Source organism: Myxine glutinosa, chromosome 3 (assembly GCF_964187855.1).
Source record: "Myxine glutinosa chromosome 3, kmMyxGlut1.1, whole genome shotgun sequence".
NCBI classification, from domain to species: Eukaryota; Metazoa; Chordata; class Myxini; order Myxiniformes; family Myxinidae; genus Myxine; species Myxine glutinosa.
Genome location: NC_136263.1, coordinates 96,730,566 through 96,874,744, shown reverse-complemented (window position 1 = coordinate 96,874,744; position 144,179 = coordinate 96,730,566). Strand labels below are relative to the sequence as shown.

At 45.2% G+C, this 144,179-nt stretch overlaps 2 protein-coding genes across 8 annotated transcripts in view; one reads left to right on the top strand and one right to left on the bottom strand.

Annotated features, from left to right (window-relative positions):
* Positions 1 to 13,503, bottom strand: part of LOC137423358 (MICAL-like protein 1) — a 123,326-nt gene extending 109,823 nt beyond the window's left edge. Inside the window, exon 1 of one of the 2 annotated variants that reach the window (XM_068110412.2) lies at positions 13,261 to 13,503. In XM_068110412.2, coding sequence (XP_067966513.2) covers positions 13,261 to 13,415 — 155 coding nt within the window. In that variant the 5' untranslated portion in view covers positions 13,416 to 13,503. The remainder of the gene's footprint in view (positions 1 to 13,260) is intronic. The other variant, XM_068110414.2, reaches the window with a different exon arrangement.
* An 18,743-nt stretch (positions 13,504 to 32,246) lies between these two features.
* TAB1 (TGF-beta activated kinase 1 (MAP3K7) binding protein 1) lies at positions 32,247 to 85,730 on the top strand. Of its 6 annotated transcripts, XR_013622861.1 has the most exons (13): positions 32,247 to 32,482; positions 32,692 to 32,926; positions 41,224 to 41,360; positions 45,136 to 45,286; positions 46,947 to 47,033; positions 50,810 to 50,948; positions 57,528 to 57,644; positions 58,211 to 58,322; positions 64,000 to 64,144; positions 67,250 to 67,478; positions 79,957 to 80,125; positions 83,417 to 83,967; positions 85,378 to 85,730. XR_013622861.1 is itself a non-coding variant. In XM_078774305.1 (12 exons), the coding sequence occupies exons 2-12, from the start codon at positions 32,840 to 32,842 to the stop codon at positions 83,619 to 83,621; spliced, it is 1,578 nt and encodes a 525-aa protein (XP_078630431.1). In that variant the 5' UTR covers positions 32,247 to 32,482; positions 32,692 to 32,839; the 3' UTR covers positions 83,622 to 85,730. The 6 variants fall into 6 exon arrangements, 5 of the variants coding, with proteins under 5 accessions (XP_078630431.1, XP_067966518.2, XP_067966519.2 ...); XM_078774305.1 differs by having other exon boundaries at positions 83,417 to 85,730; XM_068110417.2 differs by having other exon boundaries at positions 32,270 to 32,482; positions 32,709 to 32,926; positions 83,417 to 85,730.
* The last annotated feature ends 58,449 nt before the right edge of the window (positions 85,731 to 144,179 follow it).

The following is a 144,179-nucleotide window of genomic DNA, read 5'->3' as shown; positions in this document are numbered from 1 at the left end:
ATCGTATTCAAGCCATAATGATAAGCCGCAGTGCATTGCCTTTGGTTGTTATAATAACATGGAGTCGTTTATATTCGAAGAACAAAGCAGAAAATATTCGTTTCTATTCTTTGCCACTTAAACAACAGCTGGTTCGGTGGAAGTTATGCTTACAGAACCCGATACTCGCCCGAGTTCCTCAGAGACTTGATACCTGACATGATCTCAGAGACTTGATACCTCACATGATCTCAGAGACTTGATACCTGACATGATCTCAGAGACTTGATACCTGACATGATCTCAGAGACTTGATACCTGACATGATCTCAGAGACTTGATACCTGACATGATCTCAGAGACTTGGCTTTGCTCGAAGCATTTTGAGGGCAATTGCTTCGAAAGAGACTTTAAAATGAGATGTTGGGACTTAATCCTAGAAATCTACTGAAAGCAGATGCTGTGCCCGCCATGTTTAGTTTTTCCAAGTGTCCGAGAGCACGATGGTTCAGTGCAAGAAGAGCTGAAAACCGAGATCGGGTTTTGGTATTCGTTTATGGTTATAATGAGTGAAATCTTTTATCCACCACAAATCTAGAACAAACGTAAACATCTATATGATGAGAGATTTTTTATCTGTGTCACCATTCCTCCTCAGAGATGGCCAAACGGATATTCGTCAAACTTGCAGAGTTTCATCAGTGAGTGCAGAGTTTTGCATGTTTTAGGCAAAGGCATTTTTTTAAACTTTTTTTGAAAAACAACTTACAACCTTAAAATAGTTCTATAGTGCTTAAGCCTTTGTAGCTACGCGGAAGGTAATGTTAAATGATCCCCGACCCCATTACTTAGCATCGGACAATGCCGGATATCCCTATTCGTTTATAATAAAATAACAACCATTTGATTCTATAGGAAAGAATGGAATTTTTCCTACATTTGTTCGTTGTTGAGGAAAAATAAAATCTATACATAACAGACATAACCTCAATCCACCTCCAGTGGCGAAGGTAAATATGCATTTATAACTGCACTCACAACCCATGCAACTCCCCCTCCCCCCAAACAAGATTAATAATAAATATCATAATTTTAAATTTACCTTGTGCATTGGCAAGCCCCAAAAATAACCTTACCATTGTTGTTCAGAAGCATGAAGATTTGGGTAAAACGCGCCCAAACATTTGGGCGTTTCACGGGGATATATCGTCGGGAGTTTTTGCAGTACGGTCTGCAAGTATCAACTTTTTGGACGAGTTTACCAGAAAGTTCTCCAAATATCTTGTTGTGCAGAGGCACACCCCTTTCTCGCAGGTGCGTTTCTAAGTATATTCGGCTTCTGTAAAAGCTGTGAGATGTTTAGTGTTACAATCCTTATTGCCACGCATGATATACGTCCAGACCGCCCCGATGGACCTCGTTATTTGGGGACTTCTGCGCGTGCGCGTTGAGCAATCTGGAGCAGATTATGTCATTTTGAAAGTCTCATATTGGAACTGGCTACCACCATCATGTACCGAGACCTCGCCATTGGAGGCATTCATAACAGAGTTAAATCAGAAATAATTCCCATGCATGCGCATAATTTTCATGCCGTCATCAACCTATAACACTCCATGAGAGCCAGGCACATTATATTGGATGAAGAAACCGAGGACGGATTATATCATCAGATTGGGGGTCACGCTGATTGGTCAGACCTCGGTCATTTATGAGAAAATTCTACAAACTTTTCTTGAAATATTTACACTTTGTAAGGTGATATTTAAAAAACATAGGGGAAATATCCCTGGTGCTCATCTGGTAGAATAATAATAATAATAATGCATTTATTTTATATAGCGCTTTTCAGGAAGCCCAAAGACGCTTTGACAGAGTGCAAAACATAACGCATAGCAAAACATAAAGACAATTGCAAAAAAAGAAGAATCAATAGGGAAATATTCAAAGCACAAAGGAGGGAGAAGGAGAGGAGATAGTCAGGGGTTAGATGCTGTGGGTTAAATGTTGAATGCAGTGTTGAACAGGTGGGTCTTGAGTGATGTTTTGAATGTGGTGAGTGAGGAGGAGTCTCTGATGGTGTGAGGTAGCGAGTTCCAGAGGGTGGGAGCAGCGATGGAGAAGGCCCTGTCCCCCCAGGATCTAAATTTGGTCCGGATGGGGGGGGGTCAGGAGGTTGGTACCAGCAGAGCGGAGGTTGCGGGTGGGAGTGTGTCTGGAGAGGAGGTCAGCCAGGTAGGATGGGGCCAGGTTATGGAGGGCTTTGTAGGTCAAGAGGAGGATTTTGTACTGGATTCTCTGGGAGATGGGGAGCCAGTGAAGCTTGTAAAGGACGGGGGTGATGTGGTCACGGGTCCGGGAATGGGTGAGTAGACGGGCAGCGGAGTTCTGAATGTATTGGAGTTTATTGGTGATTGTTGAGGGTGAACCATAAAGGAGGCTATTGCAGTAGTCCAGACGGGAAGTGATGAAGGCGTGGATGAGGGTTTCTGCAGCCACAGAGGAGAGGGATGGACGGAGACGGGCGATGTTTTTCAGGTGGAAGAAGGCTGTCTTTGTGATCTGTTTAGTGTATTTGTCGAAGGAGAGGGTTTGGTCAAAGATGATGCCAAGATTCCGGATGTGAGGGGAGGTGGACACTGGGAAACCGTCGATGTTGAGGGCAAAGTTATGGGTGGACTTGGTGAGCGTTTTTGGGCCAATGATGATTATTTCAGATTTATCACAGTTAAGTTTGAGGAAGTTGATTTGAAGCCAGGATTTTATTTCAGTGATGCAGTTTGTCAGGATAGAGTGGGTGGCGGTGGAGATGGACTTGGTGGAGATGAAAAGCTGGATGTCATCGGCGAAGCAGTGGAATTGGAGACCATGACGGCGGATTAAGTGACCGAGGGGGGACAGGTAAAGGATAAAGAGGAGGGGGCCAAGAACTGAACCTTGGGGGACACCTTGGGGGAGGGGAGCAGTGGGGGATTTGCAGTTATTGATGGAGATGAACTGACGTCTGTCAGAGAGGTATGATTTAATCCAAGAGAGGGCAGTGCCGGTAATGTTAAAGGTGGTTTCAAGTCGGGTGAGGAGGATGGTGTGATCGATGGTGTCAAAGGCAGCGCTGAGGTCGAGGAGGATGAGAATGTTGAGGTTGCCAGCATCAGAGGAGAGGAGAAGGTCGTTGGTGATTTTGAGGAGAGCAGTTTCAGTACTGTGGTTGGACCGGAATCCGGATTGGAATGTTTCATACAGGTTATTGGCAGAGAGGTGATGCTTGAGTTGAGTGGCTACAGCGCGTTCCAAAACCTTTGACAGAAAGGGTAGGTTGGAGATGGGTCTGAAGTTATTTAGGGTGTCAGGGTTTAGTCCAGGTTTTTTCAGAATGGGGGTAACAGCAGCAATTTTGAGGGATGGTGGGACGATGCCTGTAGACAGGGAGGAGTTTATTGTTGCAATGATAAGTGGAGAAAGAGCAGGAAGGGAGGCCTTGACAAAGCTGGAGGGGATGGGGTCAAGAGTGCAGGTGGCAGTTTTCATTCCGATGAGGAGTTCAGAGAGGTCAGTAGGGGAGACTGGGGAGAATTGAGACAGGGGATGGCAGGATAAGGGGGGGCAGGTGGTTTGAGGGGGAGCGGGTGCGGCGGTGGTCAAGCTGTTGTAGATGTTTTCAATTTTGCGTTGGAAGAATGAAAGGAAGGAGATGCAGTTGTCTATTGTGAATGACTGGGTGGTGGTGTTCAGGGGGCTGAGGAGTTTGTTTATTGTAGAGAAGAGTGCTTTTGGGTTTCCGGAGCCAGAGTGGATAATTTGAGAGTAGTAGGCGGAGCGGGCGTGGGAGAGGGCATCTTTATAGTGTTGTATGTGGTCCTTGTAGGCCTGGGAGTGAACTGTGAGACCTGTTTTATTGCGGAGTCTTTCAAGTTGGCGAGCACGAGTTTTCATTAGGCGGAGCTCAGGGGTAAACCAGGGAGCAGAATGGGTGAAAGAAACTGTTTTGGTTTTTATAGGCGCAATTTGGTCAAGGCAGGAAGAGAGAGTGTGGTTGTAGTAGTCAGTGAGGTCAGAAGGGGTGTGGAGGTCAACGAAGGGAGAAGTGGACATTTTTTCAGAGAGGGTCGATGAGAATGAGGCAGGTGAAAAAGCGTTTAGCTTACGGAAGTTGATAGTGCGATAATGCCTTGGTGCTGGGGTGGGGATGTTGATGGTCAGAGTGATGGCTAGGTGGTCAGAGAGAGTGAGGTCGGAGCCAGAGAGATGGTGCAAAATTAGTCCAGTAGAGCAGACAAGGTCCAAAATGTGACCACGGTTATGGGTAGGAAAGTTGACATGTTGAGTGAGGTTAAAGCAGGTGAGTAAATCAGTGAAGTCAGTGGTTAGCGTGGAGTCAGTGGAGTCCATGTGGATATTGAAATCACCAAGGAGGAGGATTGAGGGGGAGAGGGAACATAGCTGGGTCAGAAAGTAGGAGAAGTCAGACAGGAATGATGGGTGTGGTTTGGGAGGGCGGTAGACAACAGCCATGACTGACTGTGTGTGACCAGAGAGTTTAAAAGCCAGGTGTTCAAATGATGGAGCAGATGAGATGGAGATGAGGTTGGTCTTGATGTCTTGTCGGTGAATAACGGCAATTCCACCACCTCGGCCCTCCGAGCGTGGTTTATTGATGTAAGAATATCCATTGGGTGTGGTGAGGTTGAGCGTGTAGTAGTCCAGTGGTTGTTGCCAGGTCTCAGTGAGACAGAGAAAGTCCAGTTTATTTTCCAGGATGTAGTCGTTCAGGATGAGGCATTTGTTGTTGAGGGACCGGGTATTGAACAGGGTGAGCTTGATGTTGTTTTGTACGGCGGGTATGAATCCAGGTGATTTGGCCAGGGTTCGCAGACAGGAGGTGCGATTTTGTGCGTTGTTGTGACCAGGTGTGTTGGGACGATGAGTGGGAGTGCGCTGAGCCGACCAGAGGATGGGGATGGAGTGACCTGATTGTAAATAAACAAACTTACGACCGGAGCCACGGTGAATGTACCTGGGTCGACGCAGGAGTCCATTCGATCTGATTGCAGAGATGCATGATGGGGTGGAGCGGGTTTTAAGCAGGAGAAGCCTTGCGGCAGAGTACCGCAGAGCCATGCCAGCAGGAGCGAAGGCAAAGCGAGCACGCGGCCAAGGGTGAGGAGGCGAAACAATCGACACAACCAACGGGAGTGGGCCCGAGGAAACAGCGATGGAGCCGAGCAGGTGAAGCCCGGAGCAGCAGAGCAGAGCCGGGACCGCGCAGAGGAAGACTCAATGGCCATAAATCCGCCACGACCACCAGGAAAGCAAGACACGGACAATGGTCCAGTCAGAGAAGCGGCGAGCAAACGACGCCAGCGTCCTCTCACGACCGGACCGGAAAACGGAAGTGATATATCATTGTACAACATTTCTCATTAATAACTTGATAACTCCTTAACCCGGGTACGAGTCAATACCCGGGTTAAGGAGATAGTCAGGAAGGATGACAATACAGATAGTCATAAATAGAATAAACAGTATACTGCACTGACTAAAGGTATTTTAAATCAATTTCAATGGTTGCTAGAAGACAGGGCAGCGTGTAGAATCATACCAACATAATCATCAGACTTTAAACAAACAAACAAAAAATACATAATTTGGGGGAACCCCCCCCCCCCCCTCCCCACCCTCCCAACCCGTGTACCCTCAGACCCCAAAATTTCCAACGCCTTGAACAAACATTGGTTCATCACGAATGATGAAGGTTGTGGTAAAGTTTCATCGAAATAATGTGTGTAGTTTCAGAGGAGAAAGCAAATTCCTATTTTGGGAGGTCAAACCTGGATCCACTTTGACCCCCGGTAGACCCCCTTAGACCCCGATTTTTTTTAATGCCATGAACAAACTTTAGTCACAACACAACAAATATCATTTGTGCCAAATTTGGTCGCAATCCCCTTCAGCGGTTTCAGAGAAGAAGTTTCAAGTGTTTACGGACTGACGATGCGCCATCGCATAAGCTCCCCTGAACTTCGTTCCAGGTGATCTAAGAATAAAAACATATTATATATATATATATATATATATATATATATATATATATATATATATATATATATATATATATATGTGTGTGTGTGTGTGTGGGATTTTTTTTTGCACGTTACTATGACGTAGAAGAGACAAGATCATATGCCCAGATTGTTCCTTTAAGGAAGGCAATTGCAAATGCAAAACAAATTTCTTGTCATTCGGGTTTTCCCTGGAAAAATATTTTAACAAGAGCCAACTTGTTCCACTGTTAAATGTCTGCTTTGTGATATTAAATTAATTCTCAAGTAAGAATGGTTGGCAGTATCCTTGCATTAGATGAAACTGAGGGTCTAACAAAAAGCTTCAGTCCGTGCAGCCAGTCGTTTGAAAACAAGAGTGAATGTCCCCTTTGCATTTACTCAGATTACTTGATAATTAAATACTTTTACTTGTTTGATTACTACATCTAAACCAAAACAATGTTGTATTTTCTAGACAAAGGTGTAAAACAAGACAAAGGTAATCCCACCAAGGCCACCTAATTAAGTAATTATACGAGCATTCATCTTTAATAAACTCTTGGACCTGATGATACACATTCGCCTCTCAGCCGTCCAGACAGGGTTCGAATCCCGACCCAGCTATAAACTGTTATCCTGGTATTTCACAGACAGGGTGATTAATCAATGTGTGTGCCATCCCTTGGATGGATGTTGAATTGGGCGTTCCATCTACCGGCATTAGTTGGTGGGCATTTAAGGATCCCACGGTGTCCTTTGCGAATAGTTGGCGAGTTATCGGCGACATCCTGAGCAAGTTACAAATTCCTGCCCTAACTACTGCCGGTAAGGCAATAGCAAACCACACAGTATAAGTCTTGCCAAGAAACTGCTATGGCAGAACTGAACCTGCCTTTGGACCGAACACCAGAATACGAATACCTGGTGATAGCTTTGTTTATACATAATCTCTGTAACTGAAGATACCTTGCCTTTTTGGTCCACCTTGACCTTATACTTCGGTGAGTTCAGCTACAGTCCAAACAGCATACAGGCGTTACACACAACAGCTGCTCTTCTACGAGGTAAATGTGTAACATACCACGCTTGCAAGCAAGAATGCAAGTACATAAGGTTATGTGAAATACTACTGCAGCCATTATTATGAAGTGGAGAAACAAACCTTGGAAAACAACACATTTCAACAGTCAAGTCAGAAGCAGTGTTACTGCAAAAGCTTCGGACAATTGTGTGCTTCACCTCGGGCCACCAAAGAGATGTGGAGAAAGCATTTGAGAAATTTCTCGCCCATGTGCCTTAAAACCTGGTGTTGGCCTGGTGTTGGGTTAGAGGTTTGGGCCTGGTGTTGGGATCCGAGGATCCTGGGTTCGAATCCCGGTCGATCGCTGAATTAACGCCAGGGGGTTGACTCAGCCTGTCATCCTTCCGAGGTCGGCAAATTGAGTACCAGTTCACTGGTAATTCCCTGTGTGTCGCAAAACGTGACTAACAGGGTTGGCGGCAGGAAGGGCATCTGGCCATAAAACATTTCTTCAAAAAGGGGACCACGGTGCCCGAAAAAGGCCAACCCCCGCTCTGTGGGGAAAAATGACCTATAAAGGTGGTTCTTTCTTTCTTGGTGTGCCTTAAAAGGCACAGGAAGCTGCACACAATGTGTGATTATTAGTAAGGTTATCCCAAGGCTTTTCCATGCAGGAGGGTTTTACAATGGGGATAGGTAGGTGTTAGGGCGTGAAATTTACAGTTGATAAAAGAAAGACAGATGGTAAAAATCCCAAGAACTTGCCCCAAAAACAAATCGTTTGTAACACAAGTCCTATCACATATCAAAGAAATGCTTTTGTCCTTTGATTTATTTCATAGACTTTTTTGTAGAGATACAGTGCATTCAGAAAGTATTCAGACCCCTTCACTTTTTCACATTTTGTTATGTTGCAGCCTTATGCTGAAATCGTTTAAATTCATTTTTTCCTTCATCAATCTACACTCAATACCCCATAATGACAGAGAAAACAGGATTTTAGAAAGTTTTGCAAATTTATTAAAAAGAAAAAACTGAAATATCACATTTACATAAGTATTCAGACCCTTTGCTATGACACTTGAAATTTCGTTCAGGTGCCTCCCATTTCTCTTGATCATCTTTGAGATGTTTCTACACCTTGATTGGAGTCCACCTGTGGTAAATTCAATTGATTGGACATGATTTGGAAAGGCACACACCTGTCTATGTAAGGTCTCACAGCTGACAATGCATATCAGAGCAAAAACCAAGCCATGAGGTCGAAGGAACTGCCTGCAGAACTCAGATACAGGATGGTGTCGAGGCACAGATCTGGGGAAGCCTACAAATAAATCTCATGCTGCATTGAAGGTTCCCAAGAGCACATTGGCCTCCATAATTCTTAAATGGAAGAAGTTTGGAACAACCAGGACTCCTCCTAGAGCTGGCCGCCCGGCCAAACTGAGCAATCGGGGGAGAAGGGCCTTGGTAATAGAGGTGACCAAGAACCCGATGATCACTCTAGCTGAGCTCCAGAGATCCTGTGTGGAGATGGGAGAAACTTCCAGAAGGACAACCATCACTGCAACACTCCACCGATCTGGGCTTTATGGCAGAGTGGCCAGACGGAAGCCTCTCCTCAGTGAAAGACACATGTAAGCCCGCTTGGAGTTTGCAAAAAAGCACCTAGAGGACTCTCAGACTGTGAGAAACAAGATTCTGTGGGCGTTTAAAAAAAAAATTAAACGATTTCAGCATAAAGCTGCAACATAGCAAAATGTGAAAAAAGTGAAGGGGTCTGAATACGTTCCGAATGCACTGTAATTGTATAATTACCTAAGCCATCTAAGGTAGATGGAGGTTATGTTTTCACCCCTGTCTGTCTGTCTGTTTGTCAACAGGATATGTCCAGGATATCTTAATCATAGACTCATTGTCTTGCATTTCAGTTCTTGTAGTGGAATTCATATGACTGTAATATACTTGCAGAGCTGTTATCCTGCGTTTATATGTGGTAATCGTACTCAATGGACGTTACGCCGGGCATCCTGTCTGCCAGAAGTATTTTGTTGGTGTTATCGATCCCATGGCGCCCTTCTCAAAGTGTAGGTGAGCTATTACCAGCACTCCACCCAAATCACAAATTCCTGCACATTCAGTCAAGTATCCTGCCTGAGATTGGCGACCTAACCAGAATTGTAACACCAGCCAACCAATTGCTTCAAGAGCACAGATACTTTGGAGAGCATGTTGGATGATCATGCTGAATCATACTCTGGACTCAGGGCAGGCAGAATGGCCTAGAGGTACACACACTCACCTCTAAACTGTCGACTTAGTTTGAATCCCGGCTCAGCTAGAAACTGTCATCCCGGTGTTTCACAAACAAGGTGATTCATCAATGTGTCATGTCGCCGTCCCTTGCGTAGACGTTAAACTGGGTGTTCTGTCTGCCGGCATTAGTTGGTGGACGTTAAAGATCCCATGGTGTCCTTCCCGAAGAGTAGGCAAGTTATTGAGCCAATGATACTACCCCACAGCCTTGTGCTGCATACACCAGAAGAAGGTACTCTCCTCAAGAGCTCATGAGTCATTTCTGGGTAGGGCATGGCCACATGTGCTAGTTCTCAAGAGAAGCTGACACATACAGCTGTACAAGGCATATGAAAACGATGACACCAAAAAGTGGTCTGCAGTGATGTTTAAAAACATGTTGCGTCTCTGTCTATTCTCCGGCCTCCTCAGAAACTATTGGTGAACCAGCCAAGGCGCTTTGAAGTGTCTCGGCTAATGTCACAGTTGTTTCTGAAGAGGTCAGAGAATGGATGGAGACAACTTTTGATACCACATACATAAATAGTGTAACTATATGTCAGCATCAAGCATGCGTCTTTGCTCTTTGGGATGTAAGCTTGCTTACAGCTCAGCGGAGTTCTACCATGCAGAGTCTGCAAGATGTCTCATTCATTTTGTCCTTAACTGCGTATAGAAATCTTATACCGAAGATAAATCTCAAACTCAGAAAATACAAGATAATTTATATATTTTCCTCATAGCAATGAGCAACACTGATCATACATGTTAGATGGCCATACATCAAATTTATACTATAAAAAGTTATAAGAACAAAACACTCACAATAGTCCTAGATACAAAACATTTTCTGTCTCATTACTTATTGGATCATCAAATTCCTAAAGGTTTTGATCGCAAGGAAATGCACCATTTGATGAACTCAAATTTGTAGAAGTAATCTCAACATTGTACCTAGTACCTATAGATTCTTCTTCTTCTTTCATTCGCAGCACAAGGCTTTGCGGTAGCATCATTGGCTGAGCGTGCGGCTATGTCACCGGTGCAGTTCCCCCTGTGGGTTAGGGCAGGAATTTGTAATTTGTTCATGGTGCCGGCAATAGCTCACCTACTTTTCGCGAAGGACACTGCGGGGTCTTTAATGTCCACAACTAATGCTGGCAGACAGGACGCCCAGTTTGAAGTTCATGCAAGGGAAGGCGGACGTGACTCGTTGATGAATCAACCTGTCTGACTGAGAAACACTGGGATAACAGTTGCTACCTGGGTCGAGATTCAAACCTAGGTTAGACATATTCGGGGTGAGTGTGCGTACCTCGAAGCCATTATGTCAGACCTGCTTATGCAATGATTACACTCAATAAAGCACATCATTTGAAGTGCATAATGCAAAGTTTCGTTGCTTTCCTTCAAAGATTTTAAACTTAACAATCGCCGAGTGATGTCATTGAGATAGAGAATTGCAATAAATTCCTCGGAAAATCACGTCTTTACACAACAACCATATCAGAGGTCAATGTCAAACTGTAAATGAACACGATAGTCAATAACAATATTGTTCGGGTAAGTTGAGATCATTATTATCTGGTAAATGTTCTGGTATTCCCAGTTGAAATATATGGATATGAATCATGGATAGTGAAAAAGAAAGAAAGGAATAATAAGATTGACAGTTTTGAAATGTGGTGTTGGAGACGAATGTTAACATTTCCATGGACTGCAAGAAGAACAAACAAAATCAGTGCTTGACGAAACTAGAGAGTGCATAAGACCACCTTACCCCGTGCCGCCTTGAGAAACAAGGACACGGGCGGAGTTTGTGAGCTGCAAATTTGATTGGTCGAGATGATGTAAAATGTCCAAGTACTGCTAAACAGAATTGGTTTTAAAGTGCAATAAAGGCGATTTATGTTTTACAGTGAACAAATATATAATTCAATTGAAATAAAATAAACATTTTAAAGATTGTAGAAAAGAATTCCAGAAGTTTACCGCCTTTGATGCAGCTTCTTCTACACCACCTTATATAGAAATAAATAACCACCTTTAGAGGCCATTTTTCCACACAGAGCAGGAGTTGGCCTTTTTTGGGCACCGTGGTCCCTTTTTTGAAGCAATGTTTTACGGCCGGATGCCCTTCCTGCCACCAAGCCTGTTAGTCGCAGGGAATTACCAGTGAGCTGGTACTCAATTTGCCGACGTCAGAAGGATGACAGGCTGAGTCAACCACCCTGGCATTAATTCAGCGATTGACCGGGATTCGAACCCAGGATCCTAGGATCCCAAGCTGGCACCCGAACTGCTGTGCCAACACCAGGTTTTACACCACCTTATATAACATGTTATTTTAGTTCTTAATGCCTGTTGTTTGTGTGCTTTATAATGTCCTTAAAAACAGTAAGTTTTGTTTGAAATGATTTTGAATTTGTCTGCCAAACAGTCAGACAGAGTAAAATAAATTATCCCTCTCCTCTCTGTGCATTTGCGATCGGGCCAAATTCAGAGCCACATTTCTGCGAAACTACAGGTTTGTTATTCGATTCATGTTCAAAATATAATATTCAATTGAAATTAAATTGTTCTCGAACATAAACTGACGTTTGTAGATAGACAGACAGACAGACATACAGACAGCCAAAGTGAACCAATGCTTTACCCTGCTTTTTGCTTCACGTGCGCAGGGTAATTAGACCACCATGTACATACTGTACATGTACAATGTACATGTACATACAGAAATACATAGAAGCGCTGGAGATAAAACAGAAAGTGTCATACTTTGGACACATCAAGCGTGCAGACAACGAAAGTCCGGAAAAATAGATCATGCTGGGTATGGTCGAGGGAAGAAGAGGAAGAGGCAGACCTTGTACTGCATGTGCTGGATGGATGAAGTGAATGATGCAACCAAGCCGTCTCTGCCAGAGCTTCGGGAAGCAGTGCAGGATAGGGATGTTTGGAGAAATCTCATCATCAATGTCACCATAAATGGGACACGACTTGACAGAAACACATAACTCAATGAAGTTTCGACCCAAATGTACTTATTCAATCACATCATATATCTGGTGGGTTCTGGTGGAGAGACTGGAGAGGGCTGGAGACCACAGGTACGCACACTCACCTTTGAACTGTCTAGCCGGATTCAAATCTATTCCCAGCTATAAATTGTCACCCAAGTACTTCCGCAGGCGGGTGATACATCATTGCGTGTTCCATCCTTTGGAACGTTAGACATTGAACTGGGTGCCCTGTCTGCCAGCATTTAGTTGGTGGATGTCTAAGATCCAACTGTAGGTATTTCAAAGAGTTGGCGAGTTATCGCCAGCAACCTGGACAAATTATAAACTCCTGTTCATACTGTGGTGAGCCAACTGTTATGGTGTTCTTGGGTATTCCAATTGACACCAGGTTCCACCACTTTCCACAACAGAAACTGTCATACTTTGCGGTTTTTGTCTGAGCACAGAGCGCGGTTGTTGTCCGAGCAAATTCACGTCTCTATGTAGTTCACAAGTCACAAAGGACAACCATGAATTATACCTGGGGGTCGTGGGAAAGGGTGAAGGGGAATTTTAACTTAAATTGCCTTAAGAGTCTCAATGCAAACTTTATTGGAGAACAAGTTCACAATTTTGGAGAAGTTCCCTTCAACTTTGGAGGGAAGAACAACTTCAGTAATATAAAACACGAGGAAAGCAGGAACAGAGGAACCCCCATTAGCATGACAATGACGTAAGGAATCTGGACACCAGGACCACGACAGTAGGCAAGGATCCCCGTCTGGAGTACATTAATGAATTATACCTAAATTGATATCATCATCATTTCACAAGGAGGGAGATTAGGGAATGGGTATCGTTACGAAGCAAAGCATATGCAGCCCCTATCACTCTGAGTGTGCGAGCGAAGTTTTGAACTCACATGAGGTTGGGATGGAAGTGATGAATGATGGCGCAAAAAGCCAGCCCGTCTCGAAAGGACGTGGTCATGTTGGTGACGCTCACGTTGGGGTAATCCTCAACCTGCCTTTTACACCATGCCTGGAGTTTCTTTATGACCGCCGCGCCGCCGGCCATGTTCGCCGAGCAACGTCGCCGGCTGCAGACTGACGGCTCGAGCACGTCTCGGCCTGCGATGCGCCTTTTTGGCCCCGCCCCTCCATGTGATTCCGTTGGGCGGAGCTTCGGATGGGTCCTGTGACCAATGGAGTGTGTCTAGGCTCCGCCCAACGTAAAGGTTGCTCAGACAAGAGGCTGGAGGCGCGATTAATCTGTGATCTGGCATGATGCCTTGCGATTGAGTACAAAATACAAGTTTGATTGGAGTTACATTTTCCCACAACAATGAATTGCATCGACGGGTAGAGTTATAAAAGTCAGGACCAGAGTCTTCAAAATCTCCCAAATAGCTCGTTTAAAAAACTGGACCGAGATTTGACGAAGGCAGTTTATACCTGGGTGGAGATTTTAACCAAGGTTAAACAGCTCAGTCAGAAGTGAGTATGCATACCTGGAGGCTAGGTTATCTTGCCAGCTGTTGTATGAACGAACATTGCCTCCAGGACGCACAACATTTGCCAGCAACCCTCTTCTGGTTAAACTACCAAAATCAAGACTCTCTGCTCACCTTCACTCTTTCATTCCTCTTTTCTCCCGCCTCTGGAACAAACTCCCTCACTCTCTTCAATCCAACACCTCCCTCCAGGTCTTTAAAACAGATGTTCACCACCATCTCTTATCTTCCCCCATCCAAAACCTTGATATTTTCTACCTCCCGTTAACACACCCTAAATCCACCTCTTTCAATCCCCAACTTCATTCCTGAAATTCCTAGTAGAAGTGTTCATTTGCTTTATACCGTGTACCCCTCACTCCTTCCCCAGCCCTCTCCCTTCCACAGATCTACCAACGTCCCAGTTCTCAACTGTTGTTGTGCTTGTAGTCAGGTTCACTATGTTTTTCGTTCAAAATCATGGTAGTGTAGGAGCTGTGCTCCCACGTAATCGGAAGAATGGACGCGACAAAAAGCTGGAATTCGTCCGGGTTTCTTTATTGAAACAAAACAACTCGGGTACTCTGAAAAGCCCGTTTATCGGGCAGCAATATATATACACACATTATCCCGGAGCGTTTGCCCGGGAAAGGCGAGAGGGGGCGTGGCCGGGCGTCCTGGACGCGGCCTGGCAAGTCGAGGGCGGGCATGCCCGGGCATGCCCGGGCGTCCCGGACGCGGCCTGGCAAGTCGAGAGCGGGCATGGCCGGGCGTCCTGGACGAGCCCGGCATGGTGATCGCTCCGCGTCCTTGGTAGGTGCAAGGCGATTGTGTAAACCCAGCGGTAGCCGCTACACACATCCCCCCAGAATCGACTTGCACCGGCAGGGTCAATTTAAGGGGGGTCCTGATGACCCGGCCGAAGCGACCCCTGGCGGGTCGTGGGGGGGGGGGGTCCGGTGTGGTGGTGGGCGGTCGAGTGGGGGGCACCGTGGATGGGGGGCGGCCTCGCCGCGGCGGAAGGGCCAACCGTGGCGGTTGGTCGGTGTCCACGTGCGCCGGCTTGAGGCGGTCCACCGCAATCCGGTCCGACCTGCCGCCGATGTCGATGACGAACGACTTGTCGTCCCGTCGCAGGACCCGGAAGGGCCCGTCGTACGGCGGCCGGAGTGGCCCCCGATGTGCGTCATGACGCACAAAAACGTACTCCGCTGTGCGAAGTGCTGGGGGGACATAGGACTGGGGGTCACCGTGGTGGGACGTTGGCATGGGGGCAAACCGTCAGGCGGCCTCCTGGAGGTCCGAGCGCTGGTGAGCTGCGGACCAGGGACTGGTAGCGTCGGGCGCGAATTCGCCCGGGACGCGTAGCGCCTGGCGGTAGACAAGCTCGGCGGTGGATGCCCGGAGGTCCTCCTTGGGGGCCGTGCGGAGGCCCAAAAGGACCCACGGCAGCCGGTCGGCCCAACCGCCGTCCTGAAGGCCGGCCATGAGCGCGGTCTTCATGGAGCGGTGGAATCGCTCGCACAACCCGTTGGCTTGGGTGTGGTAGGCCGTAGTACGGTGGAGCTTGACCCCCAGGTTGCGGGCGACCGCGCCCCACAGCTCGGAGGTGAACTGCGGTCCGCGGTCTGATGAGATGTCCGCCGGTGCACCGAAGCGGGCGACCCAGGTGGCGATGAAAGCCTGCGCCATGTCGGCGGTGGTGGTGGAGACGAGGGGAACGGCCTCCGGCCACATGGTGGTCCTGTCCACCATGGTGAGCAGGTGTGTGAACCCCCGTGATGGGGGGAGGGGGCCCACCAGGTCCACGTTGACGTGGTCGAAACGTCGTTCGGGCACGGTGAAAGGTGCCAGCGGGGCCTGGGTGTGTCGGTGGACCTTGGCCTGTTGGCAGGCTGTGCAGGTGCTGGTCCAATCACGGATGTCCCGTCGAAGGCCGTGCCAGACTAATCGCGCCGACACCAGCTTCTGGGAAGCTTTCCGGCCTGGGTGGGAAAGGCCGTGGAGGGAGGCGAAGATGCGGCGTTGCCAGGTAACGGGCACGATGGGGCGAGGCTGGCCTTGGGAGACGTCGCAGAGCAGGACAGTGTCCGCGAAGGGGATGTCGGCCAGGCGGAGGCCCGTGTCCACCGCCCGGAGGGCTTGCACCATGGTGTCGGTGGTTGGGTCCGCCGCCATAAGCGCGAAGTCCACGCCGAGGTGGACCGCGTTCGCGCTGGCCCGAGAAAGACAGTCGGCCACGGCGTTGTCTTTGCCGGCGACGTGCCGGATGTCCGTGGTAAACTCTGACATGGCGGAGAGGTGGCGCTGTTGGCGGGCCGACCACGGCTCCGTGACCTTGGCCATTGCGTAAACCAACGGCTTGTGGTCGACGAACGCCGTGAAGGGTCGGCCCTCCAGGAGGTGGCGGAAATGGCGAATGGCCAGATGTAGACCGAGGAGCTCACGGTCAAACGTGCTATATTTGAGCTCGTTCGGCCAGGGCTGCCGGCTGAAAAAAGCGAGTGGCTGCCAAACCCCGTTCACCCATTGCTCATGTACGGCGCCCACCGCGTAGTCGGAGGCATCCGTGGTGAGGGCGATGGGAGCGTTGAGCACCGGGTGAGCGAGCAGTGTTGCGTCGGCGAGGGCCCGCTTTGAGCTTTTGAAGGCCGCGTCCATTGCTGCGGACCAGACGATGTCGTGCTTGGCCGGCTTGCCCCGGAGGGCTTCGTAGAGGGCCGCATGAGTTGAGCAGCGCGGGGCACGAAGCGGTGATAGAAATTCACCATTCCCAAGAATTCCTGCAGGGCCTTTATGGAGCGGGGACGCGGAAACGTGGTGATGGCCTCGACCTTGGTTGGCAGCGGCACGGCCCCGTTCTTGGTGATGTGGTGGCCCAAAAAATCAACGGCCGTCGTGCCGAAGTGGCATTTGGCCGGGTTGACGATGAGGCCGTGCTCGCTGAGGCGCCCGAACAGTGTTCGGAGGTGGAGGAGGTGCTCGGCCCGGGACGTGCTGGCGACGAGGATGTCGTCCAGGTAAACGAAGAGGCACGGCAGGTCACGCAGCACGCCGTCCATCAAGCGCTGGAACGCCTGAGCCGCGTTCTTGAGGCCAAACGGCATCCGCAGGAATTCGAACAAGCCGAACGGCGTGATGACGGCCGTTTTAGGGACGTCGGCCGCCCTGACAGGTACCTGGTGATATCCCCGTATGAGATCGATTTTTGAAAAAATGACCCGTCCTGCCAGACGGGTGGGGAAGTCTTGGATGTGCGGGATCAGATACCTGTCGGGGGTGGTAGCGTCGTTAAGGCGGCGGTAGTCGCCACATGAGCGCCAGCCGCCCCCTGGTTTTGGGACAATGTGTAGTGGCGAAGCCCACGCGCTATCGGAGCGCCGCACGATGCCGAGGTGTTCCAAAGCGTCGAACTCGGCTTTGGCCATGGCGAGCTTGGCTGGGTCGAGGCGGCGGGCTCTGGCGTAGACCGGTGGGCCCGTGGTTGGTATGTGGTGCTCGATCCCATGTCGTACTGCGACGGCCGAAAACGTCGGCCGCGTGAGGGCCGGGAACTCCATGAGCAGGCGAGCAAACTCGTTCGCCGCCGGGAGGGCACATGCCAGCTCGGTCGGAGTGGAGCTGCTCAATGTGCATACCAGGGAGCTGAAGGTCTCGGCGTTGATGAGGCGATGCCGTTGGACGTCCACCAGCAGTCCGTGTGCGCAGAGGAAGTCGGCGCCTAGCAGAGCCATGGGCACGCTTGCGGTTACAAAAGTCCAATTAAAGCGTTGGCCGCCAAAGCAGAGGGTGACGTTGCGCGGGCCGAAGGTGTGGATGGCTGATCCGTTGGCCGCAACCAAGGAGGGGCCGCAAACCACGGACTGCCTGTCCTGATCGGAGGCGGGTATGATGCTCAGTTGGGCACCGGTGTCGCACAGGAAGCGCCGTCCGGACGCTTTGTCCGTGATGAAAAGTAAGTTGCCCGTGTGGCCGGCGCTCATGGCTGGTAATGAACGCCGGCCCGGCCGTTTCCCGGCCTGCCGAAGGTGCACGGGGGTCGGCATGTCCGGGCCTTCTGTCCGAACCTGGCATGATAGTAACACCACGCTTGGTCAGGTGGAGGCCCCGGTCATCGTTCTGGAGGTGGTCGGCTCGGCGTAGCGGCCGCCAATTGCGTCGGCAGTTCGGTCGTCGACCGTGCCGGGTGCTCGGGCGCCATGGGCGTTGCGTCGGACGGCGGTGGGCCCCAGGTCGCTGCTGCAATGCGTTGGCCTGCCGCGGAGATCTTGTCGGCTTCCCTGGCGAGGGCGCGGGGATCCGTGATCGTCGTGCTCACCAGGGCGAGGCGTACCGGGCTAGGCAGCTGACGGAGGAACAGCTCCCGGAACAGGAATGCCGGTGAGTGCTCGCGGAGCAGCGAAAGCATGTAGTCCATTTGCTCGGACGGGCGCGTGTCGCCGAGCTCGGGCAGGTCGAGCAGGCGCCGTGCACGTTCCACCGATGAGAGGGCGAAAGCGTCGAGGAGGAGCTTTTTAATCGCGCCATATTTGTCAGCGGCTGGCGGGCTCTTGAGGAGGCTCAGGGCGCGGGCCGCGGTGGCTGAGCCGAGCGCTGCTACCACATAGTGGAAGCGGGTGTCGTCGGCCGTGATGCCTCGCAGGGCGAACAGGGAGTCCGCCTGGGCGAACCAAACCGCCGCGTGAGCCTCCCAGAAGGTAGGCAGTTTGAGGGCAACTGCCGTGTCCATGTCGGTAGGTCACCAATGTAGGAGCTGTGCTCCCACGTAATCGGAAGAATGGACGCGACAAAAAGCTGGAATTCGTCCGGGTTTCTTTATTGAAACAAAACAACTCGGGTACTCTGAAAAGCCCGTTTATCGGGCAGCAATATATATACACACATTATCCCGGAGCGTTTGCCCGGGAAAGGCGAGAGGGGGCATGGCCGGGCGTCCTGGACGCGGCCTGGCAAGTCGAGAGCGGGCATGGCCGGGCGTGCCCGGGCATGCCCGGGCGTCCCAGACGAGGCCTGGCAAGTTGAAAGCGGGCCTGCCCGGGCGTCCTGGACGAGCCCGGCATGGTGATCGCTCCGCGTCCTTGGTAGGTGCAAAGCGAGTAAACCCAGTGGTAGCCGCTACAGTAGATTAGCAAACCTATACATTTTTGGAAACGTTATTACATGGAAAATCTGAAAATCAATGTTTACATTTGCCAATTCCGACCAATTCGATTCGACCAATTCGACCAATTCGACCAATCGACCAATTCCATTCGACCAATTCGACCATTCGACCATTCGACCAATCGCTTCGATCGACCATTCGACCATTCGACCAATTCGATCGATTCGATTCGATTCGATTCATCGAATTCGATTCGATCGACCATTCGACCAATTCGATTTGCCAATCAATTTGACCGACCTTTGCTTGTGTGGAACGGACTGTGAAAACGATGCGGACTATATTGTCGGATACGACACACAGGACAGTGATGACGAACTCTAAATGGCATATTCTGTAATCGTGTATGTTTGATGCCATTGACTGCCTGTGTATATTTTGCCATTGACTGCCTGTGTAGATGTGAAGTTATACTGACTGCATGTGTATATATGATTTTGCTGACTGCCTGTGTATGTTTGGTGATATGAATTATTGTGACACATTTTGATGTTATTAACTGCCTGTACAAAATGATAACATGTATTTGATTATGCAACTTATCGTGAATATAAAGACAGTATTTTGCAATTCAAAACCTTTGATTCGTGTCTTACCATTCCCCATATCACTAATTTGATACTTTCATTGGATTCCTTGTCCCTGAAAATATAGGTTTAGTATATTTTTAAAAGTTTTTAGGGTAATTAGAGGCAGAAATAGAACAAAATATGTATTTTACAGTGGCCATTTTGGAAATCCAAAATGGCCGCCATACAGGTATCTCTCCAAATGTAAACATTGATTTTTAGTTTCCTTATGCTATAACCTTTCCAAAAATGTATAGGTTTGCTAATCTACCATGAATTTGAACGAAATATAATTTATTGACATAGTGAACCTGACTATTGTGTGCTTCTCTCTCTCTCCCCCTCTTGTCTCCCGCTCCCTTTGTTGTGATTTAATGGTCCGTGCTTGTTTTCGTGTTTGATGTGTTAGCTCTTACATGAGCCTCGACTCTGTATACAAAAAATAATAATAAACTAGAAAGAGCAATCAGAGACAGCAGACCCTCACCAGGATGTGTTTTCAGTGGTTTTTAAGGCTTTTGTGTTAAAACAAATATGGCGGCCGAACCACGTGACCGATGACGTCATCATTCTTTTTTTATCCACCAAATTTACCCCAAGATTATGCTCAAGAAATTTCATCTTGATCGGATGATGTTTTGTACTTGTCGAATTATGACGTCATAATGGAAGCACCTATGACATCATCATTAACATATTTTATTCCCCATGGAGAGTTCTTTCCAATGAGCCATGTCTCAATTTTTTTATATGCAGCTTTCAGAGATATAGAGGTGCAACGTTTTTCGGTTTTTACAATATGGCGGCCGAACCACGTGACCTATGACGTCATAGTTATCATTAAAAATTATACAGGTGGAGTTGCACCTATAGTGAAAATTTGCAGAAAACAAAATTTGCAGTTGCACCTGTCAATCGGACCAACGGTTGCAGAAAAAAATCATATTTATTCTGTGCGGACAAACAAACAGACAAACTAGAACGCCACTCAGTGTAGAGCGCATACTCCCGCCGTGGGTGGCCGCTGCTGAGCCCTATCTTCCAATGGTAAAAAAAATCCTTCAAAAAATTCCTGGATCCGGAATAATATCCTGAGCTTCACAAACAACTAATCAATTCTTCCTTATCCCAAGGGCAATCATCCCACCAACTTTCATCCAAATCCGTTCAGAACTTTCCAGATATCTTGTTCACAAACACACGAACACACACACACACACGGACGGACACGATCGAATGCATTACTCCCTGGCGGGAGTAACAAACAAGCGAACTCAAATGCAATACCCTCTCCTCTGGCGAGGGTAAAAACATAAGGCTTACTTTTTACTGAAAGATCAAACTGTCTGTTCAAGTATATATTGTACAGTGTACTCTATAGCAAAGCTGTAGTGGTGTATAATTATTTATTTAATACAAAGGTAGTGAGTGTTCGTCCGAAGTGCAGGATGGGGTCCAGCTGGCGTTTCCAGCTACCTACTGTACAACAATCGGCCAAGGTAGAGCTCGTCCGATATCTGTGTTACACTTCACCAGTGAAAGTGGTAAATCCCTTGGGAACGATTATTCCCGAGTGAAACTTACTGCCTCCTCTGGAACACTGCTTTTCTTCAGAATAACATTAGCAGTGTGTGGAAGACGCCCAGTGTTTTGTTTCCAATGGGAGATGGAGGTACAAGTTGTAAATAATTGGAGATTCGGTTAAAGATAACTCGAGGAGTTACGTTTTTCATCCTCATTATGTTTTTCCTCTCCGTGTAAACCAAACAATCAGTGGATCAATGTTGACTTTTACAGAGATGAGCTGTCCGAAAAGTGAAAGAACGGATAAAATCTAGTGTTTTTGTGACACACACACATATACATATATCGGTGCATACCAGAAGTTTGGTACGATTTCACAAAAGTTTGAGGGAGTAGTTCAGTGACAACACAACACAGGACAACACAGACACTGCACAGATACAGTGCATTCAGAAAGTATTCAGACCCCTTCACTTTTTTCACATTTTGTTATGTTGCAGCCTTATGCTGAAATCGTTTAAATTCTTTTTTTCCCTCATCAATCTACACTCAATACCCCATAATGACAAAGAGAAAACAGGGTTTTAGAAAGTTTTGCAAATTTATTAAAAAGAAAAAAATGAAATATCACATTTACATAAGTATTCAGACCCTTAACTCAGTACTCAGTTGAAGCACCTTTGGCAGCGATTACAGCCTCGAGTCTTCTTGGGTATGACGCGACAAGCTTTGCATACCTGGATTTGGGGCTTTTCTGCCATTCTTCTCTGCAGATCCTCTCAAGATCTGTCAGGTTGGATGGGGACCGTTGGTGGACAGCCATTTTCAGGTCTCTCCAGAGATGTTCGATTGGGTTCAAGTCAGGGCTCTGGCTGGGCCACTCAAGGACCTTCACAGAGTTGTCCCTAAGCCACTCCTGCATTGTCTTGGCTTGCGCTCAGGGTCATTGTCCTGTTGGAAGGTGAACCTTCGGCCCAGTCTGAGGTCCTGAGCGCTCTGTTTCAGGTTTTCATTAAGGATATCTCTGTACTTTGCTCCGTTCATTGTTCCCTCAACCCTGACCAGTCCCCCAGTCCCTGCTGCTGAAAAACACCCCCACAGCATGATGCTGCCACCACCATGCTTCACCATTGGGATGGTATTGGGCAGGTGATGAGCGGTGCCTGGTTTCCTCCAGACATGTCGCTTATAATTGAGGCCAAACAGTTCAATCTTGGTTTCATCAGACCACAGAATCTTGTTTCTCACACTCTGAGAGTCCTTTAGGTGCTTTTTGCAAACCCCAAGCGGACTTTCATGTGGCTTTCACTGAGGAGGGGCTTCCGTCTGGCCACTTTGCCATAAAGCCCAGATCGGTGGAGTGTTGCAGTGATGGTTGTCCTTCTGGAAGTTTCTCCCATCTCCACACAGGATCTCTGGAGCTCAGCCAGAGTGACCATCGGGTTCTTGGTCACCTCTCTGACCAAGGCCCTTCTCCCCCGATTGCTCAGTTTGGCCGGGCGGCCAGCTCTAGGAAGAGTCCTGGTTGTTCCAAACTTCTTCCATTTAAGAATTATGGAGGCCACCGTGCTCTTGGGAACCTTCAATGCAGCAGATATTATTTGTAGGCTTCCCCAGATCTGTGCCTCGACACAATCCTGTCTCTGAGCTCTGCAGGCAGTTCCTTCGACCTCATGGCTTGGTTTTTGCTCTGATATACATTGTCAGCTGTGAGACCTTATATAGACAGGTGTGTGCCTTTCCAAATCATGTCCAATCAATTGAATTTACCACAGTTGGACTCCAATCTAGGTGTAGAAACATCTCAAAGATGATCAAGAGAAATGGGAGGCACCTGAGCTAAATTTCAAGTGTCATAGCAAAGGGTCTGAATACTTATGTCAATGTGATATTTCATTTTTTTCTTTTCAATAAATTTGTAACACTTTCTAAAATCCTGTTTTCTCTTTGTCATTATGAGGTATTGAGTGTAGATTGATGAGGGAAAAAAGGAATTTAAACGATTTCAGCATAAGGCTGCAACATAACAAAATGTGAAAAAAGTGAAGGGGTCTGAATACTTTCTGAATGCACTGTATATACACACATACACACACACACACACACACACACACACACACACACACACGCACGCGCGCACACACACACACACACACACACACACACACACACACACACACATCCCATCTTATGCATCTTCCCCTTTACATGACACCGACATGCTGTATGATTATAGCCTGAGAGTGAACTGCGAGAGGAAGCACGTACATCGTCGTGACTCGTGAGACACTATGACGAATGACATGACGTAGTTAAGAAATCCTCCGGATATCCTTTCCTCGACGCCTTTTGCCCGAAGCACAAGAAAGTGGACTTCACTCATTTTCAGCCACGTTCGAAGAGAGTGTCATATGAAAGATCTTGACAGGAAAGTGGATCTACCTGGTGTGGTTCAAGATATTGATCACCTGTTTACAACGTACGCAAATTGGCAGAACTCCACCAACACTCCACTGGTTATAATCCTTTCTCTCTCATCTCAATTATATTTATTTTCAATTTTTACAAGGTCAGGCAACCCTTCCCTCCCTCCAGAGCTCGACGGTAACAGGTGTCCCGGTACCCAGGGCACCAAATTTTAGAGTTTGGCTCCCAAATTCTATAAGTATATCATCCGATGAAATATCACCAAATCCAGAGGTACTATTCATTATTCCCAAATGCACTACACTCGCATGTATCGTCTGCGGGAAGATGCAAACACATGAACCAAGATGCGAACATGGATGTGGAGAATGAGTCATATAACAGGTGTTTTGGGAGTGAGTCAGTCGAGCCTCCGAGCTATGTTCAGTAATGTAAACACAATCACGGGTTGTCATCAATCACATGGTCAAGTTTATTTATTGGAAATATGCAAATGAGCTTTTGGGTGTATTCCATGTACGACATGGGTGTAAATTAAGCATAATAGCAGAAGGCACCTGGATATATTTAGTGGGCCATTGGTCCATGGTAAATTATTCGTTCCCTATTTTACTTTACTTTTCTTTATTACTTTACTTACTTTTACTTTACTTTATTACTTTTATTTATTTACTTATTTATTTATTATTGATGTTTTTATTATTTATTGTTTATTTTATTTGCATATTATTTATTAATTTTATTTATTTATAACTTTAATTTACTTTATTTTATTTATTATTTATTTAATTTCATATTTAGTGGGCTTTATTACTTTACTTTTATTTTATTACTTTTTTTCCATACGCTTTAATATATTAAGCTGAAACTTGGTACATGGCTTTATTATGATAATTTATTTTGATACGATAATATGATAATTAGGTTCGAGTTTTGAGGCGTCACCAATTTTTCAGAGTTGTGTTCTTTTCGGACTTCAAAAGTATCACACCGGTAGGGGACATGTATTGCAAAGCAATTCTCGCTCTTGTTAAACTTCATGTAATCATAATAGCAATGGAATGTAAGCTTTTCTGAAAGTCAACTTACATGTAGATGTTAGAAATATAATTATATTAACGAATAGACATGACACAACCACCCCTTCCCTGAAAGAGTAAACCCTGTGTGACCCACTCCCCCCTGTGTGTGTGTGACCCACTCCCCGTGTGTGTGTGTGTGTGTGTGACCTACTCCCCCGTGTGTGTGTGTGTGTGTGTGTGTGTGACCTACTCCCCCATGTGTGTGTGTGTGTGTGTGACCTACTCCCCCATGTGTGTGTGTGTGACCCACTCCCCTATGTGTGTGTGTGACCCACTCCCCTATGTGTGTGTGTGTGACCCACACCCCCACGTGTGTGTGTGACCCACTCCCCTGTTCAGTGTGCGTGATGTGGGAGGGAGAGGATTTGAGCTCTTGAAGTCACATTTTACATAAGATGTAATCACACATTTCAAACTGTATTTCCCATGTGCACGCACATGCATTCACATGTTATCAGAAGTAAATACATTGTGTGGATGACATCATTTGTGGATCTGATAAATTGCCAGTAACCAGTTTGTAAAACTGGATGTGTCGCATCAAACTCAAGATGTCCAAATGTCACACACGTCCATGCCCGTGGGATTCCCACGGGTGACCCCATCAGTATAATTATATTCACGAATAGACATGACACAACCACCCCTTCCCTGAAAGAGTAAAGTGCGTCCAATTAGGGACAGGCTGGATCGATTGAGATAAATCAGAGCAATGAGTCATAAAAGACTCAATTCGGCCTCAGAGCTGTGAAAAGACAAAATGTAGAAAGTCGAGAGGAGAGTGTGTTCTCGTGTTTGACCGGAATATCACCTCCGCAGGTGCCCCTGCCCATGACGTCACGGTTACAGGGTCCGATGGTGGGATTTCCCATCCCCAATATTTATTTTGGGTAACCAGTAATTATTTGAAATCATCCATTTTGGCAAACAGTAAGCCATTGCATATTTGTTGTTGTTGAGAATACGAGGCTTTTATTGATTCTGGGATTCTGAGACTACCAGGGGTGTTGAAAAGGTTCTAGTAACGAGATACATTAGTCCAGGAAACGCCAACATTTTAAATTAATGTTCTCTCTGCTACGTCTCACTTTCGCCTCCTGCAGGGCAATCTTCGGTGCTAAATGAGAACAACTGAGGATAGCATCACCGGCGCGCAGGTGTGTGCATGCGGCCATTCAAAATCACGTAATTCTTGGTGGACGACCAAACTTCCGGGGTGTTACAGGGTTGGAGAGAGGGGGTTCCATAAGAGCAAGATATATCTGCCAATAAAGTACATAGTAGTTAAAAACGAAATTGCATACATTTTTTACAAGTTTGGGCTCAAATTAAAAACAACCTAACATTTTACATAGACTTGGGCAGAACTCGATGGATTTCATTCAAAATGTTAACAAAACAAGGAGTTGTGCTATTCTTATAGCTTCTTCTTCTTCAGAAGCTCTGGGAAATTTTGAGTGTATTTCTAAGAGCATAATGTCTCTCTTCATCTATCTATAATTCCAGTAATCTCTGTGTGTATTTGTGTGTGTATGTGTGTGTGTATGTGTGTGTGTATGTGTGTGTGTATGTGTGTGTGTCTGTGTGTCTGTGACCGCTGTTTCTCGACAACCACGGGTCCGATATACTTGAAACTTGCCAGGTATATTGCTGGGGACCTGAGGATGTGCCTTTTCAAGGTTTCATATTAATCGGAGAAGTAGTTACCGAGCTATGTCCAAAAAACGATTCAACCAATCAGAGAGCAGCGAGCTATCACGTGAGCCGAACGTGGCGAACAGACTCTGCCTCGGACGGCACATTTGAGAGCGTATTCATTTATTTCACGTTGGCAAACTATGTTGGCGCTATGTTGGCGTTAAACTATGTTTTAAAACTAATTAAAACTAATTTGCGATTCATCGTAACTGCGATATGCGACCTTCCGGACAGTCAAATGAGGACGTCACTTCCGGACTTACGGATAGTCATAGTGACGACGTACTGATGCTGAACGTGGCGAGCAGACGCTGCCTCGGACGCGTATTCATTTATTTGACGTTGCAATCTGTGTTGATTGTTGTAAGGTACGATCGATTGTAGTACACGTTTATAATAACTCTGCCGATACAGGCCCGATTAACTGCAGCGCCATCCGAGCTGCGGCGTCGGGACGATACATTCATTGTACGGTCACATCACGCACTTATGGGCACGCCCATGGGCCCATGGGCACGCCCATGCATGCATGGGCGAAGACATTATTATTATTTTTTTTGGCAAGGAACGGGCACCCACGTACGGGCACGTCCTAGTGACTAAAATTTGCACAGACTCACTCACTCACTCACCTACTCGATCGCAAAAGCTCACCGGACTAAAGTGCAGGTGAGCTAACAACGAAAATAATGAATGTAAATAAATAAATATGTTCATAAAACAATAGGTGCGATATGCATAATAATATGCATAATGACGATAATAATAATAACAATAATAAAAATAATAATAATAACTACAACTGTCACTTTACAACTGCTGGCAGTGATGACCGGTTTCCTCCGACTTCCCGCTTTCGACTAATCAAAATAAATATATATAATAGAATAGAAATACTTTCGAAATAAATCGAATGCTAATTTTGCTGCTAATTTCATACAACATACACACACACACACACACACACACACACACACACACACACACACACACACACACACACACGCTTACTTGGGGGTTCTCCATATAAAACGCGGTAGTCTCATATTTTCGTCAAAAATAGTCGGAATTTTGCCAAATTTGTTTTGGAGTGTGAGTTTACGTTTACCCGAGAGACTGCCAAACAACGATTGTATTTGTGGTTGAAATGAGGCCGTGACGTCACTCCGTACGCAGCCTGCACGTCGTGTGCAGTGTGTTCATTCATTAATTCCCCACTCTCGATCTCAGGTAACTGAACCATATTTTATCCGATTTTCGCCGGGTTTGCGGTGGTCGAGCATTCGACTACCTTAGCCACTACCTTAGGTTTTTCCACTTCAAATTCAGAGCCCAGGACCCTTTTCACTTCGATCCAATATGGCTGCCACATGACATTACCAATGATGTCATCGTTATCAAACTTTATTCCCCATGGGTAGTCAATCATATATATTTAAAGTTTTGCTTCGATCTGTTCAGTGGTTTCAGAAAAAAAAGGTTTATAAAAAAAAGATTTTCATTCAATCCAAGATGGCTGTCAAACCACGTGACCGATAACTGTTTAGTTATCACATTTGTATCCCCATTGCGTACATTTTGTACATTTGCGTACATTCCGGACCCTTTTATCGTCTGCTTCGGCCAGACGTCAAATAGTTTTTAGAATATCCCGCAGTGAAACCTCCCCTTTACATTCTGGTTATGATTCTGACGTGACATGCTCTGGTGTGGAGTGCATCGGTGCAGCCGGGGCGGTTTTATGGGCGAGGGGTTGTTCTGGGTGGGTTTCGGTTGCCTCCCCAGCATTGGTTGATGCATAAGTATGGGGTGCTGTGCTGGTGTCTCCTAAAAAACACCCATCCGGTTTGGACCGGTTTGAGTCATACCAAAGACTAAAAATGGTACGTGCTGCTTCCTTGCTTGAAAAGGATAGAGCATGGACAATCCGCATCGGTTGGCATCCATGGGGAGGAGGAAATTCCTCTTGAGGAATTTGCCCCACTAAGTATGGTGAGAAAAGCGGTGCCATTATGACGTCGCTAGTACCCAGAGTATCCTGGGAAGTGACAGTAGTGACGGCAAGTTACCCAAGCTCAGTGGTTGTGTTAAGTGTTTGTCTCGTCATTGTGTGTGTGTGTGTGTGTGTGTGTGTGTGTGTGTGTGTGTGTGTGTGTGTGTGTGTGTGTGTCAGCTGTATTACGAGCCTAAGGCCAAATATATACACAAAGAATTAAGTTAAGCACCCCTACACAACGAATTAAGGTAAGCACCCCCTAATATATATTCTTTGTGTATATGTATACATTGGCATATATTCTAAGGTATGTGAGATCAAATAATGATTGGTATGACATTAGCAATTATCCATTGATGAAATTGAGTGATCAAAGTGAAAAAAAGTGATTGGTTGAGTCAGTGATCCGATCACGTGGGTCCTACACACGTTATTGACGCAAAGATCGCTAGAGGTCTTCTCAGAACAATGACTGTACGTTAGAAAACATAAACGTCATCCACACTGTCCGTGATGGACCTATAGCTCCATACTTAAATTGAGGTGAAAATATGCCTAAAATTCCCAAATAATTTCACCTTAAATTATTCAGAATAAAATATTGAAAACGGCATGATTGTTATGTTTTTATGTGACCATAATATCACTTCTCCAGAAAATATAGCAATATCATGGGTATATTACACTGTTTTGACGACAACAAACTTGTAATGTGCGAGGTTGTAAAAAAACGGGGGGGGTGCTTAACTTAATTCTTTGTGTATATATATATATAAAAAATTAAGATTCATTCTGAGTTAAATTGACGACTGTACTGGAAATAATTTTTATTGAAATTATTAATCCTGGTAAAAAGGAATTTTTATCAGAGTTATTTATAGTCCATCATGGTCTAACCAAAATGAATTCTTACAATACTTTCAAATTCTATTATCAAAGCATTTTCTTTTTTGCACCGTGACAATGCATGGGGCTCCCAAAGCAGTTTCCTTGACTCTATTGGGCATGATCTTGGATGGGTCGCCACTCCGACACAGGATGCCCGAGTGGTCCATTCATCCCAGCGAGCTGGTGCTCAATTTGCCGACCTCGGAAGGATGGTTGTATACAGGCTGAGTCAACCCCCCTGGTGTTAATTCAATGATCGACCGGGATTCGAACTCAGCATCCTAGCTGGATTCCCAAGCCAGCACCCTAACCGCTAAGCCAACACCAGGCTTGGAATTGTAAAGTAAGACATTTTATTAAACCATATAAAAATGTAACATTACAAAATCTATCCAAGCTAGATGGTGACGAAACCATGGGTGCCACAAAGCCTCATATCCTGTTTCGTTATCGTTACAAACATAAACACTTGTGTGGTTAACCCGTTTAGGTCCTCCTACAACAAAAAGTAGTTGTATTTTCCTGAAGGAAATAAAGAGTACAGCCTAATCATCAAATATAGTTCAATATCTCACATAGGTAGACCCAGAGGAAAGGGGTTGGGGGTAGGAGTTGCAGGGGGTGCGCATCCACCCTCTTTGGATTTTCAATGATAAATTATATGCTGTGATATTAAATGCAGTCCAGTGGCAGATACAGAGTGGTGGCACCATTCAACTTTCTCTTCATGTGTGAGTCAATTATGCATGTTTGAAGGACACACAAGTGGTGAGACGTGTCGAGCTAATTTTTTAATAGAGCATTAAATGCATGTTTCCCAATCATACTGCTCATCTTTTAGTAGTGCATTAAATGTGTGTTTCCCAATCATACTGCTCATCTTTTAATAGTGCATTAAATGTGTGTTTCCCAATCATACTGTTCATCTTTTAAAACCACCGTTTAGAGGCCATTTTTTCCCCGCAAAGCGGGGGTTGGCCTTTTCGGGGACCGTGGTAGTTGTTGTTTTTTTGGTCCCCTTTTTGAAGCAATGTTTTACGGCCGGATGCCCTTCCTGACGCCAACCCTTTTTGCCGCCTTCAACGACAAACAGGGAATTACCAGTGAACTGGTACTCAATTAGCCGACCTCGGAAGGATGACAGGCTGAGTCAACCCCCCTGGCATTAATTCGGCGATCGACCGAGATTCGAACCCATGTGTTTCCCAATCATACTGTTCCTCTTTTAATAGTGCATTAAATGTGTGTTTCCCAATCATACTGCTAATCTTTTAATAGTGCATTAAATGTGTTTCCCAATCATACTGCTCATCTTTTAATAGTGCATTAAATGTGTTTCCCAATCATACTGCTCATCTTTTAATAGTGCATTAAATGTGTGTTTCCCAATCATACTGTTCATCTTTTGATAGTGCATTAAATGTGTGTTTCCCAATCGGCACGTTACTGGATTTTGTCGTAGGTTGTGACCACAGTGCGGTCATTCTTGTATTGAATGGCCGCGGATGGCCAAACAGATTTAAATGGAGGCGACGATCAATTACGGATTTTTACTATGCAAGCACGGGAGGAGGAAGGATGAGGAAGAAGCGGCGAGCTCTTACCTGACGCCCTGACGGCAGCCCTCGATCCTGGAGGAAATGAAATCAAGCAAACTAAAACGGAATTTATGGTACAAAAAGAAACACATTTATTGAACGGAACCCGAGAACAATGGACGCGCCGGTAAATAAATGTCCTAAATCGGGATCCCGCACACCTCACTTCAACAACAGCACAGGGGAAAGAATAAATTGAAATAAAATGTCGTGTTTGTGGATGTGAGCTTATCTGTCTGGCAGTGTAGCGTCGTCAGGAATCGTCCAGGCTCCGATGTTGGCGCGAAGCAGGCCTCCGTCCGCCTCGTTCATGCTCTGCTAGGCCCCGAGCCACCCGCTCAGAGGCACGCCTCACTCGCCCACTCGTCGGTCGCACGCGAGGTCCCGTTTGCTCGTAGCACCAAGCCTCGCTCCAAGCACCAAGCCTCACTCCAAGCACCAGCCTCGCCCCAAGCACCAGCCTCGCCCCAAGCACCAGCCTCGCCCCAAGCACCAAGAGCACCAAGACCAAGAGCACCAAGAGCCCACGCAGAACCCAGGGAAGATGACCAGGAAGAACGCTGGGAAGAACGACGAGAAGAACGACGGGAAGAATGCAGGGAAGAACGCAGGGAAGAACGACGACCAAGAAAGCCCACGAGCGAGTCGTTTTGTCACCCGTGGTGTGACGTCAGCTCTCCTCTCTCGCGTTACCAATCAGTCCCTCGCTTCTTTGTGGTCTTTCCCGCCTTCTGACGTCACCAGCTCTTTTCCTCTAATCAGCGACCTGCTTCTAAGTCGTGATTTTGCGCCTTCCACCCTGATTGGCCGAGTGTTCGCGCCTTCCACACTGATTGGCCGAGGTGTCCACGGTCGGTGGCCAATCAGTGTGCGGCTTCCTTCCACCTTCCTTTCACCAATCAGTGGCCAGCTCTTACCCCATCCAATCACATTTTCCCTGGGCGTGGCTATAGCCTGCCTTGCACGATGTTTGTTGCTATGCCAGCTGGTGATGTGGCTGGCTGCGGCCCCATCGGCGGTGCCCCGAGCTGGCTTCCTGCCTGTTCATCCTGTAAGTCTTATTGTGGCGGAGGGGAATTAATTAGTGTGTGCACTAAGGGATCTATCTAATGTATATGAGTGCGTTGCCATGAGGGACACTGGATTGCTCACAGAGGGAACGACACACGAGGGAATTTTACCCATAATCCCTGTACTAATTATCATGCCCCGCCCCCTCATGGCGGGGACACAGATACAATAATTTATTCGGACATTCGGGCTACACACAGAACTTATTACAGGTAGATTCCCTATCGCGACAATTGAGTACCTACCTATGCAGATCTACCTGGCTCTAGATATTCCTCTATACCTAATTCATAACATTATCATAATAAAACCATGTACCAAGTTTCAGTTGAATATATTAAAGGGTAAGGGCTGCGGAAAGTCTGGAAAACCACAGGTGGGAAGGACGGACGGAAGGATGGAAGGAAGGAAGGAAGGATGGCAGGAAGGAAGGACGGAAGGACGGACAAACAGACTGAAGGACGGAAGGATGGGTGGATGGACGGATGGAAACCTATAATCACTTACAGTGAGTGCCCTTTGTGTTAGCGAAGGAATTAACTGAAGCCCAACGCCCAACCCTTAGAGCTGGAACAAAGAGGAAAATCCTGAATCCAACCTGCTTGCCTAGGTGCCATTCACAGTAGGGCAAAAACGTAAGTAAGCTAAACGTTATGGTACTGGTTACCGCAGGGTCAAACACACCCCACCTCCTGTCTGTAACACTGGTCTAACCACTTGGGTATATAGTACGTAATATATGGACTAAACACTACTACGACTGCAAGGAAGTTACTGAGCTGAATATATTCACTTTAGTGATGGAAAGGTCTTGTCATTGCTCTTAACCCGACGATTGATGCAGGTCGTTCTTACACACAGGAGAGGATTATGATGATTTCGGGAAAACATTCCTCTTCAAGCCAGTCTGACAACACGCTCAGATACACTGTATTTCCTGAAGTCTGGGCTTACCAAGATGGCGGCTGCACCACTGTCCTTATCCTTCCGCAATGAGCGTCTTATCGAGCACAGCAACCGCGGTGCATGCTGGGAAAATGGCGACGCCGCGCGGCGGGAAAGCTGCTTGTGTTCAACAGGTAAGGCGCAGTAAACTCATCACTGAATGAGGATGAAGTTATTTTTAAAACAATTATTTCGATAGTAATGTGCCAGGACGACGAACAATAGGAAAGATATGCCTGGATGAAAGGACTCAACATTGAACACCCAAAGTATTATTGGGCAGTTTAGGCCCGACGGCTCAGTCTGTCTGCAATCTGCATGACGTTTGTGCTGGACAGGTTGATATGACGTTAATGATCTCATTTCCGGTATAGGGTTTAGCACAGACGACATGAGCGAAATCATGGTTATTTACATTCTATGCTTGTTATTTGAGGTGTATTCAGTGTTCGACAGGATGTTGTCTTTAAAAAGTATCGTCTGGGTTCGAGTCTCTGCCCGGACATTTAAATTGTCCGAGTGGTGCTTCACGACGTGTGCCGCACTTCGGATTCACGTTAAGCCGGCTGTCCTGTGTGCTAGCATTAGCTTGTGGACGTTGAAAACCAAAAGGTGTCTTTCACCAAGAGTAGGCGAGCTATCTCCGGCACACCGAGCAAATTGAAAAATTCCTGCTATCTTCACTCGGATGTCAGCCCTGGACGGCCAATTCGTGAAAGACTTGGAACAACAAGACCGATAGTGTAACAACGCGCAGCCGGGTTTGTTTGATACTTTAGTTGAAGAGGTGGTATGACCAGGGTGGGGATACCAGTTACAAAATAATGTAAGTATTAATCATTTTCAATAAATTCCACATTCCTGTGCCAACTTCAGTCGAACGTCAGACATTGACAGCAGGTTCGTGAAGGACTTGGACAAAAACCGTATCCAGTCTGAACGTTGCTATATCCGGTCAATGGCGAAACTGCAAATGGGGAATCCGCGAATGTCACGGATAGAAACCCTCACGTCATTTCCTCATTCTGCTTTAAACTCGATATCTCTTTATTTTCATTCCAAACAGCATCATTCATCATTCCAATCACAAATTAATACTATCGTATCAATATATCAAAATATAATGTTAAATCATGATTGTATTGAGATATTATCAACTAGCGAACAGTCGTCATCTGTTCACTTCTGGATTCTGGAGCAAGGTCCGTGTCGATCTCATATTCAAAGTAGAACGGCACTTGGTAGCGTGCAAACCAGGCTGAACACTTTGTTTTGTATCCCACTGAGAGGCCGGATCTGGATTCTGACCTGAACCAAAATCTAATCGGCTTGTTTTTGTCACCTAACCAACTCATCCACCAAATTTATTCATAACTCGTCCATAACCTTTTAAAATATCATATCATATATCGCTTTTCATCCGATCTCTCAATGGTGAAGAATCACCTAAAAGTTAAATAACTTTCGTATCCGAATCCATATTCAGATCTTCATCAAAATGGAAACTATTTGTCCTTGTCGCACACACAACCTGTCCACCAAGTTTCGTCCAAATCCATCCACAACTTTTTGAGATATCTTGTTCACAGACCGACAAACAAACAAACAGATAAAAAAATCACTCAGAGCGACCCTTGGAAAAACAGAACAAAGTAGAATGGCACTCAGTAGAGCATCCTTTTGACCTCAAAAATAGTTGGTGGTTGAATTCAGTTTGCCGATATGAAAATCCTATTCAAATTTCAAATCAATCGGATGAAAATTGAGGATTTTAGAAATATGATATTGTTGTTGACCTACTTTTGGCCTATGTTGACCTTTTGGCCGATGCTGATCTCAAAAATAGTTGGTGGTTGAATTCAGTTTGCCGACATGTAAATTCGATTCAAATTTCAAGTCAATCGGATGAAAATTGAGGTTTTTTTTAGAAATTCGAAAAATGTGGTTTACCTTTGGCCGATGTTGACCTTTTGACCTTTTGACCTCAAATACATATAGGATTTTGTCGGACCACTATCTCTACCATTTGGTGAAGTTTCGTGAAGATCAGTTCAAAATTGTGACCTGTAGGCAAGTATAAGTGAGCAGACAGACAAACACAAACACACACACAAACCGGAGTGATCAACATACTGTACTTGCAAAAAATATATATATATATTTTTGCCAAGTAACAAACGGGTGAAAACATAAGCTCCATCGACCTTCGGTGGTGGAGGTAATCATAATTGTATTGAGGGAATTTCTGAAACCTCTTACCTACCGAATGACACTGGCTGGGACCCCAAAACGTTCCGCAAAAGGTCATTATACAGACTTGGCATTTAATATGGAATATTTTTTTTTCTTGACTTGGGTTTAATTTCTGAACTCAGTATATCAATCTGGTGAGTTTATTTTACCCTTCGGTGATGTCTTTGTTGAAAGAACCATGTCACTGATTGTTTTTCGCAGCAATAAGTCAATAACAAGATTATATCACAGGTGGCGTGACAAAATGTAAGGACAGGTACATTTGACGATTGGCTTCACAATCGGGTATATAAGGGTTGTTGCGTTCTGTATTAGTGGAAAACAACTGCTGCACGTCTACAAAAGTTATTGCCGCTTCCTCTGGAGATGGTCTGTCAACTTGACAATGCTGTTTGTCATGGAGTGGTGGCTTTACGAAATTTTGGCTTGAAACAGCATGCTATTGCTCGGCAGTATGGCATCACTCAAGGTCAGGTGTCAAAGATCCTGAAAAGAAATGCTCAGAGGGGTGTCCCTACTCCAATACCGAGGCCAGGACGTCCACGCAGAACCACAAGGAGAGATTATCGCCTGCAGCACCGGTTAGTCTGCAATGGCTGCACCAAGTCAGCTAATCGGTTTAGGGCTGAGTGGCAGCAACTGACAAATGTGCCTGTATCCAGAAGGCTAGTCAACCAACGACTGGTTCAAGCAGGCTAACGTGCCAGGCGTCCCCTGAGAAAGCCACGCCTGACCAGACAACACAGCCAGCGCCGATTGCAGTGGGCCAGAGAGCACCATCAATGGCAGCCAGGATACTGGAATCACGTGACCTTCAGTGACGAGTCTAGATTTCTGGTCTATCGTCAAGATGGCCGCGTCCGAGTGCGCAGACAAGTGCATGAAGCCCACAACGAAGATTGTATAGTGCCAAGAGTCCAGGCTGGAGGTGGTGGGGTGACTGTTTGGGCTGCTTTTCATGCAGGGGGCAAAACTGACCTGGTTGTTCTGAATGGAAACCTGAACCAGTTCAAGTACAGGGCCATTCTGGAAGAAACATTGCTTCCATTTGCTCATGCAGCTTTTCGAGGAAACTTTGTCTTCCAAGATGACAATGCACGGCCTCATCGTGCTCGCATGATCCAACACTTTCTTGCTGACCGTAGTGCAGAGCATATGGAGTGGCCTGCCATGTCCCCGGATATGAATCCAATAGAGAACTTGTGGGCAGAATTAACGCGTCAAATCGACCACTTGGAGCAGCAGCCGACCTCTGTGCGTGAATTGCAGCAGACTATTATCACTGCATGGCAAGCGATTCTTGTCCAAACCTTGGCAAATCTCGTGAACAGCATGCCTCAACGTGTACGTGCTCTCCTGAATGCTCGTGGGGGTTACACAAAGTACTGAACTGTAATTTTACTGTCCGTAATCCCAGTCATAATTTAGCTTTTGTTTTTGTTGAAATTTTTTTTGGCTAATGTGCAAAATAAAGAGATACTTCTGGAAAACGTACAGAAGTTTAACACAGTACTGTCCGTGAATTGAGTTCGATATCAGTTTACATCACTTTTAAGGATCAATTTATTTGCTTCGAGATGTCAAATGTGGTTTTTGTTTCTTTTAAAGGTCACATTAACAAAATCTAGAATAATTTCAACATAATTCCAATGAACTTTTGGTTCTAAGTCATCTTGAAAAGTAAGTTCACCCCCACAAAAAAAATATTCCATATTAAATGCCAAGTCTGTATTTCCTTTTAGTAAGAAAATGTAATTGTAATGGTTACTAAACATTGCTCCCTTGATCATGTGACCAGATCCTCAACTCTGATTGGTATACGTTTACGTTTGTGAGGGACATGCATACGTACATAATACACCGGATGGACAGACAAATGCTGTTCCAGACAGCTTTGCCCTATGGGCTCCGCCGTAGAAAACCGCCAGAAGGTGGGAATAATTGGAGCTGTTAAATAAGTAGTAGTAGTAAAAATAGTAGTCGTCTTAGTAGTTATTATTATTCCAAGAATTTTTTTTTTCTTTTTTCTTTTTTGTATACAAGATCGAGGCTCGTGTAAGAGCTAACATCAATCACAAAAAAGACAAGCGGACACACAAAACATACAATAAAGGGAGCGGGAGACAAGATGGGGAGAGAGATGGAAGCACACAAGTACAACAGCAGAGAACATGGACAACGGAAGATCTGTGGGAGGGAGAGGGCTTAGGGGGAGGAGGCATGGGAAGGTGGGGTGGGGGGGGGGGAGGTGGGAGAGGTATAAAACACATGGACACTGCTAGAACTTCCAGGAAAGAAGTCGGAATTTCAAAAAAAAAAAAGTACAAAACGTTTTAATTAAAACAAAAGCCGCGTCGATGTTACACAATGCCTAGATGCAGCTGTGCCTATAACGTCGATGTTATAGGCACAGGACATTCCTATTGATTCGATTACTTGATGTTATTTTTGTGCAAAGTGAAAATATATCTCGGCAATTTCCCGTGTGTGGCGACGAATGTTTAATATATCTCGGCATTTTCCCGTCTGTTATTTCAGGCGGTGTATGACTGACCATGCCGCGATGTAAAAAAAATATATCTCGGCAATTTCCCGTGTGTGGCGACACGTGAACGAAGCTATGCTCCTCTCTCCACATTATTGTGACGACATATAAATTAAATATTTCATCGTGACGATTGTCATCAAATGGACGAATTTTTTATATATCTCGGCATTTTCCCGTCTGTTATTTCGGGCGGTGTATGACTGAGCATGCCGCGATTTAAACGAAATATATATATCTCGGCATTTTCCCGTCTGTTATTTCGGGCGGTGTATGACTGACCATGCCGCGATTTAAAAAAAAAATATCTCAATGGACTTGAAGTTACAGGCCTTTGAGAATTCATTTCGTTCTATAAAGGGCAACTTTCATCGGATTTTCTTCCTGTTTTTTTTCAACCGAGTCTAAAACTATGTTAGCGACTGTGAAAAATGAAATGATATATCGAATTTGATTTGAAATAAAACTGTGTGAGAGAGGAAGACACCACGGGCCTACAAAACAGGCCTCAAAGCTATGCGAGTTAATAAAATGGTGGATATTTGTTTATATGAAGCCTCTCCCAAAATGGGTGGAGCTTCGAGGTTTTGTCTTCTCTGCAAGAACAACAACAAGAAGAAGAAGAAGAACAACAACAACAGCAGAGGGCACTCTATGAGCAGCGTCTGCGACGCGGCTAAAAAGTGGATCTGGGGTGAATTAACGGGGGTAGAAGAGATCAAGGTTTTGGATGGGGGAAGACAAGAGATGGTGGTGAACAGCTGTTTTTAAGACCCGGAGGGAGGAGCCACTTCTGGCAACCACCAAGCACATGCATGCAATCAGCTGTAAAGCTATAATCTTGGAGGGGAGTGGGTGGTAATCCTCACCGGATGTGGAATTCCCACCAGATGTTGCGTGGAAACTGGTTCTCATGTCGCCGATCTCAGAAAGATGACAATCAACCCCACCTGATGCTAATTCAACAGCCGACTTGGATTTGAACTTGCGACCCTAGAATCCCAAGCCAGCCACCCTAAACGTTAAGCCAACACCAGGCTTAGAAGTAGTAAGTAGTAGTAGTTGTAGCTTTAAAATGCATTATGGGTGGTGAGTTAAGGTCCATTTATTATATATTGGTAAACTATGGAATGGGCTATTATAGTTACGATTACGGTTTTGGTTCCAGTTTGGGTATTTGGTTTTGGACGTGTTCCAATTTGGGAGCACTCGCTGCACTGACAGATTTTATCACAAGACAGAATGTTGTACTTTACAAACGTCTTCCATGTCTATCTGTGAATCTCAATAAGGATGTCAAATGAAGTGAAAAACGCGAAAAATTGAACACGTAGTTGTTGATGTTGCTGCGTGATATGTCCGTAAACTCATGATTACGTCGACTACAGTTGTGGTGGCTGTAGTACTTGTTTGTATGCTGCTTACGTGTAGTTACCTCCGCAACCGAAGGTGTGCGGAGGTTATGTTTTAACCTCTGTCTGTCTGTCTGCCTGTCTGTCTATCTCTTACTCAAAACGTTGTGGACAAATTTGGACGAAACTTGGTGGACAGGTTGTGTGTGTGACAAGGCCGAATTGGTTAGATTTTGATGTGATTCTTCAGCATTGATAGGGCCTAAAACTATATACAACACCATACTTCAAAAAGTTGTGGATGGGTTTTGACAAAACTTGGTGCATGACTTGGTGCTTGGGTGACAATACCAAGCAGATTGAATTTGGTTAAAGTCTGAATCCATATCTGGCCTATCAGTGGGATTCAAAATGTAAACGAATCAGCCTGGTGGTGGTATGCTCTCTACCGAGTGCCTCCCTTTTAGTTCATTCTGAAATTCAGGTTGAAGACAAAGGACACTCTGGAACAAAGGCCTCCCCCACTTCTGGCTTTCGCTATAATTGAGTTTGAAGGGTGCCGGCTTGGGATCCTAGGGTACTGAGTTCGAATCGCGGTCAATCGTTGAATTACCGCCAGGGGGGTTGACTCAGCCTGTCATCCTTCCGAGGTCGGCAAATTGAGTACCTGTACACTGGTAATTCCCTGTGTGTTGCAAGAGGCGACTAACAGGGTTGGTGGCAGGAAGGGCATCCGGCCATAAAAAATATTGCCTCAAAAAGGAAACCATGATGATTGGATTGTCATGGGGCCAGCAAGGCTAACCCCTGCTCCAGCATGGAAAATGGCCTTAAAAATGGAATTTATTATTATTTTTTCTACAATCAGTTCTTCTTCACTGGATGTTGATATCTCACTATTACCTTCAGTGCATTCTATAATTGAGCTCCACCCTTTGCTTTACATCATACATTTCCTGTCCCACGTGCGCATGCGCACAATGGGATAAAGTGATTGCTTCAGTCTGTCTCCTTGTCAGTCCAGCAAAATTGAAATTCATTCTAAATTGGAAACTTACTGCTCTTAGGTATGTCATAAAGGACTAAAACAACAGAAATGAAGAACTAATGTAATGTGTTAAATAAGGTGGTGTAAAAGACGGTGTATCCCAAATGCGTCAGCAACAGTAAGCCTCTGATTCAATGGTTTGTTTTATTTTTCTCTACAGCCTTTGAAACCTCTTTTTATTTCAATTCAATTACATGTTTTTAACACTGTAGAACACAAATCGCCTTGTTGGTACTTCCATAAAACCTCCAGTTTAGCAGTAATGTGGCAAAATTTTACGCTGTCTCGACCAATCAAATTTGCCGCCATTCAGACAAAATCTAATTTGCTGCTGTCGTGGTGGGAGGATATCGAGATTTGGACAATGTGATGGCGCCCAGCTATGCAACGCCCGAGTTAACTTCGTCCAAAAGATGTTTGTTTAATGCTTCCTTTTTTTATTAGTCCCCTACCGGTGTACACCGGAGGGGACTATAGGTTTGCACTCCGTCCCTCCGTCTTTCAGTCTGTCCGTCCGTCAGTCTGTCAGTCCGTCACGCAAAGAACAGCTTTCCGGACTTTTTTTTCTAAACTCTTAATGCTAATGATTTCAAACTTGGTACATGGTTCCCTCATGATAAGTTACAGATCAAGTTCGAACTTCATGACGTTTCGATCATTTTTGACAAAGTTATGGCACTTTGAACTTTGGTAATTTCCCCAACAGTTTTCCGGACTATAATTTGGAGTGCGGTAAGTCAAAGCTGTTAATATTCCTTGTTTTAACTCCAATTTACATTCTTTTTCCCCTTTTAGTGAGAAGTAGGGGTCTGTGCAACCATTCATGAACTTTATTTGGTGCAAATCGGATAATTTTTAGCCGAGTTACCTCAGACCGTGAGTTGGTAATTATATAATTCACACAGTGCAATACGTGCAGGCTACTCCACGGAGCGACCTTGCGGGCTTATTTTAACTCCAATTTACATTCTGTTTCCACTTTTAGTGAGAAGTAGGGGTCTGTGCAACCATTCATGAACTTTATTTGGTGCAAATCGGATAATTTCTAGCCGAGTTACCTCAGACCGTGAGTTGGTAATTATATAATTCACACAGTTTTCCGGACGACAGACTGCCGGTAGGGGACATGTATTGCAGCGCAATACTCAGAATGCTTGTTTATCAAAGAACACGTATACAATAAGAATATTTATAAAGTTTGTACATTTTTTCTACCGTTCATTTTCATCCCAGGCTCCCGAGCGTAACTGGACAGATGATTTACCTGTTTGCCAACTGTCAGGTGTTGGCATGGTGGCGAATGCCTTGTATGAGCCTGATGGAAGTTGCCCTGAAGAGCGCCCCTGTGAAGACTGTGCACTCCGGTTTAGGTTTGTCCCCAGATCTCTTCTTTCTCACTTTTCCTTGTTGGAGTTTGTTTGCTTCTTTATGTATACTTGGTATATATAAGCTGGAGCATTCTGATGCAATAAACTGCACTGCATTTTCTGATTCACACTTTCACTACCAAAACAGCTCTTTGAATACTAAGTCGAGGCTCGTGTAAGAGCTAACACACAGAACATATAATTATAATATAGGGAGTGGGAGACAAGAGGGGGAGAGAGAGAGGGAAGCACCACAACAATAGAGAATGGGGACATCAGGAGATCCGGGGAAGGGAGAGGGCTGGGGCAGGGTACATGGGATAAACAATATGGACACTACAAGGACTTACAGGAAAGAAAATGGAATTTGAAAAAGGTGGATTTGGGGTGGATTAATGGGGGAAGAAAAGATCAAGGTTTTGGATGGGGGAAGATATGAGATGGTGGTGAACAGCTATTTTGAAGACCTGGAGGGAGGAGTGGGATTGAAGAGAGTGTGGGAGTTTGTTCCAGAGGCAGGAAAAAAGAGGAATGAAAGAGTGAAGGTGAGTAGAGAGTCTTGATTTTGGTAGTTTCACCAGAAGAGGGTTGCTGACAGATCTTGTGCGTCCTGCAGGAATATTTGGAGGACAGAGCACAAACAGAGCAGGGGGAGCAAGGCTGGAGAGGAGTCGGTAGAAGACAGTTCATGACAAAGGGGATTTTAAATTTTTTTTGTATACAAGATCGAGGCTCGTGTAAGAGCTAACATTAATGACAAAAAAAACAAAAACATTATTGATTAAATCCTCTTCTTAAAAAATCTTTAGAAATAATAAAAACAAAACATTATTGAATACATGACAAAAAAACATAAAAACATTGAAAAAACAAACTGATGAAATCCTCTACTACTGTCAAAGTATATAGATACTTTATTTTTAGAGTAGTTTTTAGGCCCCTTTTTATGCCTCTGCAGACGAATTCGCCAGAGGCATTATGTTTTTGGATTATGTGTGCGTCCGTCCATGCATCTGTCAGTCCGTCCATGCTCCCTTCCTTTCGTGATAAGTTTTCGTTACCACGATAACTTAAGAACAGCTGAAGGGAACTAAGTCAAACTTGGTACAATTATGTATAATAATGCAAAGACGAACTGATTATATTATGGGGTCAAGTGGTCAAAGGTCAAATTAATGTTCCGTTAGGTAAATTTTCTGTTACTGCGCTAACTTGTGAACCAGTGATAGGATTTTGACCAAACTTGGTACTCGTACAAGTATATATTATGATGTAAAGATTAACCGATTAGATTGTAGCATCAATGGTCAGAGGTTAATGTCAGGTAAAAATGTGATACTTGAGAACAGCTGAAGGGATTTAAATCAAACTTGGTACTAGTACAAGTACAAGTATATATTATGATGCAAAGATTAACCGATTAGATTGTAGCATCAATTGGGTCCCTGGTGTTGGGCTAGCGGCTAGGGTGCCGGCTTAGGATCCTAGGATCCTGGGTTTGAATCCCGGTCGATCGCTGAATTAACACCAGGGGGGTTGACTCAGCCTGTCATCCTTCCGAGGTCGGCTAATTGAGCACCAGCTCACTGGTAATTCCCCGTTTGTCGTTAAAGGCGGCAAAAAGGGTTGGCGTCAGGAAGGGCATCCGGCCGTAAAACATTGCTTCAAAAAGGGGACCGAAAAACAACAACAACCACGGTTCCCGAAAAAGGCCAACCCCCGCTTTGCGGGGAAAAATGGCCTCTAAAGGTTTTTTTTTTTTTTTTTTTTTTTTTTTTTTTTGTAGCATCAATGGTCAGAGGTTAATGTCAGGTAAGAATGTGATACTTGAGAACAGATGAAAGGATTTAAATCAAACTTGGTACAAGTATTTTTTTTATTTTTTATTTTTTTTTTGTATACTGAATCGAGGCTCGTGGAAGAGCTAACATTTATTTCACAAACAAATCAACCAGACAAACAAAATATACAAAATGAGGGAGCGGAAGACAAGATGGGGAGAGAAGGGGAAGCACACAACCACAACATTTGAAAGCAGGGAGAAGTGTGGGAGGGAGAGGGCTTGGGGGGAGGAGGCATGGGAAGGGGGAGGGGGGGGGGGGAGAGGTATAAAACACAAGGGGACCGAAATTAGCGGGGGTAGAAAAGATCAAGGTTTTGGATGGGGGAGGATAAGAGATGGTGGTGAACAGCTGTTTTAAAGACCTGGAGGGTGGAGTGGGATTGAAGAGAGTGAGGGAGTTTGTTCCAGAGGCGGGAGAAAAGAGGAATGAAGGAGTGAAGGTGAGCAGAAAGTCTTGATTTTGGCAGTTTAACCATAAGAGGGTTGCAGGCAGATCTTGTGCGACCTGTAGGAATATTTGGGGGACAGAGCCCAGAGAGAGCTGGGGGGGCAAGGCCAGAGAGGAGTCGGTAGAAGACAGAAAGACCACCATCCTGCCTGCGGTGAGTGAGTGAAAGGCCCTTGGAGTTAGCTTCATTGCGGGAGATTCCAATGATTCTGAACGCTTTGGTTTCAACAGCGTGAAGACGAGCTAGGTGTGAGGCAGGAGCACCAGACCAGAGGGGAGAGCAGTATTCCATAGAGCTGCGGATGAAAGCCTTGTATGTGGTGAGGAGCTCAGGTGTGCCAAGGAAGGACTTCGCACGGCGGAGGATGCCCAGTCGGCGACTGGCTTTGGAGGCCAGATTTGAAATGTGGATTTCCCAGGAAAGATCATGGCAAATAGTGAGACCCAAAAGCTTGAGTGACAGAACTTCTTGGAGAGGTTTATTCAGAAAGTGGATGGGAGGGTTGTCCAGTCGGTCTTTTCGGAGAGACATCGTAAGAGTGTGAGATTTATCAGGATTGAAAGACATGTTCCATTTGTTTGCCCAGTCTGTGATTTTGTCCATGTATGTATATAATGATGTAATAATGTGGGCGGAGGCATATCGGTCGATGTCGTAACATTGAAGAGTGTCGTTCTATTTTATTTCTCTGATTACAGGGTGTTTCAAAAAGAGTGATACAACTTTAAACGTTTATTTAAAAAGAAACAGAAACCTCAGGAACGTGAACCAAACATTTATTGAAAGCTTATGACATGGTATTTTATATCACTGATTGCTATTGCAGTAAGTCACTGCTATAGTTAGTGAGAGCCCAAGGTCTGAAATTGGCATTTACGCAAAATCCTTGTTATTGATGTTCTCGATGTGTGCTCCTCCATGGTTCAGACAGGCATTGATCATGACTCCAAAGTTTTGTCCAACTTTCCTGTAGGTCTCATGTGGCACTGCCTGGAGGTAGTCTGACACCTCCTACTTCAGATCATCCAGTGTGGCAGGGCGGTTGATGTAGACAGAGCACTTGGCAGCCCCCCAGAACCAGTAGTCCAGAGGGTTCAAGTCTGGGCTATGGGGTGCCCGGTCATGAGCGGTACCCAGGGCAACGAGGCGGTTTCTTAAAAGCTGCTGCAGGAAAGTGATGGTGTCACCAGCTGTATGCGGGGGTGCACCATCCTGCATAAACCAGGTCATGCTGAGCTGTTTTGGGGTGACCTTTTGGGCTAGCTAGATCATTATGGAACTTCTGGAGCATGGCCCGGTAGTGCTCACCTATCAGAGAGATACAAAACGTTAACTATTCAGCCTGGTGGAGGTATGTGCTCTACCGAGTGCTGTTGTAGTTATGTAATCTGATTGCCTATGTAGATGACCTGACATGTCTCAATGACGAGTAAAATGCTGATGTCACCACAATGGATTGCTATGATCAGTTTTTCTTGTTCTTTAGGAGTGAAGAACGCTACCTTTATGGCGTCTTCAATGGTTTTGGAGGCAACCGCGTCTCCAATTTTGTGTCTCAACGATTGCCCGCTGAGCTTCTCCTCGGCCAGCTTGCACCTGGGGATAAAGATTCAAAAGTGAAGACTGCCCTGCTCCAGGTGTCAACACATCCTTATTTTTAAATTGTTGTACACCGCTCCTTTCCTATTCCATCTCCAGGCGCTGCATGACGCGTGCTAAAAGGGAGTACTCAGTTATCACTCCAGTTGTTTGTTTTCTTGTTTTTCTGGGCAATATCTCAGCCATCCTTTGAGCTAGGAAGCTGGAATTTTGGCACAACAGTGAGCACGTGCTTTGGCAAAACAATATATTTTTTGTTTTTTGAATAATAAATTAATTGATTAATTTCTTAATTATTATCGATTCATTAAGTACTTATTTATTTCATTTCTCATCTGGGCAATATCTCGGGCACCTTTGGAGATATTAAGCTGATATTTTGACATGACTATGACCAAGTGATTTGGCTGTAAAGGGTATTTTTGGTTTCAGATGTTGCAGATTCAGATGAAACGGTTGTGGTTTAGGTATTATATTAGCCAATTGATTAATACTTTAATTATTTTACGATTCATATTTATTTAATTTCGTTATTAATCACTTATTTATTTTCTTTCTCATCTGGGCAATATCGCATTTTGAGCTAGGAAGCCGATATTCCTACATGACAGTGACCAAGTGATGTGGCTATGAGGGATATTTTTGATTTATTAATTAATCAATTAATTGATTAATTATTTATTGATTAGTCAATTAATCAATTAATTATTTAATATTTTCGATTAATGCGTTTAATTAATTTTCAAAACGTTACAGCTTCGGATTAAACACTGGTGGTTGAGGTATGCTATTAGCCAATTGATTAAGAAATTATTTTATGATTATTGTTTATTGATTTTAATTGTGCAATTAATCAATCAATTATTGTACACCTCTCCATCCTAATACCCTGATAAATCCCTGGTGTTGGTTTAGCGGCTAGGGTGCCAGCTTAGGATCCTAGGATCCTGGGTTTGAATCCCGGTCGATCGCTGAATTAATGCCAGGGGGGTTGACTCAGCCTGTCATCCTTCTGAGGTCGGCTAATTGAGTACCAGTTCACTGGTAATTCCCTGTTTGTCGTAAAAGGCGACAAACAGGGTTGGCGGCAGGAAGGGCATCCGGCCGTAAAACATTGCTTCAAAAAGGGGACCAACAAAAACAACAACAACCACAGTGCCCGAAAAAGGCCAACCCCCGCTTTGCGGGGAAAAATGGCCTCTAAAGGTGGTTCTTTTTTTTTTCTCCATCCTAATACCGTCTCTATGTGCTGCACGACACCCCGGCAATGCCACGCTGGAGGATGTTATTTATGTATTTGGCATGGGAGCGGTGTACTTTGAATGTATCTGTACTTATTTTCCTCATTTTTTATTTTGCAAAAACAATTCTTCTATGAGTTTATTGTATCATCATCATCATCTGCCACTGATTGACTCTACGCTAAATGGGTAGAGTGTTGAATATAATTCTTGTACTCACACTATTATAACTCCCAGAAGTTGAACACGAATAATTACCTTTTCTTGGGCTATTGTTAGGCAATGATGATATTTGATTGACAGCTGGATTTTAACCTGGAATTCTTGGATTGCTTTGTAATATTCCTTTGTTGGATTAATTCAATGTACAGTAGGTTATTTGTTTGCATTTTTCAATGGAGTTGAAAATGTGTTTCCTATTTAAAGCACCTTTTATAACTTTTTCAAATATGTGCAGGCATTTGATGTGGTTGAAAGAAGTTTTTTTGAATCGATTGATGATGCGTTAGCTGAGAAGGCGGATTTGCAGTCTCGGTTGCCAGAGGTGAGTCAATTGTAACGATGATCATTTGTGACTCGTGACATAAAGTGGATGCATATTATATGTGTGCTTTGTAGTTTTGCTTGATTTGATATTGTTATGTTTGTGGGGGTAGGTGATGGCATACCATAGTGGAGATAGGACTGTGTAGGGTAGCATGGACTACGTGCGAGTAGGAAGCCAATCTCGATGTATTTCAGTAGAAAAACTTAGCTTAAGGTTGTCTATGTGTTCTTCACACAGGGGGTGAAGACATGCTAATTGGCTCTATGGTTTAAGATTAATCTCCCCAGTATGTGATTGCCTCCTGTGATTTCCCCTATGTTATTGCAATTATAACAAGCCAGCCATAAAAACCTACATCGTTAACCAACAACAACAACAACAACAACAACACCAACTACCGGCATAGATGCCGACAGAACCCCAAATTTTCCCGATCTGACTAAATCCCGCCCCTCCACCATCACCGACAGTACCCGGCCATTGCGATCTACAAGTTAACCCCACCTCCAAGGAATCATAATAGACAATTAACCCCGCCCCACCAACCGACTAAGAAAAAAGGCCCTGCCCAGTAGAGGCAGAGAATCAGTGGGTGGTCAAGATGGCCGTGAGGCCCCACCCACAAAGTGCATGATTGGTTGGGGTGACGTCCTCGACAGACTTCGAGAATGGAAGAGGAAGAATCTCTCTCTCTTGTGCTAGCAATCGTACTGGGTGGTCATGTTTGTCTTGGTCTCTTGAGTGCCTGGCTCTCTGGCTCGGTGCGTTGGTGCTGAGAGAGAGAGCGGTTTGGATAACGTTTATCCGGAGGAAGAAGAATCGCTCTCGCTCTCTCTCGGGCTGGGCTTTGTTCTCGGTCGGTCGCTTTTGTGCTGGCGATTCCGGACTCGTGTGCGAGCGTGAGGAAATCTTTGCGGAGCTCGTGTGGACTTTTGCGATCATGAGGAGGAGGTGTTAGTGGCGGTTTGTGGGTCCGCATTGTGCTTCCCCAGACGGTAGACGGACTAGAAGGAGGACTGCCCTAAAAAAGGGCCTCACGTTCGTGGTGCCGAGGAGCGGCCATCTTGTGCGCTTCCCGCCGGTGGGGCTTCCAGCTTCAAAAACCAGCAAGCTCCTAAAAGCCTCGTTGAGCAATCTGAGTGCTGGCCGGCTTAAAACGAAACAATTTATTTTTATTTAATCTTTGCCCTTGTCTGTATTTGTGTCTGAGTGGAGACGTCTCAAATTAAGATATTATGAGTAGTTTTTACCTCACCTTTCATTTTTGGTTATTTCACTAGCCTTACTTTATTAAATTCCTCACTGTGCATTTTCTTTGTTGTGTCTTGTATGCATGGTGTCGGGTCCGAGGATAACCCGTGTGGCGGCTGTTGAAGCTAAGCGCTTTGGTTCCGTCCCGCCATTATTCGGAGTTCGCCTCGGCAGTAAGATTGATGGGCTACCCGTCATCCTGGGGTGTTAATCGCTGGTCACACGACAATATGTATAAAAGGTATTGAAGAAGTGAATGTGTATTTCTGAATTGCAGAAGGTGCTAAGGCATTTGCAATGCACCTGCATCATATTGGCTTGAGTGTGCCCGAGCCTGGATGCATTGACATTTTGAGGTTCGTCCAAGCAGAGTCGTGCCTAGTTAGTACTTGGATCGAAAACCTCCATGTAAGGCTGGTTATTGTAGTGAGATGGATTGCAGGATAGCTAAATCGATAGCATGCATGCCTTGGAGCTCTGGTAATGTTATATTCTCCAGTGAAGTCAAGTCTGACTAACACTTCAATTTTGGTGGTGCTAGCAGGACTTTGCATCTTTGGGCACTTTATCGTTTTTGTTGTGGACATATCAAGTTATACGTGAAGTGTGCTCATTATATCACATTTTATTAATACTAATAAAAGGTGTCCACAACCATCCTCGACCATGTTGTGGAACGTCGGCGGAGGCCCTTTTCGTTTTGTTATTATTCCGCCCTCACTTGTTTGTTTGTTTTTTTACCTTTATTCGCTTTTAAATTTGTTTTCTCCACAACCGCTTGAGTGATTCACACAGAATTATCAAAATAGGAGTGCTTATCCACAAAGATTTTTAATTAACAGTTGCATGATGATTGGACGGAAAATGTGGCCGGTGTTCCAAAAAGTCTATTTTCTGTTGGCATGGGCTGCATGGTGTTTCACATAGGCCTATCTAGAAAAATAAATAGCCTGAGTGGGCTGAAGGTCATCTCTTGAGGTTGTAGTTCTAACCTCCTCTAGGAGCGAGCCCCCATGACCTGAAATCGGAAAATCGAAGCCCGAGCGATTGTGCGGGCCATCGAGGAGAAGGGCTTTACTGTATCAGGTTTTGGAGCAATCGGTTAGTAAATAAGGGGCGAGCAGGGATACAAAGTTTCAGTGGATATTTCCCCCTCCTCCCTTCCCCCTTGGAAGTGCCCATGATATGCCATCGAAAATTACAACATTGGAAAATTTAACACCGGGTGATCAAGCGGACTATGGAGTACAAGGGCTGTATCAGGTTTCAAAGCAATTGGTTGATAAATAAGAAACGAGTTGGGATCCAAAGTTTCAGGGGGTAATTCCCCTGGGAGCCCCTTGATCCAAAATCGAAAAATCGAAGCCTGCGCAATTGTGTGGGCCATCGAATAAAAGGACTATCGGATTTCAGAGCAATCGGTTGGTAAATGATGGATAGGTCTGTAGATGCAATCGGTCTGATAGGTCTGTAGTTGAGTGATCCATTTTTGCACATTTTATGTAATGTAGTGATGTCACTGATTTCCAAGCAGATGGAAGATGACCTAGGGGAAATGATAGGGTGAAAAGGATAGGGAGAGGATGATTAAGAGCAGCAGAGCAGGTTTTTAGAACACGTGAGCTGTTCCGTCTGCCTCTGGCTGTCTCTCTGTCCGTCACGCTACCTCCTCTGAAACGTTTGTGCAGAAATTCACCAAACTTGGTCGTTATGATCACCACATGGCTAGCAGGTGCAAGAGCAGTATCATTTTTGGTCTCGCCCCGTGGGGCGGGGTCAAAAGTTCAAATACCCCAAAAATGCAATTGCGGGAGCGTTTTAAAAACATTTTAAACCTAAACTTTGTATATGCAAACTTTGTACAAATTAAACTTTGTGTATGCAATCAACATTGGGGGATGTGTTAAATATGTAACGATTTTTTTGGGGATTTGACCCCTGGTTCTTGACGCAAGGGGTGCGGACTTTGGGCCACAAGGGTCAAAACAGAAGATTTGTTTTTTTAAACCCAAAATTTGATGGTGTCATTCCTGCTGGAACTTTTTGCCATCTTTCAACTCTGTTTTAGGTGGGAAGGGTGGAGATTTGCGATGGCGCACCATCAACTTCACTCTAGTTTCAATGTTTTGTTTTTGTTTTCATTTTTTCTGGAGGTTACATTTGCAAACACCTTTTCATACCTCATCAAAATTAATTGAAAATGTAGTTAAATACAAGGACACTTATCAGGGCCACCAGTCTAGAATCTCTACAGTGGATTAGGAGACATGCCAGGCAAGGAACAAATTGCTACTGTAGACCCAGTGATGGAATAGAAGACAATGTGACAATATCAAGAGCATGTGCCTTGACCACAAGTCAATCTCTTCACCATAATTATTTCATTGCTGCTCTAGAGGTGGTGGTTCTGAACCACATGACTAATCAACGCTTTCTGATTGAACAAGCAATCATAATGGTGTCTTTCATGGAACAATAATACTGTATAAAATTAGCTTCGCAAATATTCGCTGTACCTGCAGGGCTCAGGACAGTATACCTTTGGCACACAGTATCCACAGCTTGTGGAACGGTTGCAAGCACTGGAGCGTGAAGTTGGAGGAGGGACAACTGCTGTTGTGGCACTTGTTCTCAACAACCGATTGTTTGTTGCCAATGTCGGTATGTTATTGCAGGCATTCATCATGTCTTCTTTGTTGCTTTTGTTACATTCAAATACTTCACTCCTCTCATTATTATTACATTTTCTTTCCTTCTGCTCCCCATGCCATCCTGTTGTGCTACTCATTTCTCTCATCCCTGGCATCACATCCCTCTTCCACTGATGCAATGAGGTGCCGGTCGCCGGGTTTTTTCCCCACCTAGTATTCATGACAGACCGGCAACTTTTCAGCGAAAAAATAAATAGTATTGAGTGGGCTGGTGGCCATCTCTAGAGATTGTAGTTCAGACCTCTGCTGATTTGGGAGGACCCCACTGGGTACCCCCCTGATCCTCTGGGACGCACCCTGATACAAAATGGAAAAATCTAAGCCCGAGAGATTCTGCGGACCATTGAGTAGAAGTGGTGTATCAGGTTTTAGACCAATCGGTTGGTCAATAAGGCACGAGTATGGATCCAAAATTTCAGAGGGTAACTCCCCCTCAGGCCTTCCTCCAAGTCTCCGCCATGTCAGTCTGGACGTTCCGGGGAATCGTATGAATTTCTCGTGCTGCCGTCAAGTGCAAGCTGAAGCGATCCCATTAAGTCAGCCTCATGGAGGCTCTTCTCATCCAAGAGAACCATGATAAAGACACAAGTATGTTTTTTCTGTTTTATTTACATATGACACATACTCCAAGTTTTCAGTGCTATTGTCCCAAGGATTTGTTCCGTTTTCATTTTCTCGTCTCGTCTACCCTTTATTTATTGAACAACTGGGACCGGATTTACGAAAGGCGTTGAGCGAGCATCTTGCTAACACACACATAACCCTTAAACGCTGACAAAAACATATTTGTATGCACACAGCTAATTACCCGTTTAAATAACAATTTACGAAGGAAGATAAACAGAGGAGTAGTTGTGCACCTATAAACAGCCGATTAACCTGTGAAACACTGTCCATATCTCCATATTCTAATTGAAATGATGCACTTGTATAGAATGAAAGCGCCACGGACAATTGTTGGAGGGGATTCAGTGCATTGCTCCTCATCGTAGGTTGATCCAGATCATCTTGCATTCGATTCAGCAGCCAATTAAATGATTTATTCGAGAGATCCATCCATCCCTCATTCATGAATATCCATCCCTCCTTCCACTCATCCATCCCTCCTCCGTGATTATGCATCCCTCCTTCCACTCATCCATCCCTCCTTCGTGATTATCCATCCCTCCTTCCACTCATCCATCCATCTTTCCCCTCATCTATCCCTCCTTCCCCTCATCTATCCCTCCTTCCACTCATCCATCTCTCTTTCCCCTCATCTATCCCTCCTTCCACTCATCCATATCTCTTTCCCCTCATCCATCTCTCCTTCCACTCATTCATCTCTCTTTCCCCTCATCCATCCCGCCTTCCAGTCATCCATCCATCTTTCCCCTCATCTATCCCTCCTTCCCCTCATCTATCCCTCCTTCCACTCATCCATCCATCTTTCCCCTCATCTATCCCTCCTTCCCCTCATCTATCCCTCCTTCCACTCATCCATCTCTCTTTCCCCTCATCTATCCCGCCTTCCAGTCATCCATCTCTCTTTCCACTCATTCATCTCTTTCCCCTCATCCATCCCTCCTTCCACTCATCCACCTTTTTTCCCTCACCCATCTCTCTTTCCCATCATCTATCCCACTTTCCACTCATCCATATCTCTTTCCCCTCATCCATCTCTCTTTCCACTCATTCATCTCTTTCCCCTCATCCATCCCTCCTTCCACTCATCCACCTTTTTTCCCTCACTCATCTCTCTTTCCCATCATCTATCCCACCTTCCACTCATCCATATCTCTTTCCCCTCATCTATCCCTCCTTCCACTCATCCATATCTCTTTCCCCTCATCTATCCCGCCTTCCACTCATCCATATCTCTTTCCCCTCATCCATCCCTCCTTAAACTCATCCATCTCTCTTTCCACTCATTCATCTCTTTCCCCTCATCCATCCCTCCTTCCACTCATCCACCTTTTTTCCCTCACCCATCTCTCTTTCCCATCATCTATCCCACCTTCCACTCATCCATATCTCTTTCCTCTCATCCATCTCTCTTTCCACTCATTCATCTCTTTCCCCTCATCCATCCCTCCTTCCACTCATCCACCTTTTTTCCCTCACTCATCTCTCTTTCCCATCATCTATCCCACCTTCCACTCATCCATATCTCTTTCCCCTCATCTATCCCTCCTTCCACTCATCCATATCTCTTTCCCCTCATCCATCCCTCCTTAAACTCATCCATCTCTTTCCCCTCATGCATCCCTCCTTCCACTCATCCACCTTTTTTCCCTCACCCATCTCTCTTTCCCCTCATCTATCCCTCCTTCCACTCATCCATCTCTCTTTCCCATCATCTATCCCTCCTTCCACTCATCCATCTCTTTCCCATCATCTATCCCTCCTTCCACTCATCCATCTCTCTTTCCCATAATCTATCCCTCCTTCCACTCATCCATCTCTCTTTCCCATCATCTATCCCTCCTTCCACTCATCCATCTCTCTTTCCCATCATCTATCCCTCCTTCCACTCATCCATCTCTCTTTCCCATCATCTATCCCTCCTTCCACTCATCCATCTCTCTTTCCCATCATCTATCCCTCCTTCCACTCATCCCTCTCTCTTTCCCCTCATCCATCTCTCCTTCCACTCATTCATCTCTCTTTCCCCTCATCCATCCCTCCTTCCACCCATCCACCTTTTTTCCCTCACCCATCTCTCTTTCCCATCATCTATCCCACCTTCCACTCATCCATATCTCTTTCCCCTCATATATCCCACCTTCCACTCATCCATATCTCTTTCCCCTCATCTATCCCTCCTTCCACTCATCCATCTCTCTTTCCCATCATCTATCCCTCCTTCCACTCATCCATCTCTCTTTCCCATCATCTATCCCTCCTTCCACTCATCTATCTCTCTTTCCGCTCATCTATCCCTCCTTCCACTCACCCATCTCTCTTTCCCCTCATCCATCCCTCCTTCCACTCATCTATCTCTCTTTCTGCTCACCCATCTCTCTTTCCCCTCATCTATCCCTCCTTCCACTCATCCATATCTCTTTCCCCTCATCTATCCCTCCTTCCACTCATCCATCTCTCTTTCCCATCATCTATCCCTCCTTCCACTCATCCATCTCTCTTTCCCATCATCTATCCCTCCTTCCAGTCATCCCTCTCTCTTTCCCCTCATCCATCTCTCCTTCCTCCCGGTGTGTACCCCGGTTTAGAATAGGTACACCGTATCCCTGCGCATCGTAGGAGGCGACCAAGGGTTGGCGTCAGGAAGGGCATCCGGCCATAAAAACATTGCCTCAAAACAGGGAACCATGATTGTCATGGGGCCCGCAAGGCTAACCCCCGCTCTAGCGGGGAAAATCGCTTTAAAACGATCATTCATTCATTCATTCATCCCTCCTTCCACTCATTCATCTCTCTTTCCCCTCATCCATCCCTCCTTCCACTCATCCAATTTTTTTCCCTCACCCATCTCTCTTTCCCATCATCTATCCCACCTTCCACTCATCCATATCTCTTTCCCCTCATCTATCCCTCCTTCCACTCATCCATCTCTCTTTCCCATCATCTATCCCTCCCACTCATCCATCTCTCTTTCCCATCATCTATCCCTCCTTCCACTCATCTATCTCTCTTTCCGCTCATCTATCCCTCCTTCCACTCACCCATCTCTCTTTCCCCTCATCCATCCCTCCTTCCACTCATCTATCTCTCTTTCCGCTCATCTATCCCTCCTTCCACTCACCCATCTCTCTTTCCCCTCATCCATCCCTCCTTCCACTCATCTATCTGTCTTTCTGCTCACCCATCTCTTTATCCCCTCATCTATCCCACGTTCCACTCATCTATCCCTCCTTCCACTCACCCATCTCTCTTTCCCCTCATCTATCCCTCCTTCCACTCATCCATCTCTCTTTCCCATCATCTATCCCTCCTTCCACTCATCCATCTCTCTTTCCCATCATCTATCCCTCCTTCCAGTCATCCCTCTCTCTCTCCCCTCATCCATCTCTCCTTCCACTCATTCATCTCTTTCCCCTCATCCATCCCTCCTTCCACCCCTCCTTCCACTCAGCCATCTCTCTTTCTGCTCACCCATCTCTCTTTCCGCTCATCCATCTCTCTTTCTGCTTATCCATCTATCTTTCCGCTCATCCATCTCTCTTTCTCCTCATCCATCCATCCATCCATCCCTCCAACCATTGATCATGCGAAAGACAATCTGTGAATGTGTACAATCTCTTTATTCGAGATATGGTTCCCACGTTTGCCACTCTGGGTAATCTTGATTGAAGTGATCAATGATGGTTATTGAAACATCTATCATGTTTTATGTTTGGGTTGTATACACAGTATAAAATTAATTAGTGGCTATCTATTTATTATGTATGCAGATCTGGTGACGTTTTGCCACTCCTTCCATACCCTTATAGTGATTCTAAAGTTAACTTTAACTGCCAGGAAGTGTATCGGAGTACAGCTGCAGTTATACCTATACCATTTTTTCCTAATGCTTGCTTCAAGGCCTTAAACACACTTTTAAACATGCCCGAGCCGACGTGTAAAACTTTCTTTGTTATTTAAATGCTTGTGATTCAGTTTTGATTGCGCATTAGATGAACACTCTTCTGCGATAGGTGTTTTCGGGTTATCATCGCACGATTAGCGATTCTACACGTGTCTAACTCTTAAACGCCATTTGTAAATTTTGCTCATACTGTCGAGGACATGTCCATCTGCCTGCTAGATTTCCAGCACTTTATTCGAATATCCCTGATTAGGGTTAAATTGGTAAACGTTTTTCTTTATGACTGGCATGGGTTTAGATGTTTTTTTGGAACTCGGCCGTGTGCTGCACTGTTCGGGCACGTGGGCAGATTAAACTATTTAAATTATCAGGAGTACAGTAAAACTAGCTAATAAGGAGCAAAGAGTAATGGATAGTAATGATGTTGTCAGGAGTAATGGATAGCAAAATTATTGAATGACAGCAGAAGCAATTTTCCAAGAATCCAAGAGATGTTATTCATTTAAGTTTTGGTCAAACAAATTTTGAGTTTTAAATTAGATTATGCTTTAAAATTATCAAAACGTTGGCATAATTAAGACATTTTTATGGTCAGAAATGCTCGAGATGGCAGGAGAGACCCACCCTCCAGGAACCTCTGGCATCTGGGGCCTGCCCCATGGCACCAGACCCCAGACCTGCAGTGGTAGGTAGGACCCGAAACCAGCAATATTTCATTTAGGCCTGCAACTGAAAATACGAGATACATCACTGCTCCTCGCCCATTTATCTTTCCCTCATTTTTTTACAGCCTTTAAAACTTTTACTTTATTTCAATTGAATTATATACAATACAAATCGCCTTATTGACACTCCAAAAACCTCCAATTTAGCAGTACTTGGACAAAAGATTACCCCATTTTACATGCAATCTTGACGAATGAAATATGCCGCTCACACTCTTAGCTTTGAGGAATATCGACATTCAGTCAAAATTATGGCTCATAGGAAATATAGATCATGCTCGGAAACACAAAGCAAGAGTTGAAAAGACCCTTCCCATGCCCTTTTCCTCAAGACTGTGTGGGGTAAGGTGTTTTGTGAACTCACTGGTTGAGTATGTCATCCCTCGGAGTGGTGTTAATCTGAGAAAGCATCTGCTAACAGTCACCAGTGGGCATTAAAGATCCTCTTCATCTTCCTCCTGTTCTATTTTAACCACCATCATTATCCCACCTTTCTTGTGGAGTAGGCTAAGTGAGGCTTGGCCCGAGTCCTCACGAATTGGCTGGCCAGGCTTGACGTTCTTCTACTTAGGGCAGGAATTTGGAATTTGACCAGGGTGCCAGGGATAGCTCGCCTATTCTTCACGAAGGACACCATGGGATCTATAATGTCCACCAACAAATGCTGGCAGATGAGATGCTCGTTTAATGTCCATCTGCAGGACGGAGCACACATTGATGAATCACCCTGCCTGTGAAACACTGGGCTGACAGTTTATAGCTGGGTCAGGAATCGAACCCAGACCGCTTCAATGCGTGTGTGCGAACCTCCAGGCCATCCTGCCAATCTGGTGGACATTAAAGATCCAAAAGTGTATTTTGCAAAGGGTCGTCAATTATCGTCGCTACCCCGGCCAAATTAAAAAGTCTTGCTTTAATTGTGTGCAAGGCTGTTGGTAGCGCGGCATAACCACGCTTCAGCCATGATGCAACCAGCGAGCAGATTTCGTCATTGAATCCTGGTCAAATATGCTTTTGCTAACAACAACTCATGCTGCTCTACCACAATGACTCTCCTCCATTATTCTGTCTTCTAATCAACTGGCTTTTTCACTCCCTCATCCTCTTCCCAACCCCACACTTTCTTCATCTTCACTTGATATAATATGGGCATTAATGCTGTGCTTTTATTCATTGCCATTAGCTTTCTATTGTTATTTGCACATATTACTTCAACCAAGCCTGTATATACTTCCCCCTTCATTCCCCCCCCCCCCCCCCTCCCACTCTGAGACAGGAACTAACAGGGCTCTTCTTTGCCGTATGACAAGTGGCGATGGACTGGACATTGTGCAGCTCAACTCTGATCACCACATGCAAAATGAAGCGGAATTGCAGCGCTTGGTACAGCTTGGTGAGCAATGAGCGACATTCCAAAAGCATAGCACAATGAGAGATCAGGCAGGGAAATTGTGTGGTGTGTGTGGTATCCATTGGCTGTGTCGGTTTGGATCTATTCCCAAACCACTGGCCGCACGGAGCTGGAAGTGATAATATAATTAATCGCCGAGGACCCAGGCTTCATTTTCGACAAACTACAACTACAAACAAATTAGAGCTTCAAACAACCTAACAAAAAGAGGGGTTGGGCCTACGGGATTGTTAGGGTACAGTATATGTTTAAAAAAAAAAGAAGCTTATATTTGGAAGGTTTTTGTATCTAGTGCCACAAGAGTTGGTTGGTAGTTGTATCAACCATCACACTTTTCTGATGTGTTGTCACCAACAAGTTTTGATGTTTCCTTGTAGAATAACATTCTTTCAAGTGGAGTAAAAACTTACTTTGTGTTTGCCAGTGGAATAGGAATTGGGAACCTCATGGGACCTCAATTAGTCTTTTCAGTCTCCATTGTGCAAGTGCTTTTTTTTGGAGAAAATGTGACATGTAACTCGTATTTGAGAATTTTTTTTTTTTTTTAGGGTTGGACATTGAAAAGGTGAAAGAGGAAGGTGCTTTAGGGCAGATTGACTGCACAAGGCGAATTGGAGACTACAAGATCAAGCTTGGATATAAAGACATCGCTGCGCTGAAGCAAGGACCCACAGCTCATACACATTTTCATAGTTTGGGAAAAACCAAAATAAGTGTTTCGGAGTCGGTGTATCCAGAATATTTAACTTGCTCATTTATAATTTCATTTATTATATTTTATCCCTTAAGTTAAATCTGATTATGGGCTGAAGCCTGGTTTTTTTGCCGAGATTTTGAGTTCCATAGTCTCCATCTGGGAAACACCTGATGATGGTGTGAGTCGTCGTCTTTGACGAATCTCTTTTCTTCTTCGGCATGCTCACAAAGCATTGTGCGGTAGCTGTATTATAGTCCAATGCGTCTACCACAAAAATCGCAGGCAAACTGGTCCTTGTGGAGATGGACGTTGGCAGGTTTTCCTTTCTTGCCTCCGCTCTCTCTCGATGGCAAGTCTCCCCCATCCCCCATTCAAAGTGGTCCAGGCCTTTGCGGCGAATGTTATGCCAAGCTGACCTTCTTGTGGCCTGATGTTCGCAGGTGACAACTGGGATGGCACACGACTTGAGTGTAGACTTAAGGACATCCTTACTCTGCTTTCTTTGCCCACCACGTGACCATTTACTAAATTTAAGTTTTCCATCGAAAAAACACTTGGGATTCTTCAGTTTTACACTTGTATCGTGCAGTTGGAATGCTCATTCATAGTTTTCATGATGTTGCTAAAATCATCAACAAAATTCATTGTTCACAATTTGATTAAGTTAATTTTAATTTTAATTTTTAAATTTGATTAAAAAAATTAAATTAAATTATATTTTATTTAATTAATTAATAATTAATCAAATTAATTAATTAATTTAAATTTAATTTATTTAAAATTTAAATTAATTAAATTTAAAATTTAAATTTAATTAAGCAATTTGATTGATTAAGTAAGAGTTATTCTGTTGAAACGGAGCATCCAGAAGATCAGTTCAAATCCAACAGTTTGCTTTGTTGATCCACAGGGAACTTGAAAAGACATGCAACACCAAGGGCCTTCCATGTAATCCTATATCCTATCCCACAGCTTTTATAAGCCTGGTGTTGCATTAACGGTTAAGGTGGTTCCGATCTGCTTTCAGAGAAATCTACCGACTCTTTACTTTTGTTGAAGTAGATTTTCCTGTGTCCTTGAAAGTTTTCAGTTTCATCTTCTTGATAGGATCATGAAAGCTGCTGACATGTTGGTTTTGTAGTCACTCCTGACAAAAAGTCATGAATTCCTCTCCTTTTCCTCTCCTTTTTCCTTGGCCTCTGGAAGGTCTTTGACTGCAGGTACTGATGCAACCTGGCCTGATGTAACGTCATAGAACTGATGTCTCCAAGGAAGGGTTAGAAGGATTAACAATATTTTGAATGGTGTCCATGACATTCCTCACATTAGGCTCAGAATTGCACTCGACTTGGCAAGGCTGTTCACTTTTGTTTTGAGAATGGATTCCCGTGTTAAATTTGACGCTGAAAATGACGAAGCCAACCGATTTTGGAAAAAAACGGTGCCCAAAGTGCCCATTTTTGGCCCGAAGTGGACCTCCAGTAAAACTAACCTTTTGGTAAATAAATGCAGATGATAATCGATTTGTTTTGTTTTTCAGGATATTAAAAGTTTATTTATGGCCAAGTTAATAAAATCATGATTCCACATCTGAAGAAAACCATTTGGTGTAGAGTTGGGGGTGTTAGCCATTTATGGATGGCATCACATACTACTTACTGTACCTGCTTTTTCTTTTAGTATAGTGAATAACAAACTCTACAACCTTTTTAATAGCTATATTAAAATAATGGCATAGTGTTCATGTAATGGCATGTACACCAACAATGTATGAGCTGTCAATGAGAGAACACACAGTGCCTTCAGAAAGTATTCACACCCCTTGACTTTTTTCACATTTTGTGTTACAGCCTGAATGTAAAATGGATTAAATTGAGATTATTTTGGTCACAGATCTACACATAATACCCCATAATGTCAAATTGGAATTTTGTTTTTACAATTTTTTACAGAATAATTAAAAATGAAATGCAGAAATATCTAATTTACATAAGTATTCAATCCCCTAAGACCTGAGTCAATACTTCATAGAAGCTCCTTTGGCAACAATTACAGCTTCGAGTCTTCTTGAGTATGTCTGTATCAGCATTGCACATCTGGATTTGGGGAGTTTCTCCCATTCTTCCTTGCAGATTTGCTCAAGCTCTGTCAAGTTGGATGGAAAGCGTCGGTGAACAGCAATCTTCAAGTCTTTCCACAGATTGTCAATGACATTCAAGTCTGGCCTTTGGATGGGCCACTCAAGGACTTTCAGGTTCTTGTTCTGAAGCCATTCCAGTGTTGCTTTGGCTGTATGCTTGGGGTCATTGTCCTGTTGGAAAGTAAATCTTTGCCGCAGTCTTAGGTCTTTTGCACTCTGAAGAAGGTTCTCCTCAAGGATTTTCCTGTATTTGGCTCCATTCTTTGTTCCCCCTATCCTTACAAATCTCCCAGTCACTGCACTGAAAAGCATCCCCATAACATGATGCTGCCACCACCATGCTTCACTATAGGGGTGGTCTTAGATGGGTGATGAGCTGTGCTCGGTTTCCACTAGACGCAGCGCTTTGCATTCAGGCCAAAGAGTTAAATTTTCGTCTCATCAGACCACAGAATATTTTGTCCTGTGCTCTTACAGTATTCACGTGCCATTTTGCAAACTCCAGGTGTGCTGTCATGTGCCTTTTTTCTCAGGAGTGGCTTACATATGGCCACTTTCCCATAAAGCCTAGATTTGTGAAGGGCTGCAGAGACTGTTGTTTTTCCGGCAGGTTCTCCCATCTCAGCCAAGGAATTCTGTAGTTCAGTCAGAGTGGTCATTGGGTTCTTGGTCACCTCCCTGACCAAGGTCCTTCTTGCCCGGTAGTCAGTTTGGTCAGACGGCCAGCTCTAGGAAGAGTCTGGGTAGATCCATATTGTTTCCATTTCCTAATGATGTAGCTCGCTGTGCTCTTGGGAACTTTCAACACTAGAAATTATTTTATACCCTTCCCCAGATCTATGCCTCCTCACAATTCTATTTCGGAGTTTTACGGAAAGTTCCTTGGACTTCATGGTAGAGTTTCTGCTCTGACTTGAACTGTCAACTGTGGGACCTTATATAGAAAGGTGTTTTTTTTTCTTCCTGATGTCCAATCAATTGAATTGGCAACAGGTAGACTCAAATCAAGTTGAAGAGACATCTCAGGGATGGCCAAAGGAAATTGGATGCACCTGAGCTGAATTTGGAGTGTCATAGGAAAGTGGCATAACAACCGCATAACAACTGGTCCCAGTGGAAAGGGGACCCAAAAACAACAACAACCACGGTTCCCAAAAAAGGCCAACCCCCGCTTTGCGGGGAAAAATGGCCTCTAAAGGTGTTTTTTAAAAATTTATTTATAGGAAAGTGTAGCCTGGTGTTGGGCTAGCTGCTAGGGTGCCAGCTTAGGATCCTAGGATCCTGGGTTTGAATCCCGGTCGATCGCTGAATTAACACCAGGGGGGTTGACTCAGCCTGTCATCCTTCCGAGGTCGGCAAATTGAGTACCAGTTCACTGGTAATTCCCTGTTTGTCGTAAAAGGCAACAAAAAGGGTTGGCGGCAGGAAGGGCATCCGGCCGTAAAACATTGCTTCAAAAAGGGGACCAACAAAAACAACAACAACCACGGTGCCCGAAAAAGGCCAACCCCCGCTTTGCGGGGAAAAATGGCCTCTAAAGGTGTTTTTTTATTTATTTTTTTATAGGAAAGTGGTTTAATACTCATTGACTCACGACATTTCAGCTTTTCATTTTTAATTATTTTGTAAAAATTTCCCAAAAAAAAGCAACTTTGACTTAAAATTTAAATAAAAAATGATAGGTGTAGATCAGTGACAAAAAAAAATAATCTCATTTTAATTCATTTTAAATTCAGGCTGTAACACAACAAAATGTCAAAAAGGCAAGGGTTGTGAATACTTTCTGAAGGCACTGTGTGTTCTCTCATTGACAGCTCATACATTGTTGGTGTACATGCCTCTACTTGTCTGCCATTACATGAACATTATGCCACTGTTTTGCAAAAAAAACCTTTCACGCAAAAGCTGTATTGAAATTGATGCAATTCCACTGGTAGCTATCATATTCATCTTTTCCTAAGTTGTCTGCTGTCCTCTTATAATTTATGTTGCAATTTTTTTTTCACCTTTAACATCCAGTTAAATTGCAACCCAAACCAGGAGCCACATGTGTGTTATTAAATTTGTTTGGTTGCTGATTCATACAGAACTTGGTGCTACTTATATTTTATTCGCGGAGTAACAATTGTATCGTTACTTTAATGCTGCACTATAATGTGGAAGGATTGTTTTCGTTACCTGTCCCAACCAATGTTGCACTATAATGTGGAAGGATTGTTTTCGTTACCTGTCCCAACCATATTTCAGAATCCTGCTTGCTCCTAGCGAGTGAAGGGATGCCAGAGCTCTAGCTAGGGGTTTGAAGGTTAGGGGGGGGGGGGATAGGGTTGATTTTGTAGAGCTAGTTGGGGCAGAAATTTGGAGTTTTAACTGGTTGCAGGTGACAATCGTTTACTCTTTGCGAAATATACAGTGGGATATTTGACGTCCACCAGCTAACATTACCAGATCAATTTTTTTTTGCACCACAGCTTATTTTGCACCACATTTATCTGCACCACAGCTCAATATCCATCTGATGGACGGCACACTCTCTTCTCCAATGCCTTTATTGTGAACCACCAATATGACAGTTCTAGGGTTAAGTCGAGAATCAAATTCAGACTAAGCCCAAAGGCAAGTGTGCTACATCTGCACAATCTTGTTGGACATATGGGTCATGGGAAACATGTACTGATAAATAATAATGATCTATTAATGGGTAGAGTAGGATGTTTGTGGAAGGGAATTACAAGGTTTGCTGAAGGCCTCTGTCTTCCTTCCACGATTGTGAAAAATACACCTCAGCGTGCTGTTCTTCCTTGTTATTCATGAATCCTGTGGGATCGGGAAACACCATTTTATTTAGTTTAATTAATGTGTGCATTAACAATGTGCTTGTCGTGTCCTTTGCCAGAAGTTTATTTGTTCCGTTTTGATCGCCTTCTCTACCGAACGTCGCTCTGCATTGCACTCACTGCATCGGTCATTCCATAGCGCATCATTTTGTTTGTCTCTTGGCTGTACAGAAACAACAAAAAATATTCCGAAATAATTTTCTGATCGATTAAAAAAGGATACAGTTCTACTTAAGGTCCATTCACGCAGATTAAACCGAGCATGCATCTGAAGTTTTGATACCTCATGTGTGAACGGTAGGTATGTCAAAACTTCAGACTAGTTATTCCGTCTGGGTCAATGGATTAGTAGTAAATCTATGTGAATATGACACAAGCATTTAGTCCTGTGTAACTCGCTATCTGAGAACATTGCAACAATTCGCGTGGCAACAGTTAGCACATGATCCACTACTACACCTTTTTGTGCCGCTAACAAGTTTACTCCATGGGCTTGGCACATATTAAATACCAAAACTTGACTGCAGAACAAAATTATTTGGAATTCTTGCATACTAATTACCAACGATTATCCACATGAACCACTTTAGTTTGGACAGTAGTCTTTTTATTCAGGTTTATTCACTTTATCATTAATTTTCTTTGTTTTTGCCTCCTACCTAGTGGCGCCAAGTCTGAGCCAGTGATTGCTGTACCGGAAGTGAGTGGTGGGACATCTCTGGAAGGCACCATTGGTTTCCTCCTACTTGCTTCCGATGGTCTCTGGAGTGCCTTGGAGACCATACACGGCCCTGGCACAGCTAATCGGGTATGCTAGGAGTTAATAGATTAAATAAATGGTCGTGCTTTTTATTTCAAACTGTATGTAAATTTAGGCTGATGAATATGACTAAATTTTATATTCTACAATGATATTGTAAAAATGAGCTCTGATTTTTGAGGTTTAAAGACCTTAAAAGAAAACTCCATAGCTAGAAAGCAGTAAGACTAGTATGGACTTTGTGTTCAGGTAGGTTCGATTTACTTTTGCACTAGGAATCTGTCAGGGTTAAGTCATATGTAATATGTGCACTGAGGGGAAAGTGATTGTAAACAATACAGCAGAATAGGTCAAGGTTGTGCTGTGTAAAACCTCCTGTACAGGTGAGGCCACATGAGGACTTGGGTACTGTTATGGATTCATCACTTCCGTTGTGGTTTTCATCCACTTGAAACATTTCTGGTTCCATGTATTATTATTATTGTGGTTTGAGGGAAATGACGGTTATTGTTGTCAAAAGGTAAAAAGGTTAATGTTTTAAATGAAACCGGAACCGGACGACGACAAAGCGGAAGGAGGAAAAAGAGAGTGGAGCGAGAGAGTTGGGGAAGAAGCTGGTTGCTTTGCGGTCTGGATCGAACGTTGTCGAGCAAGAGTCACGTACTTTGGGTTTCCTGGGAAAAAGGATTCCTGCGATAAAGTTGTTATCGCTGTGACTGATCATCCTGCGTGTCAGGTTTGGCGTTGGATTCCGAAGAATCATCGCCGGGTCGTTGCGACTCGAGGGCGAGCCGTCGGCCATTTTGACTCGCGCGCTTCATGCGTCGAACAAACTTTCCTTCCTTCGTCAGCCGTTTCCACCGCTTTCAGACGTATCTGTGGTGTGTGTGTGCATCGAGGTTTTTGACGATTACTTTGTGGCTCGCCGACTGTGAACAGTGAAAGTTCATACCTGGAGGGCGCCTTTGGATTTCCCAGTCGCCGTGAGTGCGCCTTTGTGCTGCTTTAACCACGTGACCCTTTTCTCCGCTTTGGCCGCGTGCGCCTTTGTGCCGTTTTGGGCGGCGTGACTGTGCCTGTCATCTGAACGAGATTCTGGTTTCGATTCGACATCGTTCCTATGATCACTGGAGGGGATCGGCTCTGAGCTCAAAGTCGGGAATATAGATACATTGGGGAATGTTCTTTTTCCACTCACTTGGAGCACAGTGAGTTACCTTGGACTAGCTGATGGTACCATCATAGGAGATATATTGATTGTACTCTTGATTCCTATTATTATTGTAGTTATTCTTGTGTGATTTTTAATACAATATTTGTTTGTATTATTGGTGTTTGTATTATTTGCAATTGGTGTGGTTTCACCATTGATTTTTGACACAGGATAACATATTTTTCTGCCGTGACACCTTTCGGGGCTCGGAGGTACACCGTGACCAGGGGGTCGGGGAGGAGCACGTAACAGGTACAAAAGGCACCAAGAAAACGCTTCGCGCATTTAAATGGACAATATACGGGCCGTTTTAGCCAAGAGCTGCAGGCAATGGCGTGATTGTGAGCTATGGAGCCCTGGAGATGGGCGGAACTCTTTTGTGAGGGGCAGCCCCAAAGCCCTACATGAGGGGGGACCCAGAAGATGGTGCCATCCCAAGACAGCAATGGAGCATTTGGCACAGAGAAGAACACATCCCATCCTCTGCTTGGCTGCCCTCTCGTCCACTGGCCTCTTCATCGCCATTGCTCTTTGCACCTTCATCCTGTGCCACACCAGCCTGCACGGGTTCAGTCCGTTCCATGTTCATGGCCACTAGCTGGGTTTTAGTACGAGTTTATTTCATTGTACATAAGTTTGTGTGTTTTTTCTTCCTCTTTTCTTGTGTTCAGATTTTGAGTGGAGGTTTGTGCCATACTAATTGACTATCCTGTCCTTCCCTGTCCCCCATATTTCTTTCATAATAAACCAATAACTGCTAACAAACATCTTCCCACCTTTGCCTTCCTGAACATGAACATTGAACAACCGTCTGTTTCGGTTTGGATTTGAGAGATCCTTGGGGAATCATAATAGTAAATTCTAACATCGTTTTGGCATTCGCGGAGGTCTTTACCAGACCTCTGGCTTAGGACAGTCTACATTAGCAGACCCTCTCACGTGGCAATATGTTTGCTTGTACAAGGCAGTTGTTCATGGTACCTTTGGTGTACTGTGGTTTCATACACTGTATTTAGGCCTGGTTAAATAGGTTCTGTATTTGAAGCAGGTTTTGTCTTGCTGATGAAACTTTCAGGCAAAAACGTGTTCAAAAATGATGTTTAAAATATGACCTCGCATACTCGTCTTCAGTAATTATTTTATTTGACAAATCAATGGATCTCTCTCTTCTCTCTCTCTCCAGACTTTCATCGAAAAAGGGTAGTGATTGTACTGGTAAACAGAAGGGTTTTCTAACTGCCAAGAAGGCAATTTGTGTTCGACATTGTTCAAGTATCTAATTCAATTGAAATAAAATATAAGCTTTAAGGACGAGAAAAACAAACAAACTTTTTTTTTTCCTGAGGTTTACTGCAGGTGATGCACACTCTTTTACACTACCCTACGTTATATGTTAAATTCGTTATTCGTACCTGTTTGTGTGTCCTTTATGACATCCCTAAAAACAGTAGGTTTCCTGTTTGGAATGGTTTTCAATTTTGTTTGACTGCGAGACGGGCTAAAACAATTACCTAACTCCTGTCTGCGCATGTGTGCTTGGGATGAGATTCTGTACAATTTTACAAATTCAGAGCTAAGGTAATGTTGAACTGCAGGTTCGTGTTCCAATTTGTGTTCTAAATATAACATTCAATTGAAATTAAGTTGTCCCTCGATCATAGACGGACAGACAGACGGAGACAAAGTGAAGCAATGCTTAGCCGCACTTTTTGCTTCACGCGTGTGGGGTAATTACTGTGCCACTATGTTCAAATGTATGTACAGTATCGACTGTGAATTATAACATTGAGCTTGCCGAAGATATTTGGAATTATTTGTAGAGCTACGGATGCTAATGACCTTTGTTTGAAAAGGATGTGACCATTTCAGAATATTCAGGACAACAAATAATATTTTAGAAAATGCATATAATTTTATAAAATTGTCTCTCGTTTCTCCAGGAGCTTGCCATCCTGGTAGCACGTGAATTTCTATTGCGGTCATCAGTGACGGCAGTGGCACAAGTGGTGGTAGAGCGTGTAGTGCAGTTGCACCAAGAAACGCGGCTGGAACGAGCAAAGAATGATGGGGAAACTCATGCAATTGAGCAACATGATGATGCAACACTGCTCATCAGAAACCTGGGTTTCCCACCTGGAGGCCAAGCCCTAACAAACAGCAACTCAACAGGTATTGTTGAATGCAAGTGGAGGGTTGGATCAAGATATGCTATCTTGGTATAACTAAACAGGTTAGATGGTGCTTTTTCTTTGGTAATATATATATATATATATATGTATATATGTATATATGTATATATGTATATATGTATATATGTATATATGTATATATGTATGTATATATATATATGTATATATATATATATATATATATATATATATATATATATATATATATATATATATATATATATATATATATATATATATATATATATATATATATATATATATATATACTGAAACGCAAAAGAAACTTACCACCTTTGAAACCTTTAAATATCAACAATAACACTGCGTGTAGTAAATGTGTGAACTTATTTGTGGACAATAGTGTCCTCACTGTCAGACAAAACGGTCACGGATGGTCACTTGAACCTTCAATGGTCACTTCATAGCACAGCTGTTGAACAGCCGTTTTGACTGTCAGTGATTAGCCAAGGGGTACGGGATGATTTTAATGAGCTGCACGTGATGTCTTGATATTGGCTTTAAAAAGGCCAGTGCAAAATGGGCATTTCAATCAACATGCCACGATTGTCAACGGATCAACGGCAGGGTGCCCTGGGCATGCTGCAAGGCGGACTGAGCTACCGTGAGGTGGCACGTCGCCTTGGCTGTTCACACCAGACGATATCGGCCCTGGTGGACAGAGACACCCTCCACAACTCTGCAGATGACAGACCTCGATCAGGGAGGCCAAGAGTCACCACTGCAAGGCAGGACAGGCAGATGGTCCGAAGTCACCTGCGGGATCGATTCCGTCCAGCATCCCGCACTGCGGCAGAAACTCCGGGTACTCCGTGTCGTGAAAATCAAGCTCAGACACGACTTGACCTCTGGGTAGGTTTAATATCATTTAGATCTGTAGTACATCCTGTAAGAATACATGCATGCAACAGGCATTAAAATCAGAGTATTTCATGAGCAATGGTCGATTCAATATAGCAATGGTCCAACAGAGAGGACAGTCAGCGCAGCATTTAGGGGCGTACATACCATTCAAACTACAGGACTATGTCACAGTGAGTTCCGCTGGAGTGTCTGCGTGCCCCGGTTGTCCCGGGTCTTATAGACGCCCCTTCTGTAGCGAGCACACCCTGGGTTCACCTTGGTATAATTTCACTACATTCTCCCCGCCGTTAGAACTATACTGCCGCTCGGCAGGTTGCAAGCAAGCATCAGCAATAAACGAATGGGTCACGTCAATCCACATCAGTCGGTCCACCCGTAGCGGTCGGGGCGGCGAACTTCCCTGCCAGTTCGTGTTCGGAATCTACCGGGCACGGCGTCCCCAAGCCCGGAGTCCCCCGCGTCGGAAGAGCCGCCGGAGGTGGGAGTCGGAGGGGGCGCCCCTGCGCCTTCGGGCACGGGAGTGGGGAACGACGGGAGTAACGGTGGTAGTTCCATAGGGGAAGCTTCGGTAGAGTCCATAGACTCGTAGACGGGTTCGTCGATATCCCTGTCGTCGTCCCCACATGGGGCGAGATGGCGTACGGAGACAGTAGACTCGCGGCCATCCGCCGTTAACACGCGAGCATGCTCGGGATTAGCCTGGAGGACCTGCACCTTGTCAACAAGGGGGTCGTACTTGCTAGCGCGAACCGCTCGTTTGAGATAGGCGGGCCCCGGTTCAGCGAGCCAGCTGGGTAAAGATTGGATACTGCCGGAGCTTCTAGGGTGGTGGAACAGTCGTTCGTGAGGAGTCTGGTTGGTGGCAGTGCATAGGAGAGCCCGGATCGAGTTTAGAGCGGCAGGTAGCGACCACGCCCATTTATCGAGGCCTCGGCCGAGGGTCCGAAGGCTTAGCATGACGGCCCTCCATATAATCCCATTAAAGCGTTCGATCTGCCCATTCGCTTGGGGCCGGTATGGGGTGGTGTAGCTCGAAGCGACATTATGCTGGAGCAAGTAGCCCCTCACTTCCTGGGACAGGAACACCGCACCCCGATCGGTATGCACATAGGCCGGATACCCGAACATAGAAAACAAATTCTGCAGGCACCGAATAACCGTGGCAGCCGACATATCCCCGCACGTGTAAGCAAAGGGGAATCGGGAATACTCATCGACGATAGTGAGCAGATAGCGAGAGTTGCTCGACATTGGCAGCGGCCCTTTGAAGTCCATCGCCAAGCGCTCCCACGGTCTAGTAGCCCTAACGAGTGTCCCCATAGGAGGGTTATAAAAACGCGGTTTGAGTTCCGCACAGATCGCGCAATCAGGGCAGATGCGGCGGATGTCCTCAATCGAGTACGGCAGATTGCCCTCGCGCACAAAATGCGCGAAGCGCGTTACCCCGGGATGACACATAGTGCCGTGCAAAGTGCGCATCCCCTCCAAAGTTACAACCCCCGCGCAAGTGGCCGGCCTCGATAAGGCGTCAGCGACCAGGTTATCCTTCCCCGGGCGGTATTTGATGGTGTAGCAGAAGTCGGCGAGTTCGATACGCCAACGGGTGATTTTCTCATTCTTAATGCGCTGAGCATGTAAGGTGTCGTACATAAACGCAAGACTCTGTTGGTCCGTGACGATTTGGAAACTCCGCCCAAGCAGATACGGCCGCCATCGCCGAATTGATTCGACGATCGCGTACGCTTCCTTTTCGACAGACGAATGCCTCCGCTCGGCGGAGGTGAGAGTCCGCGAGAAGAAAGCCACAGGGCGGCCTCCTTGGGAGAGAGTCGCCGCTATCGCATGATCCGAGGCATCACTCTCCAAAACGAAAGAGGCACTCTCGTCAATCGTCGCGACAGCGGCGCCAGCGATGTCGACTTTAAGGCCCTCGAAGGCCGCCAGGGCGGCCGGGCCCATGGGGAAAGTGTCGCAGGCCACGAGGTGGCGGAGCTTCGCGGAGAAATTTTGCACCCACTTTGAGTAGTGGGCGAACAGCCCTAGAGCGCGTTTCAGCGAAGCCCGATCGCTAGGCGGAGCCATATCGAGCAAAGGGCGCAGACGCTCCTTATCCGGAGAGACGGAGCCATGGGTCACGGTGTACCCCAAAAGGTCTACCGTGCGTAGAGAGTATCGACACTTAGCCGCATTCATGGTTAGGCGATATTTCCGCGCGACCTCGAGGAAGCGTTTCAGATTAGCGTCGTGATGCTCCTGGTCATACCCACATACCGTAAGATTGTCCAGATAGACAAAGACATCGGTCAAATTCTCCTTCGCAACGAGGTCATCCATAGCCCTCTGAAAACAAGCGACTCCGTTAGTTACCCCAAAGGGAAGTCTCGTGAACTGGTACAACCGCTGACCCGATTCAAAGGCTGTAAAGACGCGATCAGCCCTAGAGATGGGGACTTGATGATATGCACTACGCAGATCGAGAGTGCTATAAACGGAATACAGGGCCACCTGGCGTACCAGGGCGTCCATCCCCGGTAAGGGGTAGGCATCCAGCTGTGTAAAACGATTAATCGTCTGCGAATAGTCGATTACCATGCGCCGGCGGTGGGCCTCACTCCGCACCACTAAGACTTGGGCCCGCCACGGTGACCTACTGTGTTCTATAATACCGTCCTTTAAGAGCAGGGCCGTTTCTTCCGCAATGAATTGCGCGTCCGCGCGAGAGTAGCGCCGCGATTTGACGGCTACAGGGGTACAATCAGTGGTCAGGTTGGGGAACAGTGAGAGTGGCTCCATGTCCATTTGAGCGAGGGCGCACACAGCGAGCGTGTCCGGCCCACCGAAGTCTATTTCCAAACGTCCATGCCGCTTAAGGAAATCAAGTCCTAACAGAACGTCAGCGCATAACGCAGGTAATACCATGAGATACACATCCGGGAACGTGCGTCCCTTTATCACAAGTTTCAATCGACACGCCCCTTTTGTGCTCAACCGAAGTCCCTGAGAGACCATGAAGATCCGGCGGGTTGTCCCGAGAACCGGCCACCCATGTTGATGCACGAGTCGCTGATCGATAAAACTATCCGTGGACCCCGTGTCAATCAAAGCTTGCGCAAAAACGCCCGCGACCGTGAGCGGAATGATGGCCTGCGCAAGGCCAGCAGACCCGGCAGGTATTGTACCGGCCGGGCGAGAAGATCGCGCCTCGTGGGTGGATCCCACGCCGGCTGCAATCCTTCGGGCAGCGTCGGCAGGTTGGGCCTCAGCAGGAGCATTGAAGTCCGTTGGCTCATCAGCAGTTTCCTTTGCCAGAGTGGGTGTGTGTAGGTCGTAAGAGCAGCCGCCAGATGGCGCTCGTGTCACGTGAGAAAGATCTCTGCCGTCTGCAGATTCATATGCCAAAGTGGGTGCATGTAATTCGTAAGAGCCGCCGCCAGATGGCGCTCGCGTCACGTGAGAAAGATCTCTGCCGTCTGCAGATTCATATGCCAAAGTGGGTGCATGTAATTCGTAAAAGCCGCCGTCAGATGGGGCTCGAGTCACGTGCTGTGTTTGCCGCACATCGAGAGGAATTTCCAAAGCAGGAGCATGTCGCTTGTTTGAAGTAGGCGTTCGAACGCCAGTCAAGGTCGGTCGCGCTGTGGCCGGTCGCGTTCGCGCCATTTGTTTCGGCGGCCCGGTGTATCTCACCAAGGTCGGGCGTGTAGCCAGAGGTCCGTGAGAAGGAGAGCGGCTCTTCAAAGCCTAGTGAGGCGCCCCGTCCGGCGCTCGATCCGTTGGCTCCGCGATGAGCCCATTCAAGGTCGCGCGGGGACGCGTGCCCCGAGCGGCCTTCCTGCAAACCTTTGCAAAATGGCCCTTGGTGGAGCACAGGTGGCATGTAGCCTCCCGGGCCGGGCATTCAGAGCGAGGGTGCTGCCGATTCCCGCAAAAATAACATTTTGCATACCGGTCAGGCCGTGGCCGGGCAGCGGCGGCAGCAGTGAGGCCGGAAGCGGAGTCCGCTTCAGGAGCTCCCAGAGACTCGGCCGTAGTGGTCGGGTCCTCCTCCGTATCCTCGGCGGTAGCCCTCTCCGGTCGCGCGAGTTGCGAGGTCCCCGCCACGACTCGTGGGTGATCATATGCGGTGGATTGTTCTCGGGCATCTGTGTATATGCGTGCCAGCCGTAGTGCTTCTGTAAATGTCAGATCCGCGACCTCCAGGAGACGGAGCCGCAAGACTCCAGAATTAATTCCGGAGATGAATGAATCTCGGAGCAAGTCGTCCTGCACTTGCTCGTGGGTCCGGACGTCCTGCACGCAGTCTGCCAACAGGTAGCGCAACTCCTGCGCGAAGCGATCGATCGATTCAGATGGTTGCTGTCGCCGCTGAGAGAGTTGATGCCGGCCGTGCACAGCGCTCCGTGTCTTTACGTAGAGGCGCTTCAGCTCGGCCAGAGCCGTAGCGTACGTCCCAAATCGAGAAATGTTCCGGAAAACGGTGTGATAGACCTTCGACTGTAACACGGACAGCTTTATCGCTGCGGTGGGCTCTGTTTCGTGAGCAGCAAAGTAATTCTCCAGCGTTTTGAGCCAGTGAGTGAACTCCGATGCTGATCCCTCAGCTTGAGGGTCGGCTCCGAGAATCGGTACCACGATCATCTTGTGGTCAGCCATTCCGGCGATCTAAATGATATTAAATGTCGTGAAAATCAAGCTCAGACACGACTTGACCTCTGGGTAGGTTTAATATCATTTAGATCTGTAGTACATCCTGTAAGAATACATGCATGCAACAGGCATTAAAATCAGAGTATTTCATGAGCAATGGTCGATTCAATATAGCAATGGTCCAACAGAGAGGACAGTCAGCGCAGCATTTAGGGGCGTACATACCATTCAAACTACAGGACTATGTCACAGTGAGTTCCGCTGGAGTGTCTGCGCACCCCGGTTGTCCCGGGTCTTATAGACGCCCCTTCTGTAGCGAGCACACCCTGGGTTCACCTTGGTATAATTTCACTACACTCCGGTTCTCAGAACGAGAATTACTCGTTCAAAATGAAGCAAACCAACAATTGCTAATTGAAACATTGGCATTTTATTGATGACATGTCAAGTTTTTGACCAAGATACACCATCTCATCAGTTTGTTCTACAGTACAGAACAGCAGAGGGTGCAATATCAGTCCCCTTTCAATAGCGTGTGTGGCCACCATTGTTTTGGATACAGGCAGTGCATCGTCGGCGTATACTGCCTACCAGTCTTTGGATGGATTGCTGCTGGATTCTGTCCCACTCAGTCCTCAATGTCTGAACCAGCTCTGTCCATGTCCTGGCCCTGCCAACTACACGTCTCCCAAGCTCATCCCACAGGTGCTCTATGGGATTCAGGTCAGGGGAGAGCGCAGGCCACTGCATGGTGTTGATTTTCTCGCCTTGGAGAAATGCAGTGGTAAAGCGAGCAGCATGGGGACGAGCGTTGTCATGCTGAAAGGTTCTCAGTTCTGGGTGGTCTAGCAGGAATGGCAGCAGATGAGGTCGCAGGATGTTATCCACATACCGCTGGGCGTTAAGATTCCCATCCACAACCACCAGTGGCGTCTTGTACCGGCCTGATATGGCGGCCCACACCATCACACTTGGGCCACCCCACCTGTTGGCTTGACGCATGCAACAATCAGCATATCGCTCGCCAGTTTTTCTCCAGACACGCTCACGCCCATCAGGACTGTCCACACAGAACCTTGACTCATCGCTGAAAGCGACCTCGTTCCACTGCACCAAGGTCCACCGCTGATGCTGCTGGCACCATCTCTGTCGGTTGCGGCGATGGGCAGCCGTCATCACGGGGCCTCTGTATGGTTTTCTGGCAGTCAGACCATAGTCATGCAGTCGTCTTCGTGCAGTATCATTGGAGATCCGTGGGTTTGCACGCCCCGGAGTTTCTGCCGCAGTGCGGGATGCTGGACGGAATCGATCCCGCAGGTGACTTCGGACCATCTGCCTGTCCTGCCTTGCAGTGGTGACTCTTGGCCTCCCTGATCGAGGTCTGTCATCTGCAGAGTTGTGGAGGGTGTCTCTGTCCACCAGGGCCGATATCGTCTGGTGTGAACAGCCAAGGCGACGTGCCACCTCATGGTAGCTCAGTCCGCCTTGCAGCATGCCCAGGGTACGCTGCCGTTGATCCCTTGACAATCGTGGCATGTTGATTGAAATGCCCATTTTGCACTGGCCTTTTTAAAGCCAATATCAAGACATCACGTACAGCTCATTAAAATCATCCCGTACCCCTTGGCTAATCACTGACAGTCAAAACGGCTGTTCAACAGCTGTGCTATGAAGTGACCATTGAAGGTTCAAGTGACCATCCGTGACCGTTTTGTCTGACAGTGAGGACACTATTGTCCACAAATAAGTTCACACATTTACTACACGCAGTGTTATTGTTGATATTTAAAGGTTTCAAAGGTGGTAAGTTTCTTTTGCGTTTCAGTATATATATATATATACAGTGAAACCTTGACTTACGAGTTTAATTCGTTCTGTGACCGAGCTCGTAACTCAATTTGCTCGTTTCTCAAATTAAATTTCCCCATTAAAATGCATTGAAATGCTATTAATCCGTTCCAGCCCGCCAAAAACCACACCAATTTTTAAAAATATATACAGTATATATAAAAATATCTCGCGCTTTATATTTCACCTTTATGCAGCATACAAGTTGGCAGGATGGCCTGGACTGGAGGTACGCACACTTGACTCTAAACTGCCTGGGTTTGAATCCCGACCCAGCTATAACCTGTCATGTCGGTGTTTCACAGGCAGGGTGATTCATCAATGTGTGTACCGCTAAACTGGGCGCCCCGTTTGCGTCCCATTAGTTGTTGGATGTTAAGGATCTCACCGTGTCTTCCACAAAGAGAAGGCGAGCTATCGCCGGCACTCTGAACAAGTTGTGGCCTGGCATGCTCTTCTCCTCTGCCGTTATATACGTCCTCCTCGGCATCTTTTTCCAGAAGAGCCCTGTCTCGTCACAGTTGAAGATTTGCTGGGGGATGTATCGTTCGGCTTCTATCAGTTCGGCAAAAGTTATAATAAAATCTTCAGCTGCCTTCACATCCGCCTCACCAAGTCGACAACACGCACACCTCGCTCATGTTTTTCGACGATTGCGTGTTTTATATCCAAGCACATCATCCTCTTCTTCTTCTCAGTACTGCCCTTGGCACTCAATTTCTTAGGACCCATGGTTAAAACTAAGAAATTTTCCAAAATAACCAACATGCGAAAACAAAGCAGCAGCTATATACGGCAGAGATGCTTGCACGGCAAGATAACCACGTGACCGGAACCCACTTGGTGGCGGGTGGCGTAAGCTCGTAACTCAGATCTCGGCTCGCATCTCAAAGCAATAAACCGCCCGAGCGACAGCTCGTATCTCGGAAAACTCGTAAGTTGGTGCACTCGTAAGTCAAGGTTTCACTGTATATATATATATATATATATATATATATATATATATATATATATATATATATATATATATATATATATATATATATGTATATGTATGTATATATATGTATATATATATATATATATATATATATATATATATATATATATATATATATATACATACACACACACACACACACACACACACACACACACACACACACACACACACACACACACACACACACACACACACACACACACTTGGAGTTGGTACACTTAATCATCAAATACAAGAAAACTTGTACCATCTTGAGTTTGTAGAGTAGAGTAAAATATAAATTGAGATTACAACAGATGCATAGGCATTGTAGCATTCTCCCCATAAATTTGTGCAATGGATTGTTGTTCGGCATTCCCTGATACCTTAGCTTCACTTTACTTTCCAACAACACAGCATTAAAGCATATTCCTATTCGAATTTCACATTATCTCAACTGCCCAAATGAATCGAAAATCTTGCCGCTACTGGCATACCTGTGGGTACCTTTTGCATTTTCCTCCTGGACTTGGGCCAAAATTATCAAATGGGATTATTGATGAGACTTGTGTGATCTGTGGTGGATAAAGCTCTCCCGATGGCCTGCTTGAAACTGGTACTTTTCTTCATGTTGACCCCAATAAAGTCCAAGGTGCTGTATAGAATGGAGGATAATCGATTGGCGTCTTTTTGGCGGAAAAGCGTTAAGCTTGGCAAATTTTGCCTTATTATGTAAGCTGGCTGCTAATGGTGTACAATCCGGTACCATTTTAATTTGTTATTAATGGGTCTTTAGAGCGACAGATTGCTGCCCGGCCCTCCGTTTGCAAAAATAAATGTTCCCATTATTATCCGCTGCCATTATTCATATTCCAAACCCATTGAATATCCTCTTAAGTTGCAAGATCGCTAATAATGGGGTGAAAGCATTTGCCTTGGTGCTGTACTGTTTAAAATAAATGTACTGTAAAGACCAAGTTAAAAAAACATAATTTTACAAATGTGACGGTAAAGTGCATTTGTGTAGATTGCCTTGTTACCCCATGCTCGTAGCGCAAAGCAGGTTAAGCAATTGGTTCACCTTGTCTGTCTATCAGTCTATTTAGAAGGAACTATTTCTTTTAAATTCAATAGTACTGGTATATGTTGAACTACAGTATGTTGAAATTCAATAGTATTTTTTTTTTTTTTTTAAGTACTGGTATATGTTGAACATTGAACCACCTTTCGAGACCATTTTTCCCTGCAGAGCAGGCGTTGGCCTTTTTTTGGGCACCGTGGTCCCCTTTTTGAAGCAATGTTTTATGGCCGTATACTCTTCCTGCAGCCAACCCTGTTCGTCACCTCTTGCGACACACAGGGAATTACCAGTGAGCTGGTAATCAATTTGCCGACCTCGGAAGGATGACAGGCTTAGTCAACCCCCCTGGTGTTAATTCAGCGATCGACCGGGATTCAAACCCAGGATCCTAGGATCCCAAGCTGGCACCCTAACCGCTAAGCCCAACACCAGGCTGTATCTGTTGAACACTAATTGGAACATTAATTGGAACCTGAGGTTTAGCAATTCTTTGGCTCTAAATTTGGCAAATTGTACGAAGTCTCGTCCTGAGTGCGCATGTGCACAGCACGGTAAAGCAATTGCTTCAATCTGTCTGTCTGGCAGTCAAACAAAATTGAAAATAATTCCAAACAGGAAAGTTACTGTTTTTAGTGATGTCATAAAGGACACAAACAACAGGAATGAATACCTAATTTATGTGTTATATAAGGTGGTGTAAAAGAGGGTGCATGAATGGTGATAAACTTCTGATTAAATGTTTTTTTTTGTTTTGTTTTTTTTCAACATCATCCTTTAACTAAAACTAAATTTTTTGGAATTTAATTTCATATTTGAACACAGTAGAACACAAATCGCCTTGTTTGCACTTCCAAAAACCCTCAGTTTAGCAGTACTTTAGCAAAACGTTATGCCTTCTCGACCAATCAAATTTGCCGTGTGCTCTGAGGGTGAGTAACGACAAAATTCAAAGGATTCAGACAAAATGGTGGCTCTAGCGATGCAACGCCAGCACTAACTTTATCCAAAAAGGTTTGTTTGCTTTGTGCATCTTTTTCTCAAAGATTGTACCAAAATCGTCAATTTCTCCCAGAAGAATTGGCAGAAGGTTCAATCCATTTGACCCATCAGCTTCGTATGGTTATTCAAAGTTCACAAGCAAAGCTAATATAGATCGTTCTCCGAAATTCAAAACAAGAGTTGAAAAGACCCTTACCACAGTGTAAGGTGTTTTATGAATTATCTTCTTTATATTTGTACATGTGGCAAAAAACAGTTAAGAAACCTAATTGTGTTCAATGGAAATGGGAGCTTGCAAAAACTATTTAAAACGCTCGGTGGTGAAAATATTTTGGACCCTTTAAGAGGTGCTAGATTCAAATTTAAAACCCATTGAACATCCCATAAGAAGGAGACACGTCCTCCTTCAATTAGACACACCCGGTTTATGCACACGAGGTACGTTAGTAATCGGAGGTAAAGAACAGATGGTAAATTCTGCCATGAGAAACGGCAAATCGATGTGGCATGCTATGGCATAGATTTGGCAAAGGGAGAACATACTGTACACTCGTCTTGCCCTCTTCATCGCCATTGCTCTTTGCACCTTCATCCTGTGCCACACCAGCCTGCACAGGTTCATGAGAGAACATGCCACACCAGCCTGCACGGGAACATGAGAGGCTTTGAGAGGGGGGTGCGGACAGAGTGGGCATGAATTGGCAGGATTCTAATTCCAAATTTCTAAATTGGACAAACGTCGATGAAGATCAATCAGTGGGTGGTAAGAATTTTTGTTCAAGGGATGGAGAAAGGTGATGCTGTATCTGCGGGATAAAGGTTGGTGGACCAAGCACTTAGCTGACAGTTTTTATGCCTCCGCCAGCGAAGTCGCCGGAGGCATGTTTTCGGGTTGTCCGTCCGTCCGTGATGGATTTTCGTTACCGCGATAACTTAAGAACGGCTAAAGGCAGCCAAGTCAAACTTGGTAGCAGTATGTATAATGATGTAAATATAAACAGATTACATTATGGGGTCAAAAGGCCAGAGGTAATTTTTCGGTAAATATTCTGTTACTGTGCTCGCTTGTGACCTAGTGATGGGATTTTGACCAAACTTGGTATAAGTATAATATATTATGATTCAAAAATGAACTGATTAGATTTCAGTGTATCGAGTTCTATGGTTGTCAGGTAAAAATGAGATACACCTACTTGAGAACAGCTGAAGGGATTTCAATCAAACTTGGTCCAAGTATGTGTAATGATGTAATAATGTGGGAGGAGACATATCGGTCAACGTCGTGACGTCGAAGAGTGCCGGTGTCGTTGAAAATAATCTTTGTGAAGAAGATGAGAATTAGATTGTGATGATAAAGAAGAAGAGCATGGTGGTGTTCACCTGATGGGGAACTCAGAAAACTTAATGAACCATTTTAAAATGTTTTAAAATGCCTTTACAAGAAGAAGGAAGAAGCATTTATATTCAATGAATATTCACAGTTTGGAGACATTGAGCAAAGGGAGGGGGAAAAAAAAAAGAATGGAGTACAGGAAGTACAGGCAGAAGGAAATTCAATAGAATGAGATTGTTGTAGAGTGAAAAAAATGTTTTTGCAGCAAGAGGGGAAATAGGATAACATTGAGGAGGTATATTTCGGACGAAAGAAGCAAAACAAGGAACACGGACACAAAAGGTAGTGGGCCTTAATCAATTCAAACAAATTCAACAAATGCATCACAACAAGGTACAATTTAACACAGAAAGTTGGGCAGAAACATAAACAGCAACACAGGGACGAAGATATAACAACAACAACAAAAAAACATGACAGGTACGGTTCAGAAAACATAGCTTCAATAAGATGGAAGCGTCAAGTGCAGATTCAAGCACACATGCAAAAATCCCCGAACCGGAAATCATCCTCTTTGCTGCATTTAGTGTATTTGAAGTTTGTTTTCTCCGGAAACCTCATTCTTGTGTGTTTTGCTTATTTCAATGGTGCTTATATTATGATCACAGATCTGAGTTTTGCAGGTGCTCATACTTACCCTGTGTCAGTGCCATACTCGACTGGGCAAGGCCATCCAGGAAAAACCAGCGTCATGTTGTCCTTGGTCATGCCCTACTCTGGGCCAATCGTCAATGGCAGCCACAGCACCGGCTCAACTAGTGACGATGTTACACCAAGCAACCCCGTTCTCAGGTAAATGTGATTTCTAGTGTTTCCTGAAAGTTACTAAAATAACCACGTGGTTGAAAGACTCCAGATCAACTTATCCACAACATGTCACAAATGTTAATAAATTATGTTTAAATACATTATTGACTCTTTTTTTTTTTTGCAACCTGTTTTTAATCCACCTTGTCAGTAGCCGTCTGACAGATGAAGTTTTCCGATCTTTGACCGCATCATGTAAACGGGGAAGTCAATTGGGCTCATCGTGTATCCGGTTCAATTTTAAGGTGCTTGAGCTTAACAGCATTAAAGGCCAATGTATTGCCATGGCCTGTTCAACTGCTGATCGTGTAAGCCTTTTAACATACCCACATGATTTTAACATACCCACATGACCAACTTATAGCGGTTGAATAGGTTTGGCAAAGCAGACGGTTTTGCACAGATTTCAAAAGTCCTACACAGCACTCTGTACTTTTCAGTTAATATTTCAGTGAAATGTTTTGTCTAGCAACCTAATTCCACGTCTATATTTTTGCAATAAACGTACAGAACAAATGTAAACTAAAGGAAAATGCCGTATCAATAAATGTTTGAGCGAAAAATCACTCCATTGGCAACTGTTACACCGACTAACATTTGGCATCATGTGACCGTCAGTGGCAATAGGACTAGTACATCTACGAGCAGTGCCGTTGTACAGCCAAGTGAGCAACAAATTAAGTCTGTTTTTGCCTTAACGGTTAAGGTGGCTGATTCAAGATCTTAGGGTATTGAGTTTGAGCCCCTGTCGTGCCGTTGCGTAATACCAGGTGGATTGGCTCAGCCTGTTATCCTTCCGAGGTAGTCAAAATGAGTACCAGCCTACTGGAAACGGGGCACCGCATCAGCTGCATAGCCGCTCTTCCAGCAATGATGCAACCAGCAGCCACAGGCTGCATATAAAATAATAAAGTACCAAATTTGGGACGAAAGCAACACCCCAAAGCATATGCACTGCTTTGGCCAATCCTCACAGAAAAGTGGACAACTTTAAATTGTGGTGAATTAATAATAATAATAAATGCAATAAGAAGGGGTAATGCCCAACATAAATATTATATATATTATATAATGTTCCTGGAAAATAATAGCATTAACTAGGCCTGTGGCAATGCCATCTACTCTACTCCTCTTAACATTTTCAGTTAGTTGCTGATTTGCTTTCACAAAACCAGCAAGAGTCCCGTTCCACACCAGAGACAGCTGAGACTTGTCCGTGTGAGCAATGTTGAACTAATGTCGTCACCATTGCTTTAACATTAATTCAATTACCCTTTGATATGTGGGTATTTTGAAGTAGGCTCGTCATCGTATCCGGGTCAACTTTAAAGTGTTTCAGCTTAACAGCATTAATGGCCAATAATATGCACAATTTTATTATAAACGTTATTAGGCCTGCGTACCTCAGTTTTCTGCTGCCTTTCAATGTCACAGGATGCAATTATTCCATCCGTGCCACTGTCTGAGTCAGAATCATCTCTGCGTCATTTGTGTCCAATTGATATGGCTCAATCCAGCCTCCTCCATATTCACTTCTTCAAATTCTATGTTTGATTCTGAGCATAGGAGCTCATATAATATTCTAGATTTGCTGAACCGTTGTTATCCATTGTGCTTACTAAACATCGAGTTATGTACACGGAATTCCAAACTGCTATAACAGGCTGTACCTCCGTTGATGTCATTGCTATGGGTGGTGAATCTGTCCTGGACAGATCTCATCCTATGCTAACAGGATATTTGAAACTGCGTAGAAGTTGCCAGCACCCTCCATAAGCATCTCTTTCCAGAACAGAACCTAATGATTTCTATCAAATCAACACCAGTATAACTCTTGCTCTGTATTTTGCTTTACACTTTAGAACCATATAAAGCGCCTTCTACATATTAATATTACGTACACAAAAAGGTGGTAGGTTTGACCCTCCCATACCCTTCCAGTATATACCGGGCGGGTATTTTTATCACACCTCTCCTTAGCACTGTGACTCGGCAGATGTAATCTCCTGTTAGTTTGGCTTTCACGTTTCAAGATGGCATACATGTCGTCCAACAAAATTGTAATAAGTAGGAAAAACAACAACATTTTATAGCAGCGATTTTAATGCACCAAATATGCAACAGCACAAACCCTACCTGATGTGTATGTATTGTGCAGATGGCACTTGACTCAGACTCCGTACAGGAGAGGCATGAAGGCTCATATTATATATTATTCTCTCTGGGATATATAGATTGCAGTAGATCTGGGCTTGGTCCGCAAAAACGTCAGTGGGAGGGAGAGGAGAGCAAGGGAGTTAGGAGGGCATTAACACAGTTACCAAGTTTCTTGTAGAATGCTCGCCCAGTGGCTTAAGCACTCCATTCAAAACCATTGATATGAATGACTGGCTTGGCAAGTGCTAGATGGCTGCTTGGTAACTGAACACACCAAGCTTCCTCCCTATCAGTTTTGTGTTAACCAGCAGGAGCACCTGTCTCAAATGGTAATCATATGCGTTTGTGATTTATATTGTGTTACTTCTGGTAGGGATGCCCCACGAAACACCACAATAAGCTATTTATTTATATACATTAACAGTTTTTTTTAAAGGAGGGAAAACCCCTTGGGGAGGGGATATTATTGGTGTTAATATTGTTTGAAATAACATTAATATTATGCTGTTAACATTTGTATTGTTATTACTTTTGTTATTAGAATCGGCCTTGGAAAAAAAAAATGCCATGATTAGGTATCTTAACACGGATATGCACCTTAACACGGATTTTGCCCAAGACGGAAACCCCCTTGGGAGGCGGGCAAATGAGGTCGTTACAACCTCCATTGTGAGACCCTTAATCCTCCGGTCAAGTTTGGTTGAGATTGGATAATTTATGACTGAATGTATCGCGGTCAGATAGACAGACGCCAAATTCCGTATTTTAGTATTGGCTGCATCATTTCTGGGGGCGCAGCTGTGCCGCTGATGCAATGCCCCCATTACCAGTCAGCTGCTACTCATTTTGTTGACCATGGAAGGATGACAGGCCGAGCCAACTCAACTGGTGTTAATTCAATGGAATGACAGGTTAGTATGATGTGAGACTAATTTACAAACTCAACCCTCTTGAAAACTTAATGGTTTTAGGATTTATGTGGTTCTGTCAAATCCATGTTGATAGCTTTAGGTTTTGTTTTATTTTGCTTTGTTTGAAGTGATCTTAACTGAGTTAACCAAATGTTCTTGCTTGGTTGTTTCATCCCTGAACCCCTCCATTGCTTGCCTGGCCTTCCAGTGGGCCGAGCCCACACACCACACTGCAGTCACATACGCACAGCTCGAGCTCCAGTTCTGGTGAAGGCCACCTTTTCCGAGGCCCGAGGCAGTCTAGCCATGTACCCCCTGACGAAGATGGTCACGTAGAGCCATATGTTGACTTCTCAGAGTTCTACCAACTCTGGAACTTGGAACATGGAAATCCAGCAGGAGAATTGACCTGATGAATATACAGTGGAACATTACGACACGAGTGTGCAAGAACGACACCTCCAACTTCGGCTGTCTTGGGATTCTTGATCTCATCATAATATTACAGAGAAGCGAATACCGTACAACTGCGACATTTGTGGGGGAAATGTTCGTGAAAACTGCCGTGAATTCGCGAATGTCGGGGCATTGCTTCAATGGGAAAAAGGGGATTATGTTCACGTGGGCAAGTGATTCATAAGGGAATTTTTTTTCAAGTTTAAGAACACTAATGCACATAATTAGTTTCATAAAAAATGCTTACAAATAAATATAAAAATACTGTCGTACAGCAGATAAGCTCTCATATTTTAACAAATTGTACATTTTTTGAGAAAAGCATGAAATTTCTAGCATAGTTAGTATATACCATAAGGTTTATTTTCAGATGTGGAGGGAAGTCAGATTTGACCTCTGAGGGCCGTGAGAGGTCAAATACAAGATGGCCACCAGTTCCCCAAGGGTAATGTTCAAACGTGCTTAATTTTGGAACCAAACAGTGTAGAAAAACAATATAGGTGTCATTTCCAACTAAATTGGGGATGCCCATTCATTTGGTGATACTTTTGAGATCGCCAGAACTCAAGGACATGCATTTAGGTCAAGGTCAAATTACGTTAAATATCTATTTTTATGATACTGCAGTTGGAACTGCTATTGGAAAAAGTTCATTTGAACTTTTAAAACTTTATTTTTTTCAGGTACAGGGAGGGATAGGTACAGAACACCCAAAGACCAGAAATGATGGAAAAAAAAGTGTTTACACTGCAAGCAATGATGCAATAACCTCTGAAAAAATAACTGTAGTTAACCAAGTATGTCCACCAAAGCTTACATTAAATCAAGTGTAATGATGAAAATTGGTAACGATCAAAATCTAACAGTCTCCAGAATAGAAGCACAGTGCAGTGCACTTGAGTGCAGCTTTGGCACTTGCAGCGTCCAGTGCACCCTTTCTTGCAGCCACAGTGGATCGATTTTGGCACGATTTTGATGCTTCAGGGAGAGTGCTCCAAAGAGGCTGCCACCCAGTTGTCTCCTTTGTCCAGCCCCAGTCAGATGGGTCTGGCATCTCTGGATCCATGACCAATGCCTGGTTCCAACATTTGGCCTGGTAGCAAGTGTGCTTGATGTGCCGCTTGAGTGCTGCCTGTGTTGGAGGAATGTTCTCTAGAGTTCTACACTTCTGTGTGAAGAGCTGTTTCCTGGCATCATTCACTTCCGTGCTCTCACTGGTTCGGTCGTACATCAGCACCACAAATCGCTCTAGCAGTAACATTGAGCCTTCACTGACCTCACTTGGCATGCCTAGGAGTTCATTGAAAGCATCATTCACCTCTGGGAAAGACTTCCAAGTTTCCCAGGCAGTCTTCTTTCCTCTGCCAGCGAATGCAGATACAGTATCACACCCGGTGAAAGCATGAAAGATTGGGAGAGTCGGGCACTGTGGGGGATTCAATGTGGCAACCATTTCATGAACAGCTATGTACCGAAAGCTTGACCCGACACCAAAGGCAACCCACAGCTCATCAGGAGCATCCCCAATTTAGTTGGAAATGACACCTATAATGTTTTTCTACACTATTTGGTTCCAGAATTAAGCGCCTTTGAATATTAGACTCGGTGGACTTGCGGCCATTTTGGATTTGACCTCTCACGGTCCTCAGAGGTCAAATCTGACTTCCCTCCACATCTGAAAATAAACCTTATGGTATGCACTAACTATGTTAGAAATTTCATGGTTTTCTCATAAAATGCACAATTGTTGTTGTTATCCGCTGTACTACTGTAACAAATTCAAAAAAGTTACCTAACTATTTTGCCGTTGAGTGTCGTGTTATTTCATCGAAAATGAACCGTTTGTTTTGCTTCGATCTTGCGTGGTACCCAAAGCATGTCTTGATCCCGGAAATATTTGCCATTTTAACCGCTCAGAGTTTAAGCTTGAAGGAAGATATTCTATATTACCTTGTGAAGATACACGTTGAGTTTAAATTGCATAATTTTAAACATCCTTGCATCATAGTCCTTGTGTTAGAATTTTATTTTATTTTGCATCCAAAATAAAAGTTAATTTTTACTTACCAGGAACCAGCCTCACTGATTGGTGCGAGATTTACACCATATATTCCACTTTAAACTTGTACGTGACTAAAGGAATAATGAGACTTAAAACTATAATTAGATATATAATTATATTTCGTAATCACTCCCGGTTCCCGATCAAAAACCTGTAATAAAATAATTATGCAAGACACCAAGCAACCCCACTCCCCACATCATTACCCATCATTACCCTCCCTTCCACACATCTCCCTGCTCTCAAATGTTGTGTTTGTGTGCTTCCCCTTCTCTCCCCATCTTGTTTTCCACTCCCTCTTTTTATATATTTTGTTTGTCTGGTTGATTTGTTTGTGAAGTAAATGTTAGCTCTTTCACGAGCCTCGATTCAGTATACAAAAAAAAAAGAAAAAAAAAAAGTTCTCCTCCACTCCTTCCCCCTCCCTAACCCCTCCGGTGCGGAGGGTTTGCGATCATGTCTGTGAGGCAGGCCTTTTCCTGAAACATAAAATATCAACAAATCTGTGGGTGGAGGGGATGGTTTATGCCCACAAAACCCACGAATACCTAGAGCACAGGAGCCACAAAAGTACGAACAGTATACATATAAAAAGCCATGACTAACTGGGTTTTGCGGATTGTGAATCCGCGAATGTTTGGGTATAGCTGTAGTTTCACTTTTCAAGCAGTTACATCATGATTTGCAGGTGAAAATGTGTTCTACATGAGGACAAAGAGCCTTTGTGGAATTTCCTTCGAGAATTTTTGTGGGTTCGGGGAACAGAAGGATTTCTATGGGTAGGTGGTATGGGTATGTAGTATGGGTATGGGTACCTGGCTGACCTCCTCTCCAGACACACTCCCACCCGCAACCTCCGCTCTGCTGGTACCAACCTCCTGACCCCCCCCCCATCCGGACCAAATTCAGATCCTGGGGGGACAGGGCCTTCTCCATCGCTGCTCCCACCCTCTGGAACTCTCTACCTCACACCATCAGAGACTCCTCCTCACTCACCACATTCAAAACATCACTCAAGACCCACCTGTTCAGCACTGCATTCAACATTCAACCCACAGCATTTAACCCCTGACTATCACTTCTCCTTCTCCCTCCTTTTGCTTTAAATATTTCCCTATTGATTCTTGTCTTTTTGCAATTGTTGTTTTCATGTTTTGTTATGCATTATGTTTTGCACTCTGTCAAAGCGCCTTTGGGCTTCATGAAAAGCTCTATACAAAATAAATGAATTATTATTATTATTAGGTGATGCCTTTCGGCTAATTCACCAACCAACCAAATAAAGGCTACATATAAATAAACAGCTCCTCCACAAGCCTCAAATCTGTATACAAAAAATAACAATGAAGTTTGAGATGTGGGGCAAAAATCTTGGTAGACCTACACTATGTGGTCAGTCAGGGTGACCTAAAAGTTAGTTTGCTGATATTACCATTTTTTATTTCATCAAAATTAGCCAATGCCGTGAGACAACTTTATTTATTGCAAAGCTTTTGTTTTCTTTGTTCACCCCTTTTGATGATGCAGGGTGAAGATGCATCGAGCCAATACCCCACAGCTGGCCAAAATATATATATATATATATATTAGCAATTTAGCTAATGTTCTAAAAATGTGCAGCCAAATTAACGTTTTCCTTAGTTAAACAAAAAGCTCTTAGTTGTAAAACATCCATCCCCAAACATTCATAGTTTGTGAAATGACTTTGCTCAACATAGTTTCCTGAAAATCGATCAATCAATCAATCAATCAAAATGGTTTATTGAAAGCATTCTGGCAGTGAATGACTGAATTACACATGCATACATATTCATAATTTGTGATCAAAGATTGCTAACAAGATAAATATATATATATATATATACTGAAACGCAAAAGAAACTTACCACCTTTGAAACCTTTAAATATCAACAATAACACTGCGTGTAGTAAATGTGTGAACTTATTTGTGGACAATAGTGTCCTCACTGTCAGACAAAACGGTCACGGATGGTCACTTGAACCTTCAATGGTCACTTCATAGCACAGCTGTTGAACAGCCGTTTTGACTGTCAGTGATTAGCCAAGGGGTACGGGATGATTTTAATGAGCTGCACGTGATGTCTTGATATTGGCTTTAAAAAGGCCAGTGCAAAATGGGAATTTCAATCAACATGCCACGATTGTCAAGGGATCAACGGCAGCGTGCCCTGGGCATGCTGAAAGGCGGACTGAGCTACCGTGAGGTGGCACGTCGCCTTGGCTGTTCACACCAGACAATATCGGCCCTGGTGGACAGAGACACCCTCCACAACTCTGCAGATGACAGACCTCGATCAGGGAGGCCAAGAGTCACCAGTGCAAGGCAGGTCAGGCAGATGGTCCGAAGTCACCTGCGGGATCAATTCCGTCCAGCATCCCGCACTGCGGCAGAAACTCCGGGGCGTGCAAACCCACGGATCTCCAATGATACTGCACGAAGACGACTGCATGACTATGGTCTGACTGCCAGAAGACCATACAGAGGCCCCTTGATGACGGCTGCCCATCGCCGCAATCGACAGAGATGGTGCCAGCAGCATCAGCGGTGGACCTTGGCGCAGTGGAACGAGGTCGCTTTCAGTGATGTCAAGGTTCTGTGTGGACAGTCCTGATGGGCATGAGCGTGTCTGGAGAAGAACTGGCGAGCGATATGCCGATTGTTGCGTGCGTCAAGCCAACAGGTGGGGTGGCCCAAGTGTGATGGTGTGGGCCACCATATCAGACCGGTACAGGACACCACTGGTGGTTGTGGATGGGAATCTTAACGCCCAGCGGTATGTGGATAACATCATGCGACCTCATCTGCTGCCATTCCTGCTAGACCACCCAGAACTGAGAACCTTTCAGCTTGACAATGCTCGTCCCCATGCTGCTCGCTTTACCACTGCATTTCTCCAAGGCGAGAACATCAACACCATGCAGTGGCCTGCGCTCTCCCCTGACCTGAATCCCATAGAGCACCTGTGGGATGAGCTTGGGAGACGCGTAGTTGGCAGGGCCAGGACACGGGCAGAGCTGCTTCAGACATTGAGGACTGAGTGGGACAGAATCCAGCAGCAATCCATCCAAAGACTGGTAGGCAGTATACGCCGACGATGCACTGCCTGTATCCAAAACAATGGTGGCCACACACGCTATTGAAAGGGGACTGACATTGCATCCTGTGCTGTTCTGTACTGTAGAACAAACTGATGAGATGGTGTATCTTGGTCAAAAACTTGACGTGTCATCAATAAAATGCCAATGTTTCAATTAGCAATTGTTGGTTTGTTTTATTTTGAACTGTAACAATTTTATTACATTTCAAACAAGTGGTAAGTTTCTTTTGCGTTTTCGGTCTTTTTGAAGTTGGTCAAAATGGTCAAAATGGTCAAATTTTTCGGTCAAAATGCCCATTTTGCACTGGCCTTTTTAAAGCCAATATCAAGACATCACGTGCAGCTCATTAAAATCATCCCGTACCCCTTGGCTAATCACTGACAGTCAAAACGGCTGTTCAACAGCTGTGCTATGAAGTGACCATTGAAGGTTCAAGTGACCATCCGTGACCGTTTTGTCTGACAGTGAGGACACTATTGTCCACAAATAAGTTCACACATTTACTACACGCAGTGTTATTGTTGATATTTAAAGGTTTCAAAGGTGGTAAGTTTCTTTTGCGTTTCAGTATATATATATATATTTAATTCAAATGGTTAATTAACAAAAAAATGTAAAATTAAAAAACAAACATGGCATGTTTCAAACAGAAGAAGAATATTTAGAATTAAAAAAACTGAGAATTGTGACTAAGTATTCCATACGATTAAGAATACCAATTAAAAATGGCAATGCGCTTGTTTGAAATCTTTTTGTTCTGCATTAGTATTGAGTACTTTTGTGCTTTCCTGAGATTAAAAGGTATCTCATAGCAGGTAACCACATTGTACGCCAATTATGGGTTTCAATAGCGAGTGCAAAATCCTGACACAACTTATGTCAACAAGTGTTTCTCAACAACTTACAACATCTTTCAACAAGAGTAAGATCATCCACATATTTAAAATACAGAATGGGACTTTTCTCACATGCATCATTGATCATTACTAAAAACAAAATTGGACCTAATTTTGTACCCTGTGGTATTCCAGCATGACTATTGTCGCCGGAGGTATTATGTTTTCTGGCTGTCCGTCCGTCCCTCTGTGATAGGTTTTCGTTACTGCGATAACTTGAGAACGGCTAAAGGGATCTAAGTCAAACTTGGTGTTGGTATGTATAATGAGGTAAAGATTACCTGATTAGATTTTGCGGTCACGAGGTCAAAGGGCAAAGGTCAGAGGTCATGTTAGGTAAAAATGTTGTCAATTGTCGACATCAATCTTTAATGCTGGAAGGCATTTTGCCATTGTCAGAGAAGACGGCAACTGGTGTTAGTGTTCTTTTACAGGGGGTTGGTGGCTGTGTTAAAGCTCCACTTCATGTCATCCATTTAAAGTCTGATTTGGTGTCAGGACCGGTCACTGTAGGGTTACAAGCCACTCTACCTGTAGAGGGAATATATTTTGTTATCGGGCATGATTTGGCCGGTGGTCAAGTTTCTGGTAACCCGATGTTTGTTGGAAAGCCTAGTATGGAAAATAACACTGCACAGTTAGAGCCGGAGAATCCGGGTATCTTTCCATCCTGTGCCGCGACTCGTGCTATGGGTAGGAAGTGCTCTGAAGAGAAGAGGAAGGTACTGACGTCACGCTTTGCAAAGGCACGTCTTGTCAGGTACCCAAAAACTAAGTGTCAGCACACACAAATCAGGGATGGAGGCAATGTTGGCAAGCTTTTTTGTAGGTGGACTGAACTTCAAAACAAGGGAAGATGTTCTGGACTCTGTCTTTGGCAAATATGGACCGCTCTTGGAAGTGCGGCTGATAAAGGACAGGGAGACGCAAAAGTCAAGAGGGTTTGGCTTTGTCACGTTTGAAAACAAAGGATGCCAAAGATGCAGAAAAGGATTTAAAGGGCAAGGATTTGGATGGTCGGACCATAACAGTAGAGAAGGCAGGCCATGGGCGTCGAAGGGGCTACAGAGGAGGAAAACGTGGAGGTAGTTTCAGGGGTGGCTATGGCTCCCGGGGTGGGCGTAGTAGTTTTGGTGGTGGTCGCAGTCGAGATTACTATGGAGGCTCCCAGAGTTACGGCAGCTCCCGAAGGGACGATTATCAGGGTACTGGCCGAGAAGGAGACCGCTATTCACGTGACTACAGCGACAAGAGCTCCAACCGTGATTATTATGAAAGTTAGGAAGAGTTTGAAGCACTGAATGCTGCGGAGCAGCCGAGCCAAGATTCCTACACGGATTAACCGTGAACTCCACGTTCCTAAAGGCGTCCATGTAGTGAATACTCCCAGGCCTCACCACCCAACCACCATGAAACCTGGCTCTCAGCTCGGCCTCCCTAAAAAAAGTGCTATCGATTTGCTTTGTTTTGGATTTTTGATCACAACCCCTTAACCTTCATTCAAAAATGTTTTTGCCTGCAAAGAAAGTTTTCACTATGTTCAAACTTTCTTTCTTGAGGGGGGGAAGTGTTACGGATTCGTCACTTCCGTTGTGGTGGTTTGCATCCACTGTATATATTTCTGATTCCATGTACTATTATTGTGTTCAAAAGGTTTATTATTCATGAACTGGTTTCAAAAGGTAAAAAAGTTAATGTTAAAAGAAACAGGAAACCGGATCGGGAACCGGACAACGAAGAGGAAGAAGAGGGAGAAAAAGGGCGGAGCGAATGAGTCGGACTAGAAAGCCGAGTTGCTCCGGGTTCTGAAGCGAACGTTGGCGAGCCAGAGTCACTAGCGAACTTTTGGTTTTCCGGGAAAGGGATTCCTACGACAGAGTTGTCATCGCTGTGACCGGTCAACCTGCGTGTCAGGTTTTGCGATCGATTCAGGAGAGAATCGTCGCCGTGCCATGCGCCACGAGACCGGGTCTTCGGCCATTTTGACTCGCGCAGGACTTGTGCTTCGCTCGCGGTTTCGTCTCTTTTCGACCACCTCCACCGCATTCAGACGTCGATCTGGGGCGTGTGTGTGACGTGACTTTTTGAAGGTTAATTCGTCCATACCCGAGGGTGTGATCTCTCAGTCGCCTGTAGGGCGCCTTTGGATTTCCCAGGCACCTTGAGGGCGCCTTTGTGCAGCTTCGGCTGTGTGACTGTATTTGCCATCCGCACGGGATTCTGGTCTCGATTGGATCTCGTTCTGGCGATCGCTGGAGCGGACCAATTTTGTCTCGAAGCCGGGATTAAGAGACATTGGGGAATGTTCGTGTTTCACTCACTTGGAACACAGTGAGTTAAATATTACAAAACTGATGGTACCATCATAGGACATATTGATTGTACTTTTGAATACTATTATTGTTGTACTGTTTTTCTTGTGTGATCTTAATACAATATTTGTTTGAGTAACAATTGGGGTGGCTTCTCCCTTGATCTTTGACATACAGAATAACACATTTTTCTGCCGTGACTCCTCTCGGGGCTCGGAGGTACACCGTGACCAGGGGGTCGGGGAGGAGCACGTAACACTAGTGCTGCCCTTTGAAAGGGTCTAATTAGCATGGCATGGTCCATTGGAATTCTCACATTGAAGCAGTAAGTGTCATAATATGTTCACGTTTTTTTGTTTACTTGCATATTGCTACCACTGTGTTGGAGTCCCAAAGGCTCGCATGCTGGTCAGGAGAATGAACGGACTTTGTTTTCTCAGGGCATTTCCCTCAAAGAGGCAGGCTGCCTGGCTATACGAGAAGGACCTCACAGGGGCAGACTGCCAAGCATGAGATGTGCATGAGAAGGGCTCTATCCCTAAGAAAAGAACTGCCTGGTCATACGAGAAGTACCAAGCTCCTCTGCCGTTATCCTCTGCCATCTGCATCTGGACAAATATTGTTATCCTGCGCTCACGAAGCGAAAAGCGAGGTTAAGCATTCAGTTGCGTACGTGTGCCGTGTCTGCATTTTAAAAATTCATTTTCTCGACAACCGTTGGTCCGATTGACACGAAATTTTACCATAGAAGCGCCTCCGCATATAGAATTTTTTTATTCATAATTATGACGCCATAGGTCATGTGGTACGGACGCCATCTTGGAAAAACGTTACACCTTTATATCTCCCAAACCGCTCAATGGAAAAAATGGAAATATGGCTCATTATCAAGTACTGCCCTTGGGGAATAAGATATGTTGATGGTGATGTCATCGGTGCCTTAATTATGACGTCATCATTCGACAAGTACAACGCTTGATCTGATCAGTATGAATAAAACAAAAATTCCTCTACAACTGTTAGTCCGATGGACACGAAATTTTCAGAATATGTGCAGCTCCTCCTGTAGAATTTTTAAATGATAATTATAACGTCATAGGTCACGTGGTACAGACACCATATTGGAAAAAATCGAAAAAAGTTGCACCTCTATATTTCTGAAACCGCTCCATGGAAAAAATTGAAATATGGCTCATTATCAAGTACTGCCCTTGGGGAATAAGATATGTTAATGATGATGTCATCGGTGCCTTCGTTATGACGTCATAATTCGACAAGTACAACACTTATACGATCATTGTGAATTTTTTTTCTCAGCAACTGTTGGTCTGATGGGCACGAAATTTTCACCATAGGAGCGGCCCCTCATGTGGAATATTTTACTGATAATCATGACATCATAGGCCATGTGATACAGGCGCCATCTTGGAAAAACCGAAAAATGTTGCACCTCTATTTCTCCAAAACCGCTGTGTTGTATTGTTCCTATCAATTACTGGAATAATAATGGAAGACTCCACTTTGTTCTTATGTTCGGTTTATTTAACTCAAAAGGGGGGGTAGGGAATTACGAACTGATGCAAGGTAAATACCATACTAAAACGAACTACACTTTAACAAAGCCTTGTTCAGCCGGTCGTCATGGCACAGTCAGTCTTCTCCTTTTCAGATCCTCCTTCGTTTCTTTGTCCAGCGCGACTCTCCCTTCTCCAAGTCCCATCTTCCTTTTATTTTCAATCTCCACTTCCATATATGGCATGGAATTTAAGTCTCCGAACAGACTCTCCCGGCTCAGACAATGAGACATTCTGGTTTCTGTCTTGGAGAATTCTGAGAGCCATCTTAGACAGTTACGACACAGTTGAAATGATGAAACACCCTTATCTGTTCCAGAGGTCATTCTTTCCTGACCCCTCCGAACCAAGAATGTTCCAAGCCTTTTCTCAAGAGGAAAACACATTTTGAACAAGAGGGGAGAATATATAAATAATATATTCCTCCACAATTCCTCATTTTTTTCTTTTTGTTTATATTAATCATTAATCTAAACATCAACCTATTTAATATTCGACCCACAAATTTGGTAATCCAATTTTCCCATTCATTAAGGCATACACCGTCATTCTGGAAGAATATGATCACAAAACATTTCTCTTTCCATATTAATAATGCAATTCACTTCATTTGCATAAAGCATACAACACTTCACCTTTACCAAAACACAATAATTTCAGTTCACCATTAAAATAATAAAACATCTGCAACATTTGGCAATACGTTTGCTTTGACACAAATGTTGACTTTTTATTGAAAAGAAGGGGCTGATCACTCGTGTTTGAAATTCAAATATGAAACATTTTCTTCTGATGTCTTCATGGCACCTACACTATTTTGTGTAGGATTTTCTGCTGTTATGATAGCTGGGCAGAGTCACAAACTGACCCTGCTTTTGCATGTAACATTCTTGCCACTCTTGCTGTGAACCAAAGTAGATTTGAACAAGGCCTTCATCCAATTGTCATTGACTTGCCTCCTCACTCATCATGTGTATGGAGCAAGTGTTGATGTAATGTTGGTTGACCAGCAAGATGTGGAACAGGGATGCCGGATGCATCTGCAATGATGTTGGGACCAGGGCGTTCAAGTTGTCCATGGTCCATACCAGGAGCAACCAGCAGAATCGTGCACAGCTGTTGTGAAGGAAAAGGCACAGCCGTTCGCTTGTAGCTCCATGCTGGCTCCCCGGAAGTTGGTGAAGTAATAACACACATCACCGCATCCCGTGGAAGTTGCAGGTAAAATGTCGTCGTCCTGCAATTGCTGATGTAATGAATGTAGGTGAACAAAGTAGGTGATCGCCCTTCTTTCATATGTTGCAGTGTGATCCAGGCCAATGGTCACATAAATCTCCCTTGGTGAAGGTAAGCATCCATCTCCAAGTTACAAAGGAGAATGTCTTCATCATTCTTTGAGAAGGAGGGTGTATGCCAAGATTAACTTAATTTTTAGCCACAAATTTTCTTTTTCGAACTTCTATCCAGATGTCGTTATCACACCATTTGAAATGGGACCTGGTCTTTCCTTTACTCAGCCACATTTATATCTGCTCGCCACACAGATTGAATCAGATGGGGTACATTGTAACATGAAATCACTATATTTTAACGAATCATGTATATCTTATAACAGTTTCACACGAATAATATTCAAATCAAGTATGTGTTTTATACTACTAAACTAAGAATAACATCCATAATTGCTTTCAGGTTCATATAATTCAAAAATTAAACTCATGCAGTTATTTTAACACTACTCAAAGAAAATAAATGCATTATTAGTTGAGTGTATATAAGTAAAATCACAACAGGAATATCTAATTCCCAACAAATCTTGCAAACAGCAAACTATGCATAATGTATTATTTAGCATAGTCCTCCCCACTTTTTCTTTTAATAGTGTAACTTATGGTGATATGAGTTCACTAACTCGTAAAACGGACACTATTCACAATGGTTTGTTATGTCCTTATCTTAGCTCTACTGTACTCATTTGCAACATCACTTGATTCAATCTTTTAATCTCAACATTTATGTTGCCATAAAAGTCTTCCTCTTGTGGTTCCACATGTATTTCCTCATTTGCTGCTTCATTTATTTCTGCACGTGGTGCTTCATGCACTATCATAGTGTTATTTGTTATCTTATTGAAACCCACCGTCACTAAGGCTTTCAAGCAAGCCATCACTAAAACTATTGCCAATATAACAACTAATCCAACAAACAAGTATTGGAGTATCTTAGCTGCCACTCCTCCGAATGTATTTTCCAACCATGCAAAAGTACCCCCTTTTACATAATCGTGATATCTTGCTCCCTCTTGTCTTATTGTATCGGCTATGTTATAAATGTCTCCCGAATTATCAGGTATATACGTACAACAATCTGTACCAATCACTGCGCATGTACCTCCTTTTTCCGCTAACAGCATATCCAATGCCATACAATTTTGTAATGCCATGGTTCTTGTTGCTGCCAGCTCACTTGTAAGGTTTGTCAATACACTAGCTGTTTTATTTGCCAATATTTCTACAGCCAATGCCATTTGCCATAGCTCATGGCCTGCCTTCCAGGTTCCATAAAATGGAAATACTACCATTCCAACCCATTCTCCCATACTAACAGTTCTTTTCTGCCTAGCATGTAGGATGCGCATTGGTGACTCTGTTAACAAGCGCATGTGTGGAAGTACAAAACCAAGAAAACATGATCCTGACCATGTCAGTGGGAGATACGCATACACCTTGTGTCCACATATAAAATATGTATTATTATAGGTCCATGTAGTATCTGTTGTCCAAGTTCCTTCCCAATACAAAGATATCATCTTTAAGCTAGTGTCCCTTACTGGGACAAGCAATCTTATATAGCCTAACTCGTAACTATAATGGTGGCAGGTGGTTTCCCATAAACTTATTATTCTCCTTGGTGCGATGTCGGACGAAACATAGGAGCCCTTTCATTTGTTGTTGAATAGTTACGGAGGGGGGCATAACTTCATTGTCATATTTATGCCTATAACTGTCTGCAAATTCCTCACATTGATATCCCCCTTTTTCCCAACCAATGTCCCCTAGCATCATCGCCATTGGTAAATAAGGTATTGTTGCTACCAACCTCTTTGGGAAGCGACTACATAATTCATCCCAACCAAAAGGAACTGCCTCCAATGGTACTCCGTTCTCACTAGAATGTGGCATTTGTGTGCATATCCAACAATTACTTTCATTTGCTATATCAGCCCTTGTGTGGGCTAAATGTAAAAAAGTATTAATCCCGTGTAATCCATCGGGTTCTAAAGGTGTGTCCCTATCTTCCATCAAACTTCTCCTTTGTTTATGTCGTACCGCATAATCATATATCTGTATGTCGGCCACCAATGTTGCGTTTTGTTCTCTCATTACTCCGAAGTAAGGCATGCAACACAGAGTCCCCACTACTAGAGAACTCATTCCCAGGATGAATATCACCATTTTCAAGGAGTATCCGAAGTAGAAGTCTTTGTTTTCCCCTGATTTGTCGGCTTGTCTTGATAAGGTCTTTCCCTTTGTCCCACCTGTATCCATCTGTAAAAACATGTAAGCTACCCCTTGTATATGTTCATACCTATAACATAATTATATGTCAATGACATTCAACATGATATACCAAACTAACAAGCTTCATAAAAGGTGAATAAGAAAAAATCCCTTAATATGCAACATAAATCTGATTATGTGCCTTATCCTGATCCCCCTATCTCCCGGGTTCCATATTTGTCTCTATTCTTAGCAACTACCTATGGTCTGTCAATTCGTTCCAAAATACCACAACCAAAGGTTTTAACCAAAGCTCTACCAAACTATTTCCAATGTGAACTCAAAATACTAGTGAAACAATCAATTCAAAGAATTAACTTCAAAGGGTCAACAAATTCATTTTAGAAACAGATCTAATTTTCTTTCTATTGCTATAAGGAAGAACAATAGTTCTTATAAGTCTTTGTAATATCTCACTTAATTTACCCAGCATTGAAGAATTTATTTACCATCCTTTCCCCTTCTGTTTACCAGTAACTTTGTTTAAACTCCATAACTTAATTTGATAAATCCCATGTGTACAGCTACCACTTATGGAAACCCCTATTTTTTGTAGAAAATATCCAAATAAGTGGTTTTACGCCCCCTTAACTGTTGCTCATCCATTTTATGCTCCTAGTGAATACTACTAACACCTGTATGCCAATATAGGTGTGCCAGATTAACAAAATATGTTGCAGGTACACGTAACATCGCATTCCGAGGTTAAATAATGTAACAGCGCGTTCATGTCTGCCCCTTGGGTTTAAGATGCACAATGCATTCCGTTTTTTAAAACTTACAATAGTTCAATTCAGCAAAATTTACTTTACTATCTGCCCACATCATCTATGCCTAAGACATATCCATACATACAACACAATTTATATGCTGATAAAAGTCCAGTTTATATATGTCAAAATCCATGAGCAGAGTACTCTGGGAAGTCAGTAGAAGACCTCTTCCAAATTTGGCTAATTTTGTACTCCCTCATCATATTTTTATGAAGCTCATATCCATAAATAGCTTTTATTCTCATATAAATTATATTAACCACGGAATCCCAAACCTCCTCACAATTTTACTATTAATTAATGGCTGCTCATAACCCAGCACATCAAATCTGTATATTCCATCTCCCTTGACAAAAGAGATAATTTTCATAATCAAATTATATTTCTATTTTATTTTATGAATTCTCTGGATATTCGATCCCATCCATATGAAACTATCCATTTCCAGACAAGCACATTGTCAGTTTTAACAATCTTGTAAGATTGACACATAAAACCAAAAACACCAACATTGACACTCAAACATACACCAACCCAAGCATTATGTATATGTGTTTACGTTGGAACCATTATTAACAGAGCAAGATGTGTGTCAATTTTATTTTTTATTTCGTAAAATTTGTCCCTTAATGTTTTAACGCTAATCACACAAATAGACAAAAAGTTTATTTTCCGAAAACCCCTCTAACGTCACATTGAAATTACCCTTTGGTTCCCACTATAATGTATCCAAATTTGACAATACATTTACATGTCAGTCGACCACTGACCTATCAATCATGCAAAATAATAATCTAAAATGCCCACGTTATAATCATGTGATGCTTGTCACTTGGCGTCCAAAAACTTGCAAAGCAATGTTCCACTTTTATTTAAAAAAAAAAATTTTTTTTTTAAAATTGTGTGGCCCAAAATGCTCCCTAAACCCACATTTATAATTTACAAATATGAAGCTTCCAGATTGAACTCTAATTCTGGATCTTTAATTCATGTTCCAAAAATAGCCAGTTTTGGCAGTTGATCAATTAATTATTAATTTGCTCACAAGCCAAAAATAAAATCATCCTTGCTCCGAAAAGTTTTCAGACACAAGAAGCGTCAACAGTTATTCATATTGGTCTAGTGATTTAATCTGTTGAGGCCAGTCGTCATTTGGGATCTGCAGCAATGAAGGCCTAATCATTATCTGAGGTACCGGTAAACTCTGGTACCCTTAATCTTGGTTCTCCCTTGCGAAATCGTGTTTTGTTGACATACAGACATCTTTTCCAATGCCCCGTTTCTCCACAATTGAAACACCGGTTTCTGTCGTTGACTGGTCTGTCCACCTGTGCACTTGTATTGCTGGGCTGCATCTCTAGATCCCTGAGTTGCCACTGCGATCTCTGGTTCTCTCCTGAAACACGAAAAAATTATCTGTACTGTTCTTTTTGGGGAGACAAATGGGAATCAGATGGGACAACTGTCACTTTTATTTCAGTTTTCAAGGGCAGTTGTGCATTTATCTCCTCCACTGTATCCCGTATTCTTTTTAGTTTAAATTCTAGGTCCGTCATCCGTTCTTGCTGTTCCCATTTCCTGGATTCAACATCCCAATAATGGAATGCAAGCCAGTCTACTGTGAAATTCTGTTGCTTCCTGGCTTTCAATTCTTGTCCTAATCTCTCCAATCGACTTCGCTCAAATGTACCATCTTTTTGAAATTCCTTAGCGTGTCCCTTTGTCCACAAATACCAATTTTCAACCTCTCTAATAGCCTCTTCAGCATATCGGTCGTACATATAATTGATACAAACACCTCTTTGGGACAAGTCCAATTGACCTTGCTTCTCCTTGCTGACTCCACTCCCCATTACACCTGTGTGTGAGTAACACTCTATATGCACGCAATGTACCAGATAACTACCAAGACTACACCTTAGATTACACCTGCACCCACGATCGACTGTGTGTACTGCAAAAAATCGCTGAAATTTGTTCCACCTTATACAGAGTAATGTTGAATGCGCGATTTCCTAGCTTATTTCCTATAAGCTCGACTCCGTAGTCTCCCAGGAAGTATCTCCACCTTTGCAATTGATGACTTCAAGTGATTGCCAGAGAGTCTCCCTGTCCTGTGGCTTTCCCACACCCTAATCGCACCGATCGGTGTTGTAGTTGGATCAAATGGATCCGTAAAAATTGGTGAATCCGCAGAGATCCCGTGCTGTTGGAGGGGAAATCACACAGAAAAGTAACCGCACATATATCTATATATAGACTCACCACCTTGCTCTTTTCCAAGGTTGTCTTCACATGAATGTCTCACAAATATCTCAAAACTTCTTTGTTGAGACTTCACCTTCATCAATCAATCAATCAATTCAATTAAATCAATTCATCAATCTTCATCAATAAATCACATTAACCAATGAGATAACTCTATACCTAAGCGTTTCCCAATGTCGCCAGAACAGTTCCATCCACTGATGGAGATATATGATCATTGGTCGTCACCTTTGACCTATACCTTTTGTCAATTGACAAATCACCGTTCTGCCTCTGGATCATATCTGACATATTTTTCAATCTTGTCTGGTCATTATATCACAAATTCAAGTTTAGCAACCACTGAAGGCAACCCAACCCTCCATTTGTGAAATAGTCAGCCAAGATCAATCAAACAGGTATGAGACAGGTCATTGAAAAAATGTCCCAATTTAAATGGTACCCTAACTTCTTGACAATTAAAATTTCGTAAAAGTCCTGAAGTGTTCTACCAATAAATGACAATTAATTCACACTATTTGCCAATTTTAATCCAAGCATGCTGAAATTTTACACTCCATTTAACCCTATCACTTGTCATGCATCTCAATCCTACAGGGCGCAAAAGTTGTTCTTTAAGCCCGTGCAATCATTATACACCGAAAACCTCATGATCGTATTCCTGTCAATCATAACATCATGATTTTAAAATCATCATCATAATGATCATCACTAATATAATCATGGTCATAACATAATCATCTATTTGAAAAACAAACATTTCCTGCATCACCACATCCATGTGGTATAATCAACAATAAAAAATAAAACTGCATATAGCAAAAGGCTACCTCCTGACCACTGAGTATACCTATTGACAAGAAGTCATAGCAATATCGAATAATCGTTAAAAAATTAAAATCGCGTCTAATTTGCCTGTCGTTTGGTCGTACCAAAAATCGTAAAATATATAATCAACAACAAAAATACACCAGGTCGACCATATTACAATATCACACCATTTCAGTTGACATGAAAAATCGTCATAATGTCTGAAATGTTCCAGGGTTTCTGCACACCTTAAAAAGGTATGTTTTGTGGTGTTGCCCACCTACCACATTGAATATACCATTTCAGTATCGTATTGATTGCTGAAATGTTCCAGGGTTTCTGCACACCTAAAAAAGAGGTATGCTTTGTGGTGTTGCCCATCTACCACATATATAATACAATAAACATTTCTTCCGTTCAACAGAACAAACATTTCCTGTACAAGCATTTCAAAATAAAGAAGAAGAAGAATTCTTTTTCAAATCCAAACCAAAATCAATCCTTTATTGAAAAATAAAGAAGAAGAAGAAGAAGCACGACTCATTTTCAAATCAAAATCAATTCTTTATTAAAAAATAAAGAAGAAGAGAAAGACTTAAATGAGAGCTTGACAATTAGGGGTATTAGGGGACCAAGCCACAATTAGGGGCATTAATACTGTGCGAAATACGACACTCATTTTATTATCCTAAAGATAACTGTGTATTATTGGTCGCACTCATTACTTTAATGTTTTTATATCTTTTTTCCTTTCAAGGCTTTCAGAGATTTTTATGTTTATGCTGTCCCCTGCCTTGATCTATCTGTGCGAACTGTTACACTCATCATTTAACCATTTGAACTGTGTCGTATCATCGCACTCATCACTTTAGCACTATGGGGCCATGGTTTGAGGGAGAGGGGGGGGGGAAAGAAAAGAAAAGTGAGGACTTTCATTCAAATCAAAAAATGAAAAAAAAATGTAAAAATGAAAAAACATGAAAAATAAAAATGAAAATTAAAATGAAAATAAAAATGAAATGAAAAAAAATAAGATGAACAAAATCACAATCATCTCCCTGAAAAATCATCACAACCTTCTGATTTCAATTTAAGGACGTCAATGCTCCCCTTTTAGGAATTCACTGTTAAAACAATTAAAAGACAAACCAGCATAATCCCTTTTTTTCCCCCCCATTTTAGTCCAACTTCAATTTTGAAAATTAACTCAAAAGTTCAGCCAAAAGGTTTAACCGATAGAAATATTTGTCCCTTCTAATCCATTTTCCTATCCAATCCTACAAGGAGCCTGGAAGAGAATGGAAAATCTGCCAATTTTAATCCAAATAAAATTCAATAAAACACCATTTAGCTCACTATTGCCTGATTCCCCATTTTAGAAGTGGGAAACACAATTCCGCTTCTTGGGGGCCCTCCAAGAAGCGAAATGCTTCGCACTCATCCTATGACCTCCATCAACAACACAACAACATGCATTTTAAAGGCCATTTTCCCTGCTAGAGCGGGGGTTAGCCTTGCGGTCCCCATGACAATCTTCTCCATTTTGCCCTATTTTCTGCATCTCTCCTTGTTAACCCCCTTGCCCGCATTTCTTCTTCCACCATCTTTAGCCAAGTCTTTCTCGGTCTTCCCCGTCTTCTGCTTCCTTCTACATTCATTTCCATCACTCTTCTCAACCAGTCACTTTCATCCTTCCTCAACACATGACCAAACCATCTCAACCTGTTCCTCTTCACAGCATCAATCACAGGCTCTATTCCCATCATCTTTCGCAATTCATCATTTGTCTTCCTCTCTCTCAACGATACTCCGCACATCCGTCGAACCATTCGCATTTCCACCCTTTCCAACCTTCGTTGCTGCTCTACGTTCATTACCCATGTCTCGCTCCCATAAATCATAACACTTCTCACACATGCAGCATACACCTTTCCCTTCAGCTTCAACGACACTCCCCTCATCATCAGCACACCACTCAATTCCCGAATCTTCTTCCATGCACATCTCACTCGAGCAACCGTTGCCGAGTCTGATCCACCTTCTCCATTCAGCATGTCTCCGAGGTAGCAAAATGTTTTCACACCTTCCAGCTTCACGCCGTCTCCAAGATCCAACTCAACATTTCCTCCATCTGCAGCTCCCTCTGTGCACACCTTACATTTGAATGTAGCTGCCACACTGGTTAATGACCCTCTCAGACCACTACATTTTTGATGAACCCACTCAGCGCACATTGTACACTGAATGGAGTTCACTCCGACACTCTTCCTACACACAGCACAGGGCCACTTCCCAGTTCTTTCCACCTCACCACATGCTTTACAACTTGCCATCACCTTCGTCTTTCCGATATTCACCTTCAGACCTTTTGTCGCCATACATTCCTTCCACGTGTTCATCTTTTCCTTCAGTCCATCCATACTTTCCGCAATCAACACCAGATCATCTGCATACAACAACTCCCACGGTAAACCCTCCTTTACGTTCTGAGCCAGCACCTCCATCACAGCTACAAATAGTAGTGGACTTAGTACCGACCCCTGATGCACTCCCACCTTCACCTCAAACTCACCACTGTTCCCGTCCTTCGTCCTTACAGCTGTGTGCGCTCTTTTGTACATTGCCATCACTACTCTGATCAACCATTCCTCCACTCCTAACTTCCTCACTGCCCATGTCAATACTTTGCGTGGAACCCGATCGAATGCTTTCTCCAGATCAACAAACCCAAGAAACAACTTCTTCCTCTTCTCCATGTACTTCTCCTGCAACTGCCTCACAATGAAAAGCGCGTCTGTCGTTCCTCTTCCTGGCATAAATCCAAACTGCATTTCGTCGATCTTCACTTTCTTCCTTATCCTCCTCTCCAACACCCTTTCCAATACCTTCATTCCATGCTCCAATAACTTTATCGCTCGGTACGAGCCACACTCCAGAGGGTCACCTTTCCCCTTGTATAGAGGGACGAGGGTACTCAGTTCTCAATCTACTGGAATGCGGCCTTCTTTCACCACCAGATTACAGATCTCTGTCATTCTCTTCACACCCCAACTTCCTGCTGCCTTCAACATATCTCCCACAACTCCCGTCGGCCCTCCCGCTTTTCTACCCTTCATTGCTTTTATCGCTTCCTCAACTTCCTTCTCAGTTATCTTCTCTGCCGGTCCTAAAACTGGGTTACTCTCTATGTTCCCACCCATTCATTCTCTGTATTCAACAGCATTTCCATATATCTTTTCCATCTTCCTTTAATTCCATCTGGGTCGACAACGATTTGTCCCACTTCATCCTTCAAGCAGCTCACCCCCATCACATCACACCTCTCTTTCGCTATCTGCTTTGCAATCCTGAATACTGCTTTCTGACCCTCTTCCGAATCCAAGCGTTCTCCGAACATTTTCCTACATGCCTCCTGCGCCTTTGCTACCTCTTTCTTTGCAGCCTTCCTTGCTGCCTTATAACTTTCATGCTCTGCTGTTTCTGCTCCCGTACCCTTCGCCTTCTGCCACTCCTTGAACTTCTTCCTCTTCTCGTCAAGCCTCTTTCCAACTTCATCATCCCACCACCATGTTTCCGAGTGCCTCGGTGGTCCTTTTGTCCATCCACATGCCTCACCAACGGCTCCCAACAGACTAGCTTTCATTGACATCCAACCACTTTCAAGCTCAACCACATCATCCTCGATCCTACTCAGCCTCTCTTTTAATGCCTCCCTTACTGTCACCTCTTTCAACCTCCACACCTTCATTCTCGGTTGGTACTTCACCCGCCGAGCTCTCCTCGCACCTTTCACCCTTACGTCGCAGACAACCAAGTGGTGCTGTGAAACAGCCTCCTCCCCCGGGATCACCTTTGTGTCTCGGAGGTGCCCCCTATCTCGCCTACGCACCATCAGGTAGTCAACGGTTGTCGTCGACCCACCTGACGTGTATGTAACAAGCTTATTATCCTCTTTCTGGAACTGAGTATTACAAATCAACAAATCAGCTCCATCAGCAAACTCCAAAATCCTTTCACCTTCTCCATTTCTCACACCATATCCGTAACCCCCATGAACTCCGTCAAAACCATCCATACTCCTTCCCACATGTCCATTTAGGTCTCCTCCTACCACAACAACCTCCTCATCTTTCACGTTTTCCATCAGCTTCTCTATCGCACACCAGAACTTGTCCTTCTCTTCATCGCTTCGACCAACCTGCGGAGCATATCCCGAGATGACGTTCACCAAGAGCTTTCCAATCATCATTTTCACCATCATCAACCTATCACTCACTCTAGTCACACTCACCACACTGTCTACAAACTCCTCAGAAAACAGGACACCAACACTATTCACGCCCTCCAGGCACCCTTGCCACATAAACTTGTATTTCTGTCCCTGCCTACCCTTCACCATTCTCACACCACTTCCCTTCCATCTCGTCTCTTGCACACAACATATGTCCACTCTTCTTCTGACCAATACTTCCACCACTTCTCCTGATCTCCCTGTCATTGTCCCTACATTCCATGTCCCAAACCTCAGAAACCGATCTCCACTTCGGACTGTACCCTGCCCACATGTAGTCGTAATTGTCATGGTTCTCTTTTTGTCATGGTTCATCAAAAGAGGATATTACATTTAAACCCATATGATTGTCTGCCTGCACAGAACAATTTTGATTTTCTCTACATTTGTTGATATGAATGACAAAAACCCTTCCCTCACAGGTGTAATATCACCTGTGCAAGTGTGTAAAATCACAAGCATGTCGGTGTGTTTTAACACAGCCATCATAAAATCACTGAGAAAAATCCTGGCAAAAAAAACCCCACAATCCTGATTTATGTGTTTATGATAATTCGAATCCAAAATACATTTTCAAATGTACATTCAATGATTGTTCTTCATAGATCCTACATCCCAGTAATATGGGATCGTCTCTCATCATTTTGTAGACTAATTGGACGAATCTGAGCTGTCATCCAAGATGGCCGCCGAAAAAATGAAAATATCATATTTTCCTCTTCGAGATGCAAATCGAAATAATTACAAGTGAAAACGTCATGCTACAGAACAGGAAGGTGGTGGAAGGGAGCTGGAGGGTGGTTGGTGGAAGGGGGTGGGAAAGGAGAGGGTTAGGGCCAGGACCAGGGTTAGGGTAGAGGGGGCACAAGGGGGGGGGGGGGGGGAAATACGGGAGGAATCGGGGTTAGAGGACCAGGGTTAGAGGGGGCACAAAGGGGTGAATGGAGGGAAGGAAAGAGGGGGGGGCACAGAGGAATGAGGGGAGGGGGGCGGAAGACGGGGTGGGAAGAATAAGGGGTGGATGAGGGTACAAAGACAAGACAGAGACAAGCTGCAATAAGGGTTTGAGGGGAAGGGGAGCTGACGGAAGGAGGGTGGGGGGAAGGGGAGGGCAGGACAGGTAATGCAGGGAGATTAGAAGAAGAAGAAAAAAAATGAGTAAAAACAACAACAACAACACTGGCGATTATTTGCTCAATGGAAGCATTTGCTTCCTCGAATGACGCACTCCAAACGTTTGCCGTGTTTGGCGCAGGGGAAGTCCATGGTTTTAATAGAGTATATATATTGTTACAGATCGCGGTTTAGATGTTACGATGGGCCGAGCGGATGGTCCAACCGCGACCTAACAGGATCCCCAATTGGCCCGACTCCACCCGACGTTGACCAGATCGCACCGCAGATATTCAATCGGGAAACCTCTAAAGCGACCGAAAGAGAAGAAGACAGAGTACGGAGGAAGAACAGATTTATTATACACACACAAGCAAAAAGAAAGAGCGACCAAAATTATTTACAGCAATGGATGGAAGAAGCAGTCACACAGTGCATCGTTAGCTTATACTATTCAATTTACTTAACCCCAGGACAACGATTAGGACAGACGACGTTCACACTTACACGGGGGATATTGCAGGCAGGTATGGCTTGAGGTGGATTGCTGGAGAGGGAGGCAGGGTCGGAGGCAGCAGCTCTCAATTCCTCACGTTTTTGGCGGGAAAACCCCTCGGTCGCGTATCCGCTGCCGATGCTGTAGACGTCACGCGCTGGCTCGGTCACACCTGTTCCTCTCCTTCTGGTGGAGCCGTCTACCTCCTCTCAGCGCGTCACTCTAAACCTTGTTTCCTCCCCAAGTATCTCTCCTTTTTGGGTTTGGAGCGTCTCTCGTCTCACAGCTCACAGCTCACTCTCGCAGGTCACCTCTTCTCTCATCTCCTGAAGCAGTCCCTTCCAGTCGCTTTTATTACTCCGGGCGGAATCAAGCCGCCGGCTGCGAGGGCACGCCTACAGGGTCGCTAACCGCGGTGCTGGTTGGCTGTTATGGCTGTCCGATTCCTCCTTCGATCATGACGACGTGCCACGCCTGTGAGTTGGCGGCTCCTACCCCCCCTCTTCTCCGAGATGAGCACATGGGCAATGGCGGCTTGCGGGATTGAACACCACTCGCACCGCTTTTGAAAGGAACTTTGGGAGAGCGGAGATGATTGGGGAAATTGAAAGGGCCTACGCTTATTTTGTTTGATACAATGCAGAGTCAATCTAGTGGGAAACACATATTTAACCTACATAGAATAAGGAAATAAACTATTTAAAAAGATATATCGTGGCCTGTGTGTAAGTTTCATGGAATTAACTAGGAGGACGGCTGCGACCATTATTTACATTACGAGGGTGTTACACACAACAAAACCATACTTTTCACATTCGTTACACTTCCTCCAAAATTGTTACACTTCTCAAAAACCGTTACACTTCTCAAATTCGTTACACTTCTCAAAACCGTTACACTGCACCCTCCTTTCTTCAGGGCCGTTCTCGGGCCTACAAAACTTTAACTTAGTGTGACACGTAGGTGTAATTCCCTCTACAATTAACCTGACCCTGAGTGTGACAATCTTAAAACACAAATAAATATGTCCCCCTGCTGCATTGCACCCTGTCTAACAGATTTGCGCCCACAGGATAACCGAATTACGGAATTGTTTTCAAACTATACATTTACGGTGGGGAGCATTATTTACAGTAACGTTATTTCTTATTTACAACGCAACCTAGGACCTGTGTTTTTTTTTCTTTTTAGGGAACAAGAAAAAGAAATTCCTGTTGGGAGGGAGGAGACAGCACGCATTGCATCGATGCACCAGTACCAATACCACCAAAGCACCCAAAAGCACCACAAAGCACCACAATGCACCAAAAGCACCACAAAGCACCACAACGCACCAAAAGCACCACTCGGTGCACAGTCACCACGGTTTATAATAAACACAACAAAACAACTGGTGGTGGTCTTCTCTTTCTCTGCTGGGCCGATGTTCTTCCCGACGTCTTCTGGCTTCATGCGGCCTAGTTGGAAATAATAAAAAGCACAACTTGTGTTCGTTTTTATTTAGGGCCTCAGGGGCCAACTAAGGGTGGTCCACCTGTTTGGCATAGGTGCCACCTTACCGAGGTCCGCAAGCAAGATTCCCTGGCCACTATGGCCGGTCTCCAACAAAGGTGCCCTGCCCCAGAACCTGGGGTCCATCAAGTGGTACTTGGCCGCAGAACAGCGGTCCATAAAGTGGTACATCAACGCAATGCATGCTGGTTCTGGGAATCTCGTGCGCACAATGGCCACCTCACGCACGCTCCCCTCGGCACCCAATGGCGCACAGGTCCTCAAGTGGGAGACAAAAGGGGGGAAGACAAATGAGCGAGGGGTAAGGTCACAAGGGTACACGTCAATAAAGGCAATGCAGGGTGAAGTGCGTACGGAGAGCGAAGTGAGAAAAACTCGTCCCTACCGTACGTCACCCCCCCTGTCACCTACACTACCCTTGCCCTTACCCCATATTTACAAGAATTTACACCTTTACAAATTCGTCACTACGTCTTGTCTTCCCCATCTTTCCCTTCTACACCAAATTCATCTCCAATCCCTCTACTTCAAAATTTGCCATCACCAATTCATCATCAATCCTCATAAGGAGGGAGAGATGGAATTACGCACAATGTCACACCCACGTCATGATGCGTCTCACAATCCAAACATTTGCATTAAAAATAATTAAACATGGCATGGTGTGGAGTACCTGTCACCTCAGGTGAGTGGATGCAGATGGTGCGAGGAGACTACAATCCTAACTATCCTCTAAATGACTTTAACACTCTTTACACTACCCGGGGTCTCTCCCTGCCAATCCATTGGCCAACTTACACTATGGGTTCTAAAAACCAATTCCCATTGACCAAACTGTGGTGCTTCTCAATTTGGGGTCTCACTCCCCCGATTCATCTCCCGGTGCCCTTGCACAATTTCTGGGCTGCGACGTGTAGCTCTCCCAGCAGGTCTACCCACCTGCACACCTCCACCACTGCAGTTGCCACCCGAGCTTACCTAGCTCCTCACCCTAACCTAACTAACTGGGGAAAGCCCCTCCTGGCTCTGTCACCCCACTCGGTGCCCTCTGGCACTGGGCTACCCGGGTCCGTCCTCCGGATCCTCGGGCCCCATCCACACAACTACTACCGGCTCCCAGAGCCCACCTGCGGCCTCACCTGGCCGACATCCTCACAGTGGTGGAGCGCCCAACCAACTACACACACTAACAGGCTACACGCCCAGCCATTTCCACAACACTAATGCACCCATCCAAAGACCATTCTTTCACCCGCACCACAGATGCCAATATCCAACCACAATTTACCTGTACCCTCTACCTAACACTTACACTACCCGCCCCGGGTATCCGTGATGGGGGTCCACTCTTCCCCCATTCACACCTTCGCACCATCCACTCCACTCCACAATTTCCACCATACTCACTCCACGACCATCCATTCCAATACTCCATACCATTTATTCCATACACCTGTCCTCCATTCACCTGTCGTTGCACACCTGTGCAATCATACCTGGTGCCACCTGCACCCTCCTTTCTTCCTGGACCATTTGGTCAGCACAATACACAATCACCTTCACTCACTCATACACTGCTCCACACACCTGTTCAGTTGCACACCTGTGCAATCACACCTGTTCAATCCTCAAACACACGGCATCATCTCATCTAACTACTCCCCTCTGAAACTTGCGCTTCCCAGTCGTCCCTTTAAACTATTGCGCTCCCACGTCATTATCATCCACACTAATCTACCTGCGTCCCCACTACAGGTATCCTTGTCACTAACTAACCTTAACGTTACCTAATGTCATCTTCGCTAGATCCCTACACACGATATATCCTAACCCACCCGGGCTAGTTTTCACTGCCATCAACCCCATAAACTAGTGCTCCTTTGCCCCCCCCTGTGAGGGATGGTGGATTTGCCATCCCACCACATCGGGGAGGTCCTACTATCAATTTGGCACACCAAATTCCAACCAATTCAAAAATTTTCCATTTACTGCCAATTCTACCCACTATTATCAAATTTTGCTTTTTTTTCTAATTTCGGGGCCAAAACACTATCCTCATCACCCGTCTACTTATTACATCCTCTCAGTGCGCCAATTCACGTCTACAGCCCGGCTTCGTACCGCCGAGCAATGAACGCGGATCGTTTTGTGCCAGCGGCTGGATACGTCCCGCATTCGGGGCAGGGACGGGGGCTTACCCGGGCCGAGATCCCACGCACCACCTCGGCGTGGAGCCATCCAATGTCCCGATCTCGACCTGCCGGCACGTCTCAATAGAAAGTGGTCGCCATGACGACCCTTCCTATCGGGCTGCCCGCTCCGCCTAGTGGAGCCCGGACGCGGCCGTTCCAAGCGAGGCCCAGCGTGGATCGCGTACGGCGGTCCTTTCGAACCCGCCGTGGCTCGGATCCCCGCTGGTTCTCGCGGCACGCGAAGCCCGGCACGCACCGAGGGCCCGATTCGGCTATAAGTCGCTCTAACCGCTAACCCGGTTACCGTCGATGCCTCACCTGGATGCTTACATGCATACGCTACCCCTTTCTTGCTCATACCTCCAGCTGTTTCCATGCTCCTCGTCGTACCTTCTCTTACACACCCAGGTACACTCGTTCCACTCCCAGCCTTGGTCACACACCTGACCACCGAACACCTTGGCACACATTCGTCGCTCGCACACCTCACCAACACACCTCTTCGCGCCCCCTCCTCGGTCACCTCCTCTGTGACAACCACAGGTGTGCTTTCACTTGCACACCCAACCACGTGCCTCACGACCAACTCAAGTGTGCATTCCCACACACGCTCTACCATTCCAGGTGTGCATCCTTCCATTCCAGGTGTACATCCTCGCTCACCTGTCATAACCAACTCACGCTCCGTGTCACTCTCCCTACTTTCACCTCCATTCTTGACAGCGCACTCACCCTTACTCCCGACAGCGCACTCTTTCCTCATGCACCTGTCCGTTACACACCTTTCTCACGCATCCTCTTGCGCACACTCTTTCGTTACTTCCTCCGTAACACTTACCACACCGCGCTTCCATGTACCCCCTCGCACACGCGCTTCGACCAACTCACTCTTGATGGCACACTCACTCCTCGGCGTGCACTTTTTCCTCACACACCCCATGGTCGGACATTCTCGCACACCTCTTTTTTCGCACACCAGACCTGTCGCACACTTCACCAACGGCCTCTCACGAACACCCGGATCCATAGCAACCCCCAAGCCGACTGAAGCTTTCCTCACATCATGTACATTGCCGAATATTTCGCCACTCACCTTGGCACCTCGTCTCCCCACCTCTTTTGCCACCTGCAAACTCTTTATTTGGTTAGTGAGCATCACATTATGAGTTTAGCACCGACCTTGCACATATTCCATCACCTCCTCCTGGATTTCTCTTTTAGTTTCTGTCCGTCTCTTCTTAATTTCACTCACCTCTTCTTCCACTTCCTCTAATTTTTGCTTCACCTCTTTTATTTCCCGGTGCGTCTCCTCAAGTTCGTCCTCTAAGGCTACCGTGACCGTCTCTATGTGCATCCTCACCTCTCGGTCCTTCGTCTCCATTATCTCTGTCACCTCGTCCACCCTCATTGTCAGTCCCTCACGTACCATCTGACATTGCTTCTGTGTCGCTATTAATTCGTTTTTAATTTCTTTTTGTGTCGCCTTTAACCCTCCTAGTACCGCAGTGTTCCTTTGAACCTGCTCCACTAACTCCGTTTGTCCCTCTGTCAGCTGTTCCACCTCCTCCGTCAGATCTTCTATTCCCCCTTGTAACTTTGCCGTCCCATTTCTCACCTCTTTCTCCATATGCTTCTCACCTCGCTTTACCTCCTCGCGTAGCCCCGAAACCTCCTCACTCACACCTCGTCGTATCTCCTCCTTCATCTCCTCCCTTTCTTTTGTAGATGCCGCCCTCATCTGTCCCAATTCATCCCTCTGAGCATCCAGTTTGGTTTCTACCCCGATTTTCACCTCCTCTATCTGCTCTCCCATTTGTTTAATTTCTCTGGCGGATTGCTCCCCTATCTCCCGCAATTTGTCTTCCATCCTATTTTCTAACCCCATTAACCCATTTTTCACCTCTTTTATCCCATTGTCTAACCCCTCAAAATTATTGTCTAACTTCCCAAATTTCTTGTCTAACCCCTCAAAAATTTTTCCTAATCCCTCACCGGTACCCCTCGCTTCGTCCCTCATTACCCCCATTTGGCCCTCCAATCGCTCACCCAATCGCTCACTATCAGCCCTCATTACCCCCAATTGCTCACTCTGCAGTTTGAGGGACGCCTGCATTTGCGCCATAAATTGCTCCATGAGGGCCTGCATTTGGGCCATCCCTCCCACTTGTGCAGCGGGTGCGGCCGCCGTAGCCATGTGCGAGGCGCCATTTTGCGCGCCCGCAACCTCGTGCGCGAGGACGCCATTTTGTGCGTTTGATACCCCCTCAACCGCCTCCTCATTGCTCCCCTCCATTTGATCCTGGGTTACTCCTAACCCCTCTATCTCCCCCACCGACATCCGATCGCCTTGATTGTCCATGGCGCGATCTCAAAATTCGGGTTTTATTAAACAAAATTTCGGCAGCTCGTAATTTTGACCAAAATTTTTTTTTTTCTACACCTCTTAAAAATTTGGTTCGGGCCTCGAATCCCACTCCCAGACACCAATTGTTACAGATCGCGGTTTAGATGTTACGATGGGCCGAGCGGATGGTCCAACCGCGACCTAACAGGATCCCCAATTGGCCCGACTCCACCCGACGTTGACCAGATCGCACCGCAGATATTCAATCGGGAAACCTCTAAAGCGACCGAAAGAGAAGGAAAAGAGAAGAAGACAGAGTACGGAGGAAGAACAGATTTATTATACACACACAAGCAAAAAGAAAGAGCGACCAAAATTATTTACAGCAATGGATGGAAGAAGCAGTCACACAGTGCATCGTTAGCTTATACTATTCAATTTACTTAACCCCAGGACAACGATTAGGACAGACGACGTTCACACTTACACGGGGGATATTGCAGGCAGGTATGGCTTGAGGTGGATTGCTGGAGAGGGAGGCAGGGTCGGAGGCAGCAGCTCTCAATTCCTCGCGTTTTTGGCGGGAAAACCCCTCGGTCGCGTATCCGCTGCCGATGCTGTAGACGTCACGCGCTGGCTCGGTCACACCTGTTCCTCTCCTTCTGGTGGAGCCGTCTCCCTCCTCTCAGCGCGTCACTCTAAACCTTGTTTCCTCCCCAAGTATCTCTCCTTTTTGGGTTTGGAGCGTCTCTCGTCTCACAGCTCACAGCTCACTCTCGCAGGTCACCTCTTCTCTCATCTCCTGAAGCAGTCCCTTCCAGTCGCTTTTATTACTCCGGGCGGAATCAAGCCGCCGGCTGCGAGGGCACGCCTACCGGGTCGCTAACCGCGGTGCTGGTTGGCTGTTAGGGCTGTCCGATTCCTCCTTCGATCATGACGACGTGCCACGCCTGTGAGTTGGCGGCTCCTACCCCCCCCCCCCCCTTCTCCGAGATGAGCACATGGGCAATGGCGGCTTGCGGGATTGAACACCACTCGCACCGCTTTTGAAAGGAACTTTGGGAGAGCGGAGATGATTGGGGAAATTGAAAGGGCCTATGCTTATTTTGTTTGATACAATGCAGAGTCAATCTAGTGGGAAACACATATGTAACCTACATAGAATAAGGAAATAAACTATTTAAAAAGATATATCGTGGCCTGTGTGTAAGTTTCATGGAATTAACTAGGAGGACGGCTGCGACCATTATTTACATTACGAGGGTGTTACACACAACAAAACCATACTTTTCACATTCGTTACACTTCCTCCAAAATTGTTACACTTCTCAAAAACCGTTACACTTCTCAAATTCGTTACACTTCTCAAAACCGTTACAATATATATAAAAACACCGCCTCTATCTGCATAAGACCATCTCACTTTAGTGTGTGTGTGTGTGTGTGTGTGTGTGTGTGTGTGTGTGTGTGTGTGTGTGTGTGTGTGTGTGTGTGTGTGTGTGTGTGTGGATGTGGGGGGTGATGGTGGTGGGTGGTGGTGGGGTGATTGTTAGGGTGTCCGGTGATAAAGGTTTGGGTAGGGTAGGAGTGGAGAGGTGCGGAGGTCAGCATGTGGTCAAGGTGGTGGCGCGGTGGTGGGGTGTGGGTGGAGAGACAAGACGAAGCGAAGCCAAAGTATATTGAGCCACAGTGTACACCCTTCCGATCCTATACGTATTATATGAATGAACAGCGGGACGTAGCATAAAACGAACGATATGTCCACAATAATAAACACAGCCGCCAGGATTGTGAACTAACTTGGTGAAAGGCTCTGTCGTCAATAATATAATGAATAAATCAACCCACTGGGTGGTAATTGAACGGGCGGATAGGGGCTGGAATGGTGTCATCCAAAATTTAATTCAAGCCGAAGTTCATGCAGACAGGTCCGAAAAAATCGATCGATGCCGTTTCAAAATTAATGAAATTAATTATACTCGCTGACGAGATGCGAACCGAGCCAAAAATATCAATGTCCTCCGTATTTACCGAGGGAGCCATCTCAAAGCTGAGAATTAAAAAAAATCCCAGTATTTATATAACGTCTGTCCGATCGTGCACACAGCTTTGGTCCGTGTATTTTGCATGGCGGGCATTCGCCGATCCCCAACCGTCCCCACACGTACACAGCACGGAACTTTGAAAGCACGTTTTACACTTGTCACGAGCACCCGACCACAAACCCCATTCGCCCATTGCGAAGCTAGAGCTATCAAACGGCAAGCGGCTCTGTGCTCTGTAACGTTCACGGCTCTGTGTGCATTAATCCAGTGCCCCTTTTAGCCTCGGAGCAGGAAATTATAATTTGTTCAGATTGCCGGCAATCGCTCCCCTGCTCCTCGCTCACGCGGGAATGAAAAATTATACTGGCTGGATTCGGATCCGGATCTTCACAAAATTGGAATCGAATCGTCCTTGTCACATATGCTACATCTCTGCCAAATCTCGTCCGAATCCGTCCACAATGGTAAGATATTTTGTTCACAAACGGACAGACAAACAGGGATGAAAACATAATCTCCTCTCCACCTCTTGTGGCGGAGGTAAACGTGAATAACTGAGGAGGGGGAGAGACACAGAGAGAGAAGAGGAGAGAGAGAAAGAAGAAAAGAAGAATGGATGGTGGTCTCTGACATACGCAAAAAGCCACACCTTTTATGATCAAATTCGTATCGTTATTTATTGAAAAAAATCATTCTTTTAGCTAGGAATTAAAACATTCGCATATTCTTTGAGAAAAAAAATCGCCATTCTTTTCACAAGAAGCGAAAAAGTCGCTCTTTTTATCCTTTTCCGTAAAAACTTAGGGAACTTTAAACAAAACAGGTTCTTTATATCGCTCTGTAAAGATCAACACGAGGCACTCTTACCTTAGACCTGGTTTTCGTGCCGACCCTCACAGTGGATATCCTGGTACGGGCTACCAATTGTTGTATTGTTCCTATCAATTACTGGAATAATAATGGAAGACTCCACTTTGTTCTTATGTTCGGTTTATTTAACTCAAAAGGGGGGGGGGGGGGGTAGGGAATTACGAACTGATGCAAGGTAAATACCATTGTTACATATTTATGTGAATGTATGTGAATTACCATTCAGGTCTTTGCTTATCCATGTGTAGTAGATTAAGGGTTGTTGTGGTTGGAGGGTCAGGAGCCCTTCTGAAAAAGAAACCGGAAACGGAAGAGGAAAGACACGAGGAAGAAAAAGGACGAGTATTCTTCTTCTTCCTCGCCCCGCTCCGACGAAAGGTGGGATTGATTGAGCCGTGTGGAAAAGCGGCGTTCCCGAGCCCGTCTGGCGAGAGGAGTTACCGGGACGGATACCTGCCCGGTGGACGTCAAACTGTCGTGTGGCCGTGCACCGACCCAGCGTCTGGCACCGTTCGCGACACCGTCTAAAAAGACGCGTACGGGTCGCACGTTGGGGCCTAACACGCGTTGCAAGCGGCGTGGGGCTTTTTGCTTGCTTTACCGTACCCGCTTCGCGTGGCCACGAGGGGCTGCAGCCGTGGTGCCTGGTACGATACCTGCCCGGTGGAAACACGTCCACCCGGGGTTCGTTCAACCGCCCGAGTGCGGCGACGCCGACCATCATCTTGGTCAGGAGGGGCCCAGAGACATTGTGCGGGACAGAGACCAAACGGGGGTCGTGAGTACCAACGGGGACACACATATATAAGATGGCCATCTTAATCATATAGGGAATTGATTGTGGATTGGGAATTGTTGATGGATGTTTGTTGTTGATTGCTCGGGGAATATATCCGTGATTGTATCATTGAAATTGTATGATATCCTTACCCTTGAAATATATCATTGAACATCAGTTTCTTTTGGGTGGAATTCATAGGGATTGCGTTGCGAAAGCGCATAGATATAATACTACTTTCTGGCGAAGGTCCTCTCACGGTCCGGGGGTCACCGAGACCAGGTAGTCACCGAGGGGACCACGTAACAGAATTGGGGGCTCGTCCGGGATCTAAAATTGTATAAAATAATAAAATAATATTTTTATTAATTAAAATTTAATAATTAAGTATTAATTGGAAATTTTTTTGGGGAAATTGGGGTAAAGTCTTGGGTGAAGGTTAACAGGTGTTAACGATAGTCACCATGGCGTTTGTGGCACAGAACTTTGCGGTAACACCGAGTGAGGCACAGTTCCGAGCGTTACTAAAGTCGGACCTCTTGAAATTGGCCAAACATTTTAACTTGGAGGTCCGAACTAATTTGAGGAAGGCAGAGTTGCAGGCCACGGTGATACAATCTATGGTGGGATTAGGAACATGGGACGAGTTAGCCTGGGAGTGGCTACCCGAAGAACCAGAAGACGTTGAGCTCCGGAAACTGGAGTTGCAATTACGGAGCCAGGAACGGATCAAAGAAGAAGAAAGGAAAGCAGAAAAGGAAAGAGCAGAAGAAGAAAGGAAAGCAGAAAAGGAAAGAGCAGAAGAAGAAAGGAAAGCAGAAGAGAGGAGAGAAGAGAAACAAGCAGAGGAAAGGAGAGTGGAACGAGAACTCCAGGAAAGGTTAAAAGAAGAAGAAAGGAAAGCAGAAGAGAGGAGAGAAGAGAAACAAGCAGAGGAAAGGAGAGTGGAACGAGAACTCCAGGAAAGGTTAGCAGAAGAAGAAAGGAAAGCAGAAAAGGAAAGAGCAGAAGAAGAAAGGAGAGTGGAACGAGAACTCCAGGAAAGGTTAGAAAGGATGAAAACAGAGGAAAGGAAAGCAGAAGCAGAGGAGAGGAGAGCTGCAAGGGAACTCGAAGCAGAGGAGAGAAAAGCAGAAAGGGAATTAAAGGAACGTGACATGGAGCTTCGGCAGGAAATTAAATTCAAGGAGCTCGAGTTAATGAGAGAACGGGGAGAGGCACCACCCTTGCTGACGGGGTCGACACCTAACCAGAAAACCTGGGATGTGGGCAGACATGTGAGGCTGGTTCCACCGTTCAGTGAAAAGGAAGTCGCGAAATTTTTTCCACACTTTGAGAAAGTGGCTCGACAATTAAACTGGCCGGAGGAGGCCTGGACCATACTCGTGCAAAGTGTGCTGGTGGGAAAAGCTCAAGAGATTTATTCGGCACTACCAATGGACCAATGTGCAGATTATGAGGTACTGAAGAAGCACATCCTCAAAGCCTATGAGTTGGTTCCGGAAGCTTACATGCAAAAATTCAGGAATGCCAGGAAGAGGGAGAGTGAGACCCATGTGGAATTTGCCAGAGTGAAAGAAAACATGTTTGATCGGTGGTGTGAGTCAAAAGGAGTCGGGAAAGACTTCGAAACATTGCGTGACTTCATCCTGGTGGAGGAATTTCAGCAGTGTGTCCACGAGGACATCAAAGTGTACCTGCAGGAAAAGAAAGTACCAAAGTTGTGGGACGCAGCCACCATGGCAGATGATTATGCCTTAACCCACCTGTTACATATTTATGTGAATGTATGTGAATTACCATTCAGGTCTTTGCTTATCCATGTGTAGTCGATTAAGGGTTGTTGTGGTTGGAGGGTCAGGAGCCCTTCTGAAAAAGAAACCGGAAACGGAAGAGGAAAGACACGAGGAAGAAAAGCGACGAGTATTCTTCTTCCTCGCCCCGCTCCGACGAAAGGTGGGATTGATTGAGCCGTGTGGAAAAGCGGCGTTCCCGAGCCCGTCTGGCGAGAAGAGTTACCGGGACGGATACCTGCCCGGTGGACGTCAAACTGTCGTGTGGCCGTGCACCGACCCAGCGTCTGGCACCGTTCGCGACACCGTCTAAAAAGACGCGTACGGGTCGCACGTTGGGGCCTAACACGCGTTGCAAGCGGCGTGGGGCTTTTTGCTTGCTTTACCGTACCCGCTTCGCGTGGCCACGAGGGGCTGCAGCCGTGGTGCCTGGTACGATACCTGCCCGGTGGAAACACGTCCACCCGGGGTTCGTTCAACCGCCCGAGTGCGGCGACGCCGACCATCATCTTGGTCAGGAGGGGCCCAGAGACATTGTGCGGGACAGAGACCAAAAGGGGGTCGTGAGTACCAACGGGGACACACATATATAAGATGGCCATCTTAATCATATAGGGAATTGATTGTGGATTGGGAATTGTTGATGGTTGTTTGTTGTTGATTGCTCGGGGAAAATATCCTTGATTGTATCATTGAAATTGTATGATATCCTTACCCTGGAAATATATCATTGAACATCAGTTTTCTCTTGGGTGGAATTCATAGGGATTGCGTTGCGAAAGCGCCTATATAATACTACTTTCTGGCGAAGTTCCTCTCACGGTCTGGGGGTCACCGAGACCAGGTAGTCACCGAGGGGACCACGTAACAGAATTGGGGGCTCGTCCGGGATTACGATTTGCGGATTCGCAATTGGGTCTACGTCCGGGATCTAAAATTGTATAAAATAATAAAATAATATTTTTATTAATTAAAATTTATTAATTAAGTATTAATTGGAAAATTTTTGGGGAAATTGGGGTAAAGTCTTGGGGTGAAGGTTAACAGGTGTTAACGATAGTCACCATGGCGTTTGTGGCACAGAACTTTGCGGTAACACCGAGTGAGGCACAGTTCCGAGCGTTACTAAAGTCGGACCTCTTGAAATTGGCCAAACATTTTAACTTGGAGGTCCGAACTAATTTGAGGAAGGCAGAGTTGCAGGCCACGGTGATACAATCTATGGTGGGATTAGGAACATGGGACGAGTTAGCCTGGGAGTGGCTACCCGAAGAACCAGAAGACGTTGAGCTCCGGAAACTGGAGTTGCAATTACGGAGCCAGGAACGGATCAAAGAAGAAGAAAGGAAAGCAGAAAAGGAAAGAGCAGAAGAAGAGAGGAAAGCAGAAAAGGAAAGAGCAGAAGAAGAAAGGAAAGCAGAAAAGGAAAGAGCAGAAGAAGAAAGGAAAGCAGAAAAGGAAAGATCAGAAGAGGAAAGGAAAGCAGAAGAGAGGAGAGAAGAGAAACAAGCAGAGGAAAGGAGAGTGGAACGAGAACTCCAGGAAAGGTTAAAAGAAGAGGAAAGGAAAGCAGAAAAGGAAAGAGCAGAAGAAGAAAGGAAAGCAGAAGAGAGGAGAGAAGAGAAACAAGCAGAGGAGAGGAGAGCTGCAAGGGAACTCGAAGCAGAGGAGAGAAAAGCAGAAAGGGAATTAAAGGAACGTGACATGGAGCTTCGGCAGGAAATTAAATTCAAGGAGCTGGAGTTAATGAGAGAACGGGGAGAGGCACCACCCTTGCTGACGGGGTCGACACCTAACCAGAAAACCTGGGATGTGGGCAGACATGTGAGGCTGGTTCCACCGTTCAGTGAAAAGGAAGTCGCGAAATTTTTTCCACACTTTGAGAAAGTGGCTCGACAATTAAACTGGCCGGAGGAGGCCTGGACCATACTCGTGCAAAGTGTGCTGGTGGGAAAAGCTCAAGAGATTTATTCGGCACTACCAATGGACCAATGTGCAGATTATGAGGTACTGAAGAAGCACATCCTCAAAGCCTATGAGTTGGTTCCGGAAGCTTACAGGCAAAAATTCAGGAATGCCAGGAAGAGGGAGAGTGAGACCCATGTGGAATTTGCCAGAGTGAAAGAAAACATGTTTGATCGGTGGTGTGAGTCAAAAGGAGTCGGGAAAGACTTCGAAACATTGCGTGACTTGATCCTGGTGGAGGAATTTCAGCAGTGTGTCCACGAGGACATCAAAGTGTACCTGCAGGAAAAGAAAGTACCAAAGTTGTGGGACGCAGCCACCATGGCAGATGATTATGCCTTAACCCACCGAATAGGGGTCCACGAACCTAACTCCTCGCCTAGATCTCCGCAGGGGAGGTGGGGAACAGCAGGTGCGGAGAACGACCATACATGGCGGCAGCCTCGAGAGGATTATGGGGACAACGCGGATACCCCACCTGTTCGAAATCAGAGGGATGCGGGCCCAAGACAAACTTATAGTTCGGGGGGCCCGAGGCAGACCACGAGTTTTTCCTCCGGGCCTACTTGCGCTTTTTGCAAGAAACCTGGACACTTGATGTCCAGTTGTTACCGCATGAAAAGGGAAGACCCAGAGCGGAGTCCGACTATTACGACTCCAAATGCAATGGCCATTGTGAGAAATCGCCATCAAAAGGGTTACCAACCATTTATTTCAGAGGGGTTTGTGTCACGGGATGGAGCCTCGACTAACCGGAAACCGGTTAGGATATTGAGGGACACAGGGGCACATCAATCTTTAATGCTTGAAGGCATTTTGCCATGGTCCGAGGAGACGGCAACGGGGGATAGTGTTCGTTTACAGGGGATCGGGGGCGGTGTTAGTGCTCCACTTCATGTCATCCATTTGGAGTCCGATTTGGTGTCAGGACCGGTCACCGTCGGTTTACAAGCCACGCTTCCTGTAGAGGGTGTATCTGTGGTTATCGGGAATGATTTGGCCGGGGGTCAAGTTTATGGTAACCTGAGGGTTGGTAAAGAGCCCAGCAGGGAAAATAACACCACACCAGCTCGGGATGGCGACAAAAGTGCCAAGTTATTTGTAAGGGGACTGAACTTCAAAACAGAGGAAGAAGTTCTGACCTCTGTCTTCAACAGATATGGGCCGCTGGTGGAAGTGCGGTTGGTAAGAGACTGGGAAACGCAACAGTCAAGAGGGTTCGGCTTTGTCACGTTTGCCAGCACAAAAGACGCCAGAGAGGCAGAGAAGAATTGGAATGGCAAGGATTTGGAGGGTCGGACCATAACAGTAGAGAAGGCATTTCGTAGGCGTCGAGAGGACTACAGGAGAGGACAACTGGGCGGTAGTTTTGGTGGTGGCCGCAATCAATATTATTATGGAGGCTCCCTGAGTTACGGCAGCTCCCGAAGGAAGGATTGGCAAAGTAGTGGCCGAGAAGGAGACCGCTATTCATGGGACTACAGGGACAAGTGGTCCCACCATAATTATTAGGGAAGTTCTGAGAAGTTGAAGCACTGAATGCGGCGGAGCCGCCGAGCCAAGATTCCTACACGGATTAACCGTGAACGCCGTTCCTAAAGGCGTCCATGTAGTGAACTTTCATGCACGGACTAACCGTGAACTCCACGTTCCTCAAGGCGCCCATGTAGAGAACTTTCCTGCACGGACTAACCGTGAACTCCACGTTCCTAAAGGCATCCATGTAGTGAATACTCGGCTTGGCCTCCTGGAAAAAGTGCTATCGAGTTGCTTAACTTTGGATCTTTGATCAACCCCTTAACCTTCATTCACAAGAAACTGACGGTCAAAGTCAGAGGGTCATGAGATGGAGTTTGATTTGGCAGGGACAATGTCGTTGCTGGTGCTTAGTCCAGAGTGAGTAATCTGGAGGGGTTGTGAAATTTTGGTTGCTTTATTTTTAAGTGATCACTGTGCCCGGGGGGAACTGATAATGTGGGGGGGTTGAGTTATCTGGTTTGTTTCTCCAAATTGGCCGGCAAAGAAAGTTTTCGCTGGGTTCAAACTTTCTTTCTTGAAGGGGGGGAGTGTTACATATTTATGTGAATGTATGTGAATTACCATTCAGGTCTTTGCTTATCCATGTGTAGTAGATTAAGGGTTGTTGTGGTTGGAGGGTCAGGAGCCCTTCTGAAAAAGAAACCGGAAACGGAAGAGGAAAGACACGAGGAAGAAAAAGGACGAGTATTCTTCTTCTTCCTCGCCCCGCTCCGACGAAAGGTGGGATTGATTGAGCCGTGTGGAAAAGCGGCGTTCCCGAGCCCGTCTGGCAAGAGGAGTTACCGGGACGGATACCTGCCCGGTGGACGTCAAACTGTCGTGTGGCCGTGCACCGACCCAGCGTCTGGCACCGTTCGCGACACCGTCTAAAAAGACGCGTACGGGTCGCACGTTGGGGCCTAACACGCGTTGCAAGCGGCGTGGGGCTTTTTGCTTGCTTTACCGTACCCGCTTCGCGTGGCCACGAGGGGCTGCAGCCGTGGTGCCTGGTACGATACCTGCCCGGTGGAAACACGTCCACCCGGGGTTCGTTCAACCGCCCGAGTGCGGCGACGCCGACCATCATCTTGGTCAGGAGGGGCCCAGAGACATTGTGCGGGACAGAGACCAAACGGGGGTCGTGAGTACCAACGGGGACACACATATATAAGATGGCCATCTTAATCATATAGGGAATTGATTGTGGATTGGGAATTGTTGATGGTTGTTTGTTGTTGATTGCTCGGGGAATATATCCGTGATTGTATCATTGAAATTGTATGATATCCTTACCCTTGAAATATATCATTGAACATCAGTTTCTCTTGGGTGGAATTCATAGGGATTGCGTTGCGAAAGTGCATAGATATAATACTACTTTCTGGCGAAGGTCCTCTCACGGTCCGGGGGTCACCGAGACCAGGTAGTCACCGAGGGGACCACGTAACACCATACTAAAACGAACTACACTTTAACAAAGCCTTGTTCAGCCGGTCATCATGGCACAGTCTTCTCCTTTTCAGATCCTCCTTCGTTTCTTTGTCCAGACTCTCCCTTCTCTCCCTTCTCCCTTCTCCAAGTCCCATCTTCCTTTTATTTTCAATCTCCACTTCCATATATGGTATGAATTTAAGTCTCCGAACAGACTCTCCCGGCTCAGACGATGAGACATTCTGGTTTCTGTCTTGGAGAATTCTGAGAGCCATCTTAGACAGTTACGACACAGTTGAAATGATGAAACACCCTTATCTGTTCCATAGGTCATTCTTTCCTGACCCCTCCGAACCAAGAATGTTCCAAGCCTTTTCTCAAGAGGAAAACACATTTTGAACAAGAGGGGAGAATATATAAATAATATATTCCTCCACAGCTGCATGGAAAAAATTGAAACATGGCATTGTAAAGAACTCCATATGGGGAATAGGTGATGTTAACGATGATATAATTGGTGCCATAATTATGACGTCATAATTCGACAGGGACAAAGCATAGTCTGATCAGTTTGAAATGAATTGAGTGTGATCTATGCAACAATTATATTAGAGAATATATATTTATGATGTCATCGCTCACGTGGTCTGGCAGCCATATTGGATCAAAGAAAAAATGTTCAAAAACAAGAGTTGGCTCACAACAAGCTGACTGCGCAAGGTAAGTATTCTATGAATACCATCTAGTTTTGAGAGCTTTAGAGACAAAGCCACCAGTGAAAGTGCACAAACAAACAAATTATCGAATAATACATTCAGTACAAGGTGTGGGAAATTCATCTCTTCCATCATACTTATTCCACCTGTGTGCAGAAATTTGGCTTACAGCTTGCAGCCTCTCAATCCTACCCGTGCCACAGCACTTTTCCTTTCCTCAATCCTCAAGCCTACACTTTTTTTGAAAGTGTTGCAGTGTTCACACAATCCATTGCAGCAGTGCACCCTCTAGGTCAGAGATTGGTGTCCGACGGAACACAAGGGTGTAACAGACGGGAAAAGGCACTGACTGCCCCCGCAGTAACAGAACATTACTGTCCTGCTATGGGCGGTAACATCTCAGTGACCAAAAACGGTTTGTCTGCAAGCACACTGCAGCTAGTGATGCCGCTGCCCACCACCTTGGGAAGTGCACTGGTCAGGGTCCAAAATAAGCTCGGATAGTCAGACTCTGCCCTTCAGCACCCTTGTTGTCTACACACACATCGTAGGAAGCCTGAATAAATCTCCAAAACCGTTGACTGTTGGGGGACAAGCCTGCATCTGCTTTTGGATTTTCTCTTCCATCTGGAAGTGCCTTCTTCCAAGAAGTCTCTTCCATCTGTGCCACATCCCTTCACCATCAAACCTTTTGTTCTCCTCATCCTTCCCTTTCTTGTAACTCTTCTGTAATCTCTGACACACTATCAACTGCTCGCCCTACCTCCCCCTCTCATCCTTCATCTTACCCTACCTCTCCCCTCCCCTGTCCTGTACCCGATGCTCCCCCTCTCTCTTCATTAACGGTATGGACCTCAAACATCCGGGGCCTTCGCTCAAACCTGACTGATCTCTCCATACAGGTTGCTTCTGACAATCCAGACTTGATCTGCTTAACAGAAACTTTCCTCCTTCAAGATGTCTCTGATTCCTTAATATCTCTTCCTGGTTACTCCCTCCTCCGGTATGATAGACCTGAGCCTCGTCCCGGTGGTGGGGTGGCTATCTTTATCAAAAACTCTCTTCCTCACTCTCCTTGCACTGCCATCTCTCCACCTCACCCCCAGGGCCAGGAGTACCTCTGGCTACGGCTTCCTCTCCGCTCCCACCTTTTGTTCATATGTGTTCTGTACCGTCCTCCAAACAGTGATGACTCCATTTACATTTCACTGTCTGACAACATGGACCAACCTCTATTCAGTCATCCCAACTCTCTCTTCCTCATATGTGGCGACTTCAACTGTCATCATGCCAGCTGGCTGGGTGTGGGTTCATCTCTCACCAGCCATGGCACCTCAGCAAAGGACTTCTGCGACTCACTGGGATTGACACAATCTGTCAATTTCCCGTCCCGGATCTCAGCCAATGGTGTATCTTCTCTTCTAGACTTTGTTATGACAAACTTCCCTGCAAATGTCTGCTGCTCTTCTTCTGCCCCAATCGGTTCTTCTGATCATGTGCTTGTTAAAGTGGGCATCTCTCTGGCCATTCTCAGAGAGCCTCCTCAGCATCGCCGAGTCTGGCATTTCACTCAGGCCGACTGGCACGGTCTTCAAGCAGCCATCAATCATCTGGACTGGTCTCCCATCTCCACTGCCTCTGACATCAACTCATCCTGGGAATTCTTCCAAAGCAAACTGCTCTCTCTCATGCACAGATTTATCCCATCTCGTCTTCAGTTGTCTTACCCTTCCTCCCGTCCATGGTACACTGATTCTTGTGGTGAGGCAGTTGCCCTGAAACAACTTGCCTTTGCCTCTTGGAAGGCTAATCCAACTGAAGGCAATCTCAGTTCCTTCCACCAAGCTCGGAACAAGTGTGTGTCTACCCTCAGGAGTGCCAGGAAGCACTATCTCTCCACACTCAAGAATGAACTCTCAAACCTGTCTCCTTCCTCCAAATCCTGGTGGCATCTGGTCAAATCCGGTTCTGGTGTTTGTTCCCCGTCCATCCCCTCCCTTACCTCAAATGGCTACACAGTTGACACCGCACGTGACAAAGCCGAATGCCTCAACTCTGTGTTTGCCTCAAAATCTTGTGTCCCAAACCCATCTCTCTCTGTTCCCACCTTACCCAGTCGAACCCAACTGCTCCTGGACTCTGTGTCCTTCTCTCCTGACAAGGTGGAGGAGTTTTTGTCAAACCTCGACTCTGATTCTGCAACTGGACCAGACGGCATCGGCCCACGGGTCCTAAAATCCTGCTCTGCCGCTCTATCTCACCCTCTCCCTGTTCTTGTTCTTTTCACCCTCGCTTTTGCTCAAGGTCATCTGCCAGCATCCTGGAAATCAGCAAACATTACCGCTTTACACAAAAAGGTGCAAAAACAGATCCTTGCAACTGCAGACCAATCAGCCTGCTGCCAATTATCAGCAAAGTCATGGAATCCATCATTGCTTCAGATATGAAATCCTTCCTCTTCTCCAATGGCTTGATCTCCGATCATCAATTTGGATTGAGACCAGGTCATTTACTCTGGACATGCTGCTTCTGCTGTCTCAACAGTGGATGGAGGTCCTCAATGCCAAACAGGAAATCAGAGCCGTCTCCCTTGACATATCATGTGCCTTCGATACGGTCTGGCACCCAGCTCTGCTCACCAAACTCTCCTCCTATGGTATCCATGGAAATCTCCATGCATGGCTTGCGGACTTCCTCTCTGGTCATAGACAACCTGTGGCCCTGAATCGATTTCTCTCATCTCCCCTTCCTGTTCAGGCTGGAGTTCCCCAAGGCAGTGTTTTCAGTCCTGTGCTTTTTCTGGTCTTTATCAATGATCTCTCCGACTCTCTGGAAAATCCTCTCTATCTCTTTGCTGATGACTCCACTCTCTGCCGCTCCATTCCTCTTCCCTCAGATCGGCAGTCTGCAGCCTCCTCACTCTCTGAAGACCTGGACAAAATCACAGGCTGGTCAAACAAGTGGAACATGTCTTTCAATCCTGACAAATCTCACACTCTTACTATGTCTCTCCGAAAAGATCGACTGGACAACCCTCCCATCTACTTTCGCAACAATCCTCTCCAAGAAGTTCTGTCGCTCAAGCTTTTGGGTCACTATCTGCCATGATCCTTCTTGGGAAAACCACATTTCCTCGCTGGCCTTCAAAGCCAGTCGCCGACTGGGCATCCTCCGTCGTGCGAAGTCCTTCCTCGGCACACCTGAGCTCCTCACCACATACAAGGCTTTCATCCGCAGCTCAATGGAATACTGTTCTCCCCTATGGGCCGGTGCTTCTGCCTCACACCTAGCTCGGCTTCACGCTGTTGAAACCAAAGCTTTCAGAATCATTGGAATCTCCCGTGATGAAGCTATCTCCGAGGGCCTTTCACTCACTCACCGCAGACAGGTAGGTGGTCTTTCTGTCTTCTACCGACTCCTCTCCGGCCTTGCTCCCCCAGCTCTCTCTGTGCTTTGTCCCCCAAATATTCCTACAGGTCGCACAAGATCTGCCAGCAACCCTCTGATGGTTAAACTGCCGAAATCTCGGCTCTCTGCTCACCTTCACTCTTTCATTCCTCTTTTCTCCCGCCTCTGGAACAAACTCCCACACTCCCTTCAATCCCACTCCTCCCTCCAGGTCTTTAAAACAGCTGTTCACCACCATCTCTTATCTTTCCCCATCCAAAACCTTGATCTTTTCTACCCCCACTAATTCACCCCAGATACACCTTGTTTGAAATTCCAACTTCTTTCCTGGAAGTCCTGGCAGTGTCCATATGTTTTATACCTCTCCCACCCCCCCCCCTTCCCATGCCCCTCCCCCCAAAGCCCTCTCCCTCCCACAGATCTCTCGATGTCCCTGCTCTCAGATGTGTTTGTGTTCCTCCCCCTCTCGCCCCATCTTGTCTACCGCTCCCCATGTTATACGTTTTATGTGTCGGTTTGTCTTTCTGTGTGATTAATGTTCGCTCTTTCACGAGCCTCGATCTTGTATACAAAAAAAAAAGAAAAAAAAGTGCAGTCCAAGTACCACTATTTGATCCAGAACTGGAAAGTATAAAGACTCAGCAGGGGAGAAGGAAAGAGGAGTAGGTGGACAGTTTTAGTCGGGCAGCTTAGCAGCATATTTATCGAAAATGGGGAAGGGCTTGACAAAAGCGCCATTTTTATTTTGGTGGTCCATTAGACCATATACAATAGATTTAGGACCGGAGGCAAGAAATATACAGTGTTCTTCACCTTTTTATTGGACAAAAACCAATTATGTATATATTTTCAACAAGGAGGCTAACTTTTATTTCATCACATGGTGTTATTTGTAAAACTTGTGCATGCCTGCATAATAAATCTTACGCTTCCATGTAATAATAATTAGTAATATAATACCGAGTGTTTATACAAATATGTTATACTTGTGACTCGCGCACCTCTCATATATCTAACATGTACGCAACTACAAGGATGTAATGACAATATAGCTTTAGAACAGACAACATGTTGTTCAAGGTAATTTGTCCAGCAATTTATGTATTTACGATTTTAGTCCAACTCCAATAGCTGATGATTTATTTGCATAAATGTATTGCTCGATATTATGCTGTGCGAGTCGTATTTGCGCAAAAGTCAAACACCGTATTTGTCTTGCCTCCGGTCCTAATTCTATTGCGTATGGTCCAATGAACCACGAAAATAAAAAGGGTACTTTTGTAAAGTCGTTCCCCCAAAAATTGCTGAGCTGCCTAACTAGTAAGAGAAAGCCAGCTGAGGAGGTAGAGGGTGCTTGCTCATCTCCTCACTCTAGTATACACCAGCTTCTCACCAAATTCCCCTCTTGGCGTGAAAGGCTCAGAAGCAAGACTTGCTGCTATCTTTTCCTCAATTTACAACAGAAGATGTTAACCTCTTGCTCCGACGAAGTGTTAACACCTGAAACGTCGGCTTCTCCTTGCTTCTCGCGGTAGTGAGCATACCTCGATCATCGTTTTGTTGATTTCATCCATTCTACCTTTCCACTGAATCAGATCGATACAAGCCTCCACGAAGACTAGTTTTCCACTCTTCGATTGGAGGCCTGCTTCGTTTTGATGCATTTTGCCTGCAAATAAACAGGATGACACCTGGGAGGCAAACTACTTCAGGAAGTTGTTTTACATGTTCTACCTATGAATGTAACAAACGTGTCCCTTTTTCAATTGATCCGAGGTGGCCCGCCTTCAGGTTTGTTGTGGACCAGCCACAGTTGCTGTTGTGTTATATGAAATGAAATGTCGTGACGAGTCAAAAATATTTTCCCTTTAAAAAAACAAAAACAAACGACTTCTCTCCATTGGCGTCAATGGATGGACTGTCATCCCGGTGTTTCGCAGTCAGGGTGATTCATCAATTTGTGTGCCATCCCTCAGTCCAGTCTGATGGCATTATTCGGTGTGGACATTAAAGGTGGACGGTGTCCTTCGTGAAGAGCAGGCAGCTATTGCTGGCACCCTGAACAAATTACAAATTCCTTGCCTCAGTGGCAAAGCCAATGATGTTATTCACGGTCACGTGCTGCATATGAAAGAAGAAGATTGGAATAATGTCAAACAAGGAGACAGCTACCATAGAGAAGGGCTAACATCTATGCTATGTTTTGCTGTTATGAAGGGAAAACTTGGGGGATGGGGAGTGATGTTTTTACCTGCCCTAACCTACTTTCGCTTTTGGGGAGTATTCCGTTGGCAAAAATTTAATTTGATGGTATGAGGGAGGGGGTTGGGAGTGAATGGTGAATGAATGTAGCGTTACTCTGCTCATCCAATTCTGCTACATAAAATAAGGCACCTCCCCCCCTTCTCGAGCCTCCTCCCCCAAGCCCTGTTCCTCCCATAGATCTCCCGATGTCCCTGCTCTCAAATGTTGTACTTGTGTGCTTCCCTCTCTCTCCCCATCTTGTCTTCCGCTCCCTTTATTGTATGTTTTATTGGTCAGTTTTTCTTTTTGTGATCAATGTTGGCTCTTACACGAGCCTCGATCTTGTATACGAAAAAAAAGAGCCAATTCATTGTTTGTTTGTGTGTGTGTGGGTGCGTGTCTGATATTTATAGAATAAACAAGAACAACAACAACAGCAGAGGGCACTCTATGAGCAGCGTCTGCGACGCGGCTAACAAAAGCCGCGTCGATGTTACACAATGCCTAGATGCAGCTGTGCCTATAACGTCGATGTTATAGGCACAGGACATTCCTATTGATTCGATTACTTGATGTTATTTTTGTGCAAAGTGAAAATGTATCTCGGCAATTTCCCGTGTGTGGCGACGAATTTTTAATATATCTCGGCATTTTCCCGTCTGTTATTTCAGGCGGTGTATGACTGACCATGCCGCGATTTAAAAAATATATATCTCGGCAATTTCCCGTGTGGCGACACGTGAACGAAGCTATGCTCCTCTCTCCACATTATTGTGACGACGTATAAATTAAATATTTCATCGTGACGATTGTCATCAAATGGACGAATTTTTAATATATCTCGGCATTTTCCCGTCTGTTATTTCGGGCGGTGTATGACTGACCATGCCGCGATTTAAACAAAATATATATATCTCGGCATTTTCCCGTCTCTTATTTCGGGCGGTGTACGACTGACCATGCCGCGATTTAAAAAAAAAAAAACTCAATGGACTTGAAGTTACAGGCCTTTGAGAATTCATTTCGTTCTATAAAGGGCAACTTTCATCGGATTTTCTTCCCGTTTTTTTTCAATCGAGTCTAAAACTATGTTAGCGACTGTGAAAAATGAAATGATATATCGAATTTGATTTGAAATAAAACTGTGTGAGAGAGGAAGACACCACGGGCCTACAAAACAGGCCTCAAAGCTATGCGAGTTAATAAAATGGTGGATATTTGTTTATATGAAGGCTCTCCCAGAATGGGTGGAGCTATGGTTCCCAGAATGGGTGGAGCTTTGAGGTTTTGTCTTCTCTGCAAGAACAAGAACAAGAAGAAGAAGAAGAACAACAACAACAGCAGAGGGCACTCTATGAGCAGCGTCTGCGACGCGGCTAAAAACGACTGGGACAAACTCAACCAAACTTTTCTTACGTGCTTGAGTGGCGGGAGTAGGGCGGGTCATACTCAGGTGCCAAAATGAATCTGAAGGAAATCCTAACATGAGGGGTGTCTACATTATGTGTTTTTTAATGGGGAATTCAAATATGAGTTTGTTTTTTGGATAGGATAACTCTAACCTACATCAATTTGTATTTCTAAATTGCCAATTTTACCCTTTCGAACCCCTTTATAAGATATTAAAAGATATAAGGGAAATCATTCATATTGACACTGACACAGCCAAATCAAATGTACATATTTATTAACAGGTGAACTGCATGTATATCACTGGTTACAATTACAAAGATCAATCTCCTTACTTCTTGAACTTTACCAGGTTGCACAAGTCCTGCTTTGACTCATTCTTGGACATCAGCCTCCTGCTGGTCTCCTGAGCCCTGATGCCTCCATCCCTCTTTTCCTGTGAGAAGTACTTAGCAGAAGCCTCAGTCACCATTTTAGCAACCCTCTCAATGCTTTGTGTGTGGCAAGGCCAGTTGAGCACCTCCATGGGGGTGTTGATGAAGTTGTTCACCTCCGAGGTGCTTAGGGAGCAGGTGAGAGGTGGCTCTGACACACCTTCTGACCAGCTGATCAAGTTACCAATGCTGGAAGCATCACAGTTGATGTCAGCTGTCTTTCTGGTCCTGACAGAGGAGTCCCCCAGCTGAGTGTCTGGGTCCCCCTCTCCCCTGATGGCCAGGATTCTCTCCACCCCCTCAGTCCTCTCCTTCTGATCCTCCGAGCACAGCAGTGTTTGGAGGATGGCTTCACTGTGGGCATACCAAGCAGATCTTCTCACAGTCGGCATCACAAGGTCCAGCACCTCCTTCCTCTGGGACTTGAGGCAGTCCAGCTGAAACAAGATGTGCCTAGGCCCTTCGATCCAGGAGTGCTTGACTTTCACGTTGAACCAACATGGATAATACACTCCAATGATGAATTCCACAATGAATTGCAGATTCTTCTGGTTCTTTCCTTTCAGTCGATGCTTTGACACCCAGAGCCTGAGAAGTCTGTTCGCTGTGGTGAGCCAGCGGCTGTGGTTTACTGGTCCAATCTCCACTAGAGCCAGCCTTGCAGGAAGCACTCCATCCCTGATTGCACAGACAATTTTATAGCCATAGTGTTGATCAGTTGAGAGATCTTCAATGGCCTTGTCAGACAGCTTGATCAGTGGAGGGCCAACAAAGATCCGGGTGAAGTTTCGATTGATATCCAAGTCTGTAGCAGAAGCAAGGAGCTTTCCTATTGGCCCGGAAAATGTGTTGTCTGACAGAGTAGGGCCATCAAGGTGAACAATGAGATGGCGCATGAGAAGTTCACCAGTGTGCAGGTTGCACACCAACCAGACCACCTTTCTCCCCAGGTGCAGCTCCAGCTTCCGCATTACTCCAGCTTTCACACCAGTGTTGACATTTGTTGAGTCTCCACCAATGGCCCACAAGGTCTTATCAAAACCCCTCTCTTTCAGCCAGGCAAACAGGACCTTACCAATCTGCTCCGCATGTGACTCCTCTTTAGTTGCTTTCTCTGGGGTAAAGTGGAACAGATCGTAGCTACCAGGCTCACTAACAACACTATAGTGTTCTTCCTTGATCTTTGCAGGAAAAGATTGGTCACTGCCCTCAGCTTCCATCATCACATTGGTCAGGTCAATCCGCCCATCAAAGATGATGCCGGAGATCCCCCCCTCCTCCCTGCACTTCTCATCAAACTCTTCCCCCAGCTCTGTCATCAACTTCTCCTGTGCTCTATTGACCTTGTTCTTATCAATCACTTTACTTGTATTGTCTTCTGTGATGATTCCTGCATCAATCAGAGCTGAAGTTGCTATCGCTGCAGTTGGCCTTAGCCCTATGCCATACCTTACACTAGCAAGGGCAATGTTTGGAATCTCATCATAGTTTTTCTGGACCTTTGCTGAAGCTGCAGGCTCAGTGTCAGTTTCAGGGAAGAGCTCAACTTCAGTGACAAACTCATCTTCAGCACCACTTCTTTCCAATTCCAGATCCTCATCACCATCTGACAAAAATCTCTCAACATCCTTCCTGGCTGCCTTCTCTGATGCTGCAGCATTTTCCTCCTTGCGCCTTCTCCTTTTCTCTGCATTCTTTTTCTTTTCCTGCCTTTCCAATGTCCTCACCTGTCTCTTGTGCTCTGGCAGATCAGGGCTCCCCATTTGGTGGGGTCCTTTACTTCCAACCTTCTCTTTCTGTCCCTTGATGTAGGCAAGATCTTTCACAGGAATCATTTTCTCTCTGCTGCAGGAACAGTTAATGTGGGCTTGGATCACACAGCCCTCACCGGCCTCACAGCCTCCCCTCTCACAACTGGTAATCTGACACTTGCAAGTCAAAATATCAAATAACTTGTCTAACTTGACAATGAACCTCTCTTTGGCATCAAGTTTGCCCTTCCCAAGAGAAAACTTCACTGCCTGATTCCAGACCTCCTTGAGCTTGGACATGATGGTCACCTTTTCATTGATAACAGGAGGCTTGAAAAGAGCATTAGCTTTGCTCCACTGACAAATCAGACCAGGGTTAGGGTGCACACGGTGCCCCCATATGAGCATATTGCCCTGTCCCTGTTTTTATTTTGTTCCAATCATTAAAATAATAGTCCTAGTCAATTTTTATGAAAATTGGACTCTATTTATGTGTCCCACCATTCACTTGAATATTTCCACAAAAATGGTCATAAGCCGCCATTATAACAATATTATGGTAAATAGGCTGTCTTTAATTCCAGCACTAGTATCATTATTTGTTGTTGTTTTTTCTTGAGAGTTCAATGTGAATTGATTTACCTGTGTAAAGTTGTAAATAGAAATGCCAGGGATGAAATGTCCAGACAGTTGCCATGGAAACTGCTGCTAGATTTGGGCTATTTTTAGACATGCACAGTCTAGACATTGTCTAGACATAACAATGCAGTCACAATATGAGCTGATTGACTGATCTGCTCTGTAGCAAGTATATGCATTATGCAGGAACTGATCCTGATGTAGCTGACATGTTTGCCTTTGGCCTGTCATGACACAGATGCTATTACCCAGTTGTAGATATTGACACACATTTGTGATACGTTTGTGTGCGCTGCCAGAATTACGAGCAGAGAGGAAATATTATGGAGGAGGATAAATCATCACAAGCTGCTGGTGTTCTTGATATCTGCTCAACTGATGAACTCCAGCATGAATCTACGCCAGGCTCGCCAGCAACTGCAGCAGGATCTAGTAGAATGAAAACAAGAAACTCTTCTGAGATATTTGCACTAGGTCAATCGATCACGGACGTTGATTCAGAAATAACTGGATCTCGCTTGCCTACAGCACTACAGGTCCTTCGGTGTCTGATATTCCATATACAGGATGGATATTCTACAAACAAAACCAAGTGGGATTGTTCCAAGCTGGTGCTTGCAAAGATTCAGCCTTTTTATGAGAAAGCAAACGTTCCTTTGATATGTGATCGCAAAGCATGTGAAAAGATCTTGAAGCTGCACGATGAGAACTCCAAACTAAGACAAATCCCCAAAAGTCGCCGTGACATGCCAACTGGTTTGAGCAAAGTCCATGAACATGAGCAGGATCTTTCCAAAACATTCCCACTCTGGCCGCTTGATGCTGAAGAGAAAATGAAAACTCCTGAGGACATCAAATTCCTGCAGTCCATGAAGACAGATCGTATTGCTAGCTTTGGAGGTTTTGACGCTTCCCTCGCGAAACAGAAACAGAGATCAGAACAACGCAAGCTTCTGGACAGACGAAGGCAAGAAAAGGCAGAAGCTGAGATGGCGGAGTTAACTGCTACAGCAACATTTGAGAGCAGTTCTGATACTGATCCTGGTGACACCGAGGATGGAGTGGATCTCTTGCCAGGAACCTCTATGGATACACATCCGAGAAGAAAGCACAGACGAGTGGTACATTCTGGGACAGAGGCTTTCATACCTCATAACATCATGAAATCCCCCAAAATGGTTGCACTTGCTACCAGAATGAAGATGACTCCATCACAACAGGCTGCTTTCACTGAGGCATTCGTCCAGGAAGCTGGAGGGGATGTGTCCAAAGTATATACATCGTATGCTGTGGCTGATAAATCCAGACGAGAAATCGGAAAGCAAATAGCTGAAAGTTACCAGGAGAAGTGGGATGTTCCACAGTTTGCTTCTCTTCACTGGGATGGCAAGCTGCTTCCCTCGCTCACAAATAAATATGAAAATGAGGAGCGGCTGACTGTGGCGGTTGGAGATGTGACAGACATCAAGGTTCTTGGTGTGCCTGCTTACAAACCTGGAACTGATAAAAAATCTGGAGAAATCATTTCAAAGCTCACATTTGATTTGCTGTGCAGTTGGAACTGCACAGACTCCATTTGCAACATGGTGTTTGATACGACCGCTAGCAACACAGGGCATGTGTCCGCAGCATGCATTCAGATACAGGAAACCCTAGAACGTCCACTTTTGTGGTCTGGTTGTCGGCATCACGTAGGAGAAGTCATTCTTACGCACGTGTTTGAGGATCTCAAGATCGAGACATCCAAGTCTCCAGATGTCATGCTGTTCACTCGTCTCAGGAAAAATTGGAACTTGGTTCCCCATGAGAGCGATCAGCCACTGCACCGAATACAGTTAGCATCATTTCCTGAGGAAGGTAAAGATCTAATTGATGAATGGCGTGCAGAAACCTTGCAACTCGTGACATCACAAGTTGACCAGAAACGGGACGACTACAAAGAATTTCTACAGCTGTGTGCAGTCTATCTCGATCCTGACTACCCTACTACAACATTTCAGCGTCCTGGTGCCTTACACGAAGCAAGGTGGATGGCGAAATTGATCTACTGTTTGAAAATCTGCCTGTTTGAGACACAAATCCAGGATCTCCCATCTGGAACAATAACAGCCAAGCACCAGGGAAAGAAGCTCACAGAATTCGTCACCTTTGCAACACTCGTCTATTCCACTTGGTGGATGCAATGCTCCATCAGTGTAGATGCGCCCTGGAATGACCTCCTCCTGTACAAGAAGCTGCTACGGTATCAGGAACTCAACACCATAGTGGCCAGTAGCGCACTGAAGGCGTTCAGTCGACACCTGTGGTACCTTACCGGAGAGCTAATACCACTGGCACTATTCAGCAGTAACACCCCAGCTCATGCGTGTCGCCTACTTGCAGACCAACTGCTCCAAAAAAGACCTGACACACCGCACCAGCTTCCTGAGAATCGTTTCGGAACAGGCTTCGGCAAACCAAGGTTCCCAACAGAAGTCAATCTCGGCTCAAAACTTGCTGACTTTGTCACCGAAGATTCATGGTTTTTCTTCCATGTTCTGAAGCTGGAAGCAGGGTTCCTGTCCCTGGATGTTTCCGAGTGGCCTGAATCAGAATTCTACAAGAATGCCTTGATCAATGTTGGAGCAATCAATGTAGTGAATGATTCAGCAGAACGAGGCGTGAAGCTGAGCTCCGACTTATTGGCAGCTGCTCACGGTGAAGAGCACTATCAGAATGTTCTCCAAGTTGTTGAAGAGAACAGAAAGATGAGGCCCAATCTGAGAAAAAGGACAACTGAACCAGATGATAAAAGTCAGAGACAATAAAGACATTGTTGGACCAAAAGTCATAAGCAGCTGATTCATGAGTTTGTTGCCTTTCTGTTTTGTGTATGTTAGCCAAATTGGCCATTATGTTCAATTAATACATTGTTGAATACATGTGTGAACTTGTGAAGGAATATAAAATGTACTTTATATCAATATCTGAACTATGTCTGTCATGCATTAATATTTTCTGTCGATGTTTGCTAACAAAATAAATCCCTACATGTGTCCTTTGTATGTATACCACCTGTTTCTGTAAGCGTTTATTGCCGTTTATTTGTTTTTGCCAGTGAATATTCAAAGCAGTGGTGGGACACATAAATAGTTTCCAATCTTCTTGAAAGTTTGCCTGGCTTTCTTATTTTGGTATAGGAATACAATGAGACCAGGGACAGATTGATTCTATAAAAAAATTTTTTGAAGGGGCACCGTGTGCACCCTAACCAGGGTAGATGTCAGACACGAGCTGGTCCACTGGGTAGTTCCTCCTGTCATCTTCACTTTGCTCCCTGAAGTAGATGCCATACCTCAAGATATCCCTCACAGTTGGCAGTTCAGACACCAACAGCTCCTGCCCAGTGCCAACAAGATTACTTAAATGAGAACTTGATTTCATCCTTGTTCTGACTTGAGCCATTTTTAGTAGTTCACACTGAAATAAAAACAATAATACACAGGTAAGTATCCACTACAGACAGATATTAAGGTATTACACAGGTATTACAGAAAACCATCAAAATATTCACTTCACAGGTCACTATTTTCCTTCACATGTAACTCAGGCTAGCAATAGGTAAGTACACAAATCAATTAACAAATATAATATAAAACAAGGTAATTTACATCTAAAATTATTATCTATTTGTTCCTCAGGTTCCTAATCAAAAACGTACTTACTGGCAATGCCATAAGAAGAGAAGAGAAGACGGATGGATAAGGATTGCCAACCTCCTCAACATCGAGGTTTCAGCAACAAGATGGCTACAACTGCCGTCCCAACAGGAAGTTACCAAAATAAAAGCCCTAACTTCAAAATAAAAAACGTCTCTTTTTTTCCAGAAGAATAGCAAAATAATCAAAAATTTAATAATAATCAACTGCAAATAGATGTAGGTTAGGGTTATCAGAATTTTAAAAAACCTCAGATTTGTGTTCTACACACCAAAATACGTAATATGAACACCCCTCTCGATTGATTTACAAAAAAAAAAAAGTATGCCCCCGCCCTAGTACCCAGGGTCAGGTCATGGGCATGACACCCGCGACGTTGCGGAGTCAACTTACGATTTTCGCCTGTAAACGTGGCACAATGCAAGTGGTTTACTGTCCCCTGCTCGACAGACCGGGGAATTACTAGCCAGGAGCCACGGCACAAAATATATTTGCCCCATAATCCCCAACCCTCCGGGAGTGGGTCTTTCCAATCAAGGAAAAGGAAGGGACAATTGGTTTGCATTTTCCTCCTTTTCCCCTCCACTCCCCAATGTGCTTTAATGTAGGAAACACTTTTGTCTTGGAAGTGGAGGTTTCCCCAATATCAGCATTTCACCAATATCGCTTAGAACTTACCCTTTAAAATTACCCTTTAGAACTTTCAAATTTACCCTTTAGAATGACCTTTTAGAACTTTAGAATTTACAATTACCCTTTAGAATTATCCTTTACAACCTTTTAGAATTACCATTTACAACCCATTAGAAATACCTTTTAGAATTATTCTTTGGAACCTTTTAGAATTACCCTTTAGAAGCTTTTAGAATTATTCTTTTGAACCTTTTAGAATTGCCCTTTAGAACCCTTTAGAATTATTCTTTTGAACCTTTTAGAATTACCCTTTTGAACCCTTTAGAATTACCATTTAGAACCCATTAGAATTACCCTTTTGAACCTTTTATAATTACCCTTTAGAACCCCTTAGAATCACCCTTTAGAATCACCCTTTAGAATTCACCATTTAGAATCGCCCTTTAGAATGACCTTTTAGTACCCTTTTGAATCACCCTTTAGAACCCTTTAGAATTACCCTTTAGAACCACCCATTATAATTACCCTTGAGAAACATCCTTTGGAATTACCCTTTAGAATTACCTTTTAGAATTACATTTTAGTACCCTTTCGTACCCTTTATAATTACCCTTTAGAATCACCCTTTATAATTACCCTTTGGAATCACCCTTTAGAATCACTTTATAATTACCCTTTAGAATTACCTTTTAGTACCCTTTATAATTACCCTTTAGAATTACCTTTTTGTACCCTTTAGAATCACCCTTTAGAAATACCCTTTACTAGTGAGATACCCATGCTACGCACGGGTGGGAGGCCAGAAGCAAACAGGCAATGCAGATACGGCGAATGCTAAAACGTGAAACCAATAAATTCCACATTCCTGTAGCACCCTCAGTCGCACGTCAGACATGGACAGCAAGATCGTGAATGACTTCAATGAAAAACGTACCCATTCACAAACAAACGGGTACGTTCACGTATAGAAACATCGATCGTGGGTCGTGGCGAATCCGCATATGGCGATCCGCGAAGTTCACGTTTAGAAGGTAGAAACCATCACGGCATGTCGTCATTCACTTGAACTCGATCTCTCTTTTTTCATTCCAAACAACATATCTCTAATCACGAAATAAACTTTTAACAACATTGTTAATGTTTCCTTCATTGTAAAAACTACCAAATCAATAGTTGAAAGGATTTTGAGCCGATAGGTGTTACGGCCTTGGCAAGATCGATGGAGACAGCGATCTGTTAGCGTATACACCGACCAAATAGCTATGTGGAATTCTCTCATGTAGAGATTAAGCCCACGTCGTTTGAACTTTGGCCGAGGTCATTATTTACTTTTAATGATGTTTACATACGAATCAAAAAGAAGATAATTGGTTTTGGGTCGTCCTTTCCGCATATCTCGTGGGATTGTGAGTTGGAGAGATGACCATGATGGCGGGGAGGGGGTTGGCATTCTCAAGCAGGGATTCAACCCATGTCCTTATAAAAGGTCTTTTTCCGAGGTCACCGAGTCCGATCGGTGCAACTGTTTGTGCGGCACCTGGGAAAATAACGTTATGCGGGAGTCCAAACCTGAAAATGCTGGAGGCCAAAGCTGAAATTGGAAAAACAATATACCCTATTTTACTCCAGGAGATCCCAGGATTACCCACCCAAAATATTGTTGCGATCGGTTCAGCCGTTTTTGCGGTACCTTCAAACGGACGGACGGACAGACAGACAGAAGGACGGACATTTGGTGAATTATAGTAAGAGAATTAGCCTTTAGAATTACTCTTTAGTACCCTTTCGAATCACCCTTTACAATTACCCTTTAGAATTACGATTTAGAATTACCCTTTAGAATTCACCGTTTAGAATCACCCTTTATAATTACCCTTTAGAATTACGATTTCGAATTACGATTTCGAATTACCCTTTAGAATTCACCGTTTAGAATCACCCTTTATAATTACCCTTTAGAATTACGATTTCGAATTACCCTTTAGAATTCACCCTTTCTAATTTACCCTTGATAATTTACCCTTTATAATTCACAATTCATAATTTACCCTTTAGAATTTACCGTTTAGAATTCACCGTTTAGAACCATTTCTCTTAAGCAACGTTTTTACTGCGAAGATTATACAGGTTTCCTTTTGTTTCCGACTATTTTCTCTTAAAATTGTGACGTGTTTCTGTGAAGTTGGTGATCGCATGATCGGAGAACAGAGAGCGTTTGATATTCCGCTATTTCGAAGTGGGAATGCCTGTTTGGTTTTATGAGCAGGAGGAGGGTGAGAGTAAATATGGGACAACTTTGGAAGGGGGAGGTTGAGGCTTTGGGGTTTGTGGGGAGCAATGGACTGTTGGGAGAGGGAGGCTGAGGCTTTCTTTTGGAGTTGTCGTGTGTGTGTGTGTGTGTGTGTGTGTGTGTGTGTGTGTGTGTGTGTGTGTGTGTGTGTGTGTGTGTGTGTGTGTGTGTGTGTGTGTGTGTGTGTAGGATGAAATTATTAGATTTTGATGAAGATCCGGATTCGGATCCGGCTACTAGGATTTTCTAAGTGATTCTTCACCATTCGGAGAAAGGGCTAAAAATGAAATAGCAGGATATATGAAAAAGTTATGGATGGATTTGGACGAAACTTGCTGGACAGGTTGTGTGTGTGACAAGGAAGAATCGATTCAATTTTGGTGAAGATCCAGATCCGGATCCAGTTAGTATAATTTTTTAAGTGATTCTTCACCATGGAGTGATATGGCCAACCAGGTGGAGGTATGCTCTCTACTGAGTGGCCGTTCTGGTTTTCAAATGAGATGAGCATTGCCTTGCATTTTTGCATTTCTAAGCATCATTATTATGTTTGTTTAACGACACGACCCCGATGGTCTTCAGAGAGCTCATGCGTCGGCGCTGACGGGTCGGACAGGTCCACGAGATGCAGATCGCGGGGTCTGGTCTGAAAGCTCCTTCTTCAACTTTCCGTTGTCTCGTCTATCGACACCAGGTGGCACTCGTTGAGCGTGTACGAGTACCTGTACTGCACCTGCGATTTACGAAGGTTAAACCGCGTGAAGCATTTTCGATTGATTGATGTCAGAAACTATAACTAGTGGTATTACCAACCGATCCGTGAAGTAAATGTACCTTTTTGTCACGCGTCCGTCGAGCAGGTGGTTTCTTCGAGGCGTGCAATCAAGATGGCGGCTTCTTCTTCACACGCCATTGCTAAACGAACTGAAACTATCGCGGAACATTGAACGTACTGCTCGATCGGATGGTAAATGGTGACCGCCATGGCGTGCCAAGGAGTGGTATTCGGCCAGTTAAGAAGGAAACGACAAAGTCGCCATTTTCCACGATCACGCTCGCGAACATAACTTATGTTAGGACATAACTTTCACCCTCAAATGCAACATTTACCTCACACGTTTATCCGCTCGTTAATTTATTGCCGCCGATTCCTCATGTCGCCTCAGAGTTCCCGATGTTTATCGTCTCGAGCAGTCCCTCGGTCGCCTTGGTGATGCGGCGCGTGATAAGCGCGCGTGCAGGTGCTCGCGCGCGCTCTCCCTCTCCCTCCTCTAACCGCTCATCTTTATCAGCGTCGACAATCACATCGTCCGCTCCGAGCCACGATGCCGCAAAACCGTTTTCCGCTCCAGCGACCCGTGTTTCTGTCTCCAGCACTAATTTAATTTCGATGCGGATTGATTAAATAAGCGCGGGGGATGCGCGAATTGTCTTGTTTATTGCCACTCGAGCCCTGCGACTGTTTGTTTTCGCTTCCAGCTGCCCCTGGTCCGTTCCTCGTGTAATTGCTGCCGTGGCGCTGGCCTGGTGACGTGACGATGCTCGAACACGAATGAAAACTTTGCACCGGGAGTCTGGAGAAACTCGTAAACCGACCATGACATTAAATGTTCACACAAGTGTGTGAACTACGCATCTTCATATTCTTACAAATTATGTTTACTTTATATTGAGTAAACCTCCTCCTGTATAATTTTTAAAATGATAATTATGACATCATAGGTCACGTGATACGGGGCGCCATCTTGGAAAAGGCGAAAAACTTTGCACCTCTATATCTCCGAAAGCGCTGAATAGAAAAAAAAAACTCGAGATATGGCTCATTGTAAAGAACTCCCCATGGGGAATAAAATATGTTAATGATAATGTTAAAGCGCGGCGTTACGCGCGCTGCTTGTGAGCAAGGAGGAAGCGGACAAGCGGTAACATATAAACGTCTTTATTGTAAGACTACACTGTAACACTGAAATGCTCCGGGCTGGTCGCCCGGTGTATATCATGAGGCCACGCCTACCCCTCGGGCGTGGCCACCGCCCACTTGGTGCGTGGAATGATGTCACCACGCCAGTGGGCTTTTGTGTCCGCCACACGCGCCCCCCCGAATTCCCGCGCACCTGGAGGGCCAGTTTGCGGGGCAGACGAATGACCCGGCCGAAGCGCCCCCTGGCGATCGGCGGCGTCCGGGGTGCAGGGATGCCAGGTGGGATGCCCCTGGCTGCCCCTGGGATGGGTGCAGGACCGGGTGGCGGCGGGGCTGGGCGGTGCCGGGGGTCCGCCCGCAGGAGGGCGGCCCCGACGTGGGGGTCGGGCCACTGGCGGTGGATGGTCCACATCGAGGTGGGCCGGCTTGAGGCGGTCTACCGAAACGCGGTCAGGAGTACCGCCGATGTCCAGGGTGAAGTGCTTCGCCCCGGTCTCCAGCATGCGGAAAGGCCCGTCGTACGGGGGCCGCAGTGGTGTCCGATGGGCATCGTGGCGGACGAAGACGTACTCCGCCGTGCGAAGCTCCGGGGCGACGTGCGTCGGTGGGTGCCCGTGGCATGTCGTTGGCACCGGGGCGAACCTCTGGGCGGTCTCTTGCAGAGCGGAGCGCTGCTGTGCCGTGGACCATGGTGCTGTGGAGTCGGGGAGGAACTCGCCCGGCACCCGCAGCGGTTGCCCGAAGACCAACTCCGCCGCGGATGCGCGCAGGTCCTCCTTGGGCGCCGTCCGGAGGCCCAGCAGGACCCAGGGGAGCCTGTCGACCCAGCCGCCGTCGCGGAGGGTGGCCCGGAGCGCGGCCTTCAATGAGCGGTGAAATCGCTCACACAGGCCGTTAGCCTGGGGGTGGTAGGCCGTGGTTCGGTGCAGCCGGACCCCGAGCCCCTGCGCAACCGCCCCCCAGAGCTCCGAGGTGAACTGGGGGCCGCGGTCGGATGAGATGTCTGAGGGGGCGCCGAACCGGGCGACCCAGGTGGCGATGAAAGCCTGCGCGACATCGGCCGCCGTTGTCGACGCCAAGGGCACGACCTCCGGCCGCCGGGTGGTGCGGTCCACCATGGTGAGGACGTAGGTGAAACCCCGCGAGGGGGGCAGAGGTCCCACCAGGTCCACGTGGACGTGGTCAAACCGGCGTTGCGGCACCGTGAACGGGGCCAACGGGGCCTGGGTGTGCCGGTGCACCTTGGCGCGCTGGCACGCGAGGCACGTCCTGGCCCAGCCACGGACGGCCTTCCGGAGGCCATGCCAGACGAACTTGTCGGCGATCAGCCTTTGGGAGGCCCTCGCGCCCGGGTGGGACAGGCCGTGGATGGCGTCAAACACCTGGCGCTGCCAGCCCGCGGGCACGATGGGGCGAGGACGCCCGAGGGAGACGTCGCACAAGAGGGCCATGCCCGCGCCGTCGAACGGCACCTCGGTGACGCGGAGGCCCGTGACGGCGGTCCGCAAGGCCTGGACGTCGGGGTCAGCAGCCTGGTCCGCTGCCATCCGGGCATAGTCGATGCCGAGGTGGACTGCGTGGGCGACGGCCCGGGAAAGGCAATCCGCCACCGGGTTGTCCTTCCCCGCGACGTGATGGATGTCCGTCG

Bases quoted from the DNA above. Each gene is read 5' to 3' on its own strand.
- TAB1 (XM_068110415.2), top strand. From the start codon at position 32,840: ATGAGCGTCTTATCGAGCACAGCAACCGCGGTGCATGCTGGGAAAATG. The intron at 50,949-57,527 runs GTATGTTATTGC...ACTCTGAGACAG, and splicing joins ATTGTTTGTTGCCAATGTCG to GAACTAACAGGGCTCTTCTT. The intron at 67,479-79,941 runs GTATTGTTGAAT...TTATGATCACAG, and splicing joins AACAAACAGCAACTCAACAG to ATCTGAGTTTTGCAGGTGCT.